Genomic DNA, 144,179 nt, shown 5'->3' on the forward strand with positions numbered 1-144,179 from the left:
AAAGGGTGAGTAACAATGGTTACCCAGTAAGGAAGCAACAATTTCTGCCAATAACCTCTCCTAACATGAACGAATAAACATACTGAATCATTTTAAAATAAATAAAATTTTATAGAAGAAAACTACGATTAACTGGTACATATAACCAGGGATGAGCAACTAAACATTTTAAAACTCACATTACATCGATCAGCAGTACTCACTATAACATTCTCTTTTTATACAAATCTAATTGATTAAATGGAAACAATAAACATGCATTTCATTTTATATATCAAAATAAGCAACAGATACATAATACACGATGGTGGAGTATTGGAATTAGAGTGTTGGGATTCACGACTGGATCGCTCCCAGTCGGGACATGATGTTACAATTCCTTTCTGGCTTTTAGTTCCTGATTTTGTGGCCGGTCGCTGCCCTTACCACGTTTGGTTGACCATTTATCCGGCTCAGGCTGGCCGTTTGACGTGACCGTAAGCAATGGGTCTCTTTTCGATGTGTCAGAACGTTCGACTACTATAGATTGTTAGTGATCACTGACTAATCATCTTCGTCTATGCCTATCAAGCGTGCAAGTGATTCCCAAATATACAAACCATTCGTATATGACCACCTTTACATTACAAGTTCACTGGTAAAGATAGAGAGGAATAAACCCGGATTCCAGTTGTGACTCCACTCTCATACGCGTCCCATACCACGTATGAGTTTGGTGGTCCCTACCGTACATCCCAGGATAGTACACCACTCCGGATGATATGACACACTATCCCTTCAGGCATTCACAAACTCTTTAACAGCTCACAAAATAGCTACATATATATATTATTTTCATTTGAAAACAAAAGAGAAATTAACAATACAAGGTTGAGAATAGATATCCAGTTTCCTACCATGCAAGTGTGGCCACCAGGCCTAAAATAAATAACATAACAGAGCGCCTCGCGCTAACAGAAAGTAAATAAACATGCAACCAGTAACATTATCCCTGAATATCCGTTCACCAACCTGCATACAACACAACAACGTAAAATGCAGACATCACCCCTCGGGTGTGACTCTGACATTTTACCGTTTCATACCCTTTTTCCCTTTTTTCGACTTTTACAGTTTTCAATCTCTTCATAAAATATCAATTTTCTGATATTCATCAACTCAATATGAGTTCATTGAATATTAAATCACATTTTTCAACTATAAAATTTATTTCTATCAATAATATTGAAAAAAATATAAATTTCATATTAAAACGGGGTCCGAGCAGTGCACAAGACCCAATTTATGGCAATAACCCGTTAAAATACTTTACCCACGTATAATTTGTTAAAAATACAATTAAACATATCAAACATGCAATTTCTGGCGTGAATTTTGAAATAAACAAAAAATTCTATATTTCGGAAATACATCCAAATTTTTCCAATAAAATCCTAAATGCAATTTTCACAATTTATGATTACTAATAGAAATTGAGAGTTCCTTACAATCACTAGGCGACGGAATTGAAGCACGTGCGCGGAAATCGAGGCGATTGGCGCGGTAATCGAGATGGATCGAACTTCGAAGCGGCTGATTTTCGAAACTGGTTTGGTGGTTTCGAAGATCTCAATGTGCTCGTCTCTTCTCCCTTCTACGACGAAAGACGGTTTGACCCCGAAATCGATGAAAACCGAGGTTGAAGTTACGAAAATCTCCGTATAAAAATACGGCTGATTTTTGACTATACGGGGTGAAAAAGATGAGAAAACGAAAGGAACTTGGTTGGGTTATGTAGAGAATGAGGCTGCGGACGTTTCTCCCTTCTGCGTCAGAAAGCGATTTGACCCCGAAACGGACGAAATCCGAGATCAAAGTTACGAAAATTTCCGTATCCAAATACGGCTGATTTTTGATGATATCGGGTGAAATAGAAAGTGAAATGAAGATAGGTTGGGTGGGTTTTGTAGAGAACGAAGCTGCGGACCTTTTTCTCTTCTGCGGCGATCGTCGAAAGTGGACCGTTTGCGAGAGATCTGAAGTGGAAAAATCAGAGGAAAAACAAATTTCTTTTTTTTTCGTTTTTTTTTTTCGCACTGTTTGGACGAGTGGGGAAGATGAGATTAAAAAAAAAAATTAATATTATTTATATAATATTTGGGACGAATTCGGTATTTTGCCTATTGTTTTGATCGACGATAACTTGGTCATTCAGTCTCCAAAACTGACAAATGAATACTCTATTTCATCTAATTTTTCGTTCCAGATCTAATGGTATAGTCAATTTCTACAAATTATGTCTCCATCAAAAGTTTACATTTTTGGCCTGAGGTGACCCATAAACTTGATGTCGTTTTCGTTTTTAACGATAATTCGACTTTCTGGTCTCCAAATTTGCCAAATAAATAGTCCATGTTGAATAATTTTTCGTTATGAACCCAATGGTATGATCGAATTTTAAAAATTATTGCTCTAACTAAAAATCACTGTTTTAGCCTGGTACGACCCGGTAATCGAGGATTTTGCAACTTTTATATTCGGACTTGCATTTGAGCGTGCTTACAGGCTAAACTATGTTTTTCGATCATTTTGAATCTAATGGTGAGGTCAGATTCTATTAAAAATGATCAAAACAAGGTCCCACAGTTTTACCCTAAGTCCCACTTTCAAGATTTTCTTAAAATTCCACTATTTATTTTTCCTCGAGATACGAATCAGAAAGTCGAGGTTTTACATCTAAGCATGTATGATAATAGAAAATATCATGCAATTTACATATAATGCCCTCCCTATGAATAATGTGCTGGCAAACTTGATCACCAACCAAACCATTGATCAGGTTCAAATCGAGAACCGAACCAAACCGTGAATTTTGGGCTGGTCTGGTTCGGTTTGAATTGATTAATGGTTAGGTTTTGAGTTAAATAAATGAAGAATTAATGGGTTCGGTTCAAATCTCAGTTCAGGCTTTATAAATAACCGAACCAAACCAAGAACTTGACAAACATGTTACTTTTATCTCTTCTTCTCTCGATCTTCAGCCTTCTCATTCTCTTTTCTCCCTCTTCATCCCCATCTATCTCATTCTCATCTGATTTCATCTCCATCTCTCGATCTCCATTTTACTGTTGATCTCCATCTTTTTCTCATTCTCCTTGATCTCTCTCTCATTGTCTCTCTTTCTCTCCCATTCTTCGTCTCGCTCTACGAATTTCAAGAAGTGAAACTAGGCCTGTTAATGGATATTCAAAAATCCAAATTCGAATTGAAAAATCAGATATTATTTGAATTTTTCAAATATTGAATTCGAATTCATATGTTATTTTAAGATTTGAATGAGTTTCGGATACGACTTTGGATGTTGCAAAACTCGATTTGATAATATCTACTTTGATTTAAATATATATGTTACGTATTCATGTAACACAACAAAACTTATCTCTATATATATGGGAGTGGTTCAACAACCCTAAAGTTTGCCAAACATTTTTCAAAACATAGGTTAAAAGTTTTGCAATGAGCTGATTTTTTGTGAGGATGATCTCTACGGTGAAGAGATCATCCTCTCCAAAAATCAGCTCATTTTGAAATTTCTAACCCTAGTTTACAAATTGAAGAATCATGGACCGTCCAATTTTTGTAAATCACTTTTGATGGGGTTAGAAGTTTTGGAATAGGCTGATTTTTGGTGAGGATGATCTCCTCATCATAGATATCATGCTCACAAAAATTAGCTCATTCCAAAACTTCTAACCCATGTTTTGAAAAATGTTTAGCAAACGTTAAGGTTGCTGAACCACTCCTTATATATATATATAAGGTCTTGTGTATTCATGTTACACAACAAAATTTAATTTTCAAATCTTTTTCTTCTCTCTCAACCTAAATCGTAAGAACCAGCAATGGTGAGGGTGGGGTTGGACTATGTGAGCTCCATAACCACCATCTTATCCGGTCGACGAATTTCCAAATAGATACTCTCTCTCTCTCTCTTTCTCTCTCTCTCTCTCTCAAAGTAAAATCCTTTTTTCCACTATGCGAGCTCCATAACCATCATCTTCTCCAGCCGACGAGCATCCATGATTCTGGGTAGATACTTTCTCTCTCTCTCAAAGTAAAACCCCATTTATCATATTAGATATTCGATATATTTTTCAAATTCAAAGTTAAAGTGATATCCGATTGGATTCGAATTCAAATTTGGATATCATTATTTTTTTCAGATTCGAATTCGGATATAGCACTATTCAATCGGATACCTATCAGTTGACAGCCATAGGTGAAACCTAGAATTTGGGTTGTAGAGGGCGAGATCTCACATTCGTCAGGCTGGTATTCAAGTAAGATTTTTATAGATCTTAATTATTTTTTTAGTTTTTAATATTTCTATGGACCTTCAAGAGTTTCCTTTAAAACCCTAATCAACTATTTTTTTTTTAAAATTGAAGCGAAGCTATTTTTTTTTTTTAAAATTGAAGCGAATTTGCACAAGAGCTTTCGAAATTCTTCATAGGTACTATAGTGTCCAAATTAAGGTTTCACCCGTTCGGTGAATAAGGCGTGAATATTGAGATGCAATTGAATTTGGTTCTAAAAGAATCATAGTTAAAACCTTTTTTTCTTTATTATTTTAATCTATTAGGGTTTTAATAGATTTCATGTTTATAGATTGATAATCAATCGCAATTAGAAGAGTTTAATGGCCTTTATTCCTGAGTATACAAGCATGCTCATAAAAATTGTACAAAAATGGTGACCTAAACAGGTCCTTGATGTTATAATATGATACCCTTTGTTTTCTGATTGATTGGGATTTCCATTAAGATCTTTGACTAAATGAATTTTAAAATCATAGTTTGCACACAATGCTGTTATTGAAGTAGGGTTGAAAAAATTTATGCATGAGTCAGATACTATTTATTATTTTTTATTAAAAATATTTGTTTAAGAAATTTTTTGGCAACTCATGAAACCGAACCAAACCAAATCGAATTAAGGTTAGTTTGGTTTGCTTTGGTTTGGTTCTAGTTCCCATATAATGGAACTGACCTTGGTTGATTTGGCTCTAAATCGAACCAACTCGAACTAAGTTGCACCCCTAGTTTGCCATGTGGAATTTATTAGTGTCGTATATTGCAAATCTTAAATTTAACAACTTTTGGCAAGTTAGCATAGGTGCACCTCTTAATAAATGTAAGCATAGATGATTAATGGTGGGTACGAAAATCTAGATTTTTGTATGAAAAAATTTCATTGAAGCAATAAAGAAAGAAGGTTGAAATGAACAACCAAGAACAAATAAGGATTCAAGCACCCAAAAATACCCCAATAACTAAGCACTTGAAATATTATACACCCAACTACCTCCCTCAAATGTCATCAAAAAATAATTTTGAAACTCCTTGAAAAAATTTCATAAAAAATAAAAAATAAAAATTCATAAGATCCTAGTTATCCTATCAAACCACTTGTTTGCCTATGGTCAAAAATATAGACGACATTCAAAAATAGTTTTTGATGTGCAAGCACTACCCTATTGAATTGAGATGTGAACTACCTAATCACCTCTTCATCATCCATGGAATAGATAATTCTGAGTTATTCTTAGAATAAAAACTAGTATCCTATGATTTTAAAAATTGGTCAAGACCAAGATGACTATCCTAATAATCTCAATCATTTTTTCTCGAAACAACAAAATCAGCAAAACCTAAACCCCATACACTAAAAAAATCTTAGAGATTTTTAAATAACAAGCGTATGATTGAAATTACATATATGAAACATATGATGTTAGAAAGAAAATAAATGCCCCTTAATGGATGAAAATGGTAGATCAAAGATAGAGAAAGGCCTTACCGTGTTAATTTCAGAGTGAAAAATATAGGATTTTCAAACATGAAACAAGAGAAAAGGGAGAGACCTTAACAACACTGTTATAGATGAAGGAGAAGTAGAAGAGAAAGAAGAAGTGAAAAAGTTAAAAATAAGGGTTTTAGGGTTTGTATAAAGAAGGGATAAGTAATAGAAATCAGTGTTTTGAGGAGGGTATTTTAAAAATAAAAAATAAATTCAGAATTCAGAAGTTTCATTCAGCGTCCCCCCATCGCTGAACCAAAACTTCTAAATTTTAATTTTTAATTATAAAATTTGAATCGAAACAAACGGCAATAGAGTTTTTGAAGTCTGAATTTTTAAGGTGGATCACCGCCATTCAGACTTCAGAAGTGTTATCAAATACACACTTAAGATAATCTATAATTCCTCTCTTTTTAACAACTGATTTGATAAGAAAAAATATTTCCAAATATTTTTAACACTACACAACTTTTAGTCATAATTCAATTTGTTATCAAGTTGGATCCATTAGAAAACACAATGAATCTTCTCAATGATATAGGATATTATTAGCTATTCATATTTAACAGTGAAATTTAAATTGAAATTTTTTACAATACATTTAATCATATTATTAACTATAACTAAAATAATATTGAAAAAAAATATATTATGACCACCAAAGCCTTAACCCAAAAACTTGGAATTGAATGAATCTTGTTTCTTTATTCATTTTTGTCTAAAGCCTTATCTGAAAAAAGGATCATATTTCATGTTCAGAAATGATAATTTTTTCATTGATTGCAATCATTTGTAGATATTGTGAATCAACCAATGCAAATACCATTTTTAAATTTTTCTTACGGTATTCGAGGAAGGCCAATTTCATTACTTGATCATCATATAACTGACATGTGCCATAACAGGTATATTTATCTTACAAGATCCTTCCTTCCTAGACTGATCGAATGGAATGTCCAACCACATATGTCACATGTCATATCGTTGCCCTAATAAAAATTATAAAGATACATCTATTACGGGACATTTGAGTTTGTGCCACCCGAATTCTCCCCAATCTCACCAAGTTAGATCAAAGTACAAATAAATGCAGGACAACAATAAAGAAAATAGCAAAAATTTGAGAGCTTTATCGAGAAATTTGAAAGAAAGAAAAAAAGAAGAAGAATTACAAATCTTAAGCTCCATTAACTGGAGTTCTCTCTCTAATCCATTTTCTTCTTCTCCATCTTTCTTATCTTCTCCAATCTTTAAAAAGTTTACACCCAAAAGAAAAGGTTGGGCATGTTCATTTAATTGATGTTGAAAAATGCTCTAATCAAAATGTCTCGCCAAACAAAATATTTATATGTTTGTACCACAAAAAGATAATTTAAATTTTCATGGGTTAGTGTTCTTAAAACGTTGCTTTACACTCTTATCTTTTAACTGGGCATTTTTTTTCATAGCCTCTTTCAATTATCTCATAGCCATCCGTATTGTTTGTTGTTGAAAGACCAAAATTGGCCATTGAAAGATGGTGTTGTGTAAAATAGATAATTTGAGAGGTGAAAATGGCTGTAATGTTGTATAAGCTAACCATGTAGTATCCACATAGGTTGTCAGATTTGTTCCTACTAGATCGAATTGTGAATCGGTACGAAACGAATTAGTTTGCGATACACTTTGTATTGGATTCATAAAATACAAGGAACCCGTATCAACCAATTTGTGAGCCTAACCATTCATGTTTACTGAATTGTCAACGAGGTTCATTTTAGAACACAGTTCGTGAACCACAAATCCAAATTCGAACCAAACAAACCCATAAACCAGAGATAACATGGAGAACAATATGTACAGAAAACTAGTAGACTAATCTTGTGAGAATCTCATATGATGGATGGAGACGCTGGACATGTTGAAAAATATGAATTGGGTCATCAACCACAATTTTTAGAGATGGTATATCTGCCTTGTAGATGAGTTACATCTTGGTCCAGTCTAGTATGTGAGAGAGATCCCCTGTTAAAAGGGAAAAAAGTTGGGATCCATCATTTTTATTTAATTAATTAATTAATTATTATTATTATATGTATTTTTTTATATTAATATTTGTTATTTATTTATTTATTGAAAGCCTCTCTCTCTCTCTCTCTCTCTCTCTCTCTCTCTCTCTATATATATATATATATATGAGAAATTTACCAAAATGGTAGAGTTTTCATAATTAATTCCCAAAACGGTAAACTGTAGCAATTTATTCCGAAAACGGTAATTTTACCGTTTTCGGCATTAATATTTTTTACCAAAACGGTAAAAACAGTAAAATATAATTTTTTTTACCGAATATACCCTTATTTATTTTACATATGCATTTACCATTTTAACCTTAGAAATAAATTAAACTCCAATTAAATCTTTCTCTTCTTTTTAATCTTTCAACACTAAATAGAAATATGAAAGAGAAGAGGATTTTTTTTTAATTTTAGTCAAAAAATAAAAAAGGGTATTTTCGGTATAAAAAAAATTAAATTTAACTGTTTTTACCGTTTTGGTAAAAAATATTAATTCTGAAAATGGTAAAATTACCATTTTTGGAATTAATTGCTACAGTTTACCATTTTGATAAATAGTCGAAATGTGATGCATGTTTTGGTAAATTTGCCTATATATATTGTATTTTTCCACATTCAATTAAAAGGTGAAATTCAATTTGAAGAGGGGGTGATTTGATTTTCTTTTGAAGAGGGATGATAATATGAAAACATATAAAATGAGATATAGGCAATTGGAGAAATCGATAGGGTATGAAAATTACCCTTGAATTATTTGTACAAGTTAGGATTGTCAATGGATTAGATCAAACTTGAAATCGAATCCAATAACTTTGGGTTTGGTTAAGGATTTAGATTCTAATAAGGACCTGATCCAAAAAAATCCGATCCAATATCTTATTGGGTCAGTTCTAGATAAATCATGTCACTATCCTATAAGGACTAAATATGATAAAATGTGATAAAGTGCATAAATTATATTATATAACTTGTTTAAAGATATGAAATTCATTTAAATTTTGTATATCAAATTGATTTTGACTCAATCCGATTCTTACTGGATCAAATCAAGATCCAAATATTGAATTTCGGAAAAAAAAAAAAAAAAAAAAATCCCACTAAGAGTCCGACCCATAACTTATTGGATCAATTCCGAGTCTAATTTAGTTCTTGTTGGATTGGCACCAAGTTGACTCAGATCATATTCGAACCAGTTTAACAACAACCCTAATATAATTTACAAGAACCAAATTATTAAATTAGAGATGAATTAATAAGGAATATGTTAAAGGCACCCCATCACATAGCCAATTTTTTTTTTTTTTTGTGTTGAAAGTTTTGAAATGGAATGATTTTTAGTGAGATGATCTCCAATCATATACATAATTATATAGAAAAACATAAATAAAAAAAATCAGTCAATTATGAAACTTTTAAGTCATATAAGAAAAAAAAACTTGACTAAGGGGTGTCCTAAGCAATAGTAAGGGGTGCGTTGAACCTGTTCCTTCCAAAGTCACGACTCATGAACGACAAATCTAAATTTCGAATTTCCATCGGACCGTACTCACGAACCAGATGACGTAGCTAAATGAGAATGCTCCAGTGCTCTCCACTTTTTAACTTCAAATAAAAATCGGGAAGTCCAGCAAATCACTTCTACAGGTTCAATGGCAGCGAACGACGCCAATCATCTCCCAACACCAACCCTAGACTCAGAAAGATCGAATCTCCTCCACAAAATCTCCCAAGAGGGAGGCTATGCGTACGTTAGCATGGCCACGCTCGCTTGCTCGGGAGACTTTCGTGCTGCAGAGGCGGCTCGGGAGATGGCTTGGGAGCAGCTCCACTCTGGTCCGTGGCATTCTGTCCTTCCCGAATGGAGAGACGCCTACTCGATGTCGTGTCTCCTTCTCGCGGTGTTCCACCATGGATCAGGAGATTTCAGAGAGGCTCTTAGGGTTCTTGATATGGGATTGATAATGGGTGGGAATCTTCTGCGTCGAGATTTGGATTCTGCGGTGGAGTTGATTTTGATGAGATCTGGTGTTGCTGATGAGAAGAATTTGGATCATGGAGAGGGTTTTGAGAAGGGGAGGGTTGATTGTTCTTTGGAGGTTTTAAGCGAGGCGGAGGTGAGGTCTGTTTTTTTTTCAATCAATTTTGAAATTTTAGTACTTAATCATGATTGAATCATTGGAAAATCTTTGTTTTTGATGATGAACAACTCTGAAATTGGTAGTTAATATTGCTTAATTTCCATTTTAGTGATTGCAGAGTCAGACTTGAAATTTATTTTGCGACAAAAACGATGAATTTTGTGAAATCTAAACCAAGAACTTGCTTAAAATCTAGAGAAGAACTTTAAATTTTATGTTAGATTTTTTACGGATTATAAAATTCATTCAACATTATTTACGTTGATTAGAATCAATCTTTAATTGTAGAATGCAATATTGGATTTTAAAATACTCAAAACAAGTAGGCCGATTGGGCCACAACCAAAACGTGGTCTAACATTTTGTAAGTGAAATGGTGATGAATTTTCAAATTCTATAATTTTTAGTACAAATGTCGAGATTAAAGTGCAAAATTGGGCTTGGAAATTAATCGGGGGTGTGATGGTAAGTAACCAATTCTTCCCCGTGTTTAAACATAATGGAAAGTGTTAATATATCTCCCGGCCAACAAGCAGCAAGCTTTCCTCATTTGCCGCATTTGAGAACAAAGATCAAGAGCATTGATGAACTGAAAATGAGTCTGAAAATTGTCTCTCTATGTGAAAGATAATTCCTATCAAGCTTTTCAAAAATACCGAAAAGAACCTTTACATTTCTGAACAATATGTTGGGTTTTCCTAACTCATGATGTGGTGGGTCCATGTGCTTGGAGTGGATAAGATAACTCTTTGTCTCTAAGGTTTTCTTCATGTGAAAGTAGTGTTGGTTAGGTGAGGAGTTATTGTCACCTAACTAACTTCCATGATTGGTTGTTTGATCCTCTCTCATGTTTGGGAACAACTAAGTCTTTTATTTATTTCTTTCTCTCTCTTAAAAACGCAACAGAAAAGATAATCATCGGAGCCTCGAACTGGATTTGGTTTGGACCTTCCCGGGTCTGTTTTTGGGTTTTGCATCTTGGATTATTTTTTTTGGGGTTCTCAGATTTAATTAATTTTTCCACCTAGTTTTACGGTCTAGGAACTGGATTTGACTTTGTATTCGGACAAGGGTTTGGTATTAACCTAAGATTAGATACATGGGTGTGGGATTGGGGAGGTGTTAGGCACTTGTCCCACTTGACTAAAGTGTATCTCTACTAAGGTTCATTGACCGATTAAGGGTCATTCCAATTGGTTCTAAACATGCATATTGTATGTGTTAGGATGGCAAACCTGTATGAAACGCGAAAATGTACTGAAAATCAGAATTTAGGGCCATTCGGGACAATCTAGGCAATAAAAGGGATTGCTGTTCTTGTTTCAACACACTTTTGTTGTGACAACAACAGTGATGGCCACATATATTTCTGGACCTTCTCAAAGCAATTTCAGAGTATGGAAAAATGCTCAAACAATTCTGATTTAGTAAAAAAATAAACAATTGAAACTAATCCAACATGATGTAGGACTTGTTGGGTTGTCACAACACATGATTGTGTGTTGGGCACAAGCTTGGCCATGTAGCTAGACTTGTGGCATTCACATTGTTGTTGGAAGACAACGATATGTAACATGTTCGTTTACTTGTATTGGAAAATTGAAGATTTTTTCCCCGATAAAACTAATATATGGATACAATAGAAGGGCCGACAAAGAATGGAGATAGAGCATCTCATGCTAATGAAACTAAAGAAACATAAAGGGAGAAACAACTAAAGCCAAGATAGAATCTCCCTCCACTTAGATACTGGATCCTTGAATTGAAGGTCCTTCACGTCGTTGTATTCAATGTAGATCAATTGATCTATATGGCCTCATGGTACCAGGCAATGGATTTTTATTACTTTCTTTATTCTCGAACATGGGACTATTTCTCTTTTTCCATAAACACCAACAAATTGCACATGGTGTCAACCTACATGAGAAGGTCAACGGAGGAGAAAACTTTTTGACGGCCAACTCTGAATTATATCAAAAATAGCCTTGGGCATCGTGGCAAATCTTGTGTTCCCCACGATATCCTGAAAGAAAAGAGAAAGGCCTTTCAAAATCCCGAACAATAATTGCGTATTTGGTGTTGGGAAGAAAGGAGATTTGGAAAGAGAGACCTTAGGACCTTTGAGGAAAAGGAGACTTCGTTGCAAGGAATTTTATTCTCAATCTTGGGGTCTATTTTTCTGTGGAGCATGGTATTCCAGGAATCGAATGAGGTCTTTGAAGATTTTTTTAACAAAGTAGGTTTGGATGTGTAGCATTGAGATGTAATTTGGGGGAACCTTTTCATGGTCATCTTGACCATGTTTCGTTTCAATAAAGATCTTTGACTTATCAAAAAATAAACAAATGAGGTTGTGAATTAGTTTGTTAGAGGTATTATTCATAGTGTAGGTTTAGGTGACAAGATCAAGTTTTGGGAGGATAGTTGGTGTGGAAATTCGTCTTTGTCAACTCAATATCCTTCCTTGTATGCTTGTTTGTTGAGAAAGAATTGTTCGGTTGAGCTATGCTTGATTTGCAATGGTAGCATCACTTCTTGGGATCTAGGCTTCGGAAGGAATTTCAATGGCTGGGAGATAATAGAGGTAACATCTTTTCTCGATCTTTTGAATTTTGTTCAATTCAGGGTGAATAATCAGGACAGGAGGGAATGGATTTTGATTAAGGAGAAGAGAATTTCAGTTTGTTCCTTCTATAATTTCATTCTCCCTCTGCTTGATTATTTTATTTAAGCATCTGTCATCTGGTCGGCTTATGTCCCTTCCAAGGTTTTCTTCTTTGTTTGGCTAGCTTCCTTGGGGAAGATTCTCACCTTAGATAACTTAATCAAGCGTGTTTGGATCACTCCAAATTTTTATCCTTTATATTTGAGGGATAGCAAATCTGCTAATCACACCCTTATCCATTGTTCTTTTCTTGGGGTATTTGGTCAAATTTTCTTTCCAAGTTTCGTATGGATTGAGTCTTTCCTTTATCTTTCAACTCTTTATTAGAAGGGTGGACTTTGAATATCTTCTCTTGTAGAAAATGCTACCTTATGGCTATTCTCCCTTCGGCTATTGCTTGAGGTCTTTGGAGAGAAAAAAAATATCAGGGTGTTCTAGGGCAAGACTAGTACGTCTCACGTGGTGTTTCTGAATATCTTGGGGCTGCTTTACCTATGGTTGAAATTGAGCACATAATTTGCAGGGCTCTCTTTTGATGATTTTCTGTTTAGATGGGATTCTTTATGTGTTGCTTAGTATTTTTTTGTTTGTTTTCTTTGGTTGTTTGCCTTGTTTTCTTCGGCCTTGTATTTTCTTCTTGCTTTTGCTTGGGGGCTACCTCAGCCTCTTTCTTTTGTATTTTCTTTCTTCTTCCTTTTTCAATATAATCTTACACTTACCAAAAAATAAAATAAATAAACAAACAAGGTTTTGATTTCTTATTTTAGAGTAGTTGTTTTACCCCCCCAGAGAATCGCTTCATGACTATTCTTCCTTTTTTATTTTCTATGACCTTTGTATCTTCATCTATTAGGTATGTCTACCTGAATTATGTCTTTAACGTTAGATCATTTCCATTAAGGCTTTTGCATTGTAGTAATCACTATAAACATAAGCTCTCATAACTCTTGTTATTACTTTTGTTAATTCTAATTTTGTAGGTGCTTCGAGTACTGCCAAAAAGATCACTTTCTTGTACAATAATACATAAGAGGTCTTCTCTATCTTTGGAGGGATTCCTGTGTGATTATTTCCTATTAGGTTCCCCAGTTATAATCAGTGATTGCATGGCTCATTGGCCTGCCAGTAATAAGTGGAAAGACATGGACTATCTAAGAAGGGTTGCAGGTGATCGGACTATTCCAGTTGAGGTGATTAATTTCCCAATTTCGTGACATATTTAAGCTTGATATGGCCACTTTAAATATCCTTGTGCAAGTTGTTCAGGATTCACTGATTGAAAGAACAGTGCTTTTATCAAGACTCTTTGAACTGAAAACTTGTAAAGTGTATCATATTTTGCAGGTTGGAAAGAACTACCTATGCCCTGAATGGAAGCAAGAGCTGATCACATTCTCTAGGTTTCTTGAGAGGATGCAGTCTAATGAGTTTAGCCTTTCTGGTCCGACCTATCTTGCTCAGCATCCATTGTTTGACCAGGTTTTCATATATTTTATTATTTTTACGAGCTCTTGATGCAGCATTTGAGCTGATATTGATTTTAGATTTAATCGGCAGATACAAGAACTACGCAGGGACATTTTGGTTCCTGATTATTGTTATGCTGGTGGTGGGGAGCTTAGGTCTCTTAATGCTTGGTTTGGTCCAGCTGGGACAGTGACACCATTGCACCATGATCCACACCATAATATTCTTGCTCAGGTATTGCATATTTGGAAGACATGTCTTTAAACATAATTGAATGGAGGAACATGATTCGTTAAGCCAACTTCAAATTTTTTGGGCCAAGGTTTTGGTGACGGTGTGTATGATGATTGAGATAACCACAATAATAAGCATGTTCCTTTTTTTTGTGTGGGGGAAATTTTCTGGTTCTCTCCCCTAAGGTTGCTCTTTTTGGTGGTGCAACCTTTAACTTTTGAAATATATAACTGCCTTTGCTCTTGAAACTAGTTCATTTCTATTCAGCTTATGATGCATTTTTCTTCTTGAAGGCAATATTTAAGATGGTACTGTTGATATTATATTTAACTGCTTTGAAATGTCTCCTATGTCTGATCAGTAATGGATATTTAGTGTGTGGGGAGGGGGTTACAAATCATAAGAAAATAAGGTCATGGTTTAAAGTCTTGCACCATTTCAGAATGTTTTGCTGGAGACATTTCGGTTTTGGTCGAGGCTGAAACGAAACATTGAACCCGAAACATTAAACTTTCGGATTGTATTGGAATGTTTCAGTTGAGATTGTCTCTATTTTTCTCTCGAGAGAAAGCTTCAATATTAGATTTTAAACCTTGAACAAAGTTACTTACATTGGCCTCTCCACATTCCCATACAACAAATCCTTGGGAACTCTTTATCCTGACTCAACCCCAACCAGATCTAACATATAATCATACCTGATGTGCTCAACCTAAACTATTAATAATCCAACCCAAAATTCAGGTTCAAAGACTGGAAGGTTACTGGAAAAAAGAGAAATGATTCCACTATTATATCCTGGATTTACACGTCCTTATTTATGTGCTTCAGTTATACTTTATTCTTTTCATGGATATTTCTAGTTATACATTTCCTCTAAATAAAATTGAATGGCTGCACAGGCTTCATGTTCCTATACCCAAATAGTTGGGATAAGACACTGTTATTGACGATGATTTATAGTTGGACAACATCAATTTGACTTGCATAACCCTCTTCTTTTCTGTCTTTCTAGGTTGTTGGCAGAAAGTATATAAGGCTTTATCCTGCTTCAATATCAGATGATCTTTATCCTTACACCGAATCCATGCTAAACAATTCCAGTCAGGTTGGCACTTTCAAAGCCCTCTCAAAATAAATGTGTGTTAAGATTCAACTTTGCTTACAATTTCCGTTAGGACTTTTTTTTTTCTCTCTATCAAGAAATTATTGTTTGCAGGTGGATCTTGACAATCTAAATGAGAAAGAGTTTCCGAAAGCTCAAGACCTGGATTTTATGGACTGCATCTTAGAAGAAGGTGAAATGATTTACATCCCGCCAAAATGGTGGCATTATGTAAGATCCCTTACAACGAGTTTCTCTGTAAGCTTTTGGTGGAGCGAATGTAGTAGCTAACCCATCTCATGATGTGCCAAATTCTCTTATCAATTTGCTTTGTTTTACACCTTATTTATGAATCATGCGGAGTGCAACACTTGAAAATGTTAAATGTGGGCTAGCTTTTTGAACCAAATACACGATGAGTCAGATCTTAGGACCGGATGTTATAGAATCCAGTGTTGTACTTTATATGTATATTAAAGAATTATTCATATAGAAAGTTGTTACAGAACATTTTACCTATAGATCATGTTTTGGTCTTGTCCAAAGGAAGGGTGACCCATCTCTCTCTCTTTGATAATGGCTGTTGGTCTCATTGAACTCGTGGTCTTGAAAATTTTGCTTTGTCAATTTATGTTTTTGGCAAAGAATGTTGATTTCCTTGAAAGGGGAATTCATATACATGAATGTAAATGATTATTGTGGACGGATACCCAAAGTAACCTCTCATCATATTTGATGCAGGACGAAGAGAATAATCTTTCAATTAATTTGTTGATTCTCAAAAGATTATCAAATAATTGAGCATAAAAAACTTTGTTAATTCACACAGAATACCAAACAATTGGAAATAAGTTAAAATTCTTTACACAAAACTTTTATCAATCAAAAGATGTTCCTTGTGTTGGAGTTTCAAAATTATTTATAGAAAATAGTCTAATTCTTAGAAAAACACAAAAATAAGAAAAAATAATAAAAACAAAGTAAGCATGGAAATCTATATTATTTAACCCTAGAAGTAAAAGAGAATCGACAGGGCGTGATTCTAACTTCTATAATTAAAGTTATTAACAAAATGAAAATTTTTTACAATACCAAAATTGTCTAAAAATAAGATAAATGAAAGAATTAGGCCTAAAAATGAAACATACATAATTTGCTATGAATCTTGAAAGTCTCGATGTTTTCATTCAAGAATGTCACTTATCCAAGTGGGCTCACATACTCGAATGAGCAATGAAATAAGAATCGTCCATGAGAATCATTCTTGAATGGAAACATCAAGATCTTTAAAATCTATAACAAGTTGTGGAGTTTCCATTTTATGCCTTATTTTTTCGTTTACCCTATTTTTTAGAAGATTTTGTTATTTTAAGAAAATTTTGTTTTGTTAAAAAATTTAGTTATAAAGTAGAATCATTCATTATTGATTCTTTCTTTACTTCTAGGATTAAGTAATATTTATTTCTATGCTTAGGTTTTTTTAACAATTTTTCATATTTTTCTAGGAATAAGACTTTCTTCTGTAAATAGTATTGTAATTTCGATATGGGAAGCATCTTTTGATTAATAAAAATTATGTTTTTAGAGAATTTTCTCTTTATTTCCAATTGTTTGGTATTTTGTATGAATTAACAAGTTTTTTGTGTCAATTGTTTGATATTCTTTTGAGAATCAATGAACTAATTAGAGGATGGTTTTCTTTGCCCACATCAATATTCGATGACTATAAATCTTAAAATTCGATTTATCATTTCACCTTGTTGGTCTACCTGATTGTTAGAAGAAAAATCATGAGTTAAGAAATGCTGATTTAGTCATGCTCCTCCATATTTTGGTTGATATTTGAGGTTCCTCGTGTTTTCAAGCTATTGACATACCTTTTGTGTCCCTGGTCTCCTTTTGTTCTTTGGTAAACTAAGGGAAAATGATCTAAATGTCTTCTTCTTCAATATCTAGTCATAAAACCTTGATTTTTTTCTTCCCAAAACTAATCATCTTAAAGTTCTTCAACCTTTAGTATAAATAATTAACCTATTTAACTCTTATGAACAAGTCTTGGTTTTCTACTTTTCCAATAATCATATCTTATTCTTGAGGTTCCAAGGTTGATAGGGTGGAATCTTAAATTTGAAGGTGAGGGTAAAAAATTTACCCAAGAGGTTTTGGGAGGAAAATTCATGGATTTTTTTCTTCTAGAGGTTGATGAGGTCATTTTCCATTATTTTACTATACAAGACTAACGAATGCTTGACCTACCAATGAACGTTTAAAGCAACATATATTCGTGTTAAGACTAAAATCAACACAAGGGGAAGAAGGCATGCGTATGTCAAAAAGAGACTGCACAAAAAGCCTAATGTGCATAAATTTGATGTTGTGCATTGAATAGTTTTATCAAGTTCTAAAAAATGATAAAAAAATTTATGAGAGAGAGAGAGATGTGCATGTACTTATCACGTTTGCAGCGGTGTTCTACTTTTGACGAAGAAAATGATAGAGAATCACAATTAAGGAAATAAGGATTTAGGGTTTTTGACTATAGTATTAGTCTTTTAGAGAAGATTTCTTAGGGTATGTTTGATAACACTTAAGAAGTTTGGAGTCTGAAGTTTGAAGTCTGTTTTCTGATATTTGAAATCTTATTATGGAAAAATTGTTTGTTTATCATTTTTTAAAGCTTCTGATTACAAATAGAATTTTAAAACATAATAGCTATTTTGATAATAATACTTTTTTGTATTTCTAATAAATAAACATAATATGTTATGCATAATCAAACCATTTACACATTTAATTTCGATTTCTAACATGTCAAATACCCTAAAAATATTGTTTTCAATTTGAATTTATACTTGAGAAATTATATTCCAACAAGATAATACTCAAACAATAAATAATTATTCATTTTCTAGTTGAAAAATATAAGATTTTAGGGTTCGTATAAAAATATAGGGTTTTCAAACATGAAACGAAAGAAAGGGAAGAGTTTGACAACACAATTGTAGAGGAAAGAGAAGTAGAAAAAAAATGAGAGGTAGAAAAGTTAAAAATAAGGTTCGTATAAAGAAATGATAAGTGATAGAAATTAGGGTTTTCAGGAGGGTATTTTAAGAATAAAAAAAATTCAGATTTTAGAAGTTTCGTCCAGCATCTCTCCATCATCGGTTCAAAACTTTTAAATTTTGGTTCTGGAGTCTGAAATTTCAACCAAAACAAACGAAAATAAAACTTCTAAAGTCTGAATTTTAAAGGTGGACCACCTCCATTCAGACTTTAGAAGTATTACCAAATACACATTTAAACTAAAAACTTAACCATTAATTATTTAATAAATATCTTGAACAATATCTATATTTTTAAAAGTATGTATATACAAAAATATGTGTGAAAAAAAAGTGGTTGGAAATTCTTGCAAAAAACTATAAATAAATAAATAATTTTAAAAATCTTTAAATAATTGTTAATATTTGAGATATCTCATAGTTTCATGATTTAAATAGGTTATATACGAGTTGAGTTGGTTTGGCTCATTGCAAAATAACTTTGAGGTTGTGGGTTAAAGTCCAACTTACCCATAAAAGGAGAGGTTACATACGAGCTGGGTTGTATGTGGGTTAACAAGACATGTCAATAACACAATAACTAAATGGATTAAACGAGTCAAGTGGTTGATGTTCCTAATCTAACCCATTTAATAATTGGGTTAGACGGGTTGACACAATTAAGCTTAACACATATCCTAGTTAATGTCATTTTCAAGTCATGTGTTGTCCTGTTAAGATTAAGGATTTCCAAACCTAAATTCAGGTTCATCTAAGTGATCTAAGTCTTACCCATGGTTTCAAAACTCGTCCAAGTCATTTCGGTACCAGGCATAGACGAGACGGACAAGTCAAATTTTCGGATGAGATATTATATCTCACGTTCATTTTTCATTTTTTTGAACGAAACATCTCAAACGTATTAGAAAATTCGTTTGAGACAACTCGATATCTGGCATGGATGAGACGAGACACGAAATTGAGTTTTAAAACCATGGTCTTACCTCAAATCTAACATCCCATAATATGTCGGCCCAAATCCGCACATCCGGTCCAGATTGGTCCAAGTTGCACCCATACGAATCAGTATTACACGTGGAGAGCAGAGAAAATACTATTGGTAAGAAGCAAGCAGAGATTGCGATCCGTGTCACTGCTCTACAACGAATCTCATCCGTCCATAACTTTAACAATCCAACCGCCATATTCCACTTTCCCTAAAATATTCAAAAAAGCAAACAAATTTTTTGAAATTCCCGCCTATCTCAGCTTCATCTTCTACAAATACCCCTCATACACACAAACAAACTCATCTCTTCACCTACGCTGTATCTAATTTTCTCATCAAGAGAGAGACACAGAGATGGCACGAACGAAGCAAACTGCCCGAAAATCAACGGGAGGGAAGGCGCCACGTAAGCAATTGGCAACAAAGGCTGCCCGTAAATCTGCCCCAGCGACAGGAGGAGTGAAGAAGCCACACAGGTTTAGGCCAGGAACAGTGGCGCTTCGTGAGATCAGGAAATATCAGAAGAGTACAGAGCTTTTGATCCGAAAGCTTCCTTTCCAAAGACTGGTTCGTGAGATCGCTCAGGATTTCAAGACCGATCTTCGATTCCAGAGTAGTGCCGTGGCCGCTCTTCAAGAGGCAGCTGAAGCGTACTTGGTTGGTCTCTTTGAGGATACAAATCTCTGTGCCATTCATGCTAAGAGGGTTACCATTATGCCTAAAGATATCCAGCTTGCTCGTAGGATTAGAGGCGAGAGGGCTTAGAGATGGATGGGTTTGTTTTGATCTGTTTCTTTGTTTCTCTGTTTCTCTGTTGGGGTTTTTTAGTTGTTTTGTTTGTAATTCTTCCTATCTTTTAGGTTTGTAAAAATCAGTTTGATCTTCGGTTGGAATGTTTTTTTTTTAAATTAAAAAAAAATTAGGGTTAGGGTTTAAAGGGGCTTCCTTCTATTTTCCTAAGTGGTAGTATGTATACCTCAAATATTGAAGAACTGAAATTTGAAGGATAATGTCCTTTTTTTTTTTTATAAATATTTTGCTTTATCATTATCTCTCCCCCAATATTTTTTTTCCCTTTCTCGTTCAGTCATTCTTTTGAACCTAAAAATTCCATTGTTGTGTGTAAAATCTAAACTAATTGGTGGGTTTTTTAAATTCAAAATCCAATATTCAATTTTTTTTTGGTAAAATGGGATGAAGGAAAGAGTTGAAGAAGTCATTAGTGAGGGGATTAATTCCTTTATAGCCTCTTGTGTTATCCTTAATGCACTTTTATACAAAGATATTGTTTCAGGGAGACGGGTGTCAAAGAAATGTCACACCATTGTGTCTGCATAGTGTACTTGTAAACACCTCTTTTACGTTCTTGATACTCATTGTTAGGAAGGGCATGGCGAGATACCCAACTTGCTTAATTGTTCAAATGCTTTTGATGAAATTCACAATGGTACAAGTCACAACCTACCATATAAATTGGTTGACACATTCCAATGCATTAGGATGTTTTGAATTTGAAACATACTAGTGTTGGAAATTTGTCAAATTTGTTTTATATGCTTACATGATTGAAAACTTGATATTCTCTATGCTAGTTATCGTTTGGACCAAATCTTTGAGCGAGATCACTGTGTAAAGGGGTTGACTGTACATGCTAATGTTTCCATCATCTTCAGCCACCAAGAATTGTAATTACAATTTTTTAATCAGTGCCATGGATCAAGACTCTGTTGGGTAGTTAATAACAGAGAAATTTTAGTCAACCAAATCATTTTGAGGGTTTTTGGCTGAGGATCTCAACACTAAACCCCAGGAGGGCTGTTCCTGCAATCTGAAGCATTCTCTCTTCATCTCACTTAATATTTTTGTTGGTTACATCATCCATTCTCTACACAGGTCTTTTATTGAACCTTTGGTTACCAATTGATCTTGTAAAATTTTTTTTTTTTTTTGGGTGAATATGCAAAGGTATGTTATGCATGATTTATTGTAATATGGTCTAAGTAACGTGGTTTAACGAGTATGAAGCAAGAGATAAGCCGTCATCAACATCACTAGAAGAAGCTTTGTATCTAACACAGATCAAAGATGGATACTCTCCCTCACATAAACAAATTCAATTATTTTATCCATATAGTTTCAGATCTTTTCTAATGGGGAGGTAAGATATAAGGTTTATCAAATCAAAAAAGCAAGTGCAAGCAGTGATACATGGTATTGGTCAGTTAAAGATGATTTCTGTGTTAAGATCCATCCATGAGGGCATTATGGTTTTTGTAGTCTGAATGTATTGGTCAGGAAGGAGTATTGTTCGTCATTTAAGACATAGTGGAGAAACCAATGTTAATTGAAGGGTGCTGTTCGGAGGCCTTAAAGAGCCAAATATTGTGCCAAACATTTTTTTAAAGTATGGGTTAGTGGTTTTGAAATGGACTGGACTGATTTTTTGTGATGTTGATCTCTATGATGAGGAGATCATCTTCATCAAAAATCAGCATATTTTGAAACTTCTAAATTCATTAAAAGTTGTTTACAAAAATTGGATGGTCCATGATTCTTCAACTTGTAAATTAGGGTTAAAAGTTTCAGAATGAGTGGTTTTTGGTGAGGATGATTTGTTCACCATAGAGGTCATCTTCATAAAAAATCAGCCCATTTTGAAACTTCTAACTCTTATTTTGAGATATGTTTGGCTCTTTTTAGGGCTTTTGAACGCTTCTCTTATCTAAAATCCTAGTTAGGTTTTCTTGGGATACATGTATCAATTTTCGGTCAAAGGGTGTAATCTGTAATTGCAAATTTTCTATTCATAGAGGTGGTTCTTGATTTGCATGGATACAAACCTATGGTTTGAGTTATTGGTTAGGTGTCTTTTGGCCTTTGATTGTTTATACTAATTTTTTTATCCATGTTATCTATGCTTTCACATTCTTCATCTTCGTCAGTGTTTTTCCCTTGGACTTCCCATTTTTAGCCACCAAGACTTGCAGTCTCAATATCTTTTGATGCCTCTTTGTTGAGACTCTTGAATGAGCAACTAAGATGGGAAGAGAAATGTAGGTTTACTTGAGATTTTATACCTTAATTACCATTGTAACAAGAGAAGCATGAGCATCGTTGATGCAATTTTATATTGGTTAATTTTTTAAATTATTAAAGTGATCTTGCAATATATTAAATGACTCAACACATTATGAAGCTAAACTACATAAAATTTGACACGTAAAATAAAACTTATTTTCTTGGAATGGAGGATTTAGGTTAAAGTTGATAATTTTGAAAAGAAAAATCAAGAATTCTAGACTAGAGGTTGAAGATGAGGGTATTTAAGTTATTTAAATTAATCTCTCACGAAAGACCAAGGTCAAGTTTGAAATCCAACACCACAACCCTTTAAGTTTCTTCGAAAAACTCAGATATAAAAAAAAGAAAAGAAAAAAAAAAAAACAATTTCTTTTGAGCTAGATCCAATGTTTTGAAAATGGAAAAAAATATCCACGTAACTCCCGTACCTAAAAATGTAACTCAATGTGAAAAATAATTTTGTTTCGAATTTTTTTTTTCTTTTTTTTTTTTTCAAATTTCGGAGACTCCAATATAGTTTCTCACATTATATCATATCAGGTAAGAATCACTTATAAGAGCAATAAAATCTATCTAATAGATTAGTAAACTAAAATCAGATCGTTATTGAAACCCAAATTGTCGATCCAGATCGATCGTGATCAAATTGGAAGTGAGAAATATAGGAGTCAAACATTATGTCATAAATAAGCCTCGTGGCAATTTAAGGAGTATGGGTCCAATGAAATTCGATATAATGTAATACAGCAAAAACATTTCATTTCTGTAATTTGTCTCCGCGGTTTCTCACATTTTTGAAATTTTACAAAAAGGAATCCAAAATTCCAAACTAAAAACTAACCCAACTGCATTAACAAAACTAACCATGATTAAATTTCTTGACTCAAATTCGATTTTTTCGTTTTCGACCGCCCATTTAAAATTTGAAATTTCGCCATCTTTTCCACACACACACGCACACAAAGACGGACCTTTCTTTCGAATTTCGATTGAAATGCAGAGAGCCCTAAAACCATTTCTTTCACCACGAAGGAAGAATAAACCCTAAATCCAAATCCAAACAACTGAAAGGTAACCAAGTAAAAAACTCTTTCAACTCTTATATTTTCTCCTTCTGTACTGGAAATCTGACATTTTCGAACAAAAAATTTATAACAATTTTCGATTTCATTTCAGGCAAAGATAGTAATAATGCCGGAATCAAGAGACAGACTAACGAGAGAAGAAGACCCATTAACACCGATGTTGGGTCATGGATCGATTGGGAGAAGCTTTCATCGTTTAGAACAAGAAAGGGGGTTTCAAATTCAATCCTCTCCTTCAAGATTCAGTAATGGTGGTGGACGGAATTTGTTTGGGTCTCCATTGCAATTGCGACCGATGGCGATGTTGCCTTCGTGGAGTCCTGCAATGGGACCGATGGCAATGACGCCTTCGCGAGGTGGTTTGATGGGAAGGGTTGGTTATGGTACTCCAAGGAATTTGTACGGAAATCTATCGATTGGGCAAGAAAATATTCGAACTAGAGGCTCTATTGGTAGTGGCAGGCGTGGACGACGACGTGTGAGGAATAGTCCGTTGCCGAATTGGTATCCAAGAAATCCTCTTCGGGACATTACTGGGGTTGTGAATGTAAGTAATAATTTTATTATGTTTCATATTTGATCTGTTTATTTTGGATACTCATGATTTATTTAACCTTTTTGTGAAAATAATAGTGGGTTTTTATTTGATCTTGAAAACAGGTTTAATTCAAGTTCAATCTAGTATTTTTCATGAATTAGTGGTTTTGAAACTAGAAATGAAATCATGGGTAAAACAGGATTACTGAGATTTTTTGACTGCAAGTTCAATCTAATAATTTTGGATCTGCCATCCTGTTGGGTATTTTGCAATTCTTGGAAAGTATAGTCGGTCTTCTTCTGATCTTGTAAATAGGGTAGCTGAGAAATTATAATTCTAGTTAAGGTTAAGTCTATAATTTTTCATAAATAACTGGTCGATTAGCTTTGTTTTTTTCCTATCAGTTTCTGTATTTAGTGATCTGAAATGGGATCATGAGTAAATATAAGTTGTGGGAAAATGTTATTTGTTGGAAATAAACGTATGGGTATTTTGTGATTCTTGATTCATAAAAGGAATTGTATTCAGATTGCATTAGAGAGAGCGTAATTCTAGTGTAAATAGCTCAGCATTTCCTCGACACATAATTGAAAAATCAGATGTTCTTACTATATTATTATTATTTTGCTTGAAAGAATTGTGGATTTTTTGTTTTGTTTTCAAAGTGAATAGGATGAGAAAATGCATCTCTAATTGGCAATCATCATTAAATGACTTGTTCCCTATGCAAATCCCTGCTTTTCTTCACTGGTAAAGAGCTGTCGCTCTTTCGTTCTCTGTGCTTCTCAATGATGGATCCAATTTATCTCTTTTTAGGCCATTGAAAGGAGAAGAACTCGCCTCAGAGAGGCTGAACGCGACCAATCTGCCAGCACTTCACAGCAGGAATTGAGTGTTACTGATCCAAATCCACCCATTCCAGGTGCTCCTCTTGAGCACGACATCTCTCTTGCCTCCCCAAATCCCACGACTGCAATCAAGCATTGCCCACCACCCGTCCATCACTTGTCAAAGATTTTGCTTGGCAATAATGCTGCTGGAGAATCTGATTTCTTGACTCCCCAAAAGAAACTCCTGAACTCAATCGATCAAGTCGAGAAAGTTGTAATGGAAGATTTCCGAAGGTTGAAGAGGACACCTACCGCTAAGAAGGCAGAGAGAGAAAAGAAAGTTCGCACATTGATGGCAATGCGTTGATGGATTAAAAGGATTGTGAGGGAGGAAAAATGGTAGATGGGATAAGAATACATTGAAAAAGATAAATCATCCTCTGATGATTTACATTTTAGCATTTGAAGTCGTTTAGGAAGGTAGCTTTGTTTTTCTGTTTTTTTCTCTTTTGCATGTTAATGTCATCTGCTGAAGGTCTTGGTGTAGGATTAGTAGGCATCATTGCTTCTTAATGTCTTTTGCTGAGGGTCTTGGTTTAGGACTAGTAGGCATTTTTCTTGTTTTCCTATTTTGTAACAGATGTATAGAGGCATTTACTGGTTTAGCCCATGTATCATTTCTGTTCTGATTCAATAACAAAGAATGAGTTTTACACAAGCTTGTTTGTTTTGAATCACTTTCTCTCTATTCCAACAAATGATAATCTTTGAAAAAGATCTTTTGAAATGACGTGTATCTGATTTGTGGGTTGTACATTAGTTTATCACTCTAAACACGTTCAGCCCAATATAAAATGCAAATGATGGAGAGTTTTTCATTTGATGTGGAAGTAGATATTAGTATTGGCTGTGTTAGTATAGGATTCAACAACAATGAAATTGAGTGTTTTGAGCAATAGTGTTTTTACTTGGCAAGTGAGTTTAGTGGGTGAATGTGGGTTTTGAACTCATGTCACACCATAAACATTCATAGTCTTTAACCAACTTAGCAAGCTGGTATCTTTGTGTTTTGAGCAATAGCTACCTTTGGAGGTATTTGACCTGTTTTCTACTCGAACTGTGTCATACAAAAGAGTTCCTTATGTTAGTTGTATGGAGCTTTTTCTTGATGAGTGGGCAACTTCTCATCTTATTTTGATGAAGTGTGAGGCCTCATTTCTGTATAAATCAACTTATTTCTAAAAATCTGAAGTATGATTTTGTACTTTGAATTATATTTGGTCCATATAACTTGTAAGTGAATGAAAACTTTAAAAGCTTGACGAAATCTGGTTCTTTGAATGTTTTTATTCAAATTTGATTAGGCCCACATTGCTTAAGAATGGAAACTACTTGAGGTTTTTAACCACAAGCTACTCTAGAGTTGGGTAAAGTTGTGGCTCTGGGAACTACATGTGCACGCCACGTTTGGCCAAGCTCGGGACACGGGCTGTGATCCCACATGTGGGCTTTGCCAATTTTGGGACATGTGTCACCTACATGTTGTTCTCTTAAAGACTATAAAAAGAAGGTTTCCTCTCTAAAATAGAGACAGAAAAACTAAAGGTCAGTTCTCCTTTCTACTGTTCTCTAAAATGATTTCTTATTTGGGGTCTTTTACTCTAATCGATTTAATCAATTGGGGGTTTTTCTATTGTGATTGTTTCTTCGATTGGGTTTACCTTTTGTGGATCCATCATACAACAGTGATGGTTGTTGAGGGATAGGTCGATGTATTCTAGGAGGTGATCACAATTCTTGTTCAGCATCTTCTTCATGAGATTAGGAGGGAATCTCACCTAAAGAATATCAAACAAAGCTCGTGCCTCAATCTGCATACTCGATAAGTTTCTCCTCTATCTTTGTTTATGTTTAAGATATCCTGCTTTGATTTAGTGCCACATATACCGACTTGAAAATCAATATTTAAGGTACCTCTTTCTTCTATTTAATTAGTTTTGCTCTTGTTCTGTTTATCAGTCTATTTTAGAGCCAAAATCTAACACCTTATTGCTAGACATGTAGGTAAGGTGCCAGCTTGCCTAGTAAGTAAGGTTTGTGAATGTTGATACCACGACTGAGGTGAAAACCCTCGTTCACCCACTAATTACTGACCGCTAAGCCGCTTGCCTATCAAGGGAAAAAAAAAAAAAACTAGACATGAGTGGGGCGCCACCATTTGATGGTTCCCAACTAGGAGTGGAGCTTTCATCATTTTTCGGTATCCATTACAATGATAATAAGAAACCAAGTTGTTGACATGGTGCATTAATACAGGTTGGAATCCACCATTTGTTGGGTTATAATTAGGAATCTATTTGGAAAATTCAACAAATTTGTATGTTTTTAAGTAGATTGAAGATTGTTGCAGAGGGGGAATGCTCATAAATTTGTATATCTCTGCGTATTCATTCTCTTCTATAGCAAAAATCATAATTGTTACAGGAATCCTACAAGCATCTTGTTGAGCAATTATTATAGCATACTATTAGTAGATAATCTTTGTTGGGATAATATTTATCTTCTGAGTTCTTGACATTCATTTCGAGATAGGTCTTTGGCATATTAGATTGTAACAATGGAAACAAATCCTACTTTATCGAGTATTAATTGGGTCTTTCGCTGCAAGAGGGGGAGTGATTTATGTGGATGACTGGTTCCTCCCAAAGGGCAGAGATGTTTTTAGCTCAGAAAAACAACTGATCATAAATTGATTGTGTATCCTGATCCTTGTCAGCAATCTCCCGTTTAGTTCTTGAAAAATTCACAAATTTTTTGTTTTTTTCTCCAATGAACATATTATTCTCCGGATTATTGAATTATTCTGAATAATTCACGGTTGCAAAGTGTAAATTTGTAAGTTGTGATGTGTAACACAAGTTGACTTTGAAGCGGCCATGCTTCAAAATTTTGGAGGAATCCACCTTTTTACATGGCAAATGCCCATTTTATCTTTAAAAAAAATAATGATATGGCCTTCTACATTTATTTGAGATTATACTTTAATTTTCCAAATTGATGATTTGTCTCTTGACTTTGGTCTTCTTTTAAAAATCAAGGGAACAATAACCTCAATATCCTCATTATCACCACCATCATTATTACCATCACCTTCACCATCACCAATTTCATCATCACCATCACTATTAACATCACTATCATATGGCTAAATTTTTGGTTTAAGCATATGCCACATATTTTCCATTTATCGAATTTTTGGCTGAATCTTAGACCGGATTTTTGCAATCCACAATCGAATATAACTCGAATTTTTCACGAATCGGATTTTTGCCGTATTCTGAATTGCTAACAAGGATCCTGATAGCTTATGTCATATGTATTGCATTTTCCTATTGATATCATTGATGAAGACTTTGCTTCCCCTGCAGCCAAACACAACCATGAGCTTTGAGCCTTGCATCTCAATATTAAAAGAGTCGTTATATTCTGACTCGAAAATTTTCACTTGGTCTGTACTAGCTACTCAACTCCCAGGATCGTAGGAGTTGAACTTCAAAGTCCCACAACTAATTGCTAACTATCATAAAAAGTGAAAGAAAAACAAAAAAGAAACATTAACAAAGCAACACAAGTTAAGCTAACTCCAATTTTGAGAAAATTAATGAACTCAGTTTGAAGCCAATATACCTACCAAACAACCACCTATATAACTTAATTTTTTGCTTAACAAGTATATAAGTTCTTGTAATAATCTGAAGTTAAATTAACAAAATTTAATCAAATAATTAGCCCCCTTGCACGTCATAATGCTTGTGGTATCGTCATAGGCATAGCTATACGCGCTTGGGCATGCTGCCTTGAATACTTGGGAGTAATTGGTTGGCTTGCACGTATCTGGACTCCCATAAGCCCCAGTGCAACAATATTTAGGGGTGTTGAAAGCCATACACGCACTCTTGCAAGCAACAACCTTATTATTTTGTATCACTTGTAGATCATTTGGGCAGCTTTGGTTCAAGTCTGACACGCATTGTGCAGGCCTACACATTCCTGAACCACCCAAAGCTGATATGGAGACAGGCATGTTATAGCCATCAACAAGGCTGACGTCGTAGAAATCTAATGGACTATTCAGGGTGAACTCGGCTAGTGTAGCAGGGGGTTCACCACCAGCCCCGGAGCATGCTAATTGTCCAGCACAATCACCTGTTACACAAGTTCCCTTACCAGATTGATCAAATGAGCATCCACTTCGACCCCAGAATCGACCCGACCACCCGATCGGTGCATTAATACTAACCGTCTCACCAGGTCTTAATTGTAACCCACCATTTTCTAGGATCTCATGACCCGTGCCCGGTTGGATACCGGGCCATATTGTATCCGTACAGTTGTTTTGTAGAGTAAATATTGTGGCCTTGGCAACTGCAAGAGCGAAATGCATCAAGTAGATAGTAATAGATACAGCTCTATAGTATTTTCTTGATGTACAATACATCTATGATGGGTTTCAAGATTTCAGTTTCAATTTTGATTTCTAGTTCAATCTAATTTTCAAGAAAATGATGGAAATATTACGAAATGGTAGAACTATTGTAGAAGTTTTCATTGAAAACATAGGAAATAATAAAATAGACATGTAAACACTCTCATAAAATAATAAAATGGAAACACATTTTTAAATCCTCAAACTATGAAAAACAACCATATGAATTGTGAAAATGAAGATTAGTAGTATTTTGCTACACATTGGCTTAAGCATCTTAGAGTCGAACACCTAAAACTACTATATGTTCCATGGAGATGAGAACAATAATATCACATTAAGTATCTAGATATGAATAAACTAGTAATCTATTTAACTAATATTAGAACATGGACGATTGTATGTGCATAATTATATGAATATTTCAGTAGAAATTTACTATTTATCAAAATATTTCTTCCAAAATATTAGATTCTTATAAGTAAAATTTGATAATTCCGACCAAAATTCACTATTTGCCGAAATAGTTCACAAAATGAATAGTGATTTCCACCAAAATGCATACATAAAGAAATCATCGGTTAAATTTCGTGTTGGACCTTGTGAAAATGAATATATTTTGAGAAAATATGTTGAAATATAATACAATGGTCGGGTTATATTACAAAAATATACAAAATCTCAAAATGGCCTCTAATTTTGCCTTTAAATTTTGGTAGTTGTTATAGTATTTTCTTGCATGGTATACAGTACATCTCAGGTGATCAATCTCCAATTGGATTTGAACCACCAGGGGCTAGCTAAGATGGTAAGGGTGATTGGGTATACTCCCCAGGTCACACTTTCGAATCTCTATATGCCCCTTCACGTAAAAGTGGTTATATTTAACTGTTATCACGTGCAGGGTGGTTGGTATGTGCATCCCGCCAAAGCAAAAAACATAAATAAATAAATAAATAAATCACCAATTGGATTCAAGACATAGATCACAAAAATCTTAAAAATTAGGGTGCATAAAATCAATCATGAAATTTTGAACATTAAAAGGAGTTACTAATTATAATTACCTGAAAAGGAGAGAAGAAGAAGGAGATGAAGATACCAAATGGCCATGGGAGATGGTTGAAGATTTCTCTGTAAGATTTGGTAATAAAATGGGTGATCATGGGAGGTTTAAATAGGGGGGAATGCTTGGAAACCAAAAAACAACACCACCCTTTGTGTGAAAGAGTAAACAAACAAGATTGATGTCTTCCTTTATTGATGAAATATAAAGAAAGAACAACAGATTGGTCTAACTGCCCGGGTATTAAGATACCATTTTGTAACCCAATAAAAACGCTAAACTGACCATCTACAACACTGCACTTACGTTATGGCACATACAGAACCATAGATGCTTTACCTTGAGATGCGTGTGTTATACACTCGAGGAAAGTGTTCACCTGCAGTTTTCTCGAGTGCTATCCGCACAGAATCGCAAATTTTGGTATTTTATTTAGTGCACGGATGACATGTGAAGCCTAGACTTTTCATCGGTAGAGTACTCTTTGAGCTAGGACTGTCAATGGATCATGTTCCCCATTTGTACTAATCTGAAAATAAATAAATAAGATCTGAATATGTCAATTTTAAGATCTGGACCGATCCGATATAACATGACATTTTCTTTAGAAAAATGTCAAGAACAGTAAGGGTATGTTTGATTGCACGGAAAGTGACTTTCCATGGGAGGAAGGTAAGTGAGGAAGATGGGGGTAAAACATGGTGGTGGTGGCGGAGGAGGAGGAGGTGTGAGAGAGAGAGAGAGAGAAGGTGGTCGGAGATGATGATGACGGAGACGGAGATGACGACAGTGACAGCAATGGTGACGACGACGATGACGAAGTTAGTATAATGGTGGTGGTAGTGGTAGGAAAGAAGAAGAAATGAGTGGAAAAATATTGGGGATGGAAAATATAGGTGGATTCACTTTCCACCGATATGGGTGGGAAAGTGAAATTCATGTTTTGGTTGACTTTTTGATTGGGGTAGAAAATGAATTTCCATTTCCATGTGCAATCAAACACTTGAAAAATGTCATTTTCCAACCTATTTTTCATGTGCAATCAAACATACCCTAACAAATTTGACAGTTTTAAAGTGATTAACCTGCAAAATTGTCACTTTAAAAATCTCCGAATTCATTATTGTTCACATTTTGATAATTAAAATGAATAGTCAGAATCGTAAATTTGTCAAAAGTTGATCATTTTTTTTTTTGTAAGTATCCCTAAAATATAGAATATAACTATACATCATTTATATATTTTCAAAAACACTATTGGATCAGGCATGATTGTTGTTTTTAATGTAATAACATTACACTGAAAAATACTTGGTAACACGATTTCAAATTTGAAATCAAAGTTGCCAATTGACTCGTTAGAACGAAGATGATTAAAAAGGTGAGCTGTGGACAATGTGCTATAATTAAGATGTTTCACGCCTTTGCGTTAGGTAGGTAGTCGATTGAGTTTGCCATGTGGGGTAGTCAGATTATAATGACTCTAGTGAAAATGTCTTTGGTAAATGATGAATTGGAACCCAGGGCATTTAGGTCACTTTGTGTTAATCTCTGTTAGGAGATCGAAGTGAAGGGGTAATTTAATTTAATCAATCTGGAACACTGGACTTGTTATCTCAAATATTTAGGGCATCACGTGAGCTACGCAGATCGCGATCCGTGTCATGGCCCTCAATCAATTCTGAACTGTTGATAAGCTTTCAATTTCAACGACTACAATCCATTCCACTAAAAATAAAATTCAAAAACCAGAGAAATTTTAAAATTCCCGCGTTCACTATCATCTCTTACAAATACCCCAAATTTCCTACTTAAAACACATTCATCTCTTCTAAGTTCAAACTTCACTCATCACATAAGTTTCATCTTCTCCCACACAAACTCACAAACAGAAGACAGGGATGGCACGTACGAAGCAAACTGCCCGGAAATCAACGGGAGGGAAGGCGCCACGTAAGCAGTTAGCAACAAAGGCTGCCCGAAAATCTGCCCCAGCGACAGGAGGAGTGAAGAAGCCACACAGGTTCAGGCCAGGAACAGTGGCGCTTCGTGAGATTAGGAAATATCAGAAGAGTACAGAGCTTTTGATCCGAAAGCTTCCCTTTCAACGTCTGGTTCGTGAGATCGCTCAAGATTTCAAGACCGATCTTCGATTCCAGAGTAGTGCCGTAGCTGCTCTTCAAGAGGCAGCCGAAGCGTACTTGGTGGGTCTCTTTGAGGATACAAATCTTTGCGCCATTCATGCTAAGAGGGTCACTATTATGCCTAAAGACATCCAGCTTGCTCGCAGGATCCGTGGTGAGAGAGCCTAAGCGTTGAAGAAGATCAAATTTCCTACTTTTTGTGTGTGTGTAAATTTAGGGTTGACTGAATGTTGATGTAAGTCTAATTTTGGTGAAATTAACTGATGTAGTGTAATGGACTTACTAGATGCATTGGATCATCATCATCATCTTCTGCAATCTCTTTGATGTAGGGAGCTCTAACTTTAATTTGATTTAAGAGCTCTAGATTAGGTATTACATGTTATCAATGTAATAGAAAATGGTTTTAAATTTGGAAAATTATCAAAAAATATATATATATATATATATATATATATATATATATATCTATATATATATACAAAAACTAATTTAATTTTTAAAAATTTTGAAAAAGATACAAAACCGGTTTTTTGAAAGATCGGTTTTTCTTTTTCTTCAATTTTCTCAACACTTTCTCTCTCCTTATTATTTAAAAAAAATAAATTTTTTTTTAAAATTGATTTTTGAAAGATTGGTTTTTTCTCTTTTTATTTATTTCTTTCATTTTTTTCTCTCTCCTTTATTATTTAAAAAAAAATGAATTTTTTTAAATAGATTTTTTTTCTCTTTTTATTCATTTTTCTCACTCTTTTCTCTCTCCTCTATTATTAAATTTTTTTAAAAAAAAATAGGTTTTTTTTGTTGCTTCATTCATTTCTCATTTCTCTATTATTAAATTTTTTTTTTTAAAAATAAATTTTTGTAAATAATTTTTTTTTTAGATAAGTGAAGAGAGAAAAATTTATTCTAAAAAATTCGTTTTTTTTTAAATAATAGAGGAGAAAGAAAGGAGTGAGAGAAATGAATGAAGAGAGAGAAAAATCTATTAAATTTTTTTTTTTAAATAATAGAGGAGAGAGAAATGGGTGAGAAAAATGAATGAAGAGAGAGAAAAATCAGTTTTTTAAAGATTGATTTTTAAAAAAAATTCATTTTTTTTAAATAATAGAGGAGAGAGAAAGTGTTGAGAAAATTTAAGAGAGAAAAATTGACTTTTTAAAGATCGGTTTTGTAACTTTTTTTCGAAATTTTTAAAAATTAGATTGATTTTTGTAAATATATATATATATATATATATATATATATTTTTTTTTGGATTTTTTTGATAATTTTCCTTTTAATTTAAATTTGTTTGTATTGGTTCATGAATGAATGGCTTTGGGAAATATTATCAGATTTGTCTCCCAAGAATAATAAGAAAAAGTGTCTAGTGTTGTCTCTTTTACTTGTAATGGAAGATTCTTGAGAAATGATTATTTCTATTTGTTTTGTTTCAGATTATAGATTTTAGGACCAAAATTTAGTCTGATTTTTAGTTTCTAAACTTGAGAAATGTTTTAACGAGACGAGACGGTGAATAAAAGTAAAGCATCCAAACAACCTATTTCAATAGATTGATTAAAAGATAAAGAACATCATAATTGGATATAAATTATTGGATAATTCTCTGCTTTATTTTCTTTATCACTAGTAGTAGCTAGTATAGCATATTATTAATGAAAATTACATAAAAGCTGGTCTTCAGGTTTCCACATGCTTTATTAATGAAAGAGCTAACACCACCCTATTCTCCTTCTACTTTTAGAGAAAACCTGCATCATACAATCTTCTGTGTGTCAAGACAAGGCAATAAAAATATTATTTATATATTTTTTGAAACAAAGCCACATGAGAAAAGAGTATTTGGATGGAGGTCAAGATGACTAAAATATAATAGTGGGTTGTGCTCTAGCTTGGCTTGGACTTGGGGATACTCCTTTGTTTTCAAAATTCAAATTGATGTTGTTTCACCTTGACGGCAAATAACTTCCAAAAATTGACAGAAAATGACTTATAGGCTCTCTCATCTTCAAACAAAATTGTTCAGCACCCAACATGTTTTGTCCTACATGGGTTAGAAGTTTTGGCATGGGCTGATATTTGGTGAGGATGATTACCATGGAGATCATCCTCACCAAAAATCAGCCCATTCCAAAACTTCTAACCTCATCACAAATGGTTTACAAAAAATGGATGGTTCACGATTTTTCAACTTGTAAACATGGAGTTAGAAGTTTTGGAATGAGCTGATTTTTGGTGAAGATGATCTCCTCACCATAGAGATCATTCTCATCAAAAATCAGCTAATTCCAAAACTTCTAACCCATGTAGGACAAAACATATTGGGCAAAATGTTGGATAAATTGTTGGGTGTTGAACATTTCCCTATATATATATTTGGTGCCAAACATTTTTTGTAAATCACTTTTGATGAGGTTAGAAGTTTTGGAATAGGCTGATTTTTTGTGAGGATGATCTCTACGGTGAAGAGACCATCCTCACCAAAAATCAGCTCATTTTGAAACTTCTAACCCTAATTTACAAGTTGAAGAATCGTGGACCGTCTAATTTTTGTAAATCACTTTTGATGGGGTTATAAGTTTTGGAATTGGATGATTTTTGGTGAGGATAATCTCCTCATCATAGAGATCATCCTCACAAAAAATCAGCTCATTCCAAAGCTTCTAACCCATATTTTGAAAAATGTTTGGCACCAAACTTGGCAAATTTTAGGGCTGCTGAACCGTCCCCATATATATATATATATAGGGAGTGGTTCGGCAGCCCTAAAGTTTGCCAAGTTTGGTGCCAAACATTTTTTGTAAATCACTTTTGATAGGGTTAGAAGTTTTGGAATAGGCTGATTTTTTGTGAGGATGATCTCTACGGTGAAGAGATCATTCTCACAAAAAATCAACTCATTTTAAAACTTTTAACCCTAGTTTACAAGTTGAAGAATTGTGAACCGTCTAATTTTTGTAAATCACTTTTGATGGGGTTAAAAGTTTTGGATTAGGCTGATTTTTGGTGAGGATGATCTCCTCATCATAGAGATCATCCTCACAAAAAATCAGCTCATTCCAAAGCTTCTAACCCATATTTTGAAAAATGTTTGGCACCAAACTTGGCAAACTTTAGGGCTGCTAAACCTTCCCCATATATATATATATATATATATATATTGTCTTCTATTTTCCTTAAAATCTCATCTTGTTCTGAAGGTTGAAGGAGATACAATCTTAAAATTAGATGATGGTAAAATTTACCCAAGAGAATGAACATGACTAGTTTAGAGAAGAAAAATCAGTCAGATCAAAGATGAGACAATTATGTTATGTCATTTTCTCTGTTGACCAAGGCCAAGGGATTATGTCCCTTGTTAGCAATTTGGAATGCGGTTAAAATTCGATATGTGAAAAATTTGAGTTCTATTTGATTTTGGATCGTAAAAATCCAACTTAAAATTTGGTAAAAAATTTAATAAATAAAAAATATGTGGGATATGCTTTATACATGTATTATCTATCTCATTCAAAAATTTGAAAACCAAAATTTTTTGTAATATGATACTGATGGTGATGTTAATGGTAAAGGTGATGACATAATAGTAATGGTAATAATGATGATGGTGATAATGAGGGCATTGAGGTTATTATTTTATTGGCTTATAAAAGAAAACCAAAGTCAAAGGATAAATCATCAATTTGAAAAAATTAATGTGTAATCTCAAATAAATGTAGAGGTCTATGTCATCAATTTTTTTAAAGATAAAAAAGACATTTGTAACCTAAAAAGGTGGATTCCTCCAAAATTTGCCCACTTCATATTCGACTTGTGTTACACATCACAATTTATAAATTTACACTTTGCAACATACAACAAGTTACTGTAGCATTTTTTTCGATGGAGTTTTAAAAATTCGTAAAAAAAAAAAAAACTTGTTTTATTCCTTTTTAACTTAAATTTCATGAATTATTCAAAATAATTAAATAATACAGAGAATAATATTGTCATTGAAAAAAACGAAAAATTCACAAATTTTTAAAGAATTACACGGGAGATAGCTAACAAGGGTTATGTCATCATTTTGAAATAGGGGTATCTCAAATATTTACCAAAATGTAGATGGGTAGATTTTAAATTCTGAATCACCCATTTTATTTTAGGAAATCGCCAGTGCTCGACATTGTGCTGATGTGGCAGTGACTCCAAAACCATAGATTTTCTCCATGTATCTCATAGAAAAAAAAGAGGCTAGTTCTAGGGACACTGACTTTAATAGTGTTGAGCACAATCAGTTTAGAATGACTCTTTATTTTAATATCGTAGAGATTGAAGACTAGAGGTTTTTGGATAAAGAACTCCCATCAAAAGTTTGTAGACGAGTGCATTTCAGTCGTCTTATCTCCAAAATGAAGGCCTTAAGGGGCTATATGATTGTGTCGAAAACTCAAGGAGGGTTATTTCTAATTTTCACCAAAAGCCAAAGATAACTCAAAATCACTCAAAAAAAAATTGTTTTGTAATACCATATGTGAAATTGGTGATATTAGGTTTACCTTGCAAACTGCAATATCAGTTTGACTCAGGATCTAATAAGGTGTCACGTTCCTATGAAATAGGTTAGGTGTCTACTTTGCATGCTTTAGTTGGTGTTTAAAACACCTTGGGCTCTCTTAATCAAGTTGTTCATACAGCCTAACGTATTTATTTTCTAATCAAATTGTATCACGTAGATACTGTTCATATCGATAGAAATGGGACACTGTATGGGATCTCGACCCTATTAGTTTTACTCCTCGACTGAAAGTCAACGTACCTTTTGTTTGTTGATGAATTTGTGAAAATTTTATTTCATTCAAAATACTCTTCAAAAACTTAAATTACAAAAATAAAATTTTAATAAAATCAAAATTTCATTATTAGTTCATCAACAAAACAGACTTTCAGTTAAAAGGGTGAACCTAATCTTGTATTTTACTAATGTTGACCTAACATCCCCAATTTTATAAGGGGATGCTACTAAATTTTAAAAATAAAATAAAATAAATGATTACTTAAAAGACCCTCGCTGAAGGGTTTCTTTCTAAATAGATCTTAAGTTTTCGATTGTAGCTTGGCTGGACATTTAGTATACTTTTTCTTTCTAAATGGTCCCTGGACCTCACCACCCACATTTATCATGATTGAATGCCTTAACTATTCAAACTCATCGATTTCATTCAAATATTGGATTTTTAAAATCTCAATCGTGTTTCAAAGACTTCATTCCGTCAGAAAGGATTTAAGAAAGAACAAAAAGCCATTTTCAAGGGTTTTTTCATTTTATCTTTTATTTTTTGTTTTTAGATGAAAATTGATCAAAAATGATTCTTTTGGGTTGAAATCATCTGAACAAGTCGTTATCTCAATTTTCCATATATTTTAGTTGGAAAAATTCGAAAATTGAAAATGGGTGAGTTTTACTAGTGTTGTGTTTGACAGTAAAAATTGTGAACTCGACACTAAATAGAGAAGCATCGAGTTCTACAGTACTAAAAAGTGGTGAACTCGAGAGTAAATATAAAATTGGTGAGTTCGCTAGTAATGAGGGACCATTAAGAAAGAAAAAGTTTACTAAACGTCCTATCAAGCTACTGCACAAAACTTAGGGACTATTTAGAAAGAAACCCTTTGGCAAGAGTCCTTTAAGTAATTTTTCCAAAATAAAAATAAAAATATTTACATGGTAGGAAATCGGCATCACATAATGCTGGGAGCTGCATCGCCATATTACGATCCACTCCAGGTATTATTGGGCCATTGATAAGCATGCACAGGCACGCCTGTCCGAGCGTCCGAACAGCGGTGCAGCAAACTTCACTAGGAGGGATGGGTCTGAATGGGGTCATTGCAGGCCTACATGGTATCATTTGAAGAAGAGATGAGAAGAAAGTGTCACTGCACCCTTGCATCCCTACCCCATGCTCTACCATGCTACCCATCACCACCACTAAGACCAACCACACCACCACCTTTTCAATAGCCTTCATCTTTCAAATCTACCAATTTTTTAACTCTATATATAATGTGCTCTAGTTCTTTGTAGAGTTACATATGTGGTGTGGTGAGCTTTGTTGCATATATAATAGGTCTGGGGTGACGACTTCATCCGTTATTCGTTTCCATCCTACCTTTACACTATACTCGTTCATGTAATTTTTATGTTAAATCTGCTTTTAAACTGATTTGTCAAGAGATAATATGCATGGAATAATGAGTTGGGCATGATACCAAAACCGTTTTTCCAATTCGAATTTCATGAATCTTTCCTAGTAAACCTTCTCTAGGGAAGAAACATCTGGTTATTGAACAAGAAAGGATAATCAAGAAATTAACCATAACATATGAAGTTAGATAGAAAAAAAAAACCTAAATCAGGAAAAAATCACGAAATTTTCACTAATGCTAAAAAGCTAAAAGATGGGAAAAGAGGCGAAAAATTAATTACAATTCATTCTCCTGCAGAAAATGAGAATAAATACCTTAACATGCCTACTATACTATAAGGCTTCACAAAATATATCAATTGTAGGCTTTTAAAACTCCCCAATTTCCATAACCCACATCTTATATATAATTGATGTTTATTACCTCCATTTAATAAAAACTCATGAGAATTCAACTCTCAAGGTATTTCATATTTTAACATCGTACCACAGTCACGGTCGGTTCCAATCCTTCGATCAAACGGGCCATAGTCTTGGATTATGCCATTTTCGAATCATTTATTCCTCCCATAATTATTCTCCCTCACATATCGTGTAAGATCTCCTCTAGTTTTTTCGTTAAAGACTTTTCCAATGAGTTTTTATTCAAGCCAATTTAAGTTTGTATACCTTTCGGAGAGATCATGAGAGACTTGATCTAATGGACCATCGGCTCTAACAGACTAAAAAAAACAATTGGAATGCATCAATGTTTGCCTTCACACACAAACCATCGGGGCCCTCAAAGTATCTTATACCTTGATTAAGACTTTACATTCTTAAAGGTAACTAGAAAAACAAGACATTTTCTTTTACAATGTCTAGCCTTGTCACAATTGAAACATGACGTTATCTTTTACTGAGCAAGTCGTCTATTGGTAGGTTTGATAATCCTTGTCCCATATGTATGATTTTTCATCTGACTTTCCGTAGGCACGTTCATCAGCTCACTCATTATTATTATTTTGATAACGATGTCCGACTAGGGGTACCGGATGAGCCAGGATAGGAACCAAGGCACATGGGACCCTCTCCTGGGCACGTGCAACGCCTGCACATCGATCACACACACCAGGTAAGTGAGGGAACGCCCTTGCAGGTGGCCACAAGGAATTATTCCTCATACTGGATATCAAACATGCAACCTATGGACTCTCATCGCTTATTGGATTCAAAATTGCTTTTATGCCACCCCTTTGGGGCTTACTATTATCATCATCATCAATTTGTTTATATTGTTAATCAACACAAACCCATTGAATGGTGGATGGAGAAACTCCATAATGGTATCTATCCAAGTGATAAATTGACTTAAATGCCGAGTAGTCTGACTTTCTTCGCTAAACAACCTAGCATCATCCATCTTTTTTATGTTGGCTCTGTAAAATATCTGACAATGAAATCAAGATATAATACTTTGCTAATTCACTATAGTCATTCCACTATTATATTTCTAATAGTTAGATTGGCCAAAGATCTGATAGAAGAATGGGTTTGGCTGCGAAGGCATATGTCAATTTTATTTTTCTTCTAGAAGAAGTTTCATTAATGATCTACAATCACATAGTTTGGACTGACTAGTTTTTATCCTTGAGGATCTTAAAATTAAAGGGTGAAAGCCAGTCATTTTAGGGATTTAGTGATAAAATGGATTTGAGATTACCATCTAACATGAATGTATTTGATTATGTGATTGAAACTATTTTAATCTTAATATAGTTTGATGACTCTTGGATATAAGTCAAGCATCTAAAGCCTAATTATGTTCTAATATAATCTTGTCTTTTGTTGTGCCACTGCATATATTGCCCTAATTAATTAGATTACATGTATAGATTCAAAATCCATTCATCTCTACAAGTTAAAAAATTCCTACTTTGGCATTATCGTTTGTATTCTCTTAGTTAAGTACCCACTCACCGTGAAATTTTACATAGCTTAAAGAAAGCTAATGCTTTGGTAATAGAGATATTTACGAAAACATGACTAATTTTTGATGAAGTATGATTTCGGTTTATTATTCATTTTAATTACCAAAACATGAACAATAACAATATGGAAAGTTTTAAGGCAGATTTACCAAAACATGCACAACTTTTCGTTTATTTACCAAAACGGTACACTATTCAAAATATTTCCGAAAACGGTAATTTTACCATTTTCGGAATTAATTTTTTTTACCAAAACGGTAAAAACAGTAAAATGTATTTTTTTTATACCGAAAATATCCTTTTTATTTTTTGACTAAAATTACGAAAATAAAATTGATTTCGGTAAAAAAAAATTGTAAATACATATGATTGTTGGATTACCGAAAGAGAGTGAATCTTTTTAGTTGGATTTTCATTTTTTTAAGGTTAAAATTATAAATACATATGTAAAACAAAAAAAAGGGTATTTTCGGTATAAAAAAAAATACATTTTACTGTTTTTACCGTTTTGGTAAAAAAAATTAATTCCGAAAACGGTAAAATCACCGTTTTCGTAAATATTTTGAATAGTGCACCATTTTGGTAAATAATTTCAAAAACTCTACCGTTTTGGTAAATTATTCAAGTTTTTTTAAAGTGACAATTTCACAGGTTTAAAGTGCTTGTCTTGCAGGTTTCGCTACTTTTAGCGAGATTGTCACTATACAAACCAATGAGATTGTTAGTTTGAGGGGAAAAACCTGTGATTTCGCATGTTCACGTTTTGACAATTAAAATGAACAGTTAGCCGAGATAGTAAATTCGTCAAATTCAGCTCACAAGATGGTAATATTGTTCTCACCATACCCCATACCATTGTGAAATTTCACATAGCCTAATGAAAGCTTCTTCATTGATAATATTGTTCCTCCAAAATTCCATAAATTTCACATATGATGAGAAATGATGATTAGCCGAGCCATATCATATCTCATGAGTCACATCACATGTAATCTCATATTTTAGATTTATGCTATCGACGGTTTAGATTGGATTCGTAATGTTTAAGTACGACATGGCGAATTGATCATAGGGTTTCGAACTCTTGAAAATTAATTGTCTTTTAGAAGTACACAAATTTTCACCAGTCACTCCAAACACCTTCATGTTCTTCATTGATCATCTACAATCATTATCAAAAAATTTAAAACAAAATTTCGTAAGTGTTTGTTTGATTATCCACCGAAAATGAGCTCGATTGTCATTTTTCATGGAAAAACCTATTTTACACTACTTGATTGAATTTTTATCATGAAAAATGAAAACACACCCTCATATAAAAATCCAACAAAGTGTTAAATTTCATTTTCTTATGGGATAAGTTGAATAATAAATTTCACCCCAACAAAATTGTAATGTCTAATTTTCTTCATCTTCCCCACCACCAACTACCACAATTGCTGTCACCGTCAACCTTCGTCCTCACCTTTGACCACATAACCGAGTATCCCCATAGACAACAGATCGGCCTTGTATCTGAACTTTTGCCTAGTCCATAGACCATGGTCTTGTCCAAAGACTAGTCCCGAGACACGTGCAATAGTCACACATCACACACACTAGGTAAGTGGGGGTGCGCCCTCACGAGCACCCCTTAGGAATTAATGCTCATACTGGGTATCAAACTCATGACTCACGGGCATTAAACACTTATCGGCCCGAAATTGCCATTGAGCCAACCCCTCGAGGTTTTCTTTTTTACTTGGTATTTTTTCAAGTACAATCAAATGTTGGATTTCAATTTTTCATGTTGCCCATTTTCCTGTGAATGAAATTTGAAATCTATGGAATTGAATTTTTCATAGGTAAACATAATCAAATAATGAATTGCGCTTGACAATGTCCCTCTAATTATATTTTTAAATAAACAGTAAATCAAATAATTATTCTCCCAAGATTTGGAAATATCAAATAACTACCCTCCTCTTTAAAAATCAATTAAATCAAAATTCAACACATTCATCACATGAGATCATTCACTACATACATTTATCAAATGAATTAGATTAATTTTAAGTATCTCATAACATAAAATTGGTCTAAGATCGAATCCCAGACTACTATATGTAAGTTTAGATTAAACGTTATGGATGTACGAGGAGCACGAAATCATAAATATAGTTTTGAGTGTGCGTTAATTTTTCAACTGTAGATGAAGCCAAAAGTATATCACTTATTTTGCTTAGAAATTTCTTGAACAGAGCTTCTCAATGAACTTTGGTTTAGCAAAAATGGATAAGATACGAGTTTGGTACGCGTGTTCATCTATTTTCTTGATCATTTTTTTACTATAATGTTAAAATTATTAAAATAGATAATTTAATTTAAAAAAGATGGGATCTGCAACTTTGATTTCTAAATACAAGACTTAAAAAAAAACATTTCAAGAAAAATCAAGAATCAATAAAGACTTAAATTCTTGAAATATGATTTCAGTATCCCGATCACAATCACATGTCCCAAAATTGATCAAAAGAGATTGATGATCATCACACGGTCTATTTCAATATGATGATGATCAAATCAATCATCTTGTGATAAATTTGATCATGATTACCAATTTGCACTCATCTTTCTCTAATTTTGATTTCCAAACAAAAAACTTTAATTTAAACTTATAAATAAAAAAAAGATTTGTAAGATTTAATCCTCAATCAATTTTGTTGAAATTTTTATTTATTGAAATAATGTTCAATTTATATATTAACTTAAATTTAGAAAATTATTTGAATAATAATAATAATAATAATAAATCTATCCTACATTTTTTCATTCAAGTTTATTATTATGCTGAGAAAATTTTGCACCAATTTCAAGCTCCGAATCATGTCTTTGATACCAATTGTAGGGAATTTAAAGCAAATTCTATAGAAACTTAAGCTCGATTCCTTTAAAATTGAATAATTGAAAACCTACTCTAGCTACATTTAAATTGTTAGGTATTGATCAATCCAGTTCATGTGTTTTGTCGATGAACAACAAATCTCCGAAAACGAAATATGATTATTTCTTTGAGAATCGATTCCTTACAATTTCTATCAGGATTTTGATATTGAGTACTTCTTACAAACACAAACACAAATGAGTCCATAAATATATATTTGATTTATTCTCTTATTAAATATTAGCAACATCAGCTTCCCCTTTGTTCACTTCACCATATCACCTGCATCATACAAAAATAAATTAAGGGTTGCCAAATAAATAAAAATAAAACTTTATCCTATATAACTTTACTAAATAAATAAGGGTATTTTAGAAACACCCCCGGTTAAATTGGTGATATTATGTTTACCCCCTTGACAGTAAGTCGAAGTTGCTTTTTCTTATTGATTTAATAATGAAATTTTGATTTTTTTTTCCAAGTTTTAATTTATTAATTTAAGTATTTGAAGAGTATTTTTTTTTTAAAGTGAAAATTTCATTAGTAAATCATCTAGAAAACGCAATATTGACTTAATAGTTCGGGGGGTAAACCTTAATATCACCGATTTTACAGGGGGTATTTCTAAAATACCTAATAAATAATGGGTTGAAGATGGTGGGACAAAAGTCGAGGATTTGGAAAACAATCAAGGGTTACCATATAAATCTAAGTTTTTATCTAGAGGTTGAAGGTGATGAATTTTGATGGGGTTTGGGGGAATTAGGTTGAAGATGAAGAAATTTAAGTCATTTTCACTTAGTCTCTCGTAGAAGACAACAGTCAAATTACCTATGTTGATCCCTAGGAATTTCAGTCATTTTCCATTAGTCTCCCAAGATGTTAAAGAACAGAATTATCTCAATCAAATATTTCCCCACAACTAAATTACCTATATTGATTCACGAAATATATGACATGTGTTTGGAAAATAACTGAGATGGGAAGATATTCTCTAGGGATTTCAGATTTCCTAAGAAATCCATCCCTAGAAAACTTTTATCGATCCCTAGGAAATTTGTGTTTATCATAATACCTCCGTAATTAATCCAAAATATATATATATATTTTTTATGGGTAACTTGAACTTGAACCAACAATCTGAAAGTTGGATTGCAATATGTCAACCAACCGACACATGGGACCAAACCCGTCGGACATTTAAAAGTCCTATTTGATTTGTACAAACTTATTTCTTAAATAAATCAAAACAAACTTGACCGATATAGGAAAGAAATGCTCACATGGTTCAAAATTCGCCGTGCATTTTTCGGGGAGTTGCATCGCCATATTACGATCCACACCAGAGATTGGTGGGCCATTCAGTAGCACACACAGGCACGCCTGTCCGAGCGTCTGAACAGCAGCACAGCAAGCTTGGCTAGGGGGGATGGGCCCGAATCGTGTCAATGCAGGCCTACATGGTATCATTTGAACAAGGGATGAGAAGAAAGTGGTGCTGCACCCTTGCCCTGCCCCATGGTCCACCATACTAGCTATGACCATCATGAACACCAACCACACCACCACCTTCATCTTTCAAATCTACCTATTTTTAACTCTTATATCAGCTTCAACTACTATTGAGAAATTCTCTAACTTGTAAGGTTGGATATATATAGTCATAGAGAGAGAGAGAGAGAGAGTTCATAAATTGTACATTTCCATCCTACCTTCACATACACACTGATTCATGAAGTTTTGATGCCAACTCTGCTTTGTCAAGAGATGATGAGCATGGAAATAAGTTGGGTATCACACCAAAAACCGTTTTATAACTCTAATTTCATGACTCTTTTCCTGTAACTTTATTTATTTTATTGTAAAGTTTAGTCTCACATGTCCTAAGGAAACAAAAGTGTCTATTGTTGCGTATACTAGTGATGACAAATGCTAACGTCAAGGACTTCAAGGGGACATTAACATCACCTACAACCATAGTCACCGAAGTCTCTAACTTTTTTCTTCTCTGATTTAACCACAACTTTTTTAATAACACGTAACTTCTACGAACTTCACGATTAAATCACAAAAATAATGAGACTGACATTGATGTTTTTGACCTATTAAGGAATCCTAATTCGGATGCATAATTGTCATTTTTATTTATTTATTTTGATTAATATAAACCTTGACTGTGTTGTGGATTTGTGATTACTTGTTTGTGGATGCATAAATGATATCAATATGGGAATTGATAATTTAATATGAAACTTAATGATATAATATAGAAACACCCACTACTAAGTAGAATTACATAACCCTAACCCAGCATGGTTTTTTCTTGACTTTTTTCGATGTTTTTCGATTTTATCGAACTTTTTCCTGAACCCCGATTTGGTGACTATGCCCACAATCTTGTAATTTTTCATAAATATCTTTTTTTTTTCTTTTTCTAATGAAAAAGTACAAAGGATTTTATTTTGTCATTCAATTATTTTCCCTACATAGTTAAAGCGAGCAAAGACAGTTTGCTCTAACTTAGTAAAATAAGGCTAATATACACCTCTCATACCTGTTGTTGCAAACACCAACAGTTATGACCTACCATGGACCATGGTTGTCCTTAATGGTAAACACATTGGTGAAAGGAACCTTCTCTGTAACTGATGCTACAAAATTGTCATTAAATATTTTATTTTTATTTTTATGATGGGGTATTTGAACTAGCGGGACCGGAAGAGCTAGAGCCAGAGATTGGGCCAAGGCACGTGGAAAAATTCCAAATTAACTTAACCAAAATTATAACACACAACTAATCAAAACTTGTTATTGGATTTTATTTTTGTTGAAAGAAAATAAAAAGAGAGCCAAATATTGTGCCAAACATTTTTTCAATGTATGGGTTAAGAGTTTTAGAACGGGCTGATTTTTGATGAGGATCAGTGTGGATGATCTCTATGATGAGAAGATGATCCTCACCAAAAATCAGTCCATTTTGAAACTTCTAACCATATCAAAAGTGATTTATAAAAATTGAATAGTCCACGATTCTTCAACTTGTAATTAGGGTTAGAAGTTTTTGAAATGAGCTGATTTTTGAGGAGGATGATCTCTTTACCATAGAGATCATCCTCACAAAAAATTAGCCCATTATGAAACTTGTAACCCCTATTTTGAAAAATGTTTGGCACAATATTTGGCTTTCTTTAGGGCCTCGGAACGCTTCCCATATATATGGGTTAGGATCCGTGGACAACATTATGGACAACGTTCTAAACAACATGTTTTGCCTTATGTGGGTAAAAAGATTCGGAATGGGCTGATTTTTTGTAAGGATGATCTCTATGGTGAGTGAATCATCCTTGCAAAAAAATCCGCTTATTCTAAAATTGCTAGTCCCAATTTACAAGTTAAAAAATTGTGAATCATTCATTTTAACCGTTAGTTTGTAACCACTTTTTATAGGGTTAGAAATTTTAGAATCAACTGAGTTTTTGTGAAGATGATCAACTCACCATAGAGATCATCCTCACAAAAAGACAGCCTAATTCAAAACTGTTTTGCTATACAAAACAAAACGTTGTCTATAATATTGTCTGCCGATGGTGACCCTATGTATGTGCATATATATATATATATATATATATAGGGTCAGGTTCAAAGGACAACCATTTCAACACACATATAGACAACGTGTTTTGTCTTATATGGGCAAAAATGTTTGGAATGGACTGATTTTTTATGAGGATGATCTCTGTGATGAGGAGATCATCCTGGCCAAAAATCAGCTCATTATGAAACTTTTAGACCATCCAATTTTTGTTGAAAAATTATAGACCGTCCAATTTTTGTTGAAAAATTATAGACCGTCCAATTTTTGTAAATCAATTTTGATGGGATTACAAGTTTTGGAATGGGATGATTTTTGGCCAGGATGATCCCCTCATCACAGAGATCATCCTCACAAAAAATCAGTCCATTCCAAACATTTTTGCTCATATAAGACAAAACACGTTGTCTATATGTGTGTTGAAATGGTTGTCCTTTGAACCTGACCCATATATATATATATATATATATATATATAATATATATATATGGGTCATGTTCCTAAGACTCATATTGAGACTCACATTGCGACACACCGTTTTGTGTTATATGGGCAAAAATGTTTGGAATGAGCTGATTTTTTTGTAAGGATGATCTTTGTGATGAGGAGATCATTCTGGCAAAAAATCATCCCATTCCAAAACTTCTAACCCCATCAAAATTGATTTACAAAAATTGGACGGTCTATAATTTTTCAACAAAAATTGGACGGTCTAGAAGTTTCATAATGAGCTGATTTTTGGCAAGGATGATCTCCTCACCATAGAGATCATCCTCACAAAAAATCAGCCCATTCCAAATATTTTTGCCCATATAAGACAAAACGGTGTGTCGCAATGTGAGTCCCAATATGAGTCTTAGGAACGCTGTTCATATATATATATATATATATATATATATATATATTAATTGCTTTCATGTGAGTAGCTGGTGTAGAAAAGAGTTTTCTTATTGGTGGTTTGACTATTCACATGAATTGACCAAGTTTGCCCTTTGAGCATGTGTTTTACATAAATTTCCTTAAAAAGGTTATTTATTTTGTCTTTTAACGAAGAAACAATAATTTTATTGGCATTGTATAGTGCTACATATATTATTTTATAAAATTGTGATTTTTACTAAAAACTATTATATGATGATGATAATAACCTTACTATTTTTGTAATAAAAGACAATAAAAATAACTTCTATAAGGCTTATTTTAAAAATTATTGTATGATGATGATGATAATAACCTTACTATTTTGTAATAAAAGACAATAAAAATTTCTTCTATAAGGCTTATTTTAAAACTATTGCCCAGAATGTAAATAAAAGAAGAGTTGCGAGAATCTGACTATCCCACACGACATACTCAATCAACTCTCCTGACGTGATAAGTTTGGCAACCGTAGATCTGTATTCCTTGGGATACCCTGTTCCCTTGGGAAACACTTCTATGGGGAAGTGCAGTTTTATATCCCTAGGTGTATGGATCTACGGTTCCCGAATTTGTCACGTTAGAAGAGTCAATTGAGTGCGCCACATGGGGTAATAAGATTATCACGATTCATAAAAGAAATGTCTATAAAGAGGATATCTTTGTGCATGGCTGTTTTCTTATATTTTGTCATTTAAAGACAAATTTCTTCTACTCATATTTTATCCAGTAAATGTTGTCTTCAGTTAAAAAAAATTACTATAAGTAGAGCGTATTTCTAAGTTCATAAAATGTTTCTCCATTACCATTTATCAGTGTTTTAAAAACCAGACCAAAGATTGTTGGAACGGAATTCTTTTGTACTAAATGCGATTCGTGTCATCTCTTTATGAAAATAAATGAAGATAACTTGGGAAAAAAAAATCTATATATAGTTTCAATAGATGTAAAATGGTTCTACCCTGCTCATATGATCATTACCACCTAGCCATGTTATGTTCAACTCTAATTACAAAAATAACTTTTTTTTTTTTAAATGCCCAATAGGCACAGATGAAAAACCATTTTCTTATATTTTGTCATCTCGAAGAAGGGGCATTACATCAAACATCTTCATGAATATATGATTTGAAATTGTACTATACAGTATCTTCTTTGGATGGCTCTGTTAGCCTACATGATCTTAAAGTGGAGATTTTATCAGTTTTTTCACCTCCACAACTAAAAATCTTATACTTTCTACTTCCCAGCTTAAAAGAGAAGGCAGCTTTGCTCCCTATCTCGTTCCCCATTTTTTCCCATCTTACTTTCTTTCCATAGGCATATCATATTGTAGGCTTTGAGTATGGCTTCGGCTTGCTTGAACATGTGCAGTTTGCCCGTTTATCCGAAAGTGTCTGCAAAAGTAAGAGAAAATGATGAAGGAAAAGTATAGATGTTTGAAGGGTGTGTGTGGGTTATATGAGTTATGTTACTTGCTTAATACCTTGACCTGTTTTTGGAGATCTTTAATGTACTCCAAAGCTAAGTTTAACATATCTGCAGTGTTCGTTTGCTGCCAAGAAAGACGGAGAATTTTGAGTTTCAATAATAAACAACATTTTGTGGGGATGGAGGAAGAAATGCATGAAAAATTCTACCTTGTCCATGTTTGGAACGAGCTCTTGCAATTTTCTCATTCGCTCGCTAATCCGAGTTCTTCTCACCTGAAAAAACAAATTAACCCCAAATAACGATATTCAGAATTGCAAGCATGGGTTTGATCACATATCGGTGACTAATGAGTCTTACAATCATGAAATGTAGTTGAAGATGAAGAAATGAAAAAGTTGGGTGTATTAAGAAAACTCACCCTCTCTGCGATACTTCGTGGGTGAGTGGCACAACCCCTCTTGGCTCGGATCTTACATGGAACAGAGTCCTGAAACTGCAAAAACTTTTTGATGGTGGCCATCTCTCCTAAGGTCTTGGGCAAACTAAAGTGGTGTGTCAAGCCAGGAGTATGGTTGCCAGCCTCTCCATTCTGATTAAAAACAGAATTACAGATCAAAACAACCAAAGAGATATATAAACAAAAAAATAGATCTAATCTGCAAATCCTACCTGGGTCTCCAATGGGTTCGAAGCTGAAATCATCTTGTTATTGATATCTCCAACTCTTTTAAGTCCCGTGAAATTGTCGTTTGAGGAATCGTCCCAAGAACCAATAGGGAATCCAGGTATGTATCTATTGCTACCGTTACCGTTTCCCAAGCTTCCATCATCAGGGCTACTTGGTCCAACGCATTCATTCCCAATTTCAGAGATCTGAGACATTAGTCCTGATGAAGAAGGTGGCCCAGACGAAAAATGTATCTGACCCTTCAACCTGCTAGATGACCCATCTACTTCTCCATTAGTACCACTCCCAACTCCGAAATTGCTCATACCCCTCATTACACCATACCCTGCTAGTAGTTGCTAAGACTCAAATTTTTAGTTATTCCTTCTTATTTGCTAATTAAGCTAGAAATATTCAAGATATTGCTTGCATATGGATATTGATTCAAGAATAATATAGAAAAATAAACAAAGATGCAATCACACACAGAAAGACAAATTTATGGGTTCCTGTAAATGTCTTGTATTCTATTGGGGTACGCTGAGCTGGCGAGTGAAACCCATCGCTCTACTCTCCTGTTTTTGGCTATAAATCTCTAGGGCTGTAAAATTTGAGAGAAAATAGTGATTGTTCTTGATCTGATCCATGGACGTAGGCATACTGTCAAACCACTTAAATCCTTGTATTTTTGTTCTCTTTGCTGCCTTGTTTTTCATAAAAATCAACACCCATCTACTATGAAGAGAAAACTCTATACAGATTACACCTCTCACCGAATAAAAAGAAATATATTCCCCAAGAAACGTAAAAAAAAATACAAAAATATGAAGAAAAAAAATTTTGATTTGGGGACTCCACCACTGAAACCCCACCTTGGGGAGTGGGCCAGCCTAGAGAGCTCAACACCGAGCTCTAGCTCTACGGGGCATAAGATGTGGAATGATTAACAATCACTCCTTAGTACTATCAGGCTCCACAAACCATAACAGGTTGAAGTACAAAATGTCAATTCTACAAAATCAAGCTCAAGAAAGAGGAGAGAAAAATGTTGAGCATCTAAGATTAAAGCTTCAGCAAATTCTCTACTTCTAAAAATTCAAAATTTCCAGAATTCCATTATATAAATTAGCAACTCGAAGTTCCAAAGATGAAAATTCTTAAGGAAATCTATCATTCAACTAAAGTTTCACAAATTCCTTCAACTCTCAGAATATCAAAAGCTTCACAAAAAATCAAAATCCAGAAAAAAGAAGATTAACAGAATAAGAAGAGAAGATTATACCGTTTGCGACGCTTAAATGGGAGAAAATCCCAGCAGGAGAGCTGCTTTGCCTGATAAGATTCGAACAATTACCGCCACTACCAATCTTCATCTGCGCAGAGTGATCGATCGAAGTCGAATTCATCACTCTATAAGAACTTTCCGCCGCAGAAGAAGAGATCGCCAAGCCGTGAGTTGCCATTAATTGTGGAGATGAAGCTTGGTGGTACATCAACCGTGGACCGATTTCCTTCTGGTGCTCTATTGCTCCCAAAAACTGAGATTTTTCTGTGAGATTTGGAGAACTCGAATAACTATTACCACCAGACATATACCTAGCGAACATTCTTTGGGCTTCTGGACTTGAAGATCGATGAGGTAAGAAATCATCGCATCCTTCAGTCTCACTAAATCCATCAATGAAATTCTCAATTTGAGAACTTGGAGCAGACCGATATCGCATTAATCCAGAGTTCATCTGCCTCTGCTGTTGTTGTTCTTGAAGAAGATGATCTCCATTCATGTCTTCTTCTGTAACTGTAAGTAGGCCTCTGCTTCTGAATTATCAAAGCTACTTCAATTCCTTTTAAAACAGAACCAATCGAATCGAATAGAATAAGAAATCAGAAAAGGAGGACAAAATCATCAATAACAACAACAATTCTGAAACTCAAAAAAATAAAAAAAATAAAAAAAATTTGATCCCAAACTTTCTTGCAGTAATTTCTTCTTCATTTCCTCTCTCTCTCTCTCAACATTATTTTTTCACCCGTTTTTTCTTATTTTGGTGTTCGAGAATAAAAAGTTGAGTTTCAGACACTTTTGCTTCACGTATCGTATCGTAACGTACCCCACTAACTGACGGTCAAATCACGTCCGTCAGCTATGAACAGGGGTGGTATGTAATTTAGACATAACCCCTTCGGATTTGGATGAATATTTGAGATACCCTAATGACATACCTTGTGAAAGACTATTAAATAGACTAAAATACCCTTATCTCCAACAACTTTCTTTAAAAAAAAAAAAAAAAAAAAAAACCCTTTAATTTTATCTCAAAGTATGCTAGATTTTGATGACTAGACGACGACTTGCTTTTTATAAGATAGATATTATATTTTCTCTATAGTTTCTAGTTTTTAATTGACGAGGAGGGAGGGTTGAAGGAATACTTTATTTCCATATATATATATATATATGGGTCCCTATCCGTGGCCAACAGTTTGGCAAACATTTTGGCAAACACTTTTTCAAAAATGGGTTAGAGGTCTTGGAATGGGCTGATTTTTGGTGAGGATGATCTCTACGGTGAGGAGATCATCCTCACAAAAATCAGCTCATTCCAAAACTTCTAGCCCCATTTTACAAGTTGAAAAATCGTGAACCGTCCATTTTTTGTAAACCATTTTTGATGAGGTTAGAAGTTGGAATGAGCTGATTTTTGGTGAGGATGATCTCCTCACCGTAGAGAGATCATCCTCACCAAAAATCAGCCCATTCCAAGACTCTAACCCATGTTTTGAAAAATGTGTTTGCCAAAATGTTTGCCAAACTGTTGGCCATGGATCGCTACCCTATATTATATATATGGAAATGTTCAGCACCCTAAGTTTTACCACACACTTTAACAAACGTTTTTTGTCCTACATGGGTAGAAGTTTTGGAATGAGCTGATTTTTGGTGAGGATGATCTCTATGATTAGAAGATCATCCTCCCCAAAAATCAGCCCATTCCGAAATGTTTAGCCCCATGTTTACACGTTAAAAAATCGTGGACCGTCCATTTTTTGTAAATCAATTTTGATGGGGTTAGAAGTTTTGGAATGAGCTGATTTTTGGTGAGGATGATCTCCTCACCATAGAGATCATCCTCACCAAAAATCAGCTCATTCCGAAACTTCTAACCCATGTAAGACAAAAGCGTTTGTTAAAGTGTGGTGGTAAAACTAAGGGTGGCAAACGGGACCCATATATATATATATATATATATATAGGGAAATGTCAGCACCCTAAGTTTTACCACACACTTTAACAAACGTTTTTTGTCCTACATGGGTTAGAAGTTTTGGAATGAGCTGATTTTTGGTGAGGATGATCTCTATGATTAGAAGATCATCCTCCCCAAAAATCAGCCCATTCCGAAATGTTTAGCCCCATGTTTACACGTTGAAAAATCGTGGACCGTCCATTTTTTGTAAATCAATTTTGATGGGGTTAGAAGTTTTGGAATGAGCTGATTTTTGGTGAGGATGATCTCCTCACCATAGAGATCATCCTCACCAAAAATCAGCTCATTCCGAAACTTCTAACCCAGGTAAGACAAAACGCGTTTGTAAAGTGTGTGGTAAAACTAAGGGTGGCGAACGGGACCCTATATCTATATATATGGGTCCTATCCGTGGCCAACAGTTTGGCAAACCTTTGGCAAACACTTTTTCAAAACATGGGTTAGAGGTCTTGGAATGGGCTGATTTTTGGTGAGGATGATCTCTACGGTGAGGAGATCATCCTCACCAAAAATCAGCTCATTCCAAAACTTCTAGCCCCATTTTACAAGTTGAAAAATCGTGAACCGTCCATTTTTTGTAAACCATTTTTGATGAGGTTAGAAGTTTTGGAATGGGCTGATTTTTGGTGATGATGATCTCCTCACCATAGAGATCATCCTCACCAAAAATCAGCCCATTCCAAGACCTCTAACCCTGTTTTGAAAAATGTGTTTGCCAAAATGTTTGCCAAACTGTTGGCCATTGAACGCTACTCTATATATATATATATATATTATAGGGAAATGTTCAGCAACAAACATTTTGACAAACATTTTGGCCAAAACATTTTTCAAAATATGGGTTAGAGGTTTTGGAATGGGCTGATTTTTGGTGAGGATGATCTCTACGGTGAGGAGATCATCATCACCAAACATCAGCTCATTCCAAAACTTCTAACCCATCAAAAATGGTTTACAAAAAAATGGACGGTCCATGATTTTTCAACTCGTAAATATAGGGCTAGAAGTTTTGGAATGGGCTGATTTTTGGTGAGGATGATCTCCTCACCTTAGAGATCATCCTCACCAAAAATCAATCCATTCCAAAACCTCTAACCATGTTTTGACAAAATGTTTGCCAAAATGTTTGTCAAAATGTTTGTTGCTGAAAGGGACCCATATATATATATATATGTGGTTCTCGTTCACTTCCCTATGCTTTACCTACGTTTTACCAAACATGTTTTGTCCTACATGGGTTAGAAGTTTTGGAATAGGCTGATTTTTTGTGAGAATGATCTTCTAATCGTAGAGATCATCCTCACCAAAATCAATCCATTCCAAAACTTCTAACCCATGTAGGACAAAACACGTTTGGTAAAGCATAAGGTAAATTGTAGGGTGTTGAACATTTCCCTATATATATATATATATATATATATATATATAGGGATGGTTCAGCAGCCCTTCAAGTTTACCAAGTTTGGTGCCAAAACATTTTTCAAATATGGGTTAGGAACTTTGGAATGAGCTGATTTTTTGTGAGGATGATCTCTATGATGAGGAGATCATCGTCACCAAAAATCAGTTCATTCCAAAACTTCTAACCCATGTAGGACAAAACATGTTGAGCAAAATGTTTGGTGCTGAACGAAACCCTATATATATAAAAGATTATTCTCACATGTATTAAAAATACTAAGTTAAAAAAATAGAAATAAAAGCATCAAAGGATTTGAGATAGGGTTCATCGCAAACTTGACAACTGCAATAGATTTTGAATTGTCATTCCACATGAAAAAGTTGTAGCATCACATGGAATAATTGAATTATAAAAAAATTGTTAGTTAGATTTTATTTGACAAATGTCAGCAACTCGACATACCTATTAGATTCAATCCCTAAAAATGAGTTCACCTCACATGCACATAAGATGGATCATTGTAGAAAAATACATGGACGAAACAAATCTAATACATGTGATAGAATACAAAGATTAATCCCAAAATTTGATGGTATGATCCACCCAAAGGCACCAAAGAGCTGTTGTAGTAAATTAAAGACCGATGATATATTACATGGCCCATTTTGATTAGGTAAATCGAAAAGGCACTTAGTTTTACAATCACTAAATAGAAGGATATTGACACACACCGTGAACAATTTGGAGAGGTGAAATCATGACATGTGTAGGCATGATAGGTGTGTTAGGGCGAGGAGAGAAAATATTTGTATCAAAGCCCCCAAAAGCAAATAAATAATAAACTCATACACGAAAGAGATACAAAAACTTCTTCTCACATGACTAAACTTCGTTAAATTCTTTACTAACTTGTTCTTCAAAATATTTTTCAAGGGAATCTATCAGAGAATTCAAAGAAGAGAAAACAACTCTATTTCTACCCTTTCTTATTTGATATTTTTCACAAAAGTTGTCAAATAAATCTAACCATTTACCTTAAGATCATGGAGGATTAATTTTTTGGAAATAATATTTTATTTAAGATTGAAGATAAGGGTATGTAGGTAATTTTGCATCAGTCTCTAATAGAAGACCATGGTCAATAAGTTTGTCATCCATTTGAAAATTGAAGAGGAATCTGTAATATTCACCGAAATATTGAGGGGTATGCCTAAATAAACCATTTTTTTTTTATATGGTTGAAAGGAGTTGATTTTGTAACCTAACTCCATGGAGTATGGAACAAAGATTATTCGATAAGGATGCCATCATCTTTCAAATTGACAAAGGGGCCCCTAAGCATATTACAAAGACAAAACTACCCCTAAAAATAACAAAAGTTTATATTATTAAAATTTGTTTACTAAACAGTTATCCAAATGCTTACTTCACTTCGCTTATGGGTCAAGCAAATTTGGATACTTCGTGGGAGAAAGGATGTAGTTCATTTGAAGAAAGTGTGCCCAACAACATTGGACACAAGAACATCTAGCGACCAATGGATGCGTGCCATATGTTTTTTTTTTCTCCAATTAGTTTTTTTTTTTTTCTTTTTTTATATGGGAAGGTGATTCACTAGATGGCCCATATGTTTCTTCCCACATGTTAGCATCTTATTAATAATTAGAGTTTGTCGTTGTCATCTTTGTGGAGATTATTTTAATCACACCATACGATGGGAATACGTGTCATAAAGTAATAAATCCCGATAAAATCGACAGTAGAGCACGATCAAGCGTGTCTTAGACAAAATAGGGCATAACGAAAAAGAGTAAAGATACGCCTTTCTGACGTTAGAGGTATGAAGTAGGGTACTAATCGAGAATTGTAAGTTTAGTCACTGAGTATCACTAATTCTAAGAAAGGATAATGGATTAGTGTTGATGTAACAGGGAAAATTAATGATGCCAACTGAATTGATTTAAACTAGATTCAGACCGAAGTGAAAGTTGGGGATTATAGACATACGGCATGACACCTTACTAAAGGTAAAGAAGTCAAGCGGGGGTCAAGTTCTATCCACTGAAACACACACGAGCTTGATGAATCTCTCTCAATTTAAAAACTTACCAAGTCAATCGAATGATAACTCGGATCTACAATTTATTTCCTAATAAGCAAAAAATTAAATATGATATGAACTCTTCCGCACATAAATCTTATCCTTTAATGTAAGATATAAGAAATTGAGACGTTCTTATCATAATAGAAGTGATTGAAACATCCTTTGACTCTCTCACTCCCAAACAATGAAATCTCCTACACTCAATATTAATGGGATTGAGGCACTGTTAATTAAACTCAGTATGAGCATTAATGAAGATATTGACACAACCCTAGAAAAGTTAGTCAATTTCCAATTTTGGTAAGCTGTGTGGTGACACATGTCTGAAGGTCTTGACTATAAAGTAACAAAAAGAGAAAGAAGAAGGGTTAGAAAAAATTCTTAAGGAAAGGAGATTAAAAAAAAAAAACAAAGTGAAACTTTTTGCAATTTTACTATTCACCTTCTTATCCATTCTCCAGATTTTCTATTTTCTTTACAACATTCCCTTACAAGCAACACCATTGAAGGATCGTTGGCAGGCCACTATATTGGGGCCTCAATCCTTCTTCCTACGATTTTCAACCACCAAAGTCAAGAGGACTCGAAGAGAAGCTTCTTGGTTGATCAAGATTATCAATACCATCTATTTTAAGTATATCTTGAGGAATGGAAGGTCCTAAAAAACACTTTCGACGATCTTTCTTGGGATTAAGGGAGTAAAAGAGGAAAGGCAATAAAATTATATGGGTATTATTAGAAAAATGTTAAAACCAAATAAAGTTGGAGGGTATTACTAAAAAGGGGAGACGAGAAAAGAAAATAAATTTGAAAGGATATTATTGAAAAAGATAGCAAAGCAAAAATAATAAGGTTGAAGAAATATTTTTGAAACGGGAGGAGAGAAAATAAAATAAAGTTGAAATTATTCCACAAATTTTGTGACGGAACTAAATCCCAACTCCTGCATATGTGATGGATGAATCGTTGTGTTTTATTATATCTGTTTGATACAAAAGTCGTGAATGATGTTGGACCATAAAAGAACCCGATTAAAACTTTCACTCTATAAAAAAGAAAAAGAGATACTATTGACGTCCCAACTTTTACTTATTACATCCCAATTAAAACTAATAAAAATAAATGAATGATTGGGAATAAGTAAAGAGAGATTCTATTGGCATACCAACGTTTGCTAACACCACCCCAATTCACATGTAAATCAACAAAGAATCAACACACATCTTGGGGTGGCCTTAGTAAAAGTTGGTGTGATAATAGTAGCTCTTTAAGTAAAAGTTGGGGTGCCAATAGAAGTTCTCTCATTTTATTTTTGGCTAAATTTCTAGTTTTAGGGGTTTAGGATTTAATATTAGCCTAAGCATAATTGTGAACAACTACTGAAATTGTTTGAACGAATTTATAATGTTTTGTAATGTTGAGATTATAATTTGAGCCAAACCATTGTAATGTTTGAAGAGTGTGTTTTAATCTTTAATTGGGGTTTAGAAATTGAGGTGTAATAAGTAAAAATTGGGGTGCCAATATCAACTCTCAAAAGAAAAAGAAAAATAATTCTTAAGAGAATAAATCCCAAATCAACAAGAAAACTCCAATAAAAATTGAGATTAAATGAGGATTTATCCAATAGGAAATGGGCTTAAGTCCACTAATCAGTGTAGCTGATGATGAGGAGAACGATGGATTTGAAATTTTATTCAAAATGCTCTTCAAGCTAAAATTACTAAAATGCTATTACACTTACGATTATCACACCAATTTTTACTAATGCCACACCAATTCCACACAGCCCAATTCGATCAAGTTGTAGAATTCGTTTATATTCATTTATAAGGACATTTACCTATTCTTCATGTTTTAAGGGTAGATAACATGTCTCTCCTTCAACCAGTAAGAATGATATTGGGAATAGTGATTTCATTGTCCCCTCTTCATACAAAAAGCTCGATGTTGAATACTTTTGAATCATGGTTTTAAAAGTCGTTTTGACATCTCATCCCGTTCATTTTAAGAGATCGAGTCGTCTTGGACCAAGACGGACGATTTGTTTGATTTGTCTCGGAAGAGATTTAAAACAATGCCTTGGAATCAATACAAACATGTCTTTGAAACAACTTGCCAACTCGTCTCGTTGAAAATAATGACATACATCCATTGACCTCAGTCTTTTAAATGGACTAAGGGGAAAAGACTCCAATGCCCTCATCTTTAATCTATAGCTAAAAATTCAGATTTTTCTTTTCCAAAAATCAGTCATCTTCAACTTCTTTGGATAAAAATATTTAACTCTCATCATCTCTCTTAAGATCGTATCTATTTAAAATCTTCAACATTTAAATCTCAAAGTAAGATACAATTTTTGAGGAAGTATAAAATGATGAAATTTAGGATAGAAAAATTTAGAATGTTTTACAAAAAGGGGCAAAATAGAAAATGATTGATGAAAATAAGGTTAAATAGATTAAATTTATCTTGAAGGTTTGGAGAAAAAAATTCTGAATTTTTAACTATGGATTAAAATTGAGGGCATTTGAGTATTTCCCCTTGAGTCTATTTAGAAGACTGACGTCAAAGGATGCATGTCATCAATTTCAAAACATAGAGATATTTCTAATATTCATCAAAACATAGGGGGTATGTCTAAATCATATCAAAGGAAAATGGTAAAAGTTCCTTTTAACTCATCTTTTGGGTTCACTTTCAACCTTTTCGCACCCACATATTGATGATGTCACGGGCTCATCTAAAGGTATTTATGCAAATTTATGAACATGAGAGCTTTTAACAGCGAATCAGATCCCAACTAACACCGTTACTCTCTTGAAAACCGTGAAACCTAACAGAAAAGCACCCGTGAATGCGTAAGTGCTCCGTTAAAGATCGTGAGCATCAAATCACGGAAGTATCCGATTCCGTTCACACGGACGATCCGTCAGTCTCGCCATTTTGCGCCGTTAAAGCAACAGTCATTTTCCTCTGTCGTTTTCCTCAAATTCCCAATAATGCCCACTACTTAAGACTTTAATCCAACTTTGATACGGTTGTAATGTATCAAAATTTGATATTGGTATAACAAATGCCACGTAGCACATTATTTTGGCCTAACTAACCTTAATTAGAGTGAAAAAATAATGCTGAAGTGACGTTAAGTTGGAACCTCGCATCGCACTTCTTGACATGAAAGTGTATGATAATCATAGATGCTTTTCATTGAGATACGAATGAAAAAGCATTTATAATTCTTATCCACTTTCATGTCAAGAAGTGTGATATGAGGTTTCAATTGAAGTCACTGTAGCACGACTCATAACTCATAAGCTTTCTATCACTTATCACTTAATACAAATAATTGGATTCGGATCAGAAGTAGTGGTGATCTTGTTGATGTAAGTGGGCCCAAAAGTGTCACATAATGTTTGGCACTTGTTTCCTTCCTCACGCTTTGATTATTGGTTGATTGCTTAGTTGACAAATTAGTATAGGACAAAATTAGGGTCAGTGAAAGTTGCGTTATAAATTCGGGTTTCACACTCAAAATTTTGATAAAAATAAAATATAATTTTTTCTTTGAGTCGCACTAAAGTGACCTCAAGATTGGACCTTAGATCGCACATCTTACCATGAAAAGTGGACAGAAAGCATAGATATTCTCATTCATTTTCACGTGAGGATGTGCAATGTGAGGTCCAATTTTGATGTCATTTCAGTATTATTCTTTTTCTTTTGGTGCATAAAATAATAATGAATAGTTCATGGAAAGTCTCTAATAATTAATCAAGTGAGGGTCAAGCATAATGTAACTGATGAAATATTTTGATGAGTAAGAAAAAATAAATATACAAAAAAGTTCTTTGAAAATGATAAAATATTATGTAAAAAAGGATTTTAGAATTGAGGATAAATTGGTAATTCTCAAAAAATTTGTAGAGGAATCCGTAATTTTGATGGACAAGAGGGAATCTTAGTATTCAAATTTAATTTATGGTGGTTAAGATTTGAGAAGTATCAAATCCATATTTTTCAGTTGATAAGAATACCTTTATTTTCTTTCATTTTTCAAGAAAAAAATAATAATAATAAAAAGTGAAAAAAAAGGTATTATTCTCATATCAGATAAGCACAAATATTATTGGGAGAATTTATTATTATTCTTGGGGTGACAGTTGGGGTAGTTGAAGCTCAACTTCGTTGAAAATAGATTTTTTTTTTCCTTTTTTTCCAAATCAAAAGTGAAGAGAACTAAAACTTTGGAAATTATTTTCATTGTTAAATATTTTCTTTATTTTGAGCTTACATGGATAGTACTTTAAGGAGGATGGTTCCATTTGATAGGTTTGAGATGAAGATAACCACGTGTTTGATTTGATGAAAGTCAAAATCATATCAACAATCAGACCAAATGGTTGGTCTTAGATTAATGTCAAGTTGCATTATTAAGATGAAGTTTTGTCTTATATGGGTTAAAAATTTCAGAATGGGATGCTTTTTTGTGAGGATGATCTTTATGGTGAGGAGATCATTCTCACAAAAAATCATCCCATTTCGAAACTTCTAACCGCACCAAAAGTGATTTCAAATTAACGGTAAAAGTTGACGATCCACGATTGTTCAGAATGACTGATTTTTTTTATTTTTATGAAGATGATCTTTATGGTGAGGAGATCATTCTCACAAAAACATCATCCCATTTCGAAACTTCTAACCACACCAAAAGTGATTTCAAATTAACGGTAAAAATTGAGGATCCACGATTGTTTAGAATGACTGATTTTTTTATATTATTTTATGAAGATGATCTTTATGGTGAGGAGATCATTCTCACAAAAAATCATCTCATTTCGAAACTTCTAACCACACCAAAAGTGATTTCAAATTAACAGTAAAAGTTGATGATCCACGATTGTTCAGAATGACTGATTTTTTTATTTATTTATGAAGATGATCTTCTCACCTTAGAGATCATCCTCACAAAAAATCAGTTCATTCTAAAACTTTTAACCCATATAGGACAAAACACTTTGGATGTTGGACCTGACCATTTATTCTATTCTATTATATAAAGGGAAATGTTTGGTATCCTACGTGTTGCCCTACTTACATGGGATAGAGGTTTTGGAATGGGCTAATTTTTTGTGAGGATAATCTCTATGGTGAGGAGATCATTCTCAAAAAAAAAATTAGTCCGTTCTGAAACTTCCAGCCTCCGGTTTACAAGTTGAATAATTGTAGACCGTCCATTTTGTATAAAGCACTTTTGATGGAATTAAGGAGATCATCTTCACCAAAAATCATCCCATTCAAAAACTTCTAACCCATATAGGACAAAACACGTATGGCAAAACGTAAGGTGCCGAACATGATCCAACTGAAACACACCTTTTGTCACTTAAAGGAGATTTGTCCGTTGAACCCATGTATATATATATATATGGGTCCCGTTCAGCAACAAACATTTTGACAAACATTTTGGCAAAACATTTTTCAAAACATGGGTTAGAGGTTTTGGAATGGGCTGATTTTTTGTGAGGATGATCTCTACGGTGAGGAGATCATCATCACCAAAAATCAGTCCATTCCAAAACTTCTAGCCCCAGTTTACAAGTTGAAAACTCGTGGACCGTCCATTTTTTGTAAACCATTTTTGATGGGGTTAGAAGTTTTGGAATGGGCTGATTTTTGGTGATGATGATCTCCTCACCGTAGAGATCATCCTCACCAAAAATCAGCCCATTCCAAGACCTCTAACCCATGTTTTGAAAAATGTTTTGCCAAAATGTTTGTCAAAATGTTTGTTGCTGAACATTTATCTATATATATATATATATATATATATATATAGGGTCCCGTTCGGCACCCTAAGTTTTACCACACATTTTAACAAACGCGTTTTGTCTTACATGGGTTAGAAGTTTCGGAATGAGTTGATTTTTGGTGAGGATGATCTCTATGGTGAGGAGATCATCCTCACCAAAAATCAGCTCATTCCAAAACTTCTAACCCCATCAAAATTGATTTACAAAAAATGGACGGTTCACGATTTTTCAACATGTAAACATGGGGCTAAACATTTTGGAATGGGCTGATTTTTGGGGAGGATGATCTTCTAATCATAGAGATCATCCTCACCAAAAATCAGCTCATTCCAAAACTTCTAACCCATGTAGGACAAAAAACGTTTGTTAAAGTGTGTGGTAAAACTTAGGGTGCTGAACATTTCCCATATATATATATAGGGAAATGTTCAGCAACAAACATTTTGACAAACATTTTGGCAAAACATTTTTCAAAATATGGGTTAGAGGTCTTGGAATGGGCTGATTTTTGGTGAGGATGATCTCTACGGTGAGGAGATCATCATTATCAAAAATCAGTCAATTCCAAAACCTCTTACCCATCAAAAATGGCTTACAAAAAATGGACGGTCCACGATTTCCCAACTTGTAAACATGGGGTTAGAAGTTTTGGAATGGGCTGATTTTTGATGAGGATGATCTCCTCACCATAGAGATCATGCTCATCAAAAATCAGCCCATTCCAAAACCTCTAACCCATGTTTTGAAAAATGTTTTGCCAAAATGTTTGTTGCTGAAAGGGACCCATATATATATATATCGGAGCAGTTCAACGACCCTAAAGTTTGCCAAACATTTTTCAAAACATAGGTTAGAAACTTTGGAATGGGCTGATTTTTTGTGAGGATGATCTCTATGATGAGGAGATCATCCTCACAAAAAATCAGTATATTCCAAAACTTCTGACCTTATCAAAAGTTATTTACAAAAGAGATCATCCTTACAAAAAATCAGTATATTCCAAAACTTCTGACCCTATCAAAAGTTATTTACAAAAGAAATCATCCTCACAAAAAATCAGTATATTCCAAAACTTCTGACCCTATCAAAAGTTATTTACAAAAGAAATCATCCTCACAAAAAATCAGTATATTCCAAAACTTCTGACCCCATCAAAAGTTATTTACAAAAATTGGACGGTCCACGATTCTTCAATTTGTAAACTAGGGTTAGAAATTTCAAAATGAACTGATTTTTGGAGAGGATGATCTCTGCACCATAGATGGGTCTCATTTCTAGGGAAGATCTATAGGTGACAATTATTTTTATATCTCTTGGATGCCGTCCATTTTGTAAGATCTAATGGCATCTGGCGGTCTTGTAGAAAATATTGAGAAAATGGATTGCATCTTGGTGTTTGTGTAAAAATAGTTGACATTTTTAGATATCCCCCAAACAAATCCTATATATTATCATTATGAGTGGTCTATATGGACTTCAAACAATTTAGCTTTATCATATTAAGAGTCCCACATTATCGTTTGACCGATTCATTTTCAATTTGAGTAATCTAGAGGATAATCAAACCTACTTCTTGATTCAATAAAAACCCAAATGAGTGAATTGATACCCAAATAACAAGAGAGATGTAAAAAGTAGGTTCCGACTACATTTATTATTAGAGTTGTGCTGGAGTAACATTAAAATTGAAATCGATTATCACATTGCTGATGTGGAGGTAGACATATATATACATCCACATCAGCAATATGAGAATCAATGTAATGACATAGAGATCTATAAACCCGAAGGGTTGGCTCAATGGAAATTTCAAATCGATAAGCAGTGAAAGTCCGTAGGTCATGAGTTTCAATACCCAATATGAGCACTACTACCTTAAGGCCACCCGGTTATATGGTTAAAAAAGAAAAAGAAAAAAAAGATCTAGATGAAAAAGTAACATCTTTTTATAATATGACCTTCAACTGGTTGAAGGTCAAACTCCCGAGCTCCACCAATCATTGATAATCAAACTCCCGAGCTCCATTAGGCATCCATCCTGGAAATTTGAACTCTACCGATTACATGTGATTAGACCCTTCGGACCGATCCCAGACCATTGAAGCCTCCATGAGATTGGGCTTGGACTTTGATTTGGTCTTTCAAACTTGTCTCAAGTCTTTTGGGTTCAATTTTAGACCTCGGCTTTAAAATTTGCTATGGATTGGGCATGTGGGCTTAAGTTATGTACGACAACCCAAAAAAAAATGGAAAATTACTTAAAGGACTCTGACAGAGATTTCTTTCTAAATAATCCCCTAAGTTTTCAGTGGTAGATTAATAGTCCATTTAGTAAACTTTCTATTTCTTAATGGTGGCTCTTTATTCGTCTAGCTCACCAGTTTTTATTTGTTATTGAGCTCAACTCGTTTTATCTGTCAAGATCGAAATTTTTTATTGTTGAATTTGACAATTTTTAAAAAATGTCAAACTCGATAATAAAAACTGGTGAACTCAATTAGACACGGGTAAAACCCACTTGTTCTCAGTTTTTGAGTTTTCCGAAAGAACGACTAAAACTTAACATAAGACTTGTCTAAATGATTTCAAACCAAAAGATCCATCCTTTGATTGATTTTCATCAAAAAACAAAGCAAGAAATTGAAAAAACCCTAACTTTTACGTACGTCTTCAAAATGCCTGAAAAGTCCATTGAAAATGGCTTGTTCCATCTCAAATCATCCTGTCAGAATGGAGTCTCCGAAACTTGATTGGGATGCCAAAAATTCAATTTTACTTTTTGGATGAAAATGGTGAGCTTGAATGGTTAGGGAAGATTTGGCATTTCAATTGTGAGAAATGTGTGGAGTGGGATTCACCAACTGATTAGAAAGAAAATTTTTACTATTAAGAGAAGCACTAACACTTAGGGGACTAATTAGAAAGAAATCCCTCCTCCAAAATCCTTTTAACTTATGTTGCACACAAAAAAAAAAAGAATCCATTACTACAGTTTGTTTCAGGGTCTGGCCATCTAATATAGCAGCATCAGACTCGAGATCAACATGGAATCGTGGCAATGCGGAGTTTCAGAAAGCATTGAATAGCAGTGCTGTTTTTCTAGCTTATGGGCTGCAATTGATTCGAAACCATAACAAATCCTTGGATGGTAAATTCCAGCTTCTAAAAAACATTATTATCAAAGACGAGTCAAACATGGATTCTGTATTAGCATAAGTCATTGACAAAGTTGGATTATATCCGGTAGAACAGAACAGTGTTAATTACGGTAAAGTTGCATCAGAGGCAATTGATCGCGGGCTTTGGACTGGTACTGGTGATCTGACAATTAAGTTTTTTTATAGGTATAAATTTCTTGGAAAATAGAAGAATGGAATGAACAACAGCCAGTCGAGATGACTGACCTAACAAGGGCAAAAACAATTAGTCCTCACACAAAGACTCCTAACGAAAAACAATTAGGGTTTTCATGAGTTGAAACAACTAATTCGATGGTGATGGTCTCCATGACACATGAAGAAAAAAAAAAGCCTACTATAGAAATAAACACTAAAACAAGAATGATTCCATTCATGGTATGGTGGAGATAAACTCCTGATCTAGTCATTAGGATTGCTAAAAAAATTGTCGAGATTGTAAACATTGACCTTGATTTAGAGTAATTTGAGATTGTCACTTCGCAAAAATTGAGAATGGTTAAGCAAGCAAACAATTGGGCTACTATAAACATAAATTTGGGTTACATTGCTTACCAGTGTATTCAAAAGTTGAATCTTCGAAAAGAAATGTCACTATAAGCTTAAAAGTTGCTGAGAAATAACCAAGCAAAGCGAGTAGAGGAAGAGCTTTGAATGATTGCCAAATTTCTCAGGAATCGGGTTTCAAAATACTCCAGAATCAAGCACACCATCATCTTCATCAATAAATGAGGTAACAGCAGTTGCCACAAGCCTGCAGAAGATCAACCATTTTCACATTTCTGAAAGAAAAAGTTGATCTAAAGGATTTCAAAACAAAATATTTCCTTTCGAAACATGATAGAGAGGAGCAGGAAAGCCACTCCCTTCAAAGTACCAAAACTCAGATATGGAAACATAAGCACGTTTGGAGTTTTGTAGGACATGGAACCAAGTTTCACAAACCTTGGAAGTAGAGAAAAAAATTGAACATGCAACCAGGGGTGGAGCCAGGATTTTGTCTACGTGGGGGCAACTAAGAACCTTATAAATTTTAGAAATTCTTGTGGGGGCAAAGCACTGAATTTTTTTTTTTTTTTTTTCCGCCTTGATTATGAGTTGCAGTAGCACATACATCCTTCTAAATTTTAAAAATGTGCCCCCACTGTAAATCCGCCCCTGCATGCAACAATCAGGGACCATTTTTTCTCTGTACACATGACATCTCAGAGAGGTTTTCTACACTACACTTCTACCTCTCAATGAAAAAAAAAATGGACAAAGGTTATGGTTTAAAGAAGATTGTATAAAATCCTTTACAAAGGACACTGTTTATTTAAGGATAGTGAGATTAGAACAATGCAATAAATGGTTGCATTGAGTTGTTAAAATTTCAATCTATTTTATCAGTTAAACATTTAAATTTAGACAAAGAAATATCCAGCTTTGCCCCACCCACACATGTCCCTTCCCTTGCCAATCGACCCCGCCAAAAAGGTGAGCGGTAACAGCCGTATAACGTTCAGGGTGGAGAAATCCTCAATTCAGTACAAGTTCATTTCCTTTATTTACATAAATTATCTAGCTTTCAGTTAATTAGGGTTGTGTTAGGATGTAATTAATTAGAAGTGCAAACATTTTTGTTCTTTCCAATAATTTAAGATATCTTCTTAATTCAAAATGTTTAGTATCATCTTCAACAGTAAATCATCATCAACCAAGCTCTGTAACAACTATTTGAGTTCAACTACACAACTACTGTTTTTCCACTCCAGTTTACGGAGGGCCATATCATCCATTAATGCATAATTGAAATTCCTTTCACCACCTTAACCATGTCCTTTCAGTCTGGTTGCATTGATAAGCTTTTGCAGATGACCAAACCATCTCAAATGATTCGGCTTTTTTTTTTTTTATCACATATTAAAGCTACCCTTAGGTTCCTCAAATGTGCTTATTTCTTATTATCCTTTTCCATTCATGCCACTCACTCATTTATCATAAATTCCTCATTTCAGCTACATTCCATTTTCTCTACATGTTTGATTATGCAGCATTTCGCTCCATATATAATAGTGGCTCTTATTGTTTGTTGCAGATAAAATTTTATTGGCAACAATGAATGTCCACTATTTATTTGTTTCTTTTAGATTCATGAAGTATTACTATACTATCCTTGTTTTGATGATGTGAAGGCCTCAATTTTTCTAACAAGCGGAAGCTGTTAAACTTCTATGGCCACAACTGTGAAACGTGGCACCTTTCCACATCATAATTCCTTGCCTTCCCCTCAAATTGCTTCCACAAGAAATCCACCTTTTGCTCTGACTTTTGGGCACATTGATGAGCTTAATTAGCAGAACTTGGCTCAAATTTTTCAAACAAACGGAAGCTGTTAAACGTCTATGGACCACAACTGTGAAATGTGGCACCTCTCTCCTAACTACCCAAATCAAGTTCATAATTCCTCGCCTTCCCCTCAAATTGCTTCCACAAGAAATCCACCTTTTGCTCTGACTTTTGGGCTCATTGATGAGCTTAATTAGCAGAACTTGACTCAAAACAACCAAAATAAGGTTGAATTTCAAAACATTGCCCGTGCACATATTTTTGCACCAGAACTTCCTAGTCAGCATCTCGAGGGTCAATGAATATTGAAAGTGTTAAATATTGATGCTAATAAAGATAGAAAAGTTAAATTTCTGAGACTATACTTTGAACTGCACGGGAGAATTACATAGTTCAATCCAGAAATTATTATTCAATGCAAATATAATAACGTATAATGCAAAGCATAGAATACACTAATGCAACTAATCACAGAAAGGTAGATATCTATATATCTATATAATAAAACACAACTGTGGTGTCAACTTTGCTACAGTTGTTTGCGGGGGATAAACGTCCCATACGCTACAGTTGTGTGGGACAAAAATCCCACCAAACTCCAATTTTGTGGGGCCCACTTTATTTTCTTTACTCTTCACCTCCTCTAGCTTTAATTTTTACCCTTTAACCCACTTTATTGGTTTTCCTCTTTTACCTCTTAACCTCAATTTTTTTTAATAATACCCCTCCAACTTTATTTTTTTCCACTTTTACCCCCTTACCCCAAAGAGGATGCCCTTCACCCCCCTAACTTAACTATATTTTCTTTTACCCCTTTAACCCACTTTTACTATATTTTTTATAACACCCATCCAACTTCATCTTTTTCGTTTTTACCCCCCTTAGCCCCAAAGAGGATGCCCCGTGCCATAGGCACACGAACAAACTCCAGTAACTATTAAAGAAAACTGGGAACATAAACAAAATATTATGTTCATGATCAGATGGGAAGACCTTCAGTAAGCGCATAATCAATAAAGCATAAGATGACCAATATGCAATTTATTTATTTTTATTTTTTGATAAATAAATTCTTTTATGGAACCAACATAAAAAATTTGGATATTAATTGCATTAAATTAAATATAAAGCAGACCTGTAAATGACCATGAAGAAGAGAAACATGTAAAGTCCGATCTTGATAATTCGATACTTCTTCTCGCCATCAAGTAACCTAAAGATCTCAGTCACATCAATAAGATGCTTCCTGTTCATATACCTGAAAGTGAAACATTAAAAACCAGATATGACCATTGAAGACACAACATAATATAATGCTCGTCTAAATTTTGAAAGACAATTTTATAATATAGAGTAGCTGTAAATCCTCTATGGAGGGGTATTGTTCTTAGCTCAATTTTCAGGAACATGAAAATATGACATAAATCTCGTCCAAAGTAGGCAACTACAATAAAGAAGAAGGCATGGTTGAAGCATAACATTGAAAAGAAAATTAGAAAAATAGAAATGTTAGACAGACAAAAAAGCTAATTATCAATACAATTGACATACCAATGCAACTCTTAAAAAAAGAGAGCAAAGGATCACCGATATAAAAAGAAAGGAAAGGATGTGAGAGCATTTCACACGGCCTCCAAATACACTGTAAACACTGACTCTTTACTCTTTGGCCAAACTCTTCTGTCTAAACAAAACTCCTTAAAGAAAAAAGGCTCTGAAATCCAGTAAAATGGATGTCCATGAATACAAAACTTCCTCGATCTTCATCACCATCTCTTATATCCACTTCCTTGTTGAAGTACTCAGTGGTTCATTTCCTTCCATGGAGATGAGCACATTTCAATGAGTAGATTGCACAAATCCCCCCATTTCCCAAGAAGAAATCCAAATACTTCCAAGAATCATTCAAAAGATGCCAAAAGACATGAAGAATTTGGTCCAAACTTCCCATGAGAAGGGCAATGACAGTATCCTCTGAAACCATGCATAAGGCACACATGTTGAGAAAGGCTAAATCCTACCAATCAAATGCTAAATGGTCAATATTTTGTCCAATGTGGCATATCAATTGAAAAAACAACCTAGGAAGGAGTGTATGTATCCCAAATCTTCATATCAGGAAACACTACAGGCTTCACTCCAGCAATTTCCTGGCAGAAAGACCTAACAGAAAAGATGCCTTCTGAGGATCATTTCCAACTCATAGGCTTCTCTACGAAACCAAGCTCATATATAAGAGTTTTCAACGACATCAACTCAAATGCAGTATGAGCCATAACTCAATATTTCGCTTCGGCACTCGACATAGCTACCAGACTATTTCTTAATCCTCCAAGAAACCAAATTACCACCAATGAATGGGCAATACCAGGTAATAGAGCGTCTATTAGATTTTTTTTTTTTTTAAAGTACATCTATCAGATTTGGAACCTGCCCAATTTGCAAAAAAGGCAAAACTATCAAGGTTTCCATGTGAATGATACTCGAGCTTTTCCCTGGGCATCCTTTAGATACCTCAAAATTATATATATATATATATATATATATATATATATATATATTGCATCCCAATGACACTCTTTGAGATTCTGCATGAACTGTCTAACAACTCCTACAGCAAATGATATATCAGACCTAGTGACATTTAGATATATAAGTTTCCCAATTAGCCCGTATGTACAGCGGCGGAACCAGAATTTTGCCAACCTGGGGCAACCAAGAGTAGAAATTTTTTTGTGGGGACAGTAAAAAAACAGCATAGTTGTGGGGGCAACTAAGAGTGGAATTTTTTTTTGTGGGGCTATAGTGAAAGATTGTTTTTATCTGCAGCTAAAATCTGTGGCAATAGCTCACTAATCCATAGACTTTGAAAATTCCTGTGGGGGCAAGTGCCCCCACTGTAAATCGGCCCCTGCGCATGTACTACTTTTTATCTTCAAATACATCACTGTCTTCCGGTATCCCAATGTAAATTTGATTCAATCAGAGTATCTACAGGCTTGATTACAAATATCCTTGTCTCAAGAAAAAGGTTGGTAACATATTTTCTTTCAGAAATAGCTCCTGCATTGCTATCCAAACTTTGGATATTGCATGGTAACTTCATCCCATAAACATCACTGCCAGAGAGAATAAAATCATCCACATATTCAATTAAGAATACTAAACCTGACGTACTTTGACAATTAAAAATTGAGTGGTTTGCATGACTTATGTATTATCCAAACTTTATCACCATTTTATTAAATTTCTCAAATCATGCAAATGAGCTCTCTTTGAAACCATAAATTGCTTTCTTCCACCCGCGTACATTTCAAATCTCCCCTTGAACAATGAACTCTAGTGATTTCTCCATCTAAACTTGCTCATTCCAAACCATACAAAAATGCTCTTGATATCAAGTTGGTATAATGGCAACTGTTTAGTAACCCCAACGAATACAAGAGCATGAACAAAATTAAATTGAGCCACGGGAGAGGTACCTCAAAGTAATCGACTCCATAGATCTATGTATAGCCCTTGTCCACCAACCGTTCCTTAAATCAGTCAATAGTACAATCAGGTTGATACTTTATAGCAAACATATGCTAGTAGCCAACTATATCTGTGTTGGTCCAAGTTGTAAATAACTCCTAAGTACATGTAGAACACAAGACAAACATTTCATCTTCCATTGCCTTCCTTCATCTTGGATGGGAAAGTGCTTCCTGATAAGGTTTGGGAATAGATAATGTAGGGAAAAAAAACACACACTAATGATACGAAGAACTAAGATAGTCTAAGAAAATACATTGAGTGATGGGATGTTGAGCACAAGATTGTTTACCTATCTGAGCAACAATAGAGAAATCTAAATCACAAAGAGAATTGAGGGTGGAAGAATCCCCTCTGATGATGGAAACTGTGTAGAAGGTTGAAATGTTGGATTTTGTATTGCAGATGTCTTTTTTTTATTATCAGTACGCCTGATTTTAATGAATTCAGTAACTTGGTGCTGGCAGGATTTGAACCCAGGTCCCAAGTATTATCACCTAAAGACTTTAACAACTAAACTAGTTTACACCTGCAGTATTGCAGATGTCTCGCTCCTATGCATATGTACTTGAATAGGCTTTTTCATCATTGTCTTCCTCCATGTTGGATGGGAAATTGCTTTCTGATATATCTTGGGAAGAGATTGTAGAAAGAGACAAAAAAAACTAACAATATGAAGAACAGAGATAGTCAAAGAAAACAAATTGAGTGATGGGATGCTGAGTACAAGATTGTCTACCTTTCCAAGCAACAATAGACAAATCTAAATCACAAAGAGAATTGAGAGTGGAAGATTCCCTTCAGATGATGGAAACGTGTAGAAGGCTGAAATGTTGGATTTTGCATTGCAGAGGTCTTTTTCCTGTGCACATATACTTGAATAGACTTTTTCAGCATTGGTAGGAGGAACATAAACTAAAAAAGGTACATGGCATAGATCACATGTGGAGAAGTACAGCAATAGAAACATTGTTCTAAAAGAGTAAGACAAAGACCAAAAAGAATATGTATCAAAGTAGTGAGAGTGCATCTTAATGTTCTTGGAATTAACATAAGACATGACATATATATGAGGGGGGTTGATGATGGTCTACAGGGTATGTTGGTCACTTTTTTTTGCACCATGTGCAACAAAAAATTTCTATTGTTGGCCTTACATGCTTTAGGATGAAATTTTTGCTTTGCCTAAAAAAAGGATGAAAACCTTAAACCCTACCTCCGGATTTGGTGCCTTCATACAAATGCTATCAAATGTTAATGTTCTTAACGACATAGCATATTCTTTTAAATATCATATGGCTTTGAAGCTTAACCAACAATATAAGCACAAATAAAGAAAGAGAAACTGCTATCATTAATAACTCCTACCACAAACTAAGTTCACATGGGAATTTACCATAAAAATAAGAGAATTAAAGTAATGCAACTCGTCCAACACCAAAGGAAGTATTTATTATTAGAGAACTAGGTGAGGTTCAATAACAGAAAAGCAACACAACTATTTTTTTGATAGGTAAGCAACACAACTATTTCGCCAGGAGCCATCCCCTTTTGTATAAGCAAACAACAAAGAACTCTCACAGATTGTAAAACAATGACACATACAGTCTTATATGATGGTAAGTAACAGGCGCTGATATTAGGAACATGAACCAGTGCCATGTCAGAAGGAAAATAGCACATATCGTTCCTTGCATTACAAACTCCGGGATGACGCAGGCATTAATATGAGATGATGATTCGTAAGGGTTGATGTGGTCTGACTCTAAATCTGCTAGGCAAATAAGCTGCAGCAACAATTAACATTTTTTAGCACCAAAGAAGAGAAACAATCATGTGAAATACTTATATGCAGCTGTTAAATGTGAAGAACAAATTTCCTCTTAGACATGGAGGAATGCACAAGACATTAGATCAAGGAGATAAATTTTCTCAAGAACTTCCAAACATTAATTATATCGAGACAACTAAATCCGTCTTGGATTCTCGCCAATATGACAAAATGGATATATACCATAACATAATAAATCACCTTTGGATCAGCATACAACCCAAGAGAGATTAACTAAAATAATCATCATTAAAGCCTCACCCGAAAGAGGATTTAATAAACTAACCAACCAAAAAACAAGTAACAAATTCAGGACAACATTGTAAAACTTATCCAAGTAATCATGTATCGCAACATTGTGAATTACCTCGCAAGTTTTACATGTTTGAAAAGCATGAATAGTATTTGTCTGTTTTAATTTTATGATTTTCATTATACATGAGATAAAAAAAATGCTATGATTTAGGTTTGAAAAGTGTACGTAGTATTAGAATGCTATTGATTCTAAATTTTATGTTTATTTGAAAAGCATTCATGGTATTAATTTATTCTCCTTTTATGATTTATATCATACATGGGATGAGAATGTTTTGATTTAGGTTGTTCTGTAAAAAAATGAATTAAGTTTTGATATTAGTTTTATGAATTCAAATATGATTAAAATGTTAATAAAATATAATTAGGTTTCCAGGGGCAGAGCTAGTAAGGAGACAGTAGGGGGCAATTGCCCCCACATAACTTTGAGATACCCATGTATTTTCAAGTAATTGCATGCCCCATTTGCCCCCATTCCCTCACCTCCCTCCCCATTTGCCCCCACCCCCTCACCTCCCTCCAATTTTTGTCCCTCCTCCCTTTCAATTTTTTGAAGATGACATTGCCTTTTAACTGGCCCTTCTCTCATTGGCTAATTGGAAATGACCTAAATATCCTTTTCTTAAACTTACAACTAAAAACCTCTGGATTTCTCCCCAAAACCATTCATCTTCAAGCTCTTCAACTGTACCACTAACTATAGTTTGCCCCCACTACAAGAAAATCTTGGCTACGCCCTAGGAGATTTCCAAATTTCAAGTTTAGTCATTGTTTGTTAAAAGAAAATTTTAATTGTAAGTAGTGTGAACTTCAAACTAATTATAACATTTCTTTTATTATTAAACATTGATTTTAAGTAATTTTCAAACTAATTGGGTATTTAAAATTTAGTGGCTTTACCATTATTGAAAATATTTTAAAGGATAGGTAGTTTTTCTAATTTGAAAAATGGATGTTTAATCGAAAATGTAATAGTTTTTGGATGATAAATCCTAAGAACGAGTTCTCAGTTGTATGTGTGCTAGTGAATACCCAGGTATGGTGAGAATGCCTCGACGTACGTTGTGTAAGTCACAAATGCTGTGATCCGAGGATCGTGTAAGACATGGAAGGGTAAAAAAAAGAGTGAAAATGCTTCGGTTATTTTCCATGTAAGAAAAAGAAAAGAAAGAGGGAAGCTAATTTATTTACTATCTTACGAGTAGATTGGGTATTCATGACACATGTACGCTTTACTTTTAAATTTATGTTTTTTTTTTATTATAAAGATATATAAGCCAAAGCATCAGGAGGAATATAGATGTTTCGATTTAGGTGGCACTAGTGGGGTAGTGGAGGTGAAACATCATGGTTTTGACTTTTGGAAAAGAGGTGTAATCTGTGAGAGCTCGGTTGATATTACTAATGCTACAGACCTTCATGTGATCCTAGAAAACATGGCCTGCTCTCCCGGCAGACTGTTATGCTCAAATCATAGGTCATGGGTGTTCATCCCAAAGAGCATCAAGGCTCAATCTTGCCTTTGTGCTCTGGGAACCATAAAGTTCATGGACGGTCTGATCTCGATGAGAAGCTAGTACGCAATGTCAAAGTGTGATCCCTAAGGAGAGGCTTGTGGAGGGATCCTGGGTCAGGCTTTGTGGTCTACCCATATTCTTATAGAACCACGCGACTTTCTCTGCAATAGCCAAGCCTTTGGGAGGCCTAATATAGATAGAAGAGTCCACAACAAACCTGACACAGATTTATGCAGCGTTGATTATAGTAGGTTTCGCAACAACTAGAATTCTGAGAAGCTTGAGGATCTCTTGCGGAAATTGCATTTTTGAGGTCATTATTGATCTCGTCAAGGGTATTTTGGATGAAAATAAGGGTATACAAGCTTCTATTACCACCGATTTAGAAGTAGCATAGGAGGTACAAAACCAGGTTCTTCAATTGGACCCGGGGAAGATGATGCCTAGAAATATTAAAGAAGACGTGGAGGTATCTTATTCCGGACGTCAAAAAGGATTCAAAATGAAATTCAAATTGGGATCTCGCAAGTCAGTATTCAAAAAGGACACCTGGCGTGGCTCGACAACTCATTAAATACCACACAACTTTGATCCTCATTCACCACGCAAATCATCCACGTATGCTGGTGACTTGACTCCAACTTATCATCACCTAGAGAGTTCAGAGGTATCAAGTCTAAATTTGCTAGTGTATTCAAATGTATGCCACGTGGCGGGAGAAATGGGTCGGACAAAAGTCTAAAACCACTACTCTTGCCCAATAAAGAGGTACGTTGAGTAAATATCAGTAGGGCTAGCAAACACAAACTTGGGCAGGATCAAGGGGGAGGTTTTGGGTTGGGAGTGTCCAAATCAAGATTCAAGGGGCGACCCAAAGAGCCCATAGTCTTCAAAAAGGCAAAGGGGAGTCGTGGAGCAACACACAAACTCTATTAGGTTAAAAAGACTGGGCCGAAAATCTCAAGCGCAAATCAGTCACCATCAAGGCATTCGGTAGCGTTAAATCTTGAACCAGCCGAACAGAAGTCCTAGGTTTTGAAGTCGGCATTGTCACAGTGAGGGTACAGCCACCAAACAAAGCAACTTGCAGGGTAATGGGCGACACTGGGTTGGTGACCTTGCAACAGAGATAGCTGAAGGATGACGAAGCATTGAAAAACACCAAGGGCACTATTTGATTCCAGTTCGGAAGGTTTGGGACAGGCTTCATTCGGATTTAGCTTTCAAGGATCTACTCTCAACCCGACTTGAGGTAGGTCTAACAAAGAACGATTGACTCTAGGGGTTTTTCCATTCTCTTCGAAGACAGGTCAGATCAACCACTCTCCTCTTTACTTCAACTGGGTTTAGTTTTGTTTTGTGCTCAAATCCACTCACCTTTGGTCGAACTCTTTCTTTTTTGTCTAGTACTTTTTTTCCATTCTTTAGATCTTCCTAGAGGCTATGCAATCTCTGTTGTGATTTGTTTAACAGGGAGGATATTACTTCAAGTACGAGTATTTCTCCCTCGGGGTTGGAAGGGATTGTCCATTTGGGTGTTGATTGTGTGGAGTCAACCGAGTCAATAGATCATGTTGTTCCCTTTCAGAACAGTCTAGTATTGCGGGAGGAAGGCTACTACTCTGCCATGGTTCAAGATGGGCATTTGGCTGAAACAGGAATTGGGGATGAGGCTGAGATAGCAGACCTTAACCTACCAGAGGATCTTGAGGCCATTTCGGAGGAAACTGATGAGCTCTTTAGAGATAAATTGGAATTGGAGACGTATGAGTGGTTCTTGAGTAATCTACCGACAATAGCAGTATCTTTGGGTGTGATCCTTTTAGGCAAGCAAAGAACCCCAACCCTTATCCTTAGGGTGTCGGCGGGAGATAACAAGGAAATTAGGGTTCCAATCAAGCTCAATAAACTTCTGGGGAGTGGTCCGAATAAATTGGGTTTTGAAGGAAGAGATTCAGCAAGAACAAAGGGACGAAGATTTCATGACCAGGTGAAAGATACAAGGGTTGAAACAACAGCTTTGACTAGAAGAAGGTCAAGATTAGAAAATACGGTAAAAGGTAATAGAGTGAGATTCTGGGAAGATTGGTGGTGTGGTGCTTCAGTCCTAAGCCATTAATTCCCGAGGCTTTATGAGCTATCCTCCAAAAAAGCAATGTCGTGCAATGCCTTCTTGAACCTTGAGGGGGTCGAGCCTGTGTGGGATCTGAACTTTAGAAGAGACTTCAATGATTGGGAATTACATGATCTAGCAGACTTGACAACTCACCTTGATCAAGCCCAATGGACACTAGTGGAAGATGACAGTAGAGAGTGGACTCGTATGAAAAGTAATATCTTCACCGTTAAGTCTTTTATCCCCTGATTGCATGCTTCCACTATCTCCTTCGAAATTTTTCCAACAACACTCATTTGGCGTACCAAGGTTCCCTCTAAGGTGCGTTTTTTTTTTTTTTTGCTTGGCTAGCGACACTCAACAAATTACCCACTCTTGACAACCTAATTCGTAGGGGTTTTGTGACTCCTAATTTTTGTTTCCTTTGCAACTTGAACGGCGAATCAGTGGACCACATCCTAATCCATTGCAAAACTTCCTCTCTTGTGTGGTCCCCAATTCCACGCTCTCTTTCTCTTCCAAAGTTGGAATTTGTCTATGTTTGAGGGGAGAATGAAATCCTTTGGAGACTTCTTATGTTTGCTACTACTTGGGGGCTATGGTTGGAGAGGAATAGAAGGATCTTCAAAGGCTTGGAAACTCCAACAAAGGAGATCATCCTAGACATCTTAGGTTCTTTTGGTGTAAGTTGTGGCCTGATTTTAAAGGCGTGTGTTTTGAGGATTTTGTATTTAGATGGGACTTGCTTTGTAGTCATTAGTGCTTGCTTGCTCTTTGGCCGGTCATCTCGATCGCCGTTGTTGTAGTTGTTTTCTTCTCTTCTTAATAAATTTATACTTACAAAAAAAAAATCTAAATGATATTCTTCCGTTTAACTACTGGGCATGGCTTGTTTTAAATTCTATATAGTTAGAGCTAATGGTAGCTATTAGGACCAAAAGAAACCCCAAATGAATATATGGACATAATTAAGGCCACATATCTTTTTTTTTTTTTTTTACTAATCGAGTGTCAGGTCCAGCTTGCACGCACCACGACTAATCTCGGGGAGGACTACCACAGCAACCCACCGCCATGGTCCCCCAGTTAAATCATGAGAAAAACCCAAGAGGGGAATCGAACTCGTGACATGCGCCTAACCCACACTTCACGTGCTCGCCCTAACCACTTAGGCAACCCATGGGTGGGTTAAGAACACATATCTTAGAGTTGTAAGTGGTGTCAGAATAGTTGATGATGAGAAGATAGTTTACAACTTGCATTAGGGATCAGCCCTAAGTCCCTACAGAATAAAAGTAATGATGGACTAATTGCTCGTACGAAGAAGAGATCCCTTGTTGAATATTAATTTCAAATGATGTAGAAACTAGACTAGAGGATGAATAAATTCAAAAATAAAACTATGAAGGTATTATCTTAGAAATAAATGATTTTAAGATGAGTAGAACCAAGAAATAAAATACATGGTGGAATTTTAGTAAGAACTCTTCTAATCATTGTAATCAAACCTAGTTTCTCATCTCCTATTGGGGCACCCATTGATACCTAGATGTCTTGGATGAGTCAACTCGCCTCGTACGAGTCAAACCATTTCAAACCTTTTATATAATAAAATATAGAATGAGATTGGGAGAAAGGGATACTCTTTCGTTCATTCCAAAGATACCTTGAAGGAAAAGCGAATTAAGACTGAAGAGAGAAACATTAAGTTGACTAGCAATTTTCAGAGTTGCAATAAATTTATGGCAACTCTAGAAACATCTAAAACACAGAACCCTAATATTAACCGTAGTTTCTCCTACTCTCTCTATGGTTACTTTAATGAAAGATTCTACGATTTCAATAGAGAAAATGAAGGATATCTTCTTTCACAGATTAACGGCAAAAAGAAACAGGGCTATAAAATGGCATGTTAATTCTTCTTTCTTTTTCCATTTGATGTCTCCTAATTTAGAGATCTTAAGAATATTCAAGTCACTTGCTCTCGATATGAATTAAAGATTGCATTTCAAAGTTGCAATAAATTTTTGGCAACTCTAGAAACATCTAAAACACAGAACCCTAATATTAACCGTAGTTTCTCCTACTCTCTATAGTTACTTTAATGATAGATTCTACGATTTCAATAGAGAAAATGAAAGATATCTTCTTTCATAGATCAACGATGAAAAGAAACAGGGCTATAAAATGGCATGTTGATTCTTCTTTCTTTTTCCATTTGATGTCTCCTAATTTAGAGATGTTAAGAATATTCAAGTCACTTGCTCTCGATATGAATTAAAGATTGCATTTATTGCATTTCAAAGTTGCAATAAATTTTTTGCAACTTTAGAAACATCTAAAACACAGAACCCTAATATTAACCGTAGTTTCTCCTACTCTCTATAGTTACTTTAATGATAGATTCTACGATTTCAATAGAGAAAATGAAGGATATCTTCTTTCACAGATCAACGATGAAAAGAAACAGGGCTATAAAATGGCATGTTGATTATTCTTTCTTTTTTCCATTTGATGTCTCCTAATTTAGAGATTTTAAGAATATTCAAGTCACTTGCTCTCGATATGAATTAAAGATTGCATTTATTGCATTTCAGAGTTGCAATAAATTTTTGGCAACTCTAGAAACATCTAAAACACAGAACCCTAATATTAATCGTGGTTTCTCCTACTCTCTCTATGGTTACTTTAATGATAGATTCTACAATTTCAATAGAGAAAATGAAGGATATCTTCTTTCACAAATCAACAACGAAGAGAAACAGGGCTATAAAATGGCATGTTGATTCTTCTTTCTTTTTCCATTTGATGTCTCCTAATTTAGAGATCTTAAGAATATTCAAGTCACTTGCTCTCGATATGAATTAAAGATTGCATTTATGTTAACTGTGAATAAAATCTTAGAAATTAGTCTGTGACTGAGATGACTTGGATCTCGGACAAATCACTTAATGTGCCGGTCACAGTGGAAATCTCACTCTAATGCCTCCGAAAAGTCTCATTCAAAATTTAAAACCATGCTCCTAATGTAAGATATGAGGTAAGACTAAGGAGCAATAAATACCTTAAAAGGGATCACTTTTGTTATTTAGGTTCGATAACCCATATAGATGGAGAAACTGGTGTGGATATGACCCGTAGATTTAATTTTGGATTGATAAATTGGAGAACACTTGATGAATTATAAGTGATTAATAAATACTCATATTTTGCAATAAAATAATAAGATCAGAATTTCTTTCTAGAGCTGAATGTTGGGTAGTTGAGAAACAAATTATTCATAAAATGAGTAACGGAGATGAAGATTTTAAAACTAGAACTTAAAAACATATCTTCCTAACAAGTAGAATAAATAAACATGTGTAGACAAGAAGACGAATTACAGGAAAGAACATCACGAACAAAATCAAACACAGAGAAGAAGAAGCCATGCTTCTTCTTTTTTTGAACCTAGATTTGAATTAGGGTTTGGAAATACCTGATAAACGGTCACTGCTAGGAGGGCTATAACGACGAAGAAGGAGAATAACCATAGAATCAATTCCCACGCCATTATGATCAATCGAAGCACAGAAATACCATTCGAACTCTCAAATAATCAAAGAAACTCGAAACATATATTAATCTGATCAACTACAGAATACAGATACACGGATCAAGATATAATAATATGAGAATCGGAAACAAAGAAATGGAAAGTTTCGACCTGTATTAATGGCGGATTTATATTTTATAGTGACATAGACTTGTAGCCTTTAGGACCTAAGAGGAAAAACCATCTAGTCATGGAGTCCCCAGATAATGATTGTATGCTCCCGTGTTCATTTACTATTCGATGATCCCATATTCAAAAAAATGCCATGTGGCAAAATCTTTAGGGCTTATATTATCATGGCCAAACCTTTTGTTGTGACCATACGTAGTCACAAAGTGGGAGTATAGATTTAAACCAGTAAGGTAAAACTTTGAAAACACGTTAAAAATAAGGGGAAAAAAATGAGAAAGAAAAAAAATGAGAAAGAAAGTATAAAAATTAGGGTTGCACATGGTTCGGATTGATTCGGATTTTAACAAAATTGGAATCGAATCAAATATGATCAATTTTACAAATTTGAAATCGAACGAATCTAATTACCCTATAGAATCGAACCAATCCAAATCAACCTTGGTTCGAAATGGAATCTCGATTTTCATACTTATTATTTTCAATACTAAAATTAAAATAGTTAAAACTTAAAACTAAGCAAAATAAATATTAAACAAAGCATCACGTATAACACATAGCACGCATAAATAAAATATCAACATACTTATTATTTCAACATAAACAAAACATCACACATAACACAAAAATAACAAATTCGTAGTTCGATCTTACATCGGTCTACCTATACATAAAAAATTATTGGAATTTATTTTAAAAAATGAAAATTCCATGAATATTTCAAGTGGGGGAGTGATCGAAAGAGAAATTCTTATAATTCAAAGATTCGTAATTAATGAAAAGAGAAAGAAAATAAATATTTAAATCATATTTAAATATGAGTGTGACACAAAACATGCATAAAATGAAATAGAAAGGAAATTAAAATTCATTAGGAGAAAATCATTTTTTTTTTTAAAATCTATTCTTAAAGCATATAAAAATTAGTATAAAATATATATATATATATATATATTTATTGTAATAGATACTTCGGATTAGTTTGGTCATCGAATTGGTATGTATATATATATATATATATATATTGTAATAGATACTTCGGATTAGTTTGATCCTTGAATTGGTTCGGTTCTATTATACCCCTAATCCGGGATCGAACCAAATCAATCGGATTTTTTTTGTTTTACAATCCACACCCGAACTAAGCCATGTTCAATCCGAACCGAACCAATCCAATCCAAAAGGCTTCAGATTAGTTTGGTTCTCGGATTTATCCAATCCAGTGTGCACCCTTAATGAAAATAAGAGATAAAAAAATATATTAAAAATTAAAAAAAAAAAAAATACATATTATATATATATATATATATATATATATATATATATTATATATATATATTATATATATATATATATATAATATATATATATATGTGGGAGCAGTTCAGCGGCCCTAAAGTTTGCCAAACATTTTTCAAAACATGGGTTAGAAGATTTGGAATGGGCTGATTTTTAGTGAGGATGATCTCTTCACCGTAGAGATCATCCTCACAAAAAATCAACTCATTCCAAAGCTTCTAACCCATGTGTTGAAAAATGTTTGGCAAACTTTATATATATATATATATATAGGGAGCGGTTCAGTAGCCCTAAAGTTTGCCACATATTGTGCCAAACATTTTTCAAAACATGGGTTAGAAGTTTTGGAATGAACTGATTTTTTTTCTGAGGATGATCTCTATGATGAGGAGATCATCCTCTCTAAAAATCAACTTATTTTGAAATTTCTAACCCTAGTTTACAAATTGAAGAATCGTGGACCGTCCAATTTTTGTAAATCACTTTTGATGGGGTTAGAAGTTTTGGAATAGGCTGATTTTTGGTGAGGATGATCTCCTCATTATAACCCATGTTTTGAAAAATGTTTGGCAAACTTTAGGGCTGCCGAACCGCTCCCATATATATATATATATGGGTCCCGTTCGCTGGCTAACGGTTTGGCAAACATTTTTCGTGCGTTGGATAACAAGCAAATGAGCGGACGAGATTCAAACAAATGGCCGATCGGTTTAAGTGAGAGATTATGCGCTTATTTACAGCGCCATCCCTCAAAAATATGTAAATTAGTGCCACCTTCCTAAGGCAATTATCAAACAATCGAACAGAGAACATAATTCTCTATTGAATCGATAGAACTGAACCATCTCTCTCACGAAACCCTCTCTCTCTCGCCTAAAACACTTGTTGAAACACTCAGCAGGATAACGCCTACGGTTTGCTTCACGCCCAACACGTTCAGCAGCATCTAAAGCATTTCCTGTCTGGGATGCATATAGTATCAACAGTCGAGGTGGCTTATCTTCCATATCTCTGGTGTTAGCGCTTAATCTCTGGTGTTGAAGGGACTTAGATCTAAGTAATTGTAGCTCCTGCTCTTGGTAGTGTTCTATGGGGGTAGAGTCGAAGGAATCATGGAGGAATCTACAGTTGGAGCCATTCTTGCAGAAGCCTTTGGCGTAGTAAAGGCATGGTTTCCAACCCAAAGAAGGATCTAAAGAAGAAGAACCCAAGAAAGTATCACTAAAGGAAAGACTCCTTCTGTGTTGTCCTACCATTTTAGCTGGCTCTAGTGGCTGTGGGTTGAAGAAATTAGAGTTATGGAGATGGGTTTCATCCAAAAAATCTGTGTTGTTATGGGTCTGGTCTAGTTTTTGGAGATTAGAGAGGGTAGAAGAGGAAAATGACGAAGAAGATGAAGAAGAGTGAGAGAGAGAGAGCGAGAGCGAGTGAGAAGAGAGAGAGCGAGAGAGAGTTCGAAACTTTGAGGGTTTGGAGTTCTGTTCGAACAGAACAGAGAGTTTTAAAGAGAAGAGGGCTTCAAAATAAAATAAATATAACTTGAGGGACGGCGCTGCAAATATATGTATAAGTTTTTATTTCGCTGAGATTATATCTCGTCCGCTCATTTGCTTGTTATCCAACGCACGAAAAATGTTTGCCAAACCGTTAGCCAGTGAACGGGACCCTATATATATACATGGGAGCGGTATGACAACCCTAAAGTTTGCCAAGTTTGGTGTCAAACATTTTTTGTAAATCACTTTTGATGGGGTTAGAAGTTTTGGAATAAGCTAATTTTTTGTGAGGATAATCTCTACGGTGAAGAGATCATCCTCACAAAAAATCAGCTCATTTTGAAACTTCTAACCCTAGTTTACAAGTTGAAGAATCGTGGACCGTCCAATTTTTGTAAATCACTTTTGATGGGTTAGAAGTTTTGGAATTGGCTGATTTTTGGTGAGGATGATCTCCTCATCATAGAGATCATCCTCACAAAAAATCAGCTCATTCCAAAGCTTCTAACCCATATTTTGAAAAATGTTTGGCACCAAACTTGGCAAACTTTAGGGCTGCTGAACCGTTCCCTATATATATAGGGTCGGGTTCCGTGTACGCACATATCTACAATGTGTTTTGTCGGCTAAAAGTTTCTGATTGAGCTGATTTTTGGTGAGGATGATCTCTGTGACAAGGAGATCATCCCCACCAAAAATCAGCTAATTCTAAAACTTCTAACACCATATTTATGAGTTGAAGAATCGTGGACCATCCATTTTTTGTAAATCACTTTTGACGAGGTTAAAATTTTCGGATTGATCTGATTTTTGGTGAGGATGATCTCCTCGTCATAGAGATCATCCTCACCAAAATCAGCTCAATCCGAAACTTTTAGCAACTAGGAAAAAACACGTTGTAGATATATGAGTAGATATGTGTGTACACGGAACCCGACCCATATTTAATCAAGTTGTAGATATATATTTAACGGGAAATGTTCAGCTCCCAACCATTTGCCCAACATGTTTTGTCCTACATAAGTTAGAAGTTTTGGAATGGACTGATTTTTGGTGATGATGATCTCTTCACCATAAAGATCATCCTCATCAAAAATCAACTTATTCCAAAACTTCTAACCCATGTAAATGGTTGGGTGCCGAACGGGACCATATTTAACACGTTGTAGATATATATATATATATAATAAAAATGCATCAACTCAAGTTATTATCATCATATTTAAAAAAAGAGTAAAAACATTTAAAATTTTATCCATGCGAAAAAAAAAGGAAAAAGTCAGCGATTTTTGTTACATAGGAAAAAGTTGCATTTTTTTACCGTTCTAATCGCTAAGAATGCAAGTTGCGCTTTAAATACAACAAAAAATCACAGATTTTTGTTATTATAGAACTATACACCATAAAATCACTTTGATTGATGATTTTTAACTATTGTATTTTTGTTAATGGGACATGCTATATACACCCACTTTTTTACTGCATACACCCCACTTAAACATTAAGGGTATATTCTTTACAGAAGCCAGCTTCAGCTCCAGAAGCTGACTTTTGGAAGAAGTAGAAGCTCAGAGCCTGAAAAGTCACATCCAACAGAAGTTTGTTCGTTACAGAAGCACATAAGCCAGAAATTGATGTTCGTTTGACAGCTTTTTATTGCTAGATTCTTATAAAATGATCAAAATACCCTTAATGTTAATAATGCATCTATAATACACAAAAAAGTAGCAGAATACCTTAATAAATATATAATTACACTAAATATATATATAATAAATTTATATTAAAAAATTATTTTAATAATTATTTTAATAAATTTATAAATTTTATAATTCTATTGAAATTTCGATAGCATCTCCTTTTAAAAATGAACATATGATAAAGAAAATACCTGCATAATATATAATCTAACATCCACATAAAGATGAAAGGTGTTTTGGTAATAAAGTAGTGATGATGAGTTGCTTTTGGTCTTTGTAGTAAAGATGAAGGGTATTTTGGTAAAGATAAAGGGTATTTTGATAATTCTATTTTATTTTTTAAGGTTAAGTTTGATTGTAAATTTGATTAAAGATGAAGGGTATTTTGGTAATTTCATTTTATTTTTTAAGGTTAAGTTTGGTTGAAAATTTAATTAAAGATGAAGGGTATTTTAAAAGATGAAAGGTATTTTGAGAGATGATGGGTATTTTGATAATTAGTAAAAATGAAGGGTATTTTGATAATTTCTATTTATTTTTAAGGTTAAGTTTAGTTGGAAATTTGATTAAAAATGAAAGGTATTTTGATAATTGATAAAGATGAAGGGTGTTTTGGTAATTTCATTTTATTTTTTAAAGTTAAGTTTGGTTTAAAATTTGATTAAAGATGAATTGTATTTTGGAAGATGAAGGGTATTTTGGTAATTTCCATATATTTTTTAAGGTTAAGTTTGGTTGAAATTTTATTTAAAAATAAAAGGTATTTTGGTAAAGTCAAAGGGTATTTTGATAATTCCTTTTTGTTTTTTAAGATAAAGTTTAGTTGAAAATTTGATTAAAGATGAAAGGTATTTTTGGAAGATGAAGGGTATTTTGATAAATATGAAGGGTATTTTAGTAATCTCATTTCATTTTTTAAGGTTAAGTTTAGTTGGAAATTTGATTAAAGATGAAGGGTATTTTGGTAATTACACTTGAACTGTTTTATGTATTTTGCTTTCAACAAAAGTCATTTGAAGAAGTCCTTCTTGGGCAACTTCTTTTAAGAGTTACTTTTGGGCTTCAATTGAAATCTACAGGAGTCAAAAAAGCCCAAACGAACATTATTTATTTGACTATTTTGGCTTAAAAGCTAAAAAAATAAAAAAAGTTGGCTCCTGAAGTTAAAAAGAACAGGGCTAAGTGTCAATAATGTGTAAGTATGTACCTAACACTCACGAACAAGCACAACTTTTCCCTTTATCGATTCGAAGCTTATCAAACCTTACCGAAACATTTCTATCAAAAAGTCATATTAAAGTTCAATCAAATCCACATAACCAGCCGATTTCCTTCAGTAATTCATCAAAAAATCATGTTTTGATCCATTTGTGGAGATATTATTTATTAAAATTTGATTTATTTTTATAATTATTTAGTATGATTAAGTATTTTGATAGATGGAAGTGAGTTTTTATCATTTATTTTCATTATCTTTTTTTTTTTTTTTTTAATTGTTTTTAATCATTTTGCAAATGAACCATTCTAAAAATCGATTTTATCTTTATCATTTGCACAAAATAAAATAAAATTTCAAAATTCCCAATAAGTTTGGCCAATCAGGACCAAACTAATCAACATAATTTCGGTAGATACATACCGAACACTTTTCTTTCACATTAGATCCCCATGTAAAGAACTGGTCGGTATGTACCTACTTTTGGAATTTAGAAGGTTGAATTTGAAAACCCTTTAATACTCAATGGATTTAAACCATAGGGTAAAACAATTCCAACTTTTCTTTTTTATTTTATGCTTTATGCTTTTTACTTTTTGCTTTAAATTTTAGTTGTTAGTATTGATTTTATTTTGTGTAATTTTAATCCCACATCGATTAGGAGAAGAATTGATTTGCAATTCTTAAATAATTGTACTTTTAATAAGCTTTAAAGTTGATAGAAGTAGTGGACGGGCTTATGCACGACCTTAATGCGTACGTACGCCCAGGAGGTGCAAAATCTGAAATTTATACCTCACATGGGTGCGCACAAAGGCCCATTTTTTTATTGTTCTAAACAATTACTTTCTCTTTTTATTTATATGCTTTTTTTTAATCGATTTAAAAAATAATAAAACAATTAGAGCACCTTCTTGAAAATGTGGGTTGTTGTATCCTAGAGAGCAAACGCCTATAAACTGTGATACCATAACAGGGGCAAATTTCTTTTTATGATAATGATTTGTGCGTGCTTCAACCATTAATTTTAGGTAACATTTTTTTTGTTACATTCAATTCAAAATCAGGAATTATTTCAAACTTCTTCTATCTTTTTCCATAAGAAATTAGTACACAAGAAAATAACACCTACCGCATGATAGCATATTTTTTTAGTATATTTCTACCAAATTTATCATTTAGATTGATAGTTACATACTGAACAGTTCCTTCCACAAGATCCCATTGAAAAACATTTAGTAGGTTATTGCTGAACCTTTTTTGGAAATGTTCGATATGTATCCAGCGAAAATTATTGAAACATTCGGTAGGTTACTATTAAATTTTAAAATAAATCAATGAGTGAAACTATTCAACAAGTTTTTGTTGCATACAACCATAAGTACAATGGGTGTATGCAGTAAGTGGATATATATAACGCGCGCCTTTTTTAATAGCTGGGTTTTAATATGATTTGCCTTCTTTGTCTCCCTTCTTTCTCGAATCGTCTACATTCTCAAATGACACCCACATCATTTTATATTTTCTCAAAGGGATATATTAGTTGCACACCACCTAATTGTTGGCTACACTCTAATCTTAAAAAAATGTTTTTTTTTTGTTTAAACCTTGATTTTAACCTATAAATTGCACTTCATTATGGTAAGTTGTGATTTAGGGGCTTAATCTTTCCATGGCTTCTACGTTGGTATTGTTTTTTTTTTTTTTTTTTGTGATTGTTTTTGCTCAAGTGTTTTGTAAATGTCTTGCATTCCACCCGAACTTTTTAAGAAGTATGAAAAGAGCAATCATGTAATATTTTTTTAAGGTATTTTTCTATTTTTGGGATTTCTGTTTTGGAGAGTTTTTCTTATTTTGATAACTCTCGACTATCTAAATAGAGATCTCTAGGGCTATAAAACGTATGAGAAAATAATGATTGTTCTCGTTATGTTCCGTGGACGTAGGCACACTACCGAACCACGTAAATCCTTGTATTTTGTGCAATTGTGTTATCTTTGCTATTTCCATTTTTTTCACATCAAGTACCCTTTGGCACTAATTGAAGGTATTGGCCTTCCAATTTCTATTTAGACTTTGTTTAGAAATTGATAAGAGCTTATGCTTGTGTTGAAAAAATTGTATAGAAGCAATAAAAGAAGATCAATTATTCTTTGAGACATGTTGTAACTACGATATCTTTAAACGTTATTTACCCCCTTCCAGATTTAAATCGAGATTGCAAAAAAGGGTTCTAACAAATACATTCCCAAGTTACAACAAAGCCCAATCTCCCTGTTATCTCCCACTATTTTTGCACTAACAGAAAGAGATCCTAACACTAATAAATTATGCACAAGAAAAGGAGAGAGATAGAGAGATTTAAAAAATGCAAGAAAATTGTGATTTTTCAATGTATTTAAAAGGGTTTCAAAAATCTAAACATATAGACTGATTATGTCTCTTTGAATAGGCACCATAACTGTTAAAGGTTCCTGTTAGATAATCACACCTTCTGGAATGGACACCAACAGTTGTAGAAACTTTGTTGACCTATGATCAACTCTATTTGACTCATGGTTAACTCTATTTAACTCACGATCATACCTATTGACAAGTCATTGCATGGTCAAACCATGTTGACCCATAATCTTGAACATCGGTGGTACACTTAGCAAATAGGAAATAACTCCTTACAACGATGCGGACGTGCGAAGGACCCAATGCGTCTCTAAGTGCCCAATGCCTAAACACCCTTTCGTATGTCACGCACGTGTGCGCGAACATAGCAGCAAGTCACCACATGCACATACAATAAAGTCTTTCTTCTAAAATAATAAATATTGTAAGTAAGAAGTCCTTTATAAACTTGAGGCAAATCTTACTTCTATTTCATATGAGACTAAAAAATGTAGGTGTAAAATTAAGTCTCCACAATATTAAAATTTTCAAAGAAATTTGAGTTCCCTCCAAAAACATTTGAAAATTATAAAGTATAAAAGTAATTTAATAGTACAACTACTTTAAAACAAACCTTTTTTAAATTTCAAACTTTTTAAAAACTTTAAAATAAATCATAACAAATAAATTACTTTTAGATAAATAAATATTATAAATCAAAATAAGATAGAAAATTTCTAACAGCTTGGAGAATCTCTTGGAATTACATAATCATTAGTTTGAAGTGTCAACATGGATTCCAATGAATGTCTTAAGCCTCACAATGGCTTTAAAATGGCCAAAATCAGTTCTTCCTTTGTTTCTAAATCCAGATAGATAATGATTACAATGAATTTGTGATATTTGCACATAGATTAGACTATATAAAAATAATTGAGCCAATAATAATTTATGCGGACATGGTTGAAGAGGAAGAAGAAGAAAATGAGTGCAATATTTTTTCTATTAGTTTTGGAGTATAATCATCCGAATGGAGTGTAAAGGGATATTTTTAAGTGGTGAAGTGCACTTGGTAATGGGTGGTGTGCAACTAGTCAATCAATTTCTCAAATTGCTTACTTATTCCACCAAAATGAAGATGAGAGAAAGATAGAGATGAGGGGTAGAGGGAGGTAGTAATGGAGAAAAAGAGTAAGAAAAAGAAAGGAGAGAGTAAATAGAGGGTGATGAAAATTTCTAAAATAATCATTTAAGTTAATTATGAAAAGTTATAATCTTACAAAATTTCTAATTTTTGTAATCCAAGTGTATGAAGTACCTAAACCCAATAGGTAGAACTCACCAATGAAGATGATTTGTGCTACATAGGTCTAGCAAATGATATGTCAATATTCATGAGTTTTCTTCCATGGGTAAGAAAATGCACCTTAGCATTATCAACTTAATGGACATGAGCCATGATGTTAATGTCCAGTTTCCTATTCTAAGAGCAACTCATTAGCAAATAGGTATAATGGCAGGGCATAATTGGTAGGCATTTTATTATAGAGAGTCATTTTATCAATTCAAAGGGTTTACACTCCAATGATACTAACTAAAATGGCTCTCCACATATATTTTAATATTTTTGTTAATTCTACTCAAAATTCAACTACGATAAAATCTGAACTCAACTGCTTTACCGCCAGCAAGTATAAAGAAAGAGTCTGACTCTCTACTTTTGCCTCTCTTTTTCTCTTTCCAAATTTTTTTAAGTGGAGAGTCCAAGTGCGTTGGAGTGTCTTCAGAAGGCTTTGGCTCTCTAAAATGGAAGTTGGGAGAGGATGTAGAGCCCGATGCATTGGAGTTGCTCTAACAATTCAAGTGTGAAAAAACTAAGAGCAGAACTAATCTCTATGATAAAATTTGACATTTGTCCTCTCTTTCTCTCAATCTTTATCCCCCCCTCCCGTAAATATACAATCAATAACAATTTCAATTTTATTGTGTTCCCTTACCAAGAATATTGTAAGTCTATTGTCTTTTGTTTTATACCCATTTTCAAGAATACCCCATTCAACTTTATATTATTTTTCTTTTTTCAATAACATACTTCTAACTTTACTATCTTTCTTCTTTTACCCCCTAACTCCAAAGAGGATGCTCATGTCGTAGACATAGACAAATTATAGTGGGTGATAAATTAATCAATAGTCGGCATATATCGATAGCTTTACCATAATAATGAATGAATGGAAAGTTTTAGTGACACAAACCCACATTAAGTAATTCTTTTAAATTAAAAAATGTATTTGATAGATCTTTTAATTTATTTGAAGTGGTTTATCTACAATAATATAAAATAGGGTCTATGGGCACACATTAAAGTGCAATAAACACACCTTGCGCTTTACCATGTGCCCTAAAGGCACACATTGACAAAACCCTATAAAATAAAATTGCATTTCCCTTCAACTCCAATAAGAAAAAACATGCACGTTGATAATGGTACAAAATCTTTCATATTTGCAAGTTAGTGCAAAACCATCACTCCACTACGCTCCACCGTCAAATTTAAATTTAATCATAGATTGACCAAATCCACACGGTTTTCTCATAATATGATTCATGACTGTCATACCGAGTTAAACCTTTTTAATCCATCATTCATCTTAATAATCTTCCCTCAACCGATTGAGGACTAAGTGCCTTCATCACTGTTACAGACATGATTTAAAGTGTCATGCCATCTTGGAATGTTCCAATTAACATATTCCAATTTCGATTGATATCATAATAAAATATTTAGCATTCCAAGAATGTTTTGGTCAAGAATATCATTTTTTTTTTCCTGAAACATTAGCACCAAACTATCTTTGCAAAGTCAAGTTAATGCAATTTTGATGCACATTTTTATTTATTATTAATGGGTTGGCAATACAAATCCTATTTCACCTTTTAAGTCTATCATAACTCTATTTTCAGAATCAACAAATTTGGATCCATGTTAAAGTTTTGACATCATTATACGTCGGATGTTTACCCAACTCAGACTCTCCTTTATCTGCTTGGGATGCGAAACGTAAACTTTATGCCAGACATAATTATAATTAAAGATAAGTATAAAACACACATAAAATAGCACATTATGATTTCATGCAGTAAGGAAAATGAACATATGGAAGACATTGGAGATCATCCTTCCCAAGAGGAGCTTAAGATTATACAGATTCTTTTTGGAGCACAACTCATAAAAGACTGGGACTGGGATTTTTTTACTTGCGCCTTCCCTTTTGGTTCTGCTTACGGCTTTCAAGCCTTTTTCGTGCAGCTTCAAATTCTTCTTCATTGGGCTCAGAGTCCAACTCACTACTCCCATTGCTTTTAGCCACTATGGATGAGAACATAGTGTCGAACTGCTCTTTTCTCTGGCTTCGACGCTGAGAAATAACTGCATATAGATCTGTATCTGATCGTTTTTCCGATCTGTGAAAGGGAGTTAAGAAGAACATCAAATTGGATTGTAAAATAGTGAAGGAATAAATGATTGATAGACAAAAACTCACTTTGTGCTCCTTTTTAGTGGATTTGTAGGTGGTTTTGTTTCAGAGACTTGTTGTGCCCAGCGCTTGTAGGCTTTGGTTTCCTTAAGCTCCTCTGTACAAAAATAAAAATGTCAAAAAAAAACTATCATCCATTCCCTTTAATACAGAAAAGAAATACATAGATCCTCACTAGAATGTAAAATCATCATATGCTCCTCATTGGAGGAGTTCAATATATTAAAAATTCTTGGTTGTTATCACCAAGTCGGAATACAGGTTTAAAATGGTAAGAGAAAACTTTGGAAAAAAATAGGAAAGAAACGAGAGCAAAACGGGAAAACTGATAAATATAAAAAATAAAATATGATATAAAACATTATGAAAAAAATATAATATATATATATATATATATTATATATATATATATATAATATTAGATATTTAGTCTATATTTTTAGCAAGAAAAAAAAGAAGACTATTCTATATTTTTAGCAAGAAAAAAAAGAAGACTATTGAGTATTTATGCATGATAACTTGTTTCCTAACATAATTGTACATTTTATGATGAAAACAAGTCAACTATCAATGTATCTTTTAAGTAAAAGAACATACTATTGAAAAATTATAAAAACCATAACATCAAGCTATTATCATAAAATCCCACATTAAACAACATTTATGAACTAAATCACAAACAACTATAAAACCATAGAAATTAACTATAGGCCTAACAAAAGGATTCTTACTATTTGTATTATTTTTTGAAAAAATGTGTTTCAAACATAAAAAACTTTCTTTTTTAAGTTGAGTTTTTTTTATTATTTTAATCGTTAGACATATTAAAAAAATGTAGTTTTTTGTTACTATTGTTATGAAATTGGTAAAACCCATACCCCCAGCTATCGCCCCATCAATGATATCCTTGAACCGGTGAGAATCAAGCTTAGGATCCGAACAAAGCATCGAACAGAAAAGTCTGGAGACAAACACTTAAAATATCAATAACTTGCATTCACATTGAAAAGTAAGAAATATAGAGCTGTATACCTGTTCATGTTACCCTTGCATTTCATATATAGTTCCTTCAAATCCTTCTTCTCTGAATCAGATCCTCTATAATTAGCCTCAAACTCTCCAATGTCAGCTTCTGTGACCTGTAATTGAGACAAACATGTATGTTACCTCATAACACAACATAAGAAATCGAGAGATAATCTCTTTAGAAAATAAAAATGATACCTTTTTGTAAATCGTTCTGAAATATTCATGCAGATTTTGAACAACTTCCCCTGCAAGGTCCTGATCACAAAAGACGTGAGGAAGGAATATGTGCTTGATCAATTAGACTATTAGTTCAACAGAAGATGAAATTGAATTTAAGTTTGCGAGCCATGTACATCATCATCAATGCAACCAGTCTGATCATAAAGTGCCCTTTTCTCCTCGTCTCCAAGGATCGATATCACTTTCTGTAGTTGCTGAAATTTCTCTTTGGCTTCCTATGAGCAGAAAAATTAAGTGTAGTTATAGAACAAAACAGTCAATTGTGTGTTCAAATGGAAGATGAGTATCTGAGACTCTAGAAAATTGACTTTCACCTCATCACCGGGATTCTTATCTGGATGAAGACGCAATGCCAACTTGTAGTATGCTTTCTTTATCTCCTGCTGAGATGCTGTTCTGTCCACATCAAGAATCTACAAAAGCATTCATTGGGTTATAATGGCTCTCTCAATCACACACATCAAACAGCAAAATACAGGCTACCATGTTCATTAGAAAACAAAACACCTTTTGAACATTAATTAGGGAGTGAGAAAATATTTGACACGATTCCAGTTGGAATTGAATTGAGGGATTGGATTTGTTTTGCCACGCCAAATAGTTGGGTAAATGCATATAACGATGATGACGATAAGGAACAAAAGGCCGGCAGTAAAAATATTGATATGTTCCCATTAAGTATAAGAATTGCATAATGGGGTTGTAGGGTTCAAATATTGACATGCCCATTGAAAGGTTTAGAATTATATAGACCTTTATACCTGTTCATATTACCCTAAACAATTTAAATCATTCAGGTTTAATTTTAAACCTGAATAATGGCAAAGGTGCCAACATTATCATGAGGGAGGGGACATGGGAAATTGATGGATTGGAAGCCAAACAAAAGTTAGTTGGTCTGCTATGGTGCATCATTTCTGCTTATGGGTTTGACAAACCCATGACATTGTGTTGAAATAGCTAGACACTTTGAAATTGGAGTTGTGCCTACGTTGGACGCTTAATTTTCTGATTGTAAGTGCATACCTATGACATATCCTAGCTATGTCTTTGTCGTAGACAGGTAAAATAGGCATCCGTAATACCCTTTTCTCATCATCCAATAAATGTTTAAGTCTTGGGCTTGGAGGGAAGGGATTCCTTGCTGCTCATTGGCCTTGTACTTCCTAAAAGACCTCTCTCGTATAAGTAGTGAACGAAGCCAAATCACCTGTAATTCTACCGCCGACGCCATTTTCTCATTGCCACTTGAACCATTAACTCATAATCATACATTTTTATTATCTCACCTAGCAGGGGCAGATTTACAGTGGGGCCAATGGGGGTACTTGCCCCTACAAGAATTTTTGGAACTTACAAGATTATATGCTATTGCGATGGATAACAGTGGCAAAAAACAAAATCCGACATTATCGGCCCCACAAATTTTATAAAAAAAAAAATTAAGTGTCTTAGTTGCCCCCACATAGAAAAAATACTGCTTCATACCTGTCACCTAATACAAAAAGAAATTAAAATGCATTCACCCATCTATACCATCCAACAAACTCAAGCTTCATGCATTGCACCTCACATGATTGCACTATAAATTTCCAAGCACCGAACTTTATGACATATAAGACATACATAATCATAAACGAAACCATTGCAAGTTATTAGGATGTAAGATCCACAGATATGAAAATATTCACTAATTACAGATGTGTATTGCGACAAGAAATTTAAATTCTGTACTAGAATGAGGGGAAAAAAGCTATTCTGTTTCATGTACAGTGTAGATGAAGTCAGTATTATCTGTAATCCAATCTATAATATGTCCTTCCTATCATAACTAGAGATTCCTATGAGTTCTGAGTTAATTTGGTTATTATTTACGAAATTCATTCCGAGCTGAATATGCATGCTTAGTACTTGAATTATAGCCAGGCATATTAAATAAATGAATATGAGGGAACAAACTCATCAAGGAATCCAACAATGGTGTCAAATCTCGTCCGAGACCAAGATGACTCGCCCTCATTCAAGAATGGGAGGGATATTCAATGTGAATCATCCCTCATGTTGTAATATTTTGAAAACATCAGTTAAGTAAGCCTAGTCAAATGGGTTCTTGTATTTGTTGATTATAAAAATTAATTTTTTATTTATAATTTAAATGTTTATTATCTAAATAATACATCTTCTATTCTACTTATTTATTAATTAAAAAAAAAATATTAGATAGTTACTATTGCCACACCAACTATGTGCAATGTGTGATTTACATAAGAATTGGTGTGGTATTAGTAAAAGTTGGTGTGGCAAAAGCAGCTCTAAAAAAATTAATTTTTTGGCTATAAATATACATTAATAAAATAATTGTAAAAAAATCGAGTTAAATAGCTTATTTCATCCGAGCCAAGATGACTTGGACGAGTCAACTCTGTTTTATCGAGTTTTAAAACCATGATTTCAACAAAAATAAAGATTGAAAAACATATATCAAAACATTAATAAATTCAACAGGAATAATTCTAGGGCACCAAATATGGTAAATCTAACATCGAAATGAAATCTTTCAAATTTCAAGAAATCAAACACCTAGCAAATCTCAGTTGAAGAAGAAGAAGAAGAGATAACCACCTCATACAAGCTCCTCCTCTCTCTCGTGGAAGATTCACCGAAATCTTCTTCAGAAACCCCATATTTTCGCTTCTCCGCCATCTCAACCGAGAAAAAGTTTTCTCAATTGAAAGAAATACAACTTTATATACAAAACAAAGCTTTATTCCCGCCAATTCTCATTTTTATACTTTTCTTTTTTCCCGCCATAAATAATTTGGGCTATTTCCGTTCTTTAGAATAACATAATAAAGAGTCGTGATAGTGTGACTCGACAGGCGGCATATTCAAATGACTACATGACATGGACAAGTTTGGGTACGGTAGTAGATCTGTACGACTTGGGATACATTTTGGTCCCGTTCAGCAACAAACATTTTGGCAAAACATTTTTCAAAACATGGGTTAGAGGTTTTGGAATGGACTGATTTTTTGTGAGGATGATCTCTTCGGTGAGGAGATCATCCTCACCAAAAATCGTCCTCACAAAAAATCAGCCCATTCTAAAACTTCTAGCCCCTGTTTACAAGTTGAAAAATCGTGGACCATCCATTTTTTGTAAACCATTTTTGATGGGGTTAGAAGTTTTGGAATGGGCCGCTTTTTGGTGATGATGATCTCCTCACCGTAAAGATCATCCTCACCAAAAATCAGCCCATTCCAAGACCTCTAACCCATGTTTTGAAAAATGTTTTGCCAAAATGTTTGTTGCTGAACATTTCCCATATATATATATATAGCAACAAATATTTTGGCAAAACATTTTTCAAACACATGGGTTAGAGGTTTTGGAATTGGCTGATTTTTGGTGAGGATGATCTCTACGGTGAGGAGATCATCATTACCAAAAATCAGCCCATTCCAAAACTTCTAACCCCATCAAAAATGGTTTAGAAAAAAGGGACGGTCCACGATTTTTCAACTTGTAAACAGGGGTTAGAAGTTTTGAAATGGGCTGATTTTTGGTGAGGAGATTTTTTTGTGAAGATGATCTCCTCACCAAAAATCAGCCCATTCCAAAACTTCTAGCCCATGTAGGACAAAAATGATTGGCTAAAATGTTGGCCAAAATGTTTGGTGCTGAACGGGACGCTATATATATTTTGGCAAAACATTTTTCAAAACATGGGTTAGAGGTTTTGGAATGGGCTGATTTTTGATGAGAATGATCTCTACGGTGAGGAGATCATCCTCAACAAAAATCAGCCCATTCCAAAACTTCTAGCCCTAGTTTACAAGTTGAAAAATCGTGGACCGTCCATTTTTTGTAAACCATTTTTTATGGGGTTAGAAGTTTTGGAATGGGCTGATTTTTGGTGATGATGATCTCCTCACCGTAAAGATCATCCACCAAAAAATCAGCCCATTCCAAAACCTCTAACCCAAGTTTTGCCAAAATGTTCGCCAAATGTTTGTTGCTGAACATTTCCCATATATATATATGGTGCGGTTCGGCAGCCCTAAAGTTTGTCAAGTTGGTGCTAAACATTTTTTGTAAATCACTTTTGATGGGGTTAGAAGTTTTGGAATAGGCTGATTTTTGGTGAGGATGATCTCCTCATCATAGAGATCATTCTCACAAAAAATCAGCTCATTCCAAAACTTCTAACCCATATTTTGAAAAATGTTTGGCACCAAACTTGACAAACTTTAGGGCTGCTGAACCGACCCTATATATATATATATATTATATATATATATATATATATATAATATATATATATTATATAGGGTCACGTTCCTAAGACTCATATTGAGACTCACATTGCGACACACACCGTTTTGTCTTATATGGCAAAAAATGTTTAGAATGAGCTGATTTTTTGTGAGGATGATCTCTGTGATGAGGGGATCATCCTGGCAAAAAATCATCCCATTCCAAAACTTGTAACCCCATCAAAATTGATTTACAAAAATTGGACGGTCTATAATTTTTCAACAAAAATTGGACGGTCTAGAAGTTTCATAATGAGCTGATTTTTGGCAAGGATGATCTCCTCACCATAGAGATCATCCTCACAAAAAATCAGCCCATTCCAAATATTTTTGCCCATATAAGACAAAACGGTGTGTCGCAATGTGAGTCCCAAAATGAGTCTTAGGAACGCTGTTCATATATATATGGGAAATGTTCAGCAACAACATTTTGGCAAACATTTTTCAAAACATGGGTTAGAGGTTTTGGAATGGGCTGATTTTTGGTGAGGATGATCTCTACAGTGAGGAGATCATCATCACCAAAAATCAGCCCTTCCAAAACTTCTAACCCCATCAAAAATGATTTACAAAAAAATGGACGGTTTTTCAACTTGTAAACATGGTGCTAGAAGTTTGGGAATGGGCTGATTTTTGGTGAGGATGATCTCCTCACCGTAAAGATCATCCTCACCAAAAATCAGCCCATTCCAAAACCTCTAACCCATGTTTTGAAAAATGTTTTGCCAAAATGCTTGTTGCTGAACGGGTATATATATATGGGGGCGGTTCAAGGGACGTCTTCAAAACCAGATAAAAAGCCCATGTATGAGGGACGTTAGATTTTGCCGATACAACGGCTGAGATGCACTCAAACGTCTCTTCCAATTCAGAAACGAAGTTTTAAGATTTTATAAAAAACTCCCTATTTTCTTTTTCTTTTTATTTTCAACTCACTCTCCATTTCAAATGAATTTCTCTCACAGAAATTCATCTGGTGTCAGTGAAATGGTGACGCAGGTGTTGAAAAAACAGAAGTAAAAGGGGATGATAAGAACCAAATAGCTGTTATTGGTGAGGGGATTAATTCAACAAAGCTTACAATGTTGATTAGTAAGAAAGTTGGGCGCACAAAGCTGGTTAGTGTGACACCTATTGGGGGAAAAAAAGAGGAGGAGAAGAAGAGTGAAGCAGCAGCACCCATGATTTGGTCCACACCTGTGTACCATTACGAAGTTCAGCCTATTGCCCCTTCTGGGTACTACTATCAAGAAGTTCTGCATAACGACAGTTGCACTATCATGTGAAGTCTTTAATAATTGGTCAAATCGAAACTAATATGGGTATCAAGGGATCGATTCAAGGTTTCTAGTGATTCTATTTATTTGGTAGTTTTTTTTAGTTGAGTCTTTGACCCTACGCATGTTGAATCAATCCCCTGATTCTATTGTAAGCTCTGTTGAATCAATCCCCTCACTAGTAACAGTTATTTGGTTCTTATCATCCCCTTTTACTTCTGCTTTTTCAACACCTGCATCACCATTTCACTGACTCCAGATGAATTTCTGTGAGAGAAATTCGTTTGAAATGGAGAGTGAGTTGAAAATAAAAAGAAAAAGAAAAGAGGGAGTTTTTTATAAAATCTTAAAACTTCGTTTCTAAATTGAAAGAGACGTTTGAGTGCATCTCAGCCGTTGTTTTCGGCAAAATCTAACGTCCCTCGTACATGGGCTTCTTATCTGGTTTTGAAGACATCCCTTGAACCGCCCCCTATATATATATGTACTGTACCCGAACTTGTCCACATCCTGGAGTCATTTGAGTATGCCCCCTGGTGAGTCATATTCTCACTACTCTATAGTAAATAATGATTTTCTAACTAGAAAGTCTTCACTCAGTCAATACTCGGTTGAAGTGGCTGGTGAGTCATAAAAGATGTGCAACTGTGTATCCCAAGGAAAAAGATCTATGATTCCATGTCCATGCCACGTCAACCGAGTGAAGAGTTTCTAGTTAGAATATCAGCACTCATATATAAAATAAATCCTGATAATCAGACTTACACATATAGCATACTCAATTGACACTCCTGACATGATAGGTTTGAGAATTATAGATCTGTTCTTCTTGGGATACAAAATTGCACCTTTTTATAGGGAACCATAGTTTTGTATCCCAAGGAGAGCAATTCTACGATTCTCGAGCCTATCATGTTAGAGATGTCAATTGAGTATGGCATGTGGGTAAGTCAAATTATCACAATTCTATTATTTATACTTCATTCAACGGTAATTGGTACGAGTGAACCCCACCTAAGAGTATCAATGGATCGTACCAGTTCAATACCTATAGGAACCAAAACCAAAACTGTTAACTTTTCTTTGCTCCGGCTTAGGTTGATATACATAGGTTGTTTGTAAATGATTTGTGTAATTTTTATGCTGCAAATCATTTGCATAAATTTCATACAAATTTAGATGATCAATGCAAATCATTTGTATTGTATGTAGGAACACTTATTAAACCGATTTTAGAAGATTTGTTGAATTTGCAAAAGTATACCGTAATGCCTTAGGCCTTGTTTGGTACACCACGACTCTACTTGGTACACTACAAAACATTTGCATTGTGATGAATGGTTTTTTTTATATTGGTTTATCTTTGCAATAAAAAAAATTCATTGGGCATTTGCAAATGATTTGCAGCATACCAAGCACAGCCTACATTGCAAATGATTTGCACTACAAATATTTTACAATGAGAATTTTACTATTACTTGGTAGTCATCGGAAAATCTATTGTGAAATAATTGTGTTTTGGTTGATATTTGCAATGATTTTTTTATTTTTTTATTTTTTTTAGTGATTTCTTTTAAAAATAAAATGTGGAAACAATTTTAATTTACTTGAACTCATCAAAAAAAATTATTTAAGTTACAAAAATACCCTCAATACTAGTTGAAAATACACATGAATTTAGGGAAAAAAAAATCCTTATCAAAGGTATAGTAACTTACATATTGAAATTACAAAAAACACACATAGTCAAAAAAGAATCTATTCAAATTACAAAAATGCCTTTAGTGCTTGTTACAATGATATGCCCATGAATTTTCAAAAATACTCTCATGATAAGGGATATTTTGTAATCACATTGATTAAGGGTATCTTTGTAATTTTATATGCAAGTAAATTTTTGTTTGATGAGATGTATTATTGTGAATTCAAATGTTAGAAAGTATTAGAGAAGTACATTTGTAATTTGAAATTTTCTTTGATTAGTGTTATTTAATAGTTAAAATATCCAATTCAATGTATCAAGGGAAATTCTTATTCTTAGAATAACAAGAACCTGTTGTAACTTTTCATTTGTTTTTTTCTTTAATATGGACTAACCACAAATGCAAATTGCTTCAATGACCCTACTTGTGTAGCCTTAAACATGCTCAAATACCAGATTATAGAAACTGGCCCAACGAAAAAAGACTCATCACCTCACAATACAACACCTCGCCAAAGGCATTGGTACATGCCACATATGTGATGAGGAGACTTGTAAATTACATAACATGCCACATATTGATTATTATATTAATTAGAATTTTTTAACATTATAATTGTAATTATATAATATGTATACTTGAATTATAGATATGCACAAGCAAACCAAGCTTGTGAACCAAAGTGAACCAAGAAACGAATTATCTGTACCTACTCCTATGAAGGGGGTTCATTCTAGAGTGACGAACCATGAATCATGAACCACGACCACCCGAATTTGAACCGAGCAAACTCACAAACCAGGTAACATAAGTTTTGACAATAATCACCCAAATATTTTTATACATCTTGGATTTAGTGAAACCTTGTTCAAGCTACCATGTTACCACAAGGGGCAGATTTCTCTCTCTCTCTCTCTCTCTCTCTCTCTCTCTCTCATTTCTTCTTCGAGGTTTCAATTAGGATTTTAATCTTTGATCATACCTTCATTTTTAACCCTAATACCTCCAATTGAGTCAAAGTCATTCACGTGAGAAAGTTATGTTTGATAAGTACCTACCAAATCTATTTTATGTTGTTTAATAAATACCTACAAAATCAATTTTACAATATTTGATTGAACTTTTTGTTAGGTAGATACCTATCAAATTTGTTAAAACAAATTCGATTTGAATCTACCGCACAAAATATGTCAAAAATCTTCAAATCTTTGATCCAAAACGACAATGTTTTAGAGCTTTTAATAGTAATTTTTTCATCTTCCGTGATAATTAAATGCAAAAAAATAAAAGAACTTTGAAAGAAATAAGATAACATGATGGAAAAAAAAATCTAAAAATTAATCTTCCATCAATTCAACTTCTCATAAAACTCAAAAGGGATGAATATGGAGAAAGAGGAGGGGGGGGGAAGGGGGTTATTTGTTCAGTAGGTCGTATTGGGTCAATAAGTAAATATGATAGAGTAAAAAGGTAATTTACCTTTTTTTTTTAATTACAAAAATCACTTAAAAGTGGGTTCAATGAGACATTTTAGTGTGTGCAAATAGAGCCACCCAATGCTTGTCAAGCAAGTTTGACGACTCCATCTCAAGTTAGCACCCATCAACTGGATTATCATGTGCGGCTTTGCATTATCAAGAGGGGTCATCAAACTCACGCAGAACCAATAATTAGCCGAGAAAATTTGCCCATTAAAAAGCCAAAAGAATTAAAAATAGCTTAGCAATGGCAGTTAACAAGGAAAGACATGAAGATTACATGTTTCATTATAGAAAATTAGAAATGACATTTCATTTCGGAGACGATTCAGTTTGAATCTCTAGTTTCCCCCACCCTCCACTTTAGATAAGTTCAATTCCAAAACTAACTACATGATGAAATAGATTACAAGATAGAAAGGCATGCCGATTACTTGAAGTTCAAGCAATGATTAAGCCCCATCTGGCTGCATAAAGGGGTTGGCAATCTCATCGGTACCATCAGTTGGGGATACAAGCATCACTGCAGTCCCCCTGCAAACCTGAAATACAGTATAATTTTAATCAACAACGTGAACCATTCCTCTATGGGTTTGTTTTACCTTTCTCATCAAACCTTTTGCCAATATATCGTAAAAAAGAATACTAGCAAACTAGGGCCAAATCTCACACAAAACCTGGATGCCATGTCAAGCATAGGGAATGGGTAACCAATATATACTGGAATCCCAGTGTTACCTTTTCCCCTCAAACATTAAGAGAGTTGCTATTGGCACCCCAACTTTTATTAATTACACCCCAATTAAAAATAAATGATGATTGAGAATTAAGTAAAAGTTGGGCTGCCATAATGCCATTAAAAGCTCTCATTTTTATTTATTTTTAATTTGTTTGATTACTATTTTTAGGTTTTCGATTTTGAGTATAATCCTAGTTGTAAACAACTACTGAATTTATTTAAATGAGTATTATAATGATTTGTAATGTTGGGATAATAACTTGAGCCAAAACTTCGGAACATTTGAATAATGTGGTTTAATCGTGTAAGAAATTGAAGTGTAATAAGTAAAAGTTGGGGTGCCAATAGCAATAGCTCTCAAAATTAAGCATAGGAATACAGGCTATTCTGGTTCATAGTTCCTTGGCGTAGAAGTGGCATCAGGTGATGCCAGATTCCCACACATCTGGGAACCAAACCAGTTTTAGTAGCAACTCTTACTGAGGTAATTTTAATTAGCAACACTTCAACGATTCTACTGAATATGGTCACAGTCAAAGCCACAAAACCTTAACAAAATTCGGGTCATCGAGATCTTTCCATAGGTGAAATATTTAATATAAAAAAATCTATGCAAATAAAAAATATGAAAGAGAATACGTACTATTAGGCCAAGACGTCTGGTTTGATCCGTAGTCTTTAGAGGATCATCTGGATCTGCAGCATAAAGACAATAGGATTAAATGACCAGTCAATTACTCGTGCACTATCAGAACCAGCCACTGTCACCATGATGTGAGTTACATAATCAAGGCCACATCGGGGAGATGCAAGAGGGTTTAAATTAATGTTCTGAAAACTGGACCAGACCAGCCAGTTGAACTGATGAATCAGCTCAAATAAATGGTCCGGTAAACATCAACTTGGAATTTTGAATCATATCCCTACCTTATGTTCCATTTCAATTGAAAAATATTTTTTATCACTCCTTTGACATTATATAATAGGTATTTAGAACAAGACTGTGATCACACCCAAAAGGCAGAAGAAAGAATAAACCTAGGTACAAGTTTTCGATTGCTCTTAGTGTATGATGAAATGAATACCTCTTAGAAACTCTATAGCTTCGTCTAGTACCAGGTTCAATAATTGATCATATCCTTTCAAAGTCCCTGTGACTAAAAGAGGAAAAAAAATACATTCAGTCAGCAGTTAGGTACCTCAGTGGATCAAGAATTACAACTTTTCATATATAGCCAACTAAAAAACTTATCAAATATTGAAGGTGTGTGAAATAAAAACTAGCTAAACTGATAAATTAAACAAAAGAAAAGGGCTTCTAAATAAGTAGTTGAAGTTGTTCATGGAATGTAAAAGGTTATTTTTGAAGATTTTGTTTTTCGATGGGATGGGTATCGTTTATTGGTAGGTTCTTTCACTTTCATCACCTACTTTAGGTGAGTATACTCTCTGTATATGAGACGACACTGCTCTTGTATCTAATTTTTTTCTATTTCCTTAGTTCATCTCCTCGACCTGGAAAGTGGATGTACCATTTTTTTTCAAAAAAAATTTCTTTAAAAGGAGGAGCATTGTCTGACTCCTTTCTTGTCTGAATGCACTGATGGCAATAGTTAGGTGACGGGCCAATATGTTTTTGCTCAATTCTTTATGTTTCCTTTCCATAACTCCATGAAGGCTTAGCATCCACTATGAGGGACCAGTAAAGATAACAAACTTATTGCCTCTCAAACCTTGTAAATTTCCTCTCAATTACACATCTATAAAACTTATTACTGACTAAAAAATGGCTTATTCATTTGCTCCGCTAAGTTGCCTTCCAAACACACGGTTGTTTGTTTGTGTTCCTCGTGCATGCGGTAGTGAGCTTACTAGCAGGCCAAGGCCACAAGTGCCACAAGGCTAACATCGAAAATACTATGCTTTTGAAACCAGACTCCTTTTTTTTTTTTTTGGAAATTGTTTCACCTTTTTTTTTCTTCCGATGGAAGTGGAAACAGATATGGGCAACTCACCAAGATGGCTTGATTCAGTCCTACAGAATTCAGGTACCATAATCGAAGAGAAATCTTGCTTTGTTGTACATAAAGGAGATAGAGATTAATATTGAGGTGCGGTGGGACCTAGATGACAATCCAAATATAAAAGACACCGCAGAATTGCATTAAAAAAAGGTAGCTCTCTCTCTCTCTCTCTCCCACCCAAAAAACAAACCGGGTGTAGGACAGCCAGGGCTTTGATTTAGTAAGATTTAAATTGGATTTGGGATTTTTAAGAAGTTTGATGAAGAGTTTCATGATGCAAGCTTTTTAGAGGTTTACAAGCTCAAAATAACAGATCTGAAATTAGGCCTCAAAGTGACCTTTCAGAGATTTAAAGTAGAAAACAACACACGATTTCTTTAATTCATTGATTTCTGAAGCATAAGGTAGCCATATTAAGTCACACAGGCCTAGGAAATCATATTTACATAGTCGCACCAGGATCTCAATCGAATTTACCTTATTTTATCACCTAGTGGGGCTCCTACTACATTTTCAAGAATGCAATCATTCATAATTTTATCTTTTTAGTCTTTCCATTCATTCCTCTCAGCATCGTTATGCTAAATCATGTAGGTTCTTGCTTGTCCAACAATCAACTCCTTAAATCACAGTTGCCCCAACTACTGACTTAAAAATTTTCCATTGATCAAGAATGCATTGGTCACATAATGCTCCAAAAACAAACCTCTACTTTAACCATCCAACTCAAATTCTATGGAATATCTTCTTTAATCTATTTTTTATGAAAGATATAAGTGTAATATTATAAAGAAGGATGGTAGAGATGACCATCAGAATTACAAAAATAATAGAAACTACAGTGATTCACAAATAAATCTAAATTAACACCACAAATTACATCCCATTAGAATAGGAAGTCTTCAAAGAAGACACTTAAAATCCTCAAAACAACTTGCACCAAATGAAGATAAAGCACAAAATACTAATGATTCTCTCCAGGATAAATTGTTCCTTCCTTCAAATACTTGGTTGTTTCTTTCTTTTTTTACCAAAGACCCCAACAAACGGCAAAAAGTAGAAAGTGCCATAGAATCCTTGCTCTATATCGAAAATCCCAAGTTTGCCAATTCTAAAAAAATTACGAAATTGATAGTGGAAAGCATCCCAAACAATAAATAATGATACGCAATGAGGCCAAAAAGTAAAAGCAATATCACCGTGAAATATTGCACTCCACATGCTCTACCTTGGTTCTATTTTTCCAAATCCCTAGGACAATATGAAAGTTGAGAGTATGCTAACCGAGCTCCTTAACAAGCAGACTCAGGTGGAGGCCCAGCAAGATATGGTTTCAAAGCCTACATTACGTGCGCTATAGCAAACAAAGGAGCAAACAGAAGCCCTAACTCTACTGAATCTCTAGTGTAGTACCAACAGGGCATACTTTCATTGAATCGATAGTTTCTTACCGTAAACCAAAGCAATTTCGAAGTTCCAGTTTTGCATTGACTCCTTCTCCAGTCTCATTAACTAACACTTACACTATGTTATCTATAAATAGCATACACCAACAGACATTTTCTTGAATATGCACAGTTGCCTCATTTATGACTAGAGCAAACTATTAGTTGTAAATGGGAATTCTAGTTTCTTCTTACACTAATCACATCCATCACATAAATGTCTTTAATTATGTCAATATATCCACTTGGAAATTCTTTATTTCGCAATAACCACCAAACTATCTATGTGTACATTGTCATACGCTTTCATCAAGTCAATAACAACTAAGTAGTGATCTTTCTTCTTTTTACACTTCATCGTAATTTGTCTAAGTAGAAAGATTGCCTGGATGGTTGACTTCCTTTATTTAAAATCAATTGGTTGTCTGACATATTTATTTTTAGCCTTAACCATTGTTCCATCACAATTTACCAAAATTTCATTGCCTAAACCTTAAATTTAATACCTCATCAATTATGATGACAAAATCCTTAGCGAAGGATAAGAAAGGGCTACATGGGACCTCAGTGGGCCTTGAGGAGTACTAAAGACAATAAACATCAACACCCCAATGTGGCCAACAACTTTATCACAATGCCTTCTAACCTTTAGTCGCTAGATGGCCCAAAGGACTTTTCCAGAAATTCCAAACACGCCTTCATCATATTTTCCAAAATGCACATAAACCTCAAAATTAGCCTAAACAACTAACATATGCACTTTTTTCCTCCCAAATTATTTCCCAAATAATGCACAACTCCATTAACACTTGTAGGAATTATTTCCCAAAATAACATACTTCTCCATCAAACCCAAATATTATACTGTAAAAATACTTTTTTAACACTCAAAGCTAACATTTATGTCATTGACCAATTTATATGTACCTAATTCCCGGCTACTGATTTTTTTTCTTCCTTTTTGATAGGTGTAAGTGTGAAAGTGGGGTTTTGATCCCAGTTTTGTGGTACCTATTGAATCCCCTCCCTTATCCTAATCAAATCATTTGGCATTAAAAAATAAAGAAAATTCTACCTAGCTCTCTCACTTGAAAGGAAGAGGAAAGAACCTAAAAAGAAGAGGAGGAGAGAGATACCCTTAATCTAAAATGAAGAATTCAAGGATACACAGACATAATTCAAGTTACCTTCTTTGATCTCTTTATTTATCCTCTTAAATTCTGTTTTCATCAAATCTAAACCCTTCTCTTCGAATTCTAGCTCCCCTTGATGCTTGGCATTTAAACACAGATGTACAATTAAAATGATCAACTTCTAGTTACACATGTGTATTAAATGTAATAAATATTTTTGTTATTCCACATTGTGGGATTTAAAGACTCCCAACATTCTTCTCCCTCTTTATCTTCCCATGATAAGCAATGGTTTCTTGTGTACAACAATTTTTTCTATTTACATAACTTTTTAAAATAGAAGCCAAACTAACCTAAAGAAAATGAACAAATTCTTTAAAAATAATGAGTTAATTCTTAGTTGGTGTAAAGTGTAAACAATAGATCTGAGGTTTCCTTTATCAATAATCATCTTTTAAAAAAAATGCTACAAGTACAAGATATGTGCAAAATGGGAAAACAAAGTTATTAAAATGAAAAAGCAAGGACACAAAAATAATGGAATTGAGTTCCAAGTTGCAACTGCTTAAATGTAGTCAGTAACAAATAATCTAGGAGACACTAACCTTGCCTTCCACCAGTAAGCTTGACTTGGACACCCTTGTCAACAAACTTAGCCAAATCTAAAATTGTTTCTTTCCGACCTGACTGAGACAACATGAGAAAGCATAGTGTGAGCAATAATACGACATTGGAAAGAAATTTAACAAATGAAAAGACCATTTAAAAAAGAATAAACCCAAAAAAAGAAAAAATCTTGAGAGCAATGTTTTTAAGTGGATACAGGCGGCAAGGCTCTTCAATGACATAAAGCATGAAACATAAGATTCATGAGCGTACCCTTTTTAAATGAGAAAGAAAAAATAATAACAAAGTCACGTAGTATTTTAAAATGAGCGGTTCAAAAGGACAGTGTTCTTACTGGTTGTTGAGCTGCAGTAGGAGTTTCTAATAAGGTCCCATAATAGTAGTAAATTTTGACATATTTCCAAGAAATATACTGAAATACTTACTACATTTACACAAGACCTGACATTTAGGCCAATGCCTTGGTAAAGATCTGAAATTTTATATTAGGGATGGTATAAAATCTAAATCACATTTCTAAAGGTCAAACTCAATAAATTAAGAATTAAGAGTTAAAGTGGAATTATAGACAAGGGCTCTAGTATTTTTAACAGACGAGTCTTCTAACTTCACCTCCCAAAAATACTTAAAAATGGAAACCCGAGTGACTGAAAATCGGCTACGCATACTTCCGGAAAAATTCCAAATACCCTAATATAGAGAAATCTTCAAAATGGTCACAAAAAGAGAGAGAGTTACCATTTTATTTTGGCCTATCTGAGTCCCTTTGGATCGTTGAGACAAGAAACCTATAAGAGAATCAATCAAAGAAAGAACTAATACAGTTAAAGCTTCATGGGATCAACACCAACAACGACTGTAACCATGATCACTCCATGAAAAATCAAATAAATATAGACATCTCAAAAAGACAAAAACTCAAAAGGAAACAAAAAAAAAAAATCTTGAATTATCATCTCTCTTCACTATTTTTCTGAGAACACATGAAACCTAAACTTTGTAGATGAACAAAGCTCTCTAATTGTTTCAACAAAATCAAAAAAATCAAAAAAATCAAAATCAAAACAAGATCTGAAACATGTATTGGAAATTTCTTTCAAGCTTACTTACTCCCCAATTTCTTTAATGGCGACGAGGAAAGAAGAATAGCACCGACGTATGCCCTAGCTTCGCTTCTCTTCTCCGCTTCGCACACCACAACTACTTCTAAAATGGTAAGAGAGACTAGAGAGGGAAAAGGAAGCAACTTATTAAATTCCACGAGAAACACGTCCGGACCATTGATAGCTGGTTTTAAGAGGGGTTTCTAATTATACCCATCCTTTACAAGGTCAAATGGTGAAATGACCAAATTAACCCTAACAAAAACTCCCCGCCGCACCCTACTAAGGGTACGTTTGATAAGGTTGCCAACCCACGCAAGTTAAGGAATTTTCTGCAATCCGAACACCCAAGGGGGAGAGTTACTATTGTTAAAATTGTGTCCCACTTCAACCCTTTGTTTCCCTTCATGTGCATCAATGTTGTCTGGAAATATGGTTTTTAAATTCGGTATTGCGTCTCATCTTGTTAAGCTTCGGTTCCGACTCGTCTCGGACGAGTTTTTCGATACGTTTGAAACGTCTCGTGAGATAACTCAAAAAATTGAACATGAAACGTAAAATTCGGTCAAAAAGTGACTTTGTGAGTTGGTCTCGTTTAGCTCTGATATCGAATTAACTCGGGCGATACGTCTCGGTCTCGGACGAATTTAAAAATCATGTCTGAAAATTAAAATAAGTAAAGAGACATTTTTTGTTTGAGTAAGACTAGCTTTACTAAATTAATACGATTTCATCTTACTAAGGGTTGTTGAGCTCATCTTGTGGCATCTAAACCATGATCCCATGCCACAAGGATGTAGAAGATAAAATTTTATAAACTTTGAAAAAAAAACTTGTTTTTCACCATGAATATTAATTTTAAGTTTGAGAGTTTGATGAACGTCCATTTTGAAAACCTTTGATCAAACACAAACAATTTTTTTTTTTTTTAATTTGGTTGTTTGCTCTAAGTTTCTCCATGACATCTAAAGGACTGTGGTTCTGGATTGTCAATTTGGTAATCCATTTGAACTTAAAGGCCCTTAGCAAGAGTTGAAATCTTACTAAGTTAGTAAGTAAAGAATTTTCCTTTTCTTTTTGCCTATTTGAGAACTAAACACCAATGTTAATGTTACTGTTAACTTTCTATCTCAACTTTCACACTTTCTGTCGCATCTATCTTAACTATCACACTTTTTATCGCAACTTTCACAAGTTGAACTTTAGAAAGTTGAATAGGCGGGAGTTCAACTCTCATGCCTAACTTTCATTTTCCAAACACACCCTAAAATAAGTTAGGGTCTCTTTGTCTCCAACTTATGTTTTAGAATTTTGTGTTTAGGAGAAGCGGAAGCTCAAGATTTGCTCTTTACAGAAGCCAGCTTCAACTCTAAAAGCTAGTTTCTAGAGGAAGCAGAAGCTCAAAGTCTAAAAAGTCATATCCAACAGAAGTTTGTTTGTTACAGAAACACATAAGCCAGAAATTAATGTTTGTTTGACAACTTTTTATTGTTGGATTCTGATAAAATGATTAGAATACCCTTAATGTTGATAATGCACCCAGAATGCACAAAAAATTAGCAAAATAATAAATATATAATTACATATACATACATACATATATATATATATATATATATATATTTATAATTCTATCGAAATTTTGACAGCATCTCCTCTTAAAAATGAACATATGAAATTTTTCTGATAAAAAAAATACCTACATAATATACAATCCAACATCCACATAAATATGAAGGGTATTTTGGTATAAAATAGTGATGATGAATTCCTTTTGATTTTAGTAGTAAAAATGAAGGGTATTGTGGTAATCCCCTTTTGTTTTTTAAGGTTAAATTTGATTAAAATTTTAAGGTATTTTGGTAAAGATGAAGGGTATTTTAGTAATTGATAAAGATGAAGGGTATTTTGGTAAAGATGAAGGATATTTTGGTAATCTCCTTTTATTTTTTAAGGTTAAGTTTGGTTGAAAATTTGATTAAAAATGAACAGTATTTTAGAAGTTGAAAGGTATTTTAGTAATCTCATTTTATTTTTTTAGGTTAAGTTTGGTTGGAAATTTGATTAAAGATGAAGGGTATTTTGGTAACTACCCTTGAGCCATTTTACGTTTTTAACTTCTCACAAAAGCAATTTGAAAGTCCCTCTTGGATGACTTCTTTTAGGAGCTACTTTTGGGCTTAAATTGAAATCCGTAAGAGTCAAAAAAAGTCCAAACGAACAGGATCTCACAGTTTTAAAGCAAAAAAAAAAAAAAAAAATTGGCTCCTGAAACTCAAATGAATAGGACCTCACAATTTGAGAATTTGCATCCAAGAGAATCTTGTTTATTACAAAAGTCAACGAAAAAGTAATAGAAAAAGGACGAAATGATTATGTTGTTTAATGGATGAGTTATAAAGAATGAGATGTGAGATCATCATTTCACCCCCATACATTTTTCGATGGCTTCTTACAGTGGTTCTCGCAAGAAAGCAACCCAACAAAGCACCTCAAAAACACAGTTTTTGACTTCCTACAAATTGTTGAAGTAGAAGTCACTACCAACAAACATGTTTTTCCGACTTTTTCAGTGCAAAGTCCAAAAAGCTATAACAAACATACTCTTAACTTTTTATTTGGTAGTAAGTTATCTTAATTATGACTCCAAGTGATCCTACCTAATTTACTTCAAAGGATTTGGTAGGACCTTACTGATTAGAAGATATGTGGGAACCTACAGAGTTTTTCATGTAGACTCAATATGATCCTACCAAGTCTCTTTTGATGATTTTGACACTAGACTATCAAATAAATGGACAAAAAATACGTCAAGTAATAGTAGAATTACATGTTCTTTACATGGAAATCTTTTTCCATCACAAAATGTAATAAAATGTCTTATATGAATCATTGTAAATAAAATTCCTTTAAAGTATACAATACACCCATTATCTATAAAAACATCAACAACATAATTACAATTTGCTGTAGTTAAATGTAGAAGTTAATTAAAGTTCAACTCCTTTACAAGTAATAAATTCTAGGAGAGATGGCTCATTTTAAACTTGAACGCATAGCTTATACGAAAACTTCAAAAAAAAAAATCTTTAATATCTACTAACTTAACAAGGTAGGAACCATCAACCATCGACAATATTTTAAAAAATGGCTACCTGTATCCAAATGTTCAATGGTAATGTGCAAGTGTGCAATGGTAACTTTTTTTCTATAAAACTTCTCCATCTATATCCTTTTTTTTTCTCTCTTAATTTTCATAAAATGAGCTCCACTCCTTTACCCTTTCTTTGAATTATTCCTTTTCAAATTTAATTATTTTTAGTCCTACGATTATTTGGACTTAAATTCTATCTTTTATCTATTACATATTATATTTTATCTTGTTATTTTTATATTTTATATCTCTTCAAACAATGATGGATGGTAATGGGAGAGAGGGCCTAAGAGAGGAGGAAAAGGTTTTGGAGAGAAAGAAATAGAAAAGACATAAGAGGGAGAAGTTTAAAAGATGAAAGAAATATTTTCAAGAGAAGATAATTCTTTACCAAGGTTTGAGTTTACCTTTAGAATGCTCCATATCAAATGAAACTTTCACACAAATTTTGAACCATGGCAAGAGATGGCCTTAATAACCTAATGGATTTTCCAAACCTCAAACTTTAGGTTTGAGGCTCTCCAACTCACCATTGTCCATGATGTGTCCATCATGGTGTGTCATGGGTTGGGCCCAATATTTGATCTTTATGCTAATAGTTGGTACCATCGAATGGCTGAGATGCATGACGTGAAAAAGGTAATTTTCGACCAAATAATTTGGTGGGCCTAAGAACTCGAAATATTCGAATATCTCAAGCCTCCAATTATTAGGATTTTTTTTTAATTAAAAAATATCATCATAGAAAACCCCCTCCACTTCACTCTTGAACACCTCTGCGATCTCTCGATCTTTGGTTTAACTTTCGATATCTTGATCTCTTCAACATGCTTCATTAATCTCAACCTAATAACTCCAAGTCAGAGAAAATCAACAAAGTAGAAGCAAATTAAGAAGGGTAATAATCAATAGTTCTCTCTCAGGTTGGTATATCTAGTGAATCGATCGATTTCTTAGCCCATTCCATAAAAAATTCCTTTGAAGGGTAAGTAGATCTCTTTCCATACTGAGTTAACTCCTTCATTGTTTGAGCAACTTTTGAGATCATCAATTACTACCTATTGAAGTATTTAGGGTTACAGATTTGGTGATTTGAGGTATTTAAATCATTTTCTTTTCAGGTTGTGGTGAAATTTATATTAATTTTAGTTGTGTACACTAGTAGATTTTCAATTGTCGAAGAAATGTTTATTTTTAGTGACTTAGATGCGATTAAGACATGAATTATGATTGAATTTGGAGGAATTTAACTCCATGACTATATATTTGTTTTAATGTTCAATTCCACATTGTGATCAATTGTCGATTAAGTTTGGATGATTTTTCAGTAGTTTGACTGTTGTTTTTAATATTTGATTGGTGATAATTGAACTGCTTTGCTCCATGAAAATTTTGAAGTTGATTGACTCTAAATTCTTGATTTGAGAGTTGTCAATTTAGTTTATAAACTTGTCGACAATCACAAATGTAATTATACAAGGATTGAATATTTTTTGGCTATGAAATTAGATGTTTTTCTGTGTTTTAATGTAAGATAAGAAATTTTCATTTCGTGACAACTTTGAAGGATGGAAATTGCGATTATAAGTTTGAATCCAATTTTGGATCAGAATTTAAGCAAAAAATTAATGTGATTTATTTATCATATAAGCATTTTTACTAGTAGTAAGAAAATTGTGTGGTTGGCATTATTGGAGTTTAGCTCTCCAAATTGCAAAATTTGTATATTTAACAACAAATACTGCAGAGTTGAAGTCTGTGGTTATTGTAGTTGACTTTAGATGGTATCATTTTAATCTAGGCCTCCCATAACAGTGTGGAATAATAGTATCCTTGATAAATTTGGTGTCCAACTCAAAACCAATTGGTAATAAGTGAAGAGGCCCACGAGCTTATAAGGAAAGAGACAAAGCAATGAGTGTCCAATTCAGAACTAAACTCAACACGCCCCCGCATATGTGGACTGGATTGGGCCAAAGCACATAGAGATATGAACTGGGTGACGTGGAGAAGAGAAAGACTTGCTTTGATACCATGGTAAATTTAGGGGCCCAACTTAAAACCAATTTAACAATGAGTGAAAGGGCTCAAAAGCTTATAAGGAACGATACAAGGCAATGGGTGTCCGATATGAGACTAAACTCAAAATGAACTAGACATATAGATCACTTTATAGAAATAAAAACTTCATGTAAGATCAAACTAGATGTTAGTTAGTTATCGTAGTTTTGTTCAATGCTCGATTCTGGCCTTACAACCCAAACCTTGTTGCATCACGCTTGGTCTTCTATGATGGTTCAACCTATGCCACTTTTGTAAAGCATTTGAAGCATTAAGGACGTGTATGAATTATTCAACTTATGACGCTCATGATTGGAGGAAATTTTTGAAGTATCGATATTTTTTAGATATACATATAGATGGTTTAAGGGACCATGGCTTTCATATGATCCAATTTAGGTTCCATGCCCCATGAACATGACTTCAAATATCGTCAGAGACTAAGATGACTCACTTGATTCATCCCAATATCGTTCACCAACGAGACGGATTTACACACAATCTCAGCCTTCACACCATCTCATGAGACAAACAAGATGACTCAAACAATATTTTGAAAATCTTGACCAAGTCAATGAATTTCTGTTGACTCATTCGGGATTTTGTATTTCGATTAAAATAATCATTTTTATGATTTAAATATCTATTGTCAAATCTTTTGTCTAATGATCTTATAATATACTTTATCTATATATAAAAAATATAATTATTTATATATAAATATACTTTAATAAATAATTGTAAATCAAGTTAAAATAGTTTATGTTGTTCTAGATAACTCGGTCTCGTCCACGAACAAGACAAGACGTCAAACCAAGATTTGAAACCATTTCCATGAGCATAAGATTGATGTGAAATAGATAATTAGATTGGGATGGGCCTGATTCAAGGTCACACCTGATTTGGATCCAACCCGATTTAGAATTTGTACCACCGTCTAAATCGGGATCCCCATTCCTCAAACCAACTAACTAGGGCTGCAACTTGGGCAGACCAAACCCAAACCCGATGGATTCAACCCGACCTTGGGTTAGGTTTGGGCATAGTTAGCTATGGTTCGTCCTCGGGTTTGATAACAAAAAATTGACCGAACGAAACCAGATTGGGTTTAGGCATAGACATCAGGTTGCTCGATTTGCCCGAATCTGAACTTCATATGGTTATATATTTATTTATTTATTTTTAAATATCTTTGTTTCTTTCCATTCACAATTCACATTTTAAATTTTAATTAACCATCACCATCTTTTTCTTAACATTTTCTTATAATTTCGTGTCTGTGGTGACGTGTGAAATATATTTGTAAGACAAATAATTGCAAATTTTATAATTTTTTTTTTGTCATACCACTTATCTTTATATAAGTTATTATCATTAATAGATTATCTAATATTAATGAGAAATGAACCAACTCGACTTGGGTTGAACCTTTTATGCCCGAGGTTGAATTCGGCACAAGCACGGGTTGGTGTTTGACAAATGTGGGTTGGGCCAGATTCAGCCCGCACGAGTTGCAGCCCAACAACCAATGCAAGTTCCCTATGATCTAGGATCTTTAGGAAATATCTTCTCATCTTACTGTTCTTAGGGATCTGTGTAGGTCTTCTGAGATTTGTTGACATTCTCTTTAGGATCATCTGACCCGTAAACTCGGTATTTTACTAAAATACCCTTTCACCCGCTATGTTAGTCCGTAAAAGACCCGCTAAAACATTAACTTGTGGTATTTTACTAAAATGCCCTTTCACCCGCTATGTTAGTCAGCGTAAAAGACCCGCTAAAACATTAACTTGTGGTTGTGACTTTGTGACCCTCAAAGCACGTCTCTTCGCATCGCCGCGTTATTCTTTCTCTTCTCACACCAAAAATACCAAATCGAAGCCAAGACTCTAAAGGGTTTCTTTTAGAAAATAATTAATTTATTTAAGAAGGATTTAGATATGCCCTTCACATTTTAGTCAATATTTGAGATATATCCCTGTGTTTCCAAACTGTTGATATGCCCCCTCAACATTTTGGGTTTTTTCAGATTACCAGTAAAGAAAATGACATAAATACCATCATAGTTAAACTCTTCCTAAAAATCACTTGATTTTCTCCCCAAAACGACTCACCTCCAACTTAAAAGTGTATAGTTGTTTTTATACTCATCTCCAATCTTAAGAGCTTATCTCCTTCATCCTACAAATAAATTGCAAGAATGATATAGGATTTGCGAAGAAGTAGTGGATTTTGGGTTTGAACAATAGAGGGTTACTACTACAAGATGTTGAAGGCTATTAAGGCTCTTGGGCCAACTCAATCTTATGAAAACCGACTTGTAAGGTGACAGTTGCCGTCACCTCATATATTGCAAAAATTGAGCACCTAGGACTGATGTGAGACTATTGTTCTAACACCCTCCATCTCGTGGGATCACCATGTCCAAGGTCTGGGAAATACATCCGCAAATCCAAAAACAGACACCTAGTTCTAAAATCATATTAATGTTCACGGGTCTAACTCAATTTGACAAAATCGATTTGTAAGGTGAGGGTTGTCGTCACATCAAATACAACACAAATATCAAATACAACACAAATAGAGTGTCCAAGATTGATTGATGTGAGACTATTGTTCTAACAAAGACCGGGTTAAACACGGTGAATTGAAGACGAGGTTGAAAATAATTTACCCAAGAGGTAAAGAGCTTGAAGATAACAAATTTTTTTTGGAAGAAAAGTCGTGTGTTTTCTTTTAGAGATTGAAGATGAGGGTATTTATGTCATTTTCCATTAATCTCTTAAAGAAGACCTAGGTCAATGGGCATTTCATCAGCCAGGGAGTATCTCAAATATTGAGAAAAAATGTAGAGGGCATATGTAAATCATCCATGAATAAATTTAAAAAAAAAAAAAAAAACAATAAAAACTCACTCACCTCTCTATAAATACCTCCCACCCCCTCTCATTCCTCCTCAGACCTGCACAGACCAAACACCAAAATATCTTTCACATCTCCAAGGCAAAATTCGGTGTTTAGTTGAGATTTACACCGATAATAACGCCATGGACATGAAGAAGATGACCTGTGTCATTCTCATTGTCACGGCTGCATCCATGAGTGTGGCATTGGCTGCTAATGAGCCCATCATGGCGCCTGCACCTCCACCTCCACCTACAAGTGGCTCGACCGCAACCATACCTGTTATAGGATCTTTGATGGGGGCCTCACTCGTGTCCATCTTCACCTTTTACTTGCATTAAGCTCACAACATAATTAAAGAAGAAAGAGGTTCAAAATTAAATAAGAAGCCAAGTGATCATGGATTGAATTTTTGGTGTAATACTTTATTTTCTGTTTTTTCTTTGTATCGTGCTGTTGAGTCCGGTTTGATAATGAGAGTTTATTCAGCTTGTGGCATGCATTGTTGGTTTTTGTTTCTTATGCTGATGACATCTTTCTTATTGATTTGGATTTCTGTTGTAGCCCAAAATTAGGGGTATCAATGGGCTGGTTCCAATTCGATTCCTACCAAAATTACAATGATAACCCTTATATTTTTTTTATATTAATGCAGAGTGACCTCATGGGAAATGCACGCAGGACATCTTGTTGGGGTGGCGCGCACATGCTTGTAGATGCATTTTCTCTAAGATATGAGTAAAATGCATCTACGAACATACGCACGCCACCATGTCAATGTGTCCCTTGTTGAGGTCACTGCAGCACAACTCATATTTTTTTGGTTTCGATTCTTGTTGATTCTCGTTCTAAAATTAATTGGAACCGGAATCAGAACCAACAAAAATCATGGATAATTATTGGTTCCGATTCTCAAAAATATTTCAAAATCATTATTAAAAAAAAAAAATCCTGAAAAATAACATATTATCTACAAAGTACTAACTTCATTATAATTTATTCCATTAAATCGAAGAACTTTATATAATTTAAGTTAATTTTAAAATATAGGAAAACCTTAAATCTTGTGTAATGTAAAAATAATTAACAAAATAAATCGGTTTTGGTAACTTGTGGGTACCGATCGGATAGAACCTAATGGTTCTTATTCCTATATGTTTGATTACATATTAGACCCGACTCTAGTCAATTCTAATAAAAAGGGAATCAGAATCGGGATTTTCGATTTTGATTTCGGGTAAATGGGCACCCCATTGACACCCATAGCCGCAAAACCCTCTCCATCAAAGGACGGTTAGAATAAGAGGAAAAACACAAATTTCCTAGAAATCAATTTAGAACTTTTAGAGATTAGTACTCATTTACCTAGGGTACATTTTCTTAGAATCCCTAGCATTCCAACCATCAATTTGATGGAGAGCCTCAACTCTTAGGGCATAAAATGGGTTGGACCTAGGTCGAATTTAGGTATATTCATATTCAGATCCGAATGAAAAATTTGGATTCATACCTGGATCAGACTTGGATCATACTAACTAAGAACATATTTCAATTCATTAGGTTGAAAGATGTCACGACAAGAGACATTAAACCATATTTGACCCCTTTTTCATTCGGGTCCATTCCAAAGACCCAAAAACATTAAATTAGATTTTCAGATCACTTGGATTTTAGGTCAAGTCCAACCCATTTTAGAAGTTTTATTAAGAACACAAATTCAAAAATTCAAGTCCATTTGATTGAATTTGAAAGTTACTCAAAGCTAAAACATGATAGAACCAATTCATCAAGTCAACTTGTCAAATCGGTCAAGTCAATGTGAAAAGAGTCCAACTAGCCTTACTAACTTGGAGATTTCAACTCTTACTAAGGGTTGTGATTTCACCTTGTGACATCCAAAAATATGATCCGATCCCACAAGGTTATAGAGGACGAAACTCTATGAACTTTTAGAAAGAAAAAAAAATTATTTTTTTAGTTTAATTTTGTCTTTTTTTTCACAATTTTTCCATGAAATCTAGAGAAGCATTCGTCCATGAGTATTTTCTTATATAAATATAAATAAGAGGTAATTATAAAAAATTAAAAGTAATTTAGATCGAGGGTGGTCGTAGATCAGGGATCGGGAATGTGGCCATTTCACTATAATCGCTATTGAGCGCTCTACTGAATCTATAGTTCCGTACCTTAAAGTGTAGTGTAGTCATGGCTTTAGGTCTAATTCCGTTGCGTCAGTGGCGAAGCGCTAAGGTGTGCTCCTTGGGGCCCCGTATAGGCCCTATCTTAGCTATCTATCTCGCGAGTTTACACTCGCTGCTTGGCGTGCGTCTCATACACTGCTAGCTACGGCTTTGAAGCCTACTTATTGTAGACACCTTATTTTTGCACTCGCCTGATTAATCAACTCGTCAACCCGATTGCAACGGTTCCTAATGATGGATGTTTATTCTATTGCTTTATTTTGTTACCAGATATGTTTCAGAAATCCGAATGAGGTATCTCGAACTGACAAAATAGTAGAAACCACGCTATGGTAGGAAAATATAATCCCAGAAGCTTAGAAATCATCATTTTTCAGACAAAAAGACGTTTTATGATAAAAATCACTAAAAAATGATCAAATTACCAAAACACCCCTAACATCAAAATGACCCTAGAGCCTACGTTACGCTTAGGAAAACTCTTTCAAACACATAAAATAACAAATCGAAACAAAATAAATCATTTCGCCAATTTTCACAAAATTTGATAAAATTACGAAAATGCCCCTTATAAAGTTCACGACCATTTCACACAAAAATTTTCATAAATAATACAAACCAATATTTCCATTGAATTCCTTACGAAAAATCGATTCTAAAACATCCTGGAACATAAAAAAACCAACTTAAAACGCGAAAAGTCCTCTCCGAGGGTAAAACGGTAATTTCACAATTTTCATAATTAAAAATTTTAAAATTAATAAATAAAATATTAAACAATTAAAGTGAAATATTAATGAAATTAATTTAAAATTTTAAATTAAAAAAATCGATCAATCAGGCTCTTAGGCAAAATTGTTGAGGGTTTGCAAGATATTTCTTTAAGGACCCCTCCATTTGGGGGTCCAAAGAATTAAAGATATAATAGAGGGGGATTCTCCAAAAAATCAAAGTCAATCAAGTAAGACTAAAGTCTAGGTATTAAAGTCAATCAAGTAAGACTAAATTCAAAATTAAAGTCAATTAAGCAAGACTAAAATCAAAATCTTAAAGTCAATCAAGTAAGACTAAAGTCAAGGTATTAAAGTCAATCAAATAAGATCAAAAGTCAAAATCCTAATAGAGTTCTAATTAAATAATAACTCTATTTAATAGAGTTCTAACTAAAATATAACTCTACCTAAAACAATTCTAATTAAAATACAACTCTACCTAAAACAATTATAACTAAAATACAACTCTAACTAAAAGAATTCTAATTAAACACTAATTCTATCTAAATCAACTCTTAAAAAAATCTATAAATAGGGGTCCTCACACCCTATTTTCGAATCAAATCATAAACCCTAAGAGAAGTAGGTCAAAAAACCTCCCTAATCTGCCATAAACCCTAATTTTGAAGTCCCAACTCCTTACCTAACATCCATACTTCGATTTTAACTCAAAAAATACCTATAAGTCCTTCAAAAACACCAAAAAATCCATAAATAAATTCGAAGAATTCAGATCTAAGAAAGAGATACCTCAACTTGGAGATTAGAAATTAGATCCGGTGAGAGAACGAAGCGAAGAATACTATACAAGAAGTTATTCTATCAGATCTGAGGGAAAAGAAAATCGTTGCGTTCGGAAAAGGTAAGTATTTTTATTTTTTTATTGATTAGGTCTTTTTAGCAATGTAGTTCTACTTGGAAATTAGTAGAGACCGGTGTTTGCCAGGCGGGGTTGGTGCCTAACACTTTCCAACTCCGTAACGTGATCCCCAGACTTAGTTTCTTATTTTTTGTAGATTAGTTTCTTTTGCCTTTTAGAGTCAATGTTCGGTTCCTAGACCGTAATAATTAGGTGGCGACTCCCAAACCTCAAGGGTCAAAAGCTGATCCGTGCACCCCGCGGATCGAGGGCGCTTTCACTTATTTCTCTCATTCACCTTCGGTAAAGTGTTCGACCCCTTTTTTTCTTTTTGGTCGTAGCTTGCTTTCGAGAAATGGGTCAGATGCTTATGAGTGGGGCCCTTTGACTCGAAATCGGAGCTTACTGGGCCTACTGAGAGAGAGTTTAGTTCCCTTATTCGTCTTCCGAGGGTTTGTTGAGCCATATTATGGTTTCACTCGATCAGCAAGATACAGCTTTTCAGCCTACTATTATTAAAAAAAAGGATCAATTTTTGTAAATTTATCAAAAGGAACATATTTCGACACTTAAACCGTCAATTTTTTTTTAATCCAAATTTTCGTCACCAAAACCGTCGAAGTTTTTTAAATTATTTTTTAATCAACTTTTCGACACTTAAAGTGTCAAAATTTTGGTTTTTCCCTCCATTTTTTCTCTTCCACTTCTTCTCTTCTGATTCTATTTTTTTTTTCTTCTTCTTCTCCCACATATGCTCAACAGGCTCTTCTAAAAATTTAGTTTTTTCCTCGATTTATCCAAAGGTACTTTGTTTTTCTTTTATTTTACTTGATCATGATCATGATCTTAATCTGAAACAAGATCAAGATCATGATCTTGATCCGAAATCATGATATTGATCTTGAACAACATCAAGGTTAAGATTTTAACAAAATGATCTCAATATTAAGATCAAAATTTTAATAAAATGATCTTGATCAAGATCTCGGATCAAGATTATGATTATGATTAAGATGAATAAATTAATTAGTAAAATAAGTATTTAAATATTGTTTTTATATAAAAAAATTATTGTAATATATGCCAACTAATGATAGATGCATTCTTAGAGGTCCGACTACATATGTTATTATAATCGATCGTTAGGGTTATATATTGAGTGATATTTTGTTAGGACAGGTTATAATTTTTATTTAAAAATTAATAATGCAAATTGATTAGAATTATATAATTATATAATATTTAATTTTATAATTATTCAGATTGATTACGAGTATTTTTTACGATTGTGATATCATTTGCAATTTTTTAGAGATTTGGACTTTAATGATCTATAAGAGGCCCTTTGCTGCTACTGTTGGTTTTGAATATTATCAACGCATTCGGTGTTAACATCACGATTCATGTCTTTGTTATGCATTAGTTGAGAAAGTTTGGCCACAGATTTTTTACATTCCATCTTTCACTTAGAGAGATGATCATCACATTAAAGAACACTTTGCATTATTTGGAATTGAGGATTGACGAGTACTTTTTTGTTGTGTCACGTACAACGAAATATGAGTATCTCAATCTTATATATGAGTGTCTTGGGATTCTACCTCTTACTGGTAGAAGTTTTTCTTACAGTTCTATTAGCCTTACATAACTACGTGATATATTTGAGAGATTGCTAGATAGACAGATGTTTATAGATGAGATAAAATTTAATTTATTATATATATATATTATTTTTTTTTTTTTAAACATGGTATCCCTGTTGATAGAGGACTATGACCTGGTCCATCATGCAATCCATATGATAGGCCCAACCTAGTTTTCCCAACCATACCTAACAGGATTAATTTATGACCACATGCACTGACCCACACAACATATGTGACATTTTATTCAAGAAATGATCTTCAATTTCGAACTCAAAATCTAGAGGAGCAAATTCTAGTTGTTGGTTTTACCACTGAAGCACACACTTGATGGTTATATTATTTATTAGTATTTTACCTTTATATCCGGTACATTAGTATACTCGTGTATATCTATTGGCACTATGTGGAGTCACATTATTTCCAAATACATCAGATAAGACTGTTGATAGTAGTTTGTTTCGTTTATTTAATGATCTATCTGCTAAGTCCTATTATACTTGGGGTGTTGTCGTCCTTGCATTTTTGTATTATTCTCCTAGTAAATTTGTAAGAAACAAGGGAAAACGACCATCGAGACTTATAAGATATACACCGTTATTACAAGTATGAGCACAAACGATTACCAATAGATAGTCCAATACTTGCGAGTGACAATCTTTCATTCCCTCGAGTGTGTAGATAGATATTGTATAATATGACATATATTAGTGATTCATATCATAGTATATTACAATACCGAATCGAACTGGATTTTCTTTTTCCCTTTATGGTAAATATAAATATTTTTAATTTATATGTTTAATTAAAGTATTATTATGAGATTTTCTCTTATTTATTTATTTATTTTTAGATTGTATGGACCCTATATCTTCATTTTGCAAGTGAAAATATAGAGATTATGCATACATCCCGTACTTTGAGCCTACATCGATCTTATGTAATGTTTTTACACACTGTATTGTATCATCCTGCGAATCAATGTATGCGACAGTTCGATTTACAACAACTTATTCTGGGTTCTATCAAACTATGGGCTATAATGAGGAACTCATTTGCCACACATACAATATCTATTATCCATTTGAATTACGTGCGTTTTTTATTTTACGTGATCATATACTTCAAATCTCATATCATTAATAGTTAAAAAGTTCATAACTAATTATTTTTTGTATTTTTATTCGAATTTTATTTTCTATCCTTGAAACTAATTGAGAATCTCAAGTAAGACTCTTTAATCTACATCTATTATGTTGTGACGCCCCTCCAAACGTTAACACAAAAACCCATGTCAGATCTCGAGGTACTAGGTGGTGCCTCAAAATTTTGGCATGGTCTCCTCTGTTTATGTTAGCATTCTAAAGCACTAAAAACCTACACCTGATAAATGACATATATTATATCCTGCAGATATATATATATATATATATATATATATATAGGGTCTCGTTCAATAGTTAACTTTTTGGCAAAACATTTTTCAAAACATGAGTTAAAAGTTTTGTTATGGGCTGATTTTTTGTGAGGATGATCTCTATGGTGAGGAGATCATCTTAACAAAAAATTAGCCCATTCCAAAACTTCTAACCCATGTTTACAAGTTGAAAAATCGTGGACTGTCCATTTTTTGTAAACTATTTTTGATGGGGTTAGAAGTTTTGGAATGGGCTGATTTTTGGTGATGATGATCTCCTCACCGTAGAGATCATCCTCACCAAAAATCAGCCCATTCCAAAACTTTTAACTCATGTTTTGAAAAATGTTTTGCCAAAAAGTTAGCCATTGAACGCTACCCTATATATATATACAAAATAGAATAATAACGGAAGCCTATATACCTCTAATAATTTATGATAAATTAGAGTGCGAAAAAAAAAATTTATATACAGGATTATATAGAAACTCCTTACTTTAATAAAGTTTCTAACGCTCAAAATCAAAATCTATATTACTACCTGGACAACCTGACGTCGCTAGGTATAGCTCGGTGCTTACCATGAAAAGGAATCTAGTCGTCTATCTGACCTACTAGATAATCCTCACTCGTACTCTACACCTGACTCGTCAAGCTCTAAATCTGAAATTAAAAAAATAGAGAAGAAATGGTGAGTAACAATGGTTACCCAATAAGGAAGCAAACAATTTACGCAAATAACGTCTCCTAACATAAACGAATAAACATATTGAATCATTTTAACACATGCAAAATTTTAAATAAGAAATTACGATTAACTGGTACATATAGCTAGGGATGAGCAACTAAACATTTTAAAACTCATATTATATCATCAATAGTACTCACTATAATATTTTCTTTTTATACAAATCAAATTAATTAAATGAAAATATTACACATGCATTTCATTTTATATATCAAAATAAAACAACATATACCTAATACATAATAGTGGAGTAGTGAAATTAGAGAGTTGGAATTCACGACTGAATTGCTCCCAGTCGGGACATGATGTTTCATAATAAAATACTAATTCTTGATTTTGTGACTAGTCGTTTTTTACCACACTTGCGGGATCATTTATCCGATTCAGGCTGGCCGTTTGACGTGACCGTAAGCAATGAGTCTCTTTTTAATGTGTTAGAATGCTCAATATTATACATTGTTAATGATCACTGAATAATCTTCTTCGTTTATTCCTATCAGGCGTGCATGTGATTCCCAAATATACAATCTATTCATATACGATCACATTTACATTACAAGTTCACTGGTAAAGATAAAGAGGAATAAACCCGAGTTCTAGTTGTGACTCTACTCTCATACGTGTCCCATATCACGTATGAGTTTGGTTGTCCCTACTGTACATCCCAAGATAGTATATCACTTCGGATGATATGACAGATTATCCCTTTAGATATTCGCAAGCTCTTTAATAATTCACAAAATAGTTACATATATATATATATATATCATTTCCTTTCTTTGAAAACAAATGAGAAATTAACATTACAGAATTGGGAATGAATATCCAGTTTCCTACGAAGCAACTGTGGTCACGCGTTCTAAAATAAATAACAGAACAAACATAAGTTGTGAATCACGCTACAAAAAAGTAAATAAACAAATGAGAAATTAACTTTACAGAATTAGGAATGAATATCCAGTTTCCTACGAAGCAACTGTGGTCACGCGTCCTAAAATAAATAACAGAACAAAACATAAGTTGCTAATCACGCTACAAAAAAGTAAATAAACATGCAACCAATATCATTATCCCTAGATATCCATTTACCAACCCACACACAACATTACAATATAAAATGCAGACATCGTCCATCGGGTGTTACTCTTACATTTTACCGTTTCATCCCCTTTTTTTTTTTTCTATTCTTACGCTTTTTTACGCTTTCAAACACATCATTCATTTTTCATATTCATTCACTCAAGTATTCATTTTTCGATATCAAAACTTATATTAAAATAAGGTTCGAGCAGTGCACAGAACCTGATTGACGGAAATAACCTGGTGAAATATCCTATCCATGTATCATTTGTTATAAAATACAATTAAACATATCAAATATGCAAGTTTTGACGTGAATTTGAAATAAAGAAAAGAATTCTACATTTCTTAGAAACATATCACAAGTTTTCGATAATAATCCTAAATGCAATTTTCACAATTTATGATTACCAATAGAAATTGAGAGTTCTTACAATTCTCTGTACGATAAGATCGAAGCGAGTGCATGAAAATCGAGACAGATTGAACTTTGATGCGATTAATTTTTGAATCTGGTCTGGTGGTTTCGAAGATCTCGATGCCGTTGTCCTTTCTCCTTTCTACGATGGATGACGGTTTGACATCGAAATTGATGAAATTCGAGGTTTAAAAGTCAAAATCCCCGTATCACATACAGTTGATTTTGACGAAACTGGACGAAAGAGAAGAGGAAATAAAAGAAAACTGGATGAATTTTGTAGAGGATGAGATTGCAAACGTTTTTCCCTTTTGTATCTGAACTCAACGACGACCTGTTCGCGGTGAATCTACGGTTGAAAATCGAGAAAAAAATCAATTTTTTTTTAAATAAGTCTCGACTAGTTTTTTACTCACTTGAATGATGATGAATAATAAATTCATTCAAAAATTATTTACATAAAATTTTGGGACGAAATTGGTATTTTACTTATTGTTTCGTTTGACAATAACTTGATCGTTCGGATTTCAAAAGTGATGAATAAATATTTTATTTTGTTTAATTTTTCATTTTAAATCTAATGGTGTAGTCAAATTCTATAAATGATGTCTCTAACCAAAATTTACTTTTTCAACCTAATGGGACCCTAAAATTGAAGTCGTTTTCATTTTTGACGACAAAAATGACAAGTAAATAGTCCATTTTTTATAATTTTTTGTTACGAACTCAATTGTGTAATCGAATTTTAAAAATTCATATTCTAGCAAAAAGGTATTATTTAAGCCTAGTCTGACTCGAAAATCGAGGATTTCGTAATTTTTTTTATTTGGACTTGCATTTGAGCGTGTTTTTAGGCTAAAGTATGTTTTTCGACTATTTTAAATCCAATGACGAGGTCAAATTTCATTAAAAATAATCAGAACAAAATCCTAAAATTTTACCCTAAGTTCCACTTTTAGGATTTTTTCAAAATTTTACTATTTATTTTTCTCGAGATACGAATAAAATTCTAGATTTTACATATTGTAGACACCCCATTTTTGCACTCGCCTGATTAATCAACTCGTCAACCCGATTGCGACGATTCCTAATGATGGATGGTTATTCCAATGCTCTGTTTGTTACTAGATATGTTTCAGAAATTCGGATAAGGTATCTCAAACTAACAAAACTGTAGAAATCACGCTATGCTAGGAAAATATAACCTCAAAAACATAAAAATCATCATCTTGCAGACAAAAAGAAGCTTTACGATAAAAAATTACTAAAAAATTACCAAAATACTCATAACCTCAAAACATCCCTAAAGCCTACATTACACTTAGGAAAACTCTTTCAAACACATAAAACAACAAATTGAAACCAAATAAATCATTTCGCCAATTTTTACAAAATTCGACAAAATTACGAAATACCCCTCATAAAGTTCATGACCATTTCGCACAAAAATTTCATAAATGACACAAATCAATATTCTCATTGAATTCCTTACGAAAAATCGATTTCAAAACATCCTGAAATATTGAAAAACGACTTAAAACGCAAAAAAGTCCTCTCCAAGGGTAAAACGATAATTTTATAATTTTAATAATTAAAATTCTGAAATTAATAATTAAAATATTAATTAATGTAAAGTGAAATCCTAATTAAAATTAAAGTCAATCAAATAAGACTTAAGTCAAAATCCTAAAATCTAGTCAATTAAGTGAGACTTAAGTCAAATCAAAATCCTAAAATCAAGTCAATCAAGTAAGACTTAAGTCAAAATCCTAAATTCTAGTCAATCAAGTGAGACTTAAGTCAAAACCCTAATCAATCTAATAAGACCAAAGTCAAACCCTAACCTTAATAGAATTCTAATAAACTCAAAAATTATTTAAATTAATTCTAATTAAACTCTAAAACTATCTAAAAGAAACATAATTAAACTCTAAAACTACCTAAAATAAATATAATTAAACTTTAAAACTATCTAAAAGAAACATAATATAACTCTAACTCTATTTAAAAAGCTTTTAAAAAAATTTATAAATAAGGGTCTTTACAACCTATTTTTGTATAAAAGAGGTCAAAATAAATCTTAAGAAAAGTATGTCAAAAAGCTCCCCTAGCCTCCTCCAAACCCTAATGTTGAAGTCCTAACTCTTTACCTAACATCAATACTCCAACTTTAGCTCAAAAAACGCCCAGAGACCTTTCAAAAACACTCAGAAATCCATAAACAAATTAGAAAAATTTAGATTTTAGTGGAAGATACTTCATCTTAGAAATCAGAAACGGATCCAGTAACGAAAACGAAGCAAGTAATCTCTTCGCCAACTCTGAGGGAACTATCGTTGTGATCATCTAGGTATTTTTCATTCTTTTTATTTTTTATTTTTTTAGGTCTTTTAACAATGTAGTTTTATTTGGGAAAAATAGAGACCGGCGTTTGCCGGGTGGGGTTGGTGCCTAACACCTTTCAACCCCGTAACGTGATCTCCGGACCTATATTTCCTTTCGTAGATTAGTGTTATTTGCCTTTTAGAGTCGATGTTCGGTTCCTAGACCGTAATAACTAGGTGGCGACCCCCAAACCTCGAAAGTCAAAAGCGGATCCGTACACCCCACGGATCGAGGGCGCTTTCACATATATAATTTAATTATTTTACATCTAATACTTTCTAATAATCTAGTTATTGGTTTCATACGCAATTTTATTATCTATGAATTAAAACTTTCATTTGTATTTTATCTAATTATTCTAGAATGAGATATTGGAGAATGATTTATTGTCCAATGGACTAATGCATGTGTTAGATTTTCCTTTGATATTATTCAATTATATATTTTAATATTTTTTCTCTTAGTTAATTTTAATTTTATTTTACTATCAATTTCAGCATAAATTTTAGTTAATTTTTCTAAAAATTTATAAAATAAATCTGATTTATAAATTCTTTTTATCTAATTTATGAAGGAAAACATTTATCAATTGTAAATATTTTTTTTTTGTTTATTAGAAATAAATGAAATTTTGTTAAAATTATAAGGTCTAAGTGACATTTCAAAACAATTTAAAAATAATTATCAAGTATCTTTATTTTCTTGTTCAACTATTGCATATGCAAGTGGAAAAATGCCATAATTTAGGTCGTGAACAACCGTAGTAAACAGTATGCCTTGACATTTATCTTTTAAGAATGTATCATTTAATCTTACAATTGATAAATATTCATTTTTAAAATCATCTATACATGCTTTAAAAAATATAAAAATATGTTGAAAATGACTATTTGAACTAATTTTAAGAAAATCAAAGCTTTCTAGATTTATTTTAAAAATATTTTAACAATAATATTCAATATTGTTATATGCCTTAACTTCACAATCATGTATTTCACGATTGATTTTTTTTTCCTTATTTTTCAAGCTTCTGTATATGTGATAAATACATTATATTCATCTCTAATATCAACCACTATAAATTAGAGATAATAAAATTGATTATTCCTTTCGTGAGTTAATATTTTATTCTTTATCAAGTTATTATTGGCTCGATGATGAGGTCATGAGTCAATTCTACCCATATGTGTGTGGGTTGTCTTAAATTTATGTATAACAAATAAATCACCATTTACAATTTTTTTGTGCATATATACGCCAATCACATTTTAAAAAATCGCATTTAACTATAATTTTTTCTTTATTATTAATAACATATTTTATAGAAAAATTATTTGTAATAGTTAAAGAAATTATTTTTTTCTTAATCCAATTATATTATCAATATAAATATTGAATATATTTTCATCATCGTCGGATGACGAACTCAAATTGTTATCAACAAATCCATCTACATCCCTATCGGAATCATTTTGTCTTACAACATTAGATTTAATTGTACTGTACCCAATATTATGGTTTATATCGGTATTTTAATTTTTAATATTGATTCAATAAGCTAAGCCCACATTGACTATAATTTGATTGATACGTTATAAAATTTTCATGTTGTATTACAAAAATAATTATTTATTATATTATAATATTTACGACTTTACATAAAAATTATTTTTAAAATATTTAATTATATAAGCGACAAGTTGCACATAATCTAGCACCAATTGCATTCTAACTTAAAAGTGAATCTAAAGTTTATGAAGCTTTGGTATTGCAGTTCATCTCTGATTCTCAAGAAAAGAAAAAAGAAGAATAATTCACTCAATTATTTTTGGAGTGCAATCATAATAATGGAATACAACTGATATTTTTGAAGTATTGGAGTGCAACTGACACTAGCTAATGTACAACTAGTTGGTCCTCAAACTTAGCTCACTAGTCAAGAGTCAAGACTCAGAGGCGCACAAAATTTTCTTCTACTGATCAATTGAGTAAATTTAATAGATTATAGAGGGTCTAGGCATAGTTAGCTAGGGTTCGACCTCGGTTTGATAATAAAAAATTGACTGAACGAACGTAAACATCGAGTTGCTCGATTTGCCCGAATCCAAACTTCATGTGGTTATAATTTATATTTATTTATTTTTAAATATCTTTGTTTCTTTCCATTCACAATTCACATTTTAAATTTAATTAACCATCGGTGTCTTTTTATAATTTCATGTTTGTGATGTATGAAATATATTTGTAAGACAAATAATTGTAAATTTTGTATTTTTTTTTTTTTTAATTTTTTTTTACATGCAATTTACTTTTATATAAGTTATTATCATTAATATATTATCTAACATTAATGAGGAATGAACCAACTCGAATTGGGTTGAGCCTTTAATGCCCGAGGTTGGGTTCAGCACAAGCACGGGTTGGTTTTTGACAAATGGACCAGGTTCAGCCCTTGTGAGTTGCAGCCCAACAATCAATGCAAATCGCTATGATCTAGGATCTTTAGGAAATATCTTCTCATCTTAATGTTCTTAGGGATCTGTGTGATTTTCTGAGATTTGTTCACGATTTCTTTAGGAACATCTGAACCGTAAACCCGATATGTTACTAAAATGTTAGTCAGCGTAAGACCCGCTCAAAACATTGACTTGTGGTTGTGACTTGTGACCCACAAAACACGTCTCTTTACATCACCGCGTTTTTCTTTGTGTTCTGACCAAAAATACCAAATCAAAGCCGACTCTAAGGGTTTCTTTTAGAAAATTATTAATTTATTTAAGGATGATTTAGATATATGCCCTTCACATTTTGATCAATATTTGAGATATATCCCTGTGTTTCCAAACTGTTGATATGCCCCTCCACATTTTGTTTTTTTCCGAGATATTAGTAAAGAAAATGACCTAAATACCACTCTTCCTAAAAATCACTTGATTTTCTCCCCAAAATGACTCATCTCCAATCTTAAGAGCTTATCTCCTTCAACTTACAAATCGCAAGAATGATATAAGATTTTCGAAGAAATAATGGATTTTGGATTTGAACAATAGAGGGTTACTACAAGACGTTGAAGGCTATTAAGGCTCATGGGCCTAACTCAATCTTATAAAAACCAACTTGTAAGGTTATAGTTGTCGTCACCTCATATATTACAAAAATTGAGCACCTAAGACTAATGTGAGACTACTGTTCTAATACCCTCCCTCTCATGGGATTACCATGTGCAAGGCTTGGGAAACACTTCCGCAAATCCAAAAAACGGAGACCTGGCTTTGATATCATATTAACGTTCATGGGTGTAACTCAATCTGACAAAATCGATTTGTAAGGTGAGGATTATCGTCACCTCAAATTCTGCGCAAATAGAGCATCCAAGATTGATAGATGCGGGACTATTGTTCTAACAAGATGAGGTTAAAAATAATTTACCCTAGAGGTAAAGAGTTTGAAGATAACCATTTTTTTTTTTTTGTGAACAAAAGTAGTGTGTTTTTCTTTTAGAGATTGAAGATGAGGGTATTTATGTCATTTTCCATTAATCTCTTAAAGAAGACTTAGGTCGATGGGCATTTCATCAGCCAGGGTGGTATCTCAAATATTGAGAAAAAATGTAGAGGGCACATGTAAATCATCCATAAATAAATTTGTAAAAAAAACATAAAAAGTCCGCTCACCTCTCTATAAATACCTCCCACCCCCTCTCATTCCTTCTCAGACCTGCACAGACCAAACAACAAAATATCTTTCACATCTCCAAGGCGAAATTCGGTGTTTAGTTGAGATTTACACCGATAATAACGCCATGGACATGAAGAAGATGACCTGTGCCGTTCTCATTGTCGCGGCTGCATCCATGAGTGTGGCATTGGCTGCTAATGAGCCCATCATGGCGCCTGCACCTCCACCTACACTTACAAGTGGCTCGACCGCAACCATACCCGTTATAGGATCTTTGATCGGGGCCTCACTCATGTCCATCTTCACCTTTTACTTGCATTAAGCTCACAACATAATTAAACAAATAAGAAGCCAAGTGATCATGGATTGAATTTTTGGTGTAATACTTTATTTTCCTTTTTTTTTCTTTGTATCGTGCTGTTGAGTCCGGTTTGATAATGAGAGTTGATTCAGCTTGTGGCATGCATTGTTGGTTTTTGTTTTTGTTTCTTATGTTGATGACATCCTTCTTATTGGTTTGGACTTCTGTTGTAGCCCAAAACTAGGGGTGTCAATGGACTGGTTCCAATTTGATTCCTAACAAAATTACAATCATAACCCTTATATATATATATTTTTTATTAATGTAGAGTGACATCATGGGGAATACATGGTGGACACCTTCTTGGGGTCCCGCGTGCATGCCTTTAGATGCGTTTTCTCTAAGATACAAGTAAAATGCATCTACGGCATACATGCGCACGCCACTACGTTAAGGTGTCGACCGTTGAGGTCACTCCAGCATGACTCATATTTTTTTGGTGTCTATTCTTGTCGATTTCGGTTCTAAAATAAGTGGAACTGGAACCAACAAAAATCATGGATACCTGTCGATTCCGATTCTCAAAAATATTTCAAAATCATTATTAAAAAAACTCCTAAAAAATTACATATTATCTACGAAATACTAATTTCTTTATAATTTATTTCATTAAATTTAAGAACTTTATATAATTTAAGTTAATTTTAAAATATAGGAAAACCTTAAATCTTGTATAATGTAAAAATAATTAACAAAATAAATCGGTTCTAGTTACCCGCGGGTACCGATCAGATAGAACCTAATGTTTTGATTCCTATCAGTTCGATTACATATTAGACCTAACTCTAGTTGATTCTAATAAAAAGGGAATCAAAATCGGGTTTTTCAATTTTGATTTTGGGTAAATGGGCACCCCATTGACACCCCTAGTTGCAACAACCCTCTCCATCAATGGACGGTTAAAATAAGAGGAAAAACACAAATTTCCTAGAAATCAATTTATAACTTCTAGGGATTATACCCATTTGCCTAGGGTACATTTTTCTTAGAATCCCTTGCATCCCAACCATCAGTTTGATGGAGAGCCTCAGTCCTTAGGGCATAAAATGGTTGGACCTAAGTCGAATTTAAGTATATTCATATTCAGATCTGAATGAAAACAATGGATTCATATTTGGATCTGACTTGAATCATACTAATTGAAAACATATTTGAAATCGGTAGGTTGAAAGAACACGACAAGAGATATTAAACCATATTTGACCCCTTTTTTATTCAGGTCTATTCCAAGGATCCAAAAACATTTAATTAGATTTTCAGATCTCTCTAAGTTTAGGCCAAGTCCAACTCATTTTAGAAGTTTTATTAAGAACACAACTTCAGAAATTCAAGTCCATTTGATTGGATTTGAAATGACTTGAAGCTAAAACATAGTAGAACCAACTTATCAAATCAACTTGTCAAATCGGTTAAGTCATTTTGAAAAGAGTCCGACTAAGGGTTGTGATCTCACCTCGTGACATCCAAAAATATGATCCCATCCCACAAGGTTGTTGAGGACGAAATTCTGTGAACTTAAAAAAAAATTCACAATTTTTCTATGAAATCTAGGGAAGCATTCGTATATGGGTATTTTCTTATATAAATATTAATAAAAGTATTTAAGGAACAATTTTTATAAAATTTTAAGGGAAAATTACTTAAAAGACTGTCATAGAGGAATATATTTCTAAATAGCCCATAAGTTTTGAAGGATAGTTTGATAAGACATTTAATAAACATTTTATATCTTAATGGTCCCTTATTATTGGCGAACTTACCGTTTTTTTTATTATTTACTGTCGAGTTCACCACTTTTTGATTTATTGTCTAAATAGACGCTTTTTTTATTTAGTATCGAGTTCACAATTTTGTACTATCGAACTCACCACTTTTTAAATAAAAAGTGGTGAACTTGACACTAGTAAAACCCACCCATTTTCAATTTTCGACTAAAATATATGTAAAGATCAACTAAAAACTTGAGATAACGACTTGTTTAGATGGTTTCAACCTAAAAGAATCGTTCTTAATCGATTTTCATCAAAAAGTTAAGAAAAAAAAAGTGAAAAAACCTTAATTTTTTGCATACATCTTCAAAATGTTTTTGATGAAATGAAATTTTTGAAACTCGATTGAAATGTCAAAAATCCTTTTTTTTTTTTTTCTTTTTTTTTTTTAATTTATGAAAACAATGAGTTCAAATGGTTAGGGCATTCAATAGTGAGAAATGTGGTAGATGAGATCTAGAGACTATTAAGAGAAGAAAAAATTACTAAATAGACTATTAAGAGACCATTCAAAATTTAAGGACTACTTAAAAAAAAATCCCTCCACCAAAGTCCTTTTAAATAATTTTTCCTATTTTTAATATCATAAAAACCCCTCGTTCCCTCCTCTCATTATGATACTAAAGATATGGTGGTAGTCTATTAAACTCTTCTATAAATAGCTTATACTTACAAAAACTTTATTTATTATATTATAATGTTTACGACCTCACACAAAAATTATTTTTAAAATATTTATTTATAGAAGTGACAAGTTGCACATAATCTAACACCAGTTGCACTCTAACTTAAAAGTTAATCTAAAGTTTATGAAATTTTGGTATTGTAGTTCATCTCTGATTCTCGAGAAAAGAAAAAGAAAAAAAAAATTCAATCTATTATTTTTGGAGTGCAATCATAATAATGACATACAAGTGATATTTTTGCAGCATTGGAGTGCAATTGACACTAGCTAATATACAACTAATTGGTCCCCAAACTTGGCTCACGAGTCAAGACTCAGAGGCACACAAAATTTCCTTCCACCCGCTTTATGTTGTACTGATCAATCAGATAAATTTAATGGATCATAGAAGAAATGAAACTTATTAAATTTGGATTTTAAATGTATAAACAATGTTAAGCTCGTATTTTACCACTAATTTTATCAAATCTATATAAAATAAGAACGAAAAATATTAACATTAACCAAATACATTTTTTTGTGTGTGTGTACTTTAATGAGATTTTCGGTATTTTTGAAATGTTGTGAATATTGACACAATTATCATGTAATGTTGATAAAATATTATTAAATTATTAATATTATTAAATGTAATGTAATGCAATATTTTGAAAATATAAAAAACTTTTGTAATTATTTGGGATTTTAGAAACTTTTTTTTTTTTAATTATTTTTCTTTTAAGGCTCTCGAAGGATAATTTTCCCCAAATAATTACCGGTATTATCGTTACGGAGTGTTGACTGAGAATCAGGATTTAGGGCTACACGTGGTACAATCTTTTATAAGTTGCTGTTAGGTTTTGTGTCCAAAGCAGTTGTACCCAATAGTCAATGAAATGGGAAGAAGTTTCAGACTCTCACTCTACTCAGTTGGATAAATGGCAAACAACACGAAAGAAATCAAATAAAAAAAAAACTATACCAATGGCGACTCTCCTCTTCCGATTCATCACAACTCTACTCTCTCTATTCTCATCCATCCAGCTGTCATATACCACGTCATCAATACTCTCATCAACCATCAAACTCCCCCGATCCAACCACCGTCAAACCACCTTCTCTGTATCTGACTACGGCGCCATCGGTGACGGAATAACTTACGACACGCCTCACATCCAGGCAGCAATCGAAGCTTGCTTTTCCTCCGGCGGTGGACGCGTCAGATTTCCGTCCGGCGGAAACTATCTGACGGCTACGATCTTCTTGAGATCGGGTGTTGTTTTGGAGATCGAAAAAGGAGCTAGGGTTTTGGGAGGGACTCGATTGGTGGATTATCCGTTGGAATCATCGAGATGGTACGTTGTGTTGGCTGAGAACGCTACTGACGTTGGGATCTGTGGAGGAGGAGAGATCGACGGCCAGGGATTGAAGTTTGTGGAGAAGATGGACTTGAGGAAGAACGTGATGGTGAGTTGGAACAGTACGGGTGCTTGTTCTGGTGATGAGTGTAGGCCGAGACTCGTAGGGTTTCTGGGTTGCAACAATGTTAGAGTTTGGGATGTGAGATTGACTCAACCTGCTTATTGGTGGTGCGTATTACACTCTTCTATGTATCTTTATCTGTTTGCTAACGTGCGCTACTACATAAGTAGGGATGTCAAATCAGACCGGATATTCGTTTGGGTCCGTTGAGGACCCGAAAGATCCATTTGATCCGAAAATCCTATAAATACCTGACAGTATTTGATTAAGTATAGATATTGTAGCTCTAAAATTGGAAAAGTTGACTTGGATGTTCACCCAGTTGAGACAACTCGATGACTCATGAGTTGATTCGGATGAGTTAAGTAATTATATGTTGCCAATTTTTTGTGTGTGTGTGTGTGTGTGTGTAAAATATGGGCTAGAAGTTTCAGAATGGGCTGAATTTTGGTGAGGATGATCTCTATGGTGAGGAGACCGTCCTCACAAAAAATCAGCATATTCCGAAATTTCTAACCCCAGTTTACAAGTTGAAGAATCGTTGACCATCAATTTCTAGTGTTAATTTGTAAACCACTTTTGATGGGGTTTGAAGTTTCGGAATGAGCTGATTTTTCGTGAAGATGATCTCCTCACACCATCAAAAGTTGTTTACAAAAAAACTTTGGCTATCTTGTTGTCCCTTGAATCCAACCCATATATATATATTAGTTATATACCATTATTTTTTAGTATTTTAAAATGAATAATAATGTTTCTTGTTCTCTACAAATTTTTTAAATATACCCCCGTATAGATCAGTAGATTTTCTAACTTAACTTTGAGTCTAGGGGCCGAGTCAGCTCTAAATCCAATTGAGTTGACTTGATGAGTTTAAAACTAAAATATGGAGATGGTCAATGTCAACCCCCACCGTTTAACTAGAGCGTAGTGCACTGGAATTCTTCATGATAAAAAGCCACATAGGCGATCTCTTTCTTGCTCCAAATCTCTTTCTCTAAAGCATCATTATCCTAAGTGTGGTATCCAAAAGAAGATGTTTTAGAGCATCTCTTCAAATATGCATTTTTTAATAGGGGCGGTCTTTAACAACAAGTTAAACACAAAGTCAAAGAGGCTTTGCACACCATGCTTTCCATATATTGGAGATACATTGTTCACTCTTTATTTTGAAATCACATCAACCAAAAAAGGAAAAAAATGGGCTTATCTTCTCCCAACAACTCTTTTAGAATCATTGTTTTTTTTATAAATTTTTTGCAAAAATTATAATTTGCCTCCTTAACATATGTTATACATTTAATCCCCTACTTCATTGTTCTTCTATATCGCTTCCACATGTTTTTTTCATTCCTATCTCAATGTCTCAATCTCTAAAAAATGGCTCAATTACAAAATGCCCGAGGGGCACGTAATCCATTTTTTGCCCTTAAAGATGATACTGTCTTGTGCAATAGTTGGTAAGTGATATTGCAACGTCCAAGTTTTGTGGGGTATCTTGTTTAGTTTGAAGCCAGAGCACAAATGACTCTATAGAAGAAGACAGGGTAAGTAATTTACTGTGATTGTATTTTTTATTTTTTTAACATTCTTAAATTCAACTTATCTCTAGATTTTTGATGTGAAACACTCATCTCACTCGACAAAAAGAAAACATTTGAACATTGTGGGAAGATAATTACGGGGTACTAATACGTGGGCAGCGATGATAAGGAAAGTTCCCAAAAATTGAAATATCATGAGGAATTTGTTTGATAGCACGAATCCCTCTAGTTTTACCCTTCAACACCCATTTCTCGGACTTGCCTATAGGCCCAGAACATGTTATTGATAGAAACTTCTATGAAAGGCCAAGACGAAAAAAATAAAAAGGGTGAGAAAATAAAAAAAGTAGGGATTTTACAGAATCATAGAGATTGTACTATCCTAAAATGCCAAAGTGAATGAAATGCTAGGTAATTTGAAGACAATGAAAGACGAGGAGAAGCAAGAGAAGAGCATAAGGCATTTGAGAGACTGACACATCTTCATATGATGGCAAAAATGAATGAGGGGAACAAAGCAAATATGATGTGGAAAACATAAAATTTGAGTTAGAGCAAAGAAAGGAAGAGAGAAGACGTATGAAGAAGGTGAAATAATTAAGTCAAAAGACTTTTTAACAATAAGCGATAATCAGTGAGAATACTTGCTCGATGGAGCACTTGATTTTTTTTTTTTCCTCTTATTTTTCCAAAGTAACATCAAACAATGGATTTAAGTTTTTCATCCTAGTCATTTTTCCATGGATTTTAATTTTCTCAATCAAACACACCCTTAGAGGAAAAAAAAAATGAAAGATTTTTGGAGGAAATTAGTTTGGGAAAAAAATATTGGAGGGAAAAAGATCAGGAAATTTGGGAGGATTAGGAAAGAAAAAAAGGAATACTTACCAAATGTCAAGTATTTGTTCCCTATGCTCTTTCTCGTTCCAATACTCTTTCTCTAAAGATACTTGTCCTAAGTGGGACCAATGTGAAGATGATTTTTTAAGGTTGATTTTGTGACTTGTGAGGATAGGCTAAGAGCTCCACTGCACTATTACATAGCTAAATGATGGTTGACTATGACTATCTCCATATTTATGAAGATCGAGATAGATGTCGGAGATACTTTTAGAGTTGATTTTTATGAGGATGAGCTCCTTTATCATGTAGAAGTTGTTACCAAGTCAAACCACAATGTACCCAAGTAAAGATGTCTTTCAGATAATTAATCAAACAAATAGAGAGCAAACCAAACAACATCAAAGATTTACTTGGAAAACCCTCTCAATGTGATAGGGAAAAACTATAGGACAACTCCGAACATAATCCTTTATTTAAAAAATAATGGTACAATGGTTTTCTTATCAATCTTTTGTCCAAAGCTCGAGAAATTCCATAAAATGGAAGAAATACAAGGATTACCTCTTTTTAACTTCAACAAGAAACAAGATCTCACTACAAAAAATCTCTCATTCTTGATGGAGAAGACCCAATACACTGTAGTGAAACCAAAATGAAGATCTCTCACAAAATTTTGCTTTTAAGCATCGATGAAAGCCTCTAAGAAAAACCCTAACCCTTTCTTCTTTTCTCCTATTATTTTTCTTCTTTTTCATTTTTCTTAAGAATTCAAAACAAAAACTTACCAAACTTACTTTTTTCACATAGGTGAACTTAAGTTAGTTTGGGCCTTACTCATGGGCCGACCTGACCAACCCAAAGAACACAACATTGATTGGGATTGTTGTTTATGTGTGTGATTGCAATGTTAGGTGGAACTAATAAGATGATTAATCTTTGATAGGATCCTTGGATCTTACATTACCGATTTTCTTCGAGGGAAATCGTTCCTCCAATTCTATTCTAAATTCTGAATTTTATTCGATAAAAAATAATGATCTACATTCTGATATTTATAAAAAAAGACTTCTAAATTACCTAGGACTCTTACGAAATTAGAATTAATCTAAAAAACTCCTAAAACAATTCAATGACTAAAATAAGTAAATGCCTGATACGTAATAGGATTTCTAACACCCCACCTCCCTAAAAATACAACTTGTCCTCAAGTTGGAAATTCAAGTAAATGATGAACATACTCTTCAAACTCAACTTATGGAGCATCTTTTATAGGAAAATCTCAATATCTATGCCATCACATTCTTCAATTGTTGCCATGTCATCATTGGTTTCACTCCCATCGATGGATAACAATTGACCATGTTTGCATACATGATTTGGTGAGTTATTTTCATCACAATTGAAAAACAATCCCTTAGCACGCCATTCTTGTTACTCTTCCTATGTTAATCGTTTAATTGTAGGTATGGTGGATTGCGAAATGGGCAACACATCCGTAGAGGGTCTTAATAATTGCGGCTTGAGAGTGGTTGAGCGATGGGGAGGGTGACGATCAACAAACTCCTGAGCGGATGTAATATTCTCTTCTCTATGCAAAGCAAGCTCGAAAGCATCCGTCAATAGTTCTGGATGCAACATCCGAACACCGGACTTGATATCTGGTCGTAATCCTGATATGAAATTGCTTACGAGATGAGATTCGTGTAGGGGTGGGTTGACGAGATTAGAAAGTTGCTCAAATTCGGTAATAAATTCTCGCATTGTGCCGGTTTGTGTGAGTTTAGAAAAAGATCCTCCTGGGTCAATGTGTTTCCGATCGCCAAAATGAGCACATATATCCCGTGAAAATTCTTGTCAACTTACAGTACCCACAGAACGATGCAACCTTCGAAACTAAGATGTAGCATCACCGAATAAGTGAAGACCAGCCAAGGTAACCATCTGATTGTCATGAATGTCGTGAAGATGTTGATACTTGACATTGTTCCGCAAGATCTAACCATCCTTCATGACCGATGCCCTCAAATTTTAGAGAATCTATCCGAATTGTTCGGCCATGAAACAATGGATTCTGCGGGACACCATAATCTATGAAATTGTTCTGGTTGCCACCCACGGGTTCACGAGCACCATGCACCAATGCTTGAGGGGACTTGGGAAGTCCTTGTTGCACTAGTGGTTGAGAAGGTTTAGGAAGGCTTTGTTTTGCATGATTCTCCTTGGGAAAGAGTATCTGTAATTGCTTCGACAATTGCTGCAATCGAGTAGTAAGTCCTTGCATGGTCATTTGTAGGTTAACCCACCTCAACAACTAGTTTGTCGAGTTTGGGTTCCAAGAGATCTACTCGGTCACTGACCTTTTTTGCCGACACCATGTTTAAAATCAAGATCGATTGCTCTAATAACAAATGATAGGATATGTGGATCCTATGTTGCCTATTTTCTTCGAGGGAAATAGTTCCTCCAATTCTGTTCTAAATTCTTAATTTTATTCGATATAAAATAATGATCTACATTCTTATATTTATAGAAAAAGACTACTAAATAACCTAAGACTCTTACCAAATTAGAATTAATCTAAAAGACTCCTAAAACCACTCAATGATAAGTAAATGCTTAATACGTAATAGGGTTCCTAACAGTCTTAATGACTCAAATTGGATGATTTGGAAAACCAAGATGGAATATGTTTTGTATTGCAAGGATTTGTATAAACCGATTGAAAATGATAGGGCCAAGCCAAGTGAGATGTCCGAAGAGGATGGCTTTAGAGTTTGATAAGTTTATTGTTTTGGATTCTCAAGACCAAGGGAAATGAAGAGAGAGAAGAAAGAGAAAAAAAGAAAAATGTTAAAGTTTTCTTGGAGGCTTTTATCGATGTTTAAGAACAAGATTTTGTGAGAGAAATCTTCTTCTTGGTTCCTCTACGGTGTATCGGGTCTTCTCTATTAAGAATGGAAGGCTCTTTGTGGTGAGAGCTTGTTTATTATTGAACCTAGAAAGAGGTAACCCTCATATTTCTTCTATTTTATATAATAGCTCAAGTTTTGGTCAAGAATTTGAGAAGAAAATCATTGTACAATTTTGTTTGAATAGTGAATTATGTTCTGACCATTCTTGTTGTCTTTTCCTTTACATTGAAAGGGTTTTCCATGTAAATCTTTGGTGTTGTGTGGTTTGATATCTATTTGTTTGATTAATTGCCTCAAAGACTTTGTTATACTGTGGTTTGGCTTGGTAATTGTTTCTTCCCTATTTAGTTAATTGTTTCTTTACTACACACATAGTCGGGAAGGTTCTCATCCTTCCCCAACAAGTGGATTTGTTCTTATGTTAGTTAATTTGGCGATATTGCTCCCTGTTTTATTGTAAATTAGAAATACCACTCGGAATTTTCAAACTGCTGAGGTCTTCCATATGAGACTAACGTAAAATGATGGAAATGCCCTCATCTACAACATTTTGTGAGATATGTCTAAATAACCTCCCATATGTATGGTAGCAACAAGATTACTCAAATCTCGTTCAATATGTATGTATACATACACATATATTGTAAACAAAAATGTGAGATAGTTGCTACCTCAGCCAAGAAAAGAAAATTTGATTTGATTTAAATGTGTTTAGCGGCTAAATCGGCTTGTATGGTTGCTGCAGTTTGCATATAGTTAGATGTTCTGACACATCAATCAGTGATGTATCGATTTATGGTGACTTTGATACTCCAAATAACGATGGTATAGATATCGAGGATTCAAATAATACAGTCATTTCAAGATGTATTATCGATACAGGAGATGATGCTATCTGTCCAAAGACATA

At 33.8% G+C, this 144,179-nt stretch overlaps 10 protein-coding genes across 13 annotated transcripts in view; 5 read left to right on the forward strand and 5 right to left on the reverse strand.

The window, feature by feature from the left end:
• Positions 1-9,420: 9,420 nt before the first annotated feature.
• Positions 9,421-16,022, forward strand: JMJD5 (2-oxoglutarate (2OG) and Fe(II)-dependent oxygenase superfamily protein). The gene is made up of 6 exons (XM_086452100.1): positions 9,421-10,009; positions 13,679-13,888; positions 14,043-14,177; positions 14,256-14,399; positions 15,415-15,507; positions 15,619-16,022. Exons 1-6 carry the CDS (start codon positions 9,545-9,547, stop codon positions 15,793-15,795), a joined length of 1,224 nt encoding a protein of 407 aa, XP_086308226.1. The 5' UTR covers positions 9,421-9,544; the 3' UTR covers positions 15,796-16,022.
• A 3,819-nt stretch (positions 16,023-19,841) lies between these two features.
• LOC147396848 (histone H3.2) lies at positions 19,842-20,564 on the forward strand. The gene has a single exon (XM_086452601.1). It carries the CDS (start codon positions 19,909-19,911, stop codon positions 20,317-20,319), a length of 411 nt encoding a protein of 136 aa, XP_086308727.1. The 5' UTR covers positions 19,842-19,908; the 3' UTR covers positions 20,320-20,564.
• A 2,985-nt stretch (positions 20,565-23,549) lies between these two features.
• LOC147396849 (protein POLYCHOME-like) lies at positions 23,550-25,857 on the forward strand. Its single transcript, XM_086452101.1, has 3 exons — positions 23,550-23,706; positions 23,812-24,267; positions 25,075-25,857. Exons 2-3 carry the CDS (start codon positions 23,827-23,829, stop codon positions 25,453-25,455), a joined length of 822 nt encoding a protein of 273 aa, XP_086308227.1. The 5' UTR covers positions 23,550-23,706; positions 23,812-23,826; the 3' UTR covers positions 25,456-25,857.
• A 2,781-nt stretch (positions 25,858-28,638) lies between these two features.
• Positions 28,639-31,320, reverse strand: LOC147396850 (pathogenesis-related thaumatin-like protein 3.5). The gene is made up of 2 exons (XM_086452103.1): positions 30,642-31,320; positions 28,639-29,513 (listed from the first exon to the last, which is right to left on the reverse strand). The coding sequence occupies exons 1-2, from the start codon at positions 30,685-30,687 to the stop codon at positions 28,852-28,854; spliced, it is 708 nt and encodes a 235-aa protein (XP_086308229.1). The 5' UTR covers positions 30,688-31,320; the 3' UTR covers positions 28,639-28,851.
• Positions 31,321-32,477: 1,157 nt separating this feature from the next.
• On the forward strand, positions 32,478-33,092 carry LOC147396851 (histone H3.2). Its single transcript, XM_086450743.1, has one exon. It carries the CDS (start codon positions 32,542-32,544, stop codon positions 32,950-32,952), a length of 411 nt encoding a protein of 136 aa, XP_086306869.1. The 5' UTR covers positions 32,478-32,541; the 3' UTR covers positions 32,953-33,092.
• A 16,198-nt stretch (positions 33,093-49,290) lies between these two features.
• Positions 49,291-52,508, reverse strand: LOC147396852 (transcription factor bHLH130-like). 2 transcript variants are annotated; one of them, XM_086452108.1, is made up of 6 exons: positions 51,762-52,508; positions 50,482-50,828; positions 50,231-50,401; positions 50,019-50,084; positions 49,865-49,933; positions 49,291-49,775 (listed from the first exon to the last, which is right to left on the reverse strand). In XM_086452108.1, exons 1-6 carry the CDS (start codon positions 52,261-52,263, stop codon positions 49,704-49,706), a joined length of 1,227 nt encoding a protein of 408 aa, XP_086308234.1. In that variant the 5' UTR covers positions 52,264-52,508; the 3' UTR covers positions 49,291-49,703. The 2 variants fall into 2 exon arrangements, with proteins under 2 accessions (XP_086308234.1, XP_086308235.1); XM_086452109.1 differs by having other exon boundaries at positions 50,482-50,825; positions 51,762-52,507.
• A 14,109-nt stretch (positions 52,509-66,617) lies between these two features.
• Positions 66,618-81,745, reverse strand: LOC147396853 (protein cornichon homolog 2-like). Of its 2 annotated transcripts, XM_086452115.1 has the most exons (5): positions 81,612-81,745; positions 81,384-81,538; positions 73,732-73,913; positions 69,728-69,850; positions 66,618-67,018 (listed from the first exon to the last, which is right to left on the reverse strand). In XM_086452115.1, the coding sequence occupies exons 2-5, from the start codon at positions 81,456-81,458 to the stop codon at positions 66,949-66,951; spliced, it is 450 nt and encodes a 149-aa protein (XP_086308241.1). In that variant the 5' UTR covers positions 81,459-81,538; positions 81,612-81,745; the 3' UTR covers positions 66,618-66,948. The 2 variants fall into 2 exon arrangements, with proteins under 2 accessions (XP_086308241.1, XP_086308239.1); XM_086452113.1 differs by having other exon boundaries at positions 81,384-81,663.
• Positions 81,746-92,784: 11,039 nt separating this feature from the next.
• Positions 92,785-97,265, reverse strand: LOC147396854 (chaperone protein dnaJ 6-like). The gene is made up of 8 exons (XM_086450858.1): positions 97,150-97,265; positions 94,842-94,940; positions 94,641-94,742; positions 94,483-94,542; positions 94,291-94,397; positions 94,137-94,219; positions 93,265-93,355; positions 92,785-93,184 (listed from the first exon to the last, which is right to left on the reverse strand). The coding sequence occupies exons 1-8, from the start codon at positions 97,228-97,230 to the stop codon at positions 92,974-92,976; spliced, it is 834 nt and encodes a 277-aa protein (XP_086306984.1). The 5' UTR covers positions 97,231-97,265; the 3' UTR covers positions 92,785-92,973.
• A 6,264-nt stretch (positions 97,266-103,529) lies between these two features.
• LOC147396855 (sm-like protein LSM7) lies at positions 103,530-110,685 on the reverse strand. Of its 2 annotated transcripts, none has more exons than XM_086452118.1 (6): positions 110,377-110,685; positions 110,009-110,058; positions 109,249-109,330; positions 105,127-105,198; positions 104,685-104,737; positions 103,530-103,844 (listed from the first exon to the last, which is right to left on the reverse strand). In XM_086452118.1, exons 2-6 carry the CDS (start codon positions 110,009-110,011, stop codon positions 103,755-103,757), a joined length of 300 nt encoding a protein of 99 aa, XP_086308244.1. In that variant the 5' UTR covers positions 110,012-110,058; positions 110,377-110,685; the 3' UTR covers positions 103,530-103,754. The 2 variants fall into 2 exon arrangements, with proteins under 2 accessions (XP_086308244.1, XP_086308243.1); XM_086452117.1 differs by having other exon boundaries at positions 110,381-110,667.
• Positions 110,686-137,368: 26,683 nt separating this feature from the next.
• Positions 137,369-144,179, forward strand: part of LOC147396856 (Pectin lyase-like superfamily protein) — an 8,517-nt gene continuing 1,706 nt past the window's right edge. Inside the window, exons 1-2 of the mRNA XM_086452123.1 lie at positions 137,369-138,077; positions 144,015-144,179. The exon at positions 144,015-144,179 is cut by the window's right edge and continues 167 nt beyond it. Coding sequence (XP_086308249.1) covers positions 137,380-138,077; positions 144,015-144,179 — 863 coding nt within the window. The 5' untranslated portion in view covers positions 137,369-137,379. The remainder of the gene's footprint in view (positions 138,078-144,014) is intronic.

The sequence above is a fragment of the Akebia trifoliata genome, chromosome 8 (genome assembly GCF_017979445.1).
Source record: "Akebia trifoliata isolate Shusen 1 chromosome 8, ASM1797944v1, whole genome shotgun sequence".
Lineage (NCBI taxonomy): Eukaryota > Viridiplantae > Streptophyta > Magnoliopsida > Ranunculales > Lardizabalaceae > Akebia > Akebia trifoliata.

Excerpts from the sequence above, each read along its gene's own strand:
- LOC147396851 (XM_086450743.1), top strand. The coding sequence starts at position 32,542 with ATGGCACGTACGAAGCAAACTGCCCGGAAATCAACGGGAGGGAAGGCG.
- LOC147396854 (XM_086450858.1), bottom strand. The coding sequence starts at position 97,230 with ATGGCGGAGAAGCGAAAATATGGGGTTTCTGAAGAAGATTTCGGTGAA. Across the intron at positions 94,543-94,640 it reads CTGGTTGCATTGATGATGAT|GACCTTGCAGGGGAAGTTGT; the intron begins GTACATGGCTCG and ends TTTTGTGATCAG. Across the intron at positions 93,356-94,136 it reads TGATGGGGCGATAGCTGGGG|AGGAGCTTAAGGAAACCAAA; the intron begins GTATGGGTTTTA and ends ATTTTTGTACAG.
- LOC147396852 (XM_086452108.1), bottom strand. The coding sequence starts at position 52,263 with ATGAATGGAGATCATCTTCTTCAAGAACAACAACAGCAGAGGCAGATG. Across the intron at positions 50,829-51,761 it reads CCATTTAAGCGTCGCAAACG|CAGGGTATGGTGTAATGAGG; the intron begins GTATAATCTTCT and ends AGCAACTACTAG. Across the intron at positions 50,402-50,481 it reads CGAACCCATTGGAGACCCAG|AATGGAGAGGCTGGCAACCA; the intron begins GTAGGATTTGCA and ends GTTTTTAATCAG.
- LOC147396848 (XM_086452601.1), top strand. The coding sequence starts at position 19,909 with ATGGCACGAACGAAGCAAACTGCCCGAAAATCAACGGGAGGGAAGGCG.
- JMJD5 (XM_086452100.1), top strand. The coding sequence starts at position 9,545 with ATGGCAGCGAACGACGCCAATCATCTCCCAACACCAACCCTAGACTCA. Across the intron at positions 14,178-14,255 it reads AGCATCCATTGTTTGACCAG|ATACAAGAACTACGCAGGGA; the intron begins GTTTTCATATAT and ends TTTAATCGGCAG. Across the intron at positions 14,400-15,414 it reads ACCATAATATTCTTGCTCAG|GTTGTTGGCAGAAAGTATAT; the intron begins GTATTGCATATT and ends CTGTCTTTCTAG.
- LOC147396855 (XM_086452118.1), bottom strand. Across the intron at positions 105,199-109,248 it reads GCTTACTGGTGGAAGGCAAG|TCACAGGGACTTTGAAAGGA; the intron begins GTTAGTGTCTCC and ends TTCCTCTTTTAG. Across the intron at positions 103,845-104,684 it reads CCAGACGTCTTGGCCTAATA|GTTTGCAGGGGGACTGCAGT; the intron begins GTACGTATTCTC and ends ACTGTATTTCAG.
- LOC147396849 (XM_086452101.1), top strand. The coding sequence starts at position 23,827 with ATGCCGGAATCAAGAGACAGACTAACGAGAGAAGAAGACCCATTAACA. Across the intron at positions 24,268-25,074 it reads ACATTACTGGGGTTGTGAAT|GCCATTGAAAGGAGAAGAAC; the intron begins GTAAGTAATAAT and ends ATCTCTTTTTAG.
- LOC147396853 (XM_086452115.1), bottom strand. The coding sequence starts at position 81,458 with ATGGCGTGGGAATTGATTCTATGGTTATTCTCCTTCTTCGTCGTTATA. Across the intron at positions 73,914-81,383 it reads TAGCAGTGACCGTTTATCAG|CTTATTTGCCTAGCAGATTT; the intron begins GTATTTCCAAAC and ends TTGTTGCTGCAG. Across the intron at positions 67,019-69,727 it reads TTCTTCATGGTCATTTACAG|GCTTGTGGCAACTGCTGTTA; the intron begins GTCTGCTTTATA and ends GATCTTCTGCAG.
- LOC147396850 (XM_086452103.1), bottom strand. The coding sequence starts at position 30,687 with ATGGCCATTTGGTATCTTCATCTCCTTCTTCTTCTCTCCTTTTCAG. Across the intron at positions 29,514-30,641 it reads TCTTCTTCTCTCCTTTTCAG|TTGCCAAGGCCACAATATTT; the intron begins GTAATTATAATT and ends TCGCTCTTGCAG.